The 114,620-nt window shown below is 39.6% G+C and overlaps 1 protein-coding gene and 2 long non-coding RNA genes across 3 annotated transcripts; 2 read left to right on the top strand and 1 right to left on the bottom strand.

Moving 5' to 3' along the window:
• Positions 1 to 18,588: 18,588 nt before the first annotated feature.
• On the bottom strand, positions 18,589 to 37,719 carry LOC124286427. Its single transcript, XR_006901037.1, has 7 exons — positions 37,687 to 37,719; positions 33,694 to 33,807; positions 33,358 to 33,508; positions 32,993 to 33,125; positions 30,177 to 30,304; positions 29,905 to 30,056; positions 18,589 to 19,070 (listed from the first exon to the last, which is right to left on the bottom strand). It is a non-coding gene; the product is annotated as an uncharacterized LOC124286427 (long non-coding RNA).
• A 1,690-nt stretch (positions 37,720 to 39,409) lies between these two features.
• On the top strand, positions 39,410 to 41,311 carry LOC124286367. The gene is made up of 2 exons (XR_006901028.1): positions 39,410 to 39,581; positions 40,335 to 41,311. It is a non-coding gene; the product is annotated as an uncharacterized LOC124286367 (long non-coding RNA).
• Positions 41,312 to 45,718: 4,407 nt separating this feature from the next.
• On the top strand, positions 45,719 to 111,529 carry LOC124273953 (probable phosphorylase b kinase regulatory subunit alpha). Its single transcript, XM_046709616.1, is given in 35 exon segments — positions 45,719 to 45,919; positions 47,840 to 47,998; positions 48,612 to 48,828; positions 49,729 to 49,811; positions 50,148 to 50,228; positions 50,885 to 50,983; positions 51,330 to 51,371; positions 52,010 to 52,114; positions 52,378 to 52,431; positions 53,117 to 53,239; positions 55,301 to 55,396; positions 55,901 to 56,008; positions 57,534 to 57,612; positions 58,867 to 59,001; positions 59,312 to 59,421; positions 63,623 to 63,767; positions 65,439 to 65,585; positions 68,523 to 68,598; positions 71,049 to 71,137; positions 71,911 to 72,083; positions 74,220 to 74,371; positions 85,298 to 85,461; positions 88,314 to 88,536; positions 92,241 to 92,316; positions 94,747 to 94,852; positions 95,220 to 95,328; positions 96,574 to 96,652; positions 96,883 to 96,972; positions 97,025 to 97,064; positions 98,231 to 98,329; positions 102,281 to 102,375; positions 108,153 to 108,317; positions 108,840 to 108,893; positions 109,955 to 110,161; positions 110,754 to 111,529. Coding segments are annotated over 35 exon segments (4,035 nt in total). The 5' UTR covers positions 45,719 to 45,841; the 3' UTR covers positions 110,931 to 111,529.
• The last annotated feature ends 3,091 nt before the right edge of the window (positions 111,530 to 114,620 follow it).

Genomic DNA, 114,620 nt, shown 5'->3' with positions numbered 1-114,620 from the left:
ATAGAAGTCTATGGGAAAACATTTGGTGGTGTGTAACCTGTAGGGTTCGAGCACTTTTCAGTAATTCATACTTTACATGCTTTCCTGTGTTTATTTCACCATGGAAACATGTTAGCATTAATGTAGAGGCAAATTTAAAGGTACTAGGAGTGAAGATAGGGCTGTTTTGAGTGGAATAGATTGTTTTAGTGTCCAGAATATGAACGTTGCTTCGTTTTGTGGTCGAACAGTGGTAAAAGACCCTCAAGGTGAGTCTTACTATCAAGTAGTGGTTCCCTGGCTTCTAAATTTGTTGGAACTGATGAATTTGACAACAAATTAGGTTAAAATCACCACTGCCACAACAATGTGAGTGTCTAAGTTAATCTCCTTAGGGTCAGTTTGAAGTCAAATGATAAGAATATCATGAAATATGTTCACTGCTGACAGCAGAACATGTCACAAACCCTTGTTTTAAATGCAAACAGTGTAGCATATGATCAATTCTTTCTGTCTGTCCCCTTTTACATATGCAACGACCTATTTTCTTTTCCTTTTTTAGACATATACTCCCAAAATGAATTTCTGTTTTATTAACAACTGTCTCATTGCTGTTATGGATTTTATGACTTGACATTTAATGTAATCTCAACACTATTTTCAGCTTGTAGAATGCCTGTTGGTGAATGGGGAGGTGTATCTTCACAAATACAGCAGAAAAAGAAGCCTTCACATCCAATGTGGTATTTCGACAAGCCAGTCCGAAGTCTGTTGTTGGCAGTGTCTAATCAAGCATACTCCCTTTGCTTCCATATGCTTTACCGCCTTGTAGAAGTTGCAGTACTTGGACATGTAGGTACATGTAGTACATTTAAGTGCCCCCAGTCCAGTTAAGACACCACAATGTCTCACTACCAAATTCCATCACTCGGTCATCCTCATCCATTAGAAATTTCTGACAGTGTCCCCTTAATGCCTCACTGTGTAGTATTTCAGTTTCCCAGACATGAAATAAGGGCTGTACATCAACCCCAGAAGCTGCTTAGATGTAAATAATAACAACTGACCCTTGTGGAATGTAATATTATGGGTCTGAATTCACATTTTATTGACATGAGAGTGTTCGATATCTTAAAATTATCTCCCCTGTTCACCCAAATACATTGTGTCTTTCTCTAACCCAGTAACCCATAAATTACTGCAGAGAAGCTCTGTTTTTACCAGATATTGCCAAACACGGTTAATTGTAATTAAATATACTCAGTTTAGGGCAGGGTAACCAATAAATTTCCAAAATTATGTGGATTTTTTCACTTTGTTCCCTCTAAACTGGCTTATACATGAAATTGGCAAGTCTAACAGCCTCAAACAATACACAGTAAATAATTTTGAATTTCTGGAAGTATTTCAGAGTCTTAGCTTGATGAATCAATATATTCAAGTGTAAGTTCTTATCATGCTGTGGTCTAAAAGTGATTTCATCTGTGGAAGGGGTCATTTGCCCTGATCGACTAACAAGCGGCAGGGTACTGTGGTCAGTGTTTCAGACTGCTAGGCATTATCCAACCCCTCACTTATTACATTCTGGCAAAGTTCATCATCCAGCCTTACATATGTCAGGATGTTAATGCTGCTTATTGTTAAACCTGTCCAATTTCATGCCTGAATTCCATGATTTTGGTCGTTCAAAATATATTTTGGATTGATATGATCAAGGCAGCCACAGTCATGCATGGAATTAACCCATGGCCCCCTTTTTTTGTGAAATAAGAGTAAACTCCCATGGTATATGTATGATTTGAAAACTTTCTTTATTAATGCAGAAGTGCATTTTGTATAGCTTTGGTGAAATAGACATGATATAACTCTTACAGCTCTGTCAGTGCAGCAAATCACTATATTCTTGTGCCATATAGATATGTTGGACAGGAAAAAGTATTGAAGCTTCATGCATTTATATAATTTTCTGAATAAAATTGATATTTTATACTTATCCTGACTCATGCTCTTTTTGCTTGTCTTCTTCTTCTTGCGAACATAGTGGAACACTTGTATCTCCCTAATTGAAGCTCCCTTCAATTTAAAATCACTAATCAATACTCACCAAGAGTTGCCTCTCTTTGCCCCTTTTGGCGGGAAATGTGGCGCCACCACATCCCACATGCTTCACTCTCTCCTGTTTAACGAGCCCTGACACTTGAATTTTCAGGGAAATCCAAAAATGTCATGTGGGGAGGATGGGAGGGCTTACCTCATGAGTCAGGATAAGTATAAAATATCAATTTTATTCAGAAAATTACATATTTTTCCTTATCCTGACTCATGCTCTTTTTGCTTGTAGAATCCGACGGAATCGGAGGTGGGAACAGATACTTTGGATTTTAATTAGTGATTTAGATGTAATAACCCCTACAGGAACTTCATAATGGCACTGTAATTAAATTAATTTCTGCTGCTATCATACATAAGTTCTACCAGCTGCCATAGATGGGGGTACTACAATATTAAAATAATATAGGAATAAGCGACTCCAAAGTGGAGAAGTGACCCAATAGTACATGTAACATAGGTACTGGGTTGTAAGACTAATGTAGGCTTAAGATATACAACTAGCAAAAACTCTGTAGAGTTTGTAAGCTTGATAAATACTGAAATAGTATATACAGATATAATCTCGTGAGACTATGTCTCATCGTCTACGAGGAACTGTCAACTGCTGTGCTAAAACCAATGGTCCGAAATGGTGAATACCTGAGACGTCCTCGGTGGCGATATCTCTCAGGTAGTGGTTAGCAAACACCATGTCGGATTTCCAAAAGCAGACCTCCATAATGGTATTCAACGAGCAATTTCCATGTAGAGCGAGTGTCGAAGCCAGTGCTCTGATTTCGTGAGGATTAGATGCTCTTGGAGGGTCAAGTCCTGCAGCCTTGTAGGCTCGGAATATGACAGTTCTGATCCATATCGATATCGTGGTACGTGAGACTTCGGTCTCAGTCACTGTAGATTGAGGGATGAATAACCGCTCGAGGAAAGTGCAGGGACGTGGAATAATCTGTCTGGTTGACCTGGCATTTGATTCTTGGCGATAAAGTCCCATCGCAGTCCCATATGCACTGTGTTTTGATTCTCATCAAAACGTGTTCTCTCATAGTCTAGAGCGTGGATTTCTGATACTCTGGCTGCCGTTGCTAGGGATAGCAGGAACAGTGCTTTCTGTGTCAGAAATTCGAACGATGTTGATTCCAGTGGTTCATAAGCCTCACTTGTGAGGTGTTGGAGCACTATATTTAGATCCCATGCTGGAGCGCGAAATCACTGTTTCTGATCCTCCAATCGGAATGAACGTAGTAAGGCCAGTAACTCTGGCGTCTTCGTTAACTTGACACCCGTTCTCATAGTTATCACTGACCTTAATGCTGCGAGATACGTAGATAGTGTCGAGCCTTTTAGACGTTTGGTTTGTCGTAGGTGACAAAGGTAGTCTGCCACTTGAGGGTGTGTAGCATTTCTAGCTGTAAATCCCTTTTTAGCAGCGTATGTCTCAAAACTGTGCCACTTGTCATCATACAAGTTGCGCGTAGAGTTGCGCAAAGCAAGCGTGACTGCTTTTGCCGCTCTGGCTGAATAACCTCTCTTGTTTAAACACACTTTAATACAGTCCATACGTGAAGTTGGAATGCTCCTGGGTTTCCGTGCGCTTGTTTTGTGTGAGGATGTACAAGTAAATTCGAGCGCTTTGGTAGTTGTAGTATTGGTTGTCCAATTGCTTGAATTAGAATGCGAAACCACGTTCTCGCTGGCCAGTAGGGCGCAACCAAAATCAGTTGGAGGCTCTGAGTTTGTCTGATTTTGGTATTAGCGCTGGCGGCGGAAACGCATACGCGTTGAGGCCTTCCCAGGATATGCTTAGAGAGTCCGTTGCCCACCGCTTCGGGACTGGTGAGACGAATGTTGTTAGCTGATTGTTAAAGCGAGTAGCGAATAGGTCTATTAATGGAGCTCCTATTTCCATGATAATCTGAGCGAAGATTTCTGGGTGGAGTTTCCATTCCGTCGGTGACGGTAGATATGGCCAAGAGAGTGCGTCTGCTAGTACATTTTTGGCTCCGGGAATGTGGCATGCTCTGACATGTATGTTTAGATCGTCGATCAGATCGAACAGTTGGAAGCATAGAGTCAATAGGTTCAATGATCTCGTTGAACCTTGTTTGTTTATATAAAACGCCACTGTTGAGTTGTCGGTGTGGATCATTAGGTGCGCATTCTTCAGAATGGTGCTCCAATGAAGTAGGGCGTTGATTACTGCTTTCATTTCGAGCATGTTTATGTGCAGTTTGCTCTCTTCTTGGTTCCATAACCCTGATGCCGTCCGGTTGGCGAGATGAGCTCCCCAACCTTGGAGCGACGCGTCCACATAGAGATGGGTTTTGAAGATTGTAAGCTAACATGAACCGGGTATCCTAAACTAAGGAAACCTTTCAAGATTTTCATTCTGTGCCACATGATCGCATGACCACACGATCACATGATAATACCCTATCCCTTATGTGACTCAAAGATAAGAGTGAGTGAGTGAGTGAGTTTGGTTTTTACGCCACTTTTAGCAATATTCCAGCAATATCACGGCGGGTTACACCATAAATGGGCTTCAAAACACATTCAGCGGGTCTTCAGCTTGACGAGCGACGAGCAACCACTCTAACCACTAGGCTACCCCACCACCCCGACTCAAAGATATGATTGAGTGAGTGAGTTTAGTTTAAATGTACAATATTCCAGAAATACGGTGGCGGTCTGTAAATAATCAAGTTTGGACCAGACAATCCAGTGATCAACACCATGAGCATTGATCCAAAGATATGACATCACAGTCTATGTAGAAAAGACCAAATATCTCTCTGTTGTAACCACAACAGATTTTTATTGTTTTCTGCATAAAATGTATTGCTTCACATCCTTTGAATATTATGCATTTTGAAACTCCACTTATGATTATTTAAAAGGCCTAATGACAATGAAGGAAAAAGAATAACTAATCTAAAAATACAATTAAACACTGTTGTGTCAAACTTGAAGGAGAGAATTAGTTTTACCCTGCTTTCAGAAATATTCCAGCAATATCATGGCAGGGGACACCAAAAATGGGCTTCACATATTGTACCCATGAGGGGAATCGAGCCCAAGCCTTCAGTGTAATGAGCGATTGCTTTTGCCACTAGGCTACCCCACCGGCCCAAAATTGAAAGAATCAACAATAATTCTTCAAGTTAATGAAGGTTTGTCACAACTGAAAGATGATAAAGAAAGAAAGGAACCAAGAGTTTCACTGTGACACATCTTTAGGTTTTCACATTAGAGTCTGGGAGAGCGGAAGGTCGCGGGTTAGATCCCCGACCGCATCATACCAAAAGACCTTAAAATATGGTAGTTGTTGGTCCCTGCCAGGCGCTCAGCATTATTGGGTACAACAAGGACTGATCGGTTCGGAGTCAGTATAATGTGTCTGAGTGGGGTATTCATTCTTCACTGCGGCATGGTATCTCAGTGCGCTAGCACTATAAAACCAGCTTAAGTCTGGGCTAGTACAAGCAGCCGCACATACACATACACACGCATGCACGTCGTCATATGAGCGAAATAATCTCAAGCACGACGTTAAACCCAATTTCACCTCACCTCACATTAGAGTCTGACACAACAGTGCCTGACTGTATTAGCTTTGGGAGTGGCCCAATCCATCAGATTGCTGGTTTCAATCAGAGTTGAGTAAGTATGGTTCTATGCCGCTTTTACCAATATTCCAGCAATATCACGGCAGGGGATACCAGAAATGGGCTTCACACATTGTACCCATGTGGGGAATCAAACGCTTTATCCACTAGGCTACCCCACCACCCTTCAATCAGAGAGCATTTAATATTGAGTAATTTCCAAATCCAAGGTGTAATAAGTCCATAGCCACTTGTATAATACATCCACCGGATCAATAACCAAAACTACTTCACATGAAGCCAAACAACATGAAGTGTCTGGTCCGAGCACAACATTCTTCAACAACAAACATACACACATTTGAGGGGATTGTATACCAGGGGCAGGTAACTCTAATCTGCCCTCCTTTAGAAGAAAGTACATTGTGCACATGCCACCTGGCTCTTGTGTCTGAATGGGTTATGTTATGTGTTGAGGAGGGTGTGGTGATGAGAAGACGTTTTGCAGTTTAGCTAACACTACACTATTATCTATCACTGAAGAAATGAATTCAATATATGGAACCACTTTGCTTTACCAGCACTCACTACAAAGATTACACACAACAAGCTGGTATTGGTGATACTATACCGAATAAATAAATAGAAAAAAGAAAATGTTTCACAGATATTAAAGGGTTTATATACTACAATCACATAAATGACAAGGTTCCAGCTTGAGGCAGTTCTCACTTCATGCACTATAAACTATCAATGACATAACATGACTGCTTTCAATCATTGTCTCTGAAAACACTGATAGTATTTTCCAACCTGTTACATCATTGATTTAACCATGCTAAACTATTTGTAATATATCAATGTCTATATTAAATTACACCTGATAGATTACTTTGGTCAGATTCAATACAGGTGGAAATGTTATTTCCCAACCTTTTATCACTTATTCCACACCTGAACATGTGTTATTCCTGCATGTATCATGATACGGTGCTGAATAAGGATTTGGTAGGTTTGTTGTCTAACACCACACTCAGCAATATTCCAGCTATATGGCGGCGGTCTGTAAATAATCAAGTCTGGACCAGACAATCCAGTGATCATCATCATGAGCATCGATCTACACAATTGGGATATGATAATATGCATCAACCACGTCTGCGAGCCTGACCACCCGATCCCGTCAGTCGCCTTTAACGACAAGCATGGCTTCTTGAAGGCCAATTCTAACCCGGATCTTCGCGGTTACTGTGGGCATCATTTGGCCACATGTACACTACTAATAATGAGTCTGATATTTTACAAATTCTGTGCTAATAATAGTCATCCTATAATAAAAATAATGTTAAAATTTGTATAGTGCCTGAATCCAAGGTTTGCGCTTGGTCAAATGCTCTGTTGAAAAGAACTGCTTTTAGTTCTTTTTTGAATGGAACGATGTCTGACAAGTTTTTCAAATTTTCAGGTAGTTGGGTCCATAACAGAGGACTGCTTTGGTGAAGGTTCTTTCGCCATAACTCATTCTGCGGGTAGAGGGCAGTGCTGCTTGTTTTGCAGAGGCTGATCTCAGAGTTGGTGATGGCTGATACCATGACACTAGTTCAATCAGGTATTCTGGAGCTTGGTTGTGAAGGGCCTTGTGCACAAACACCAACATCTTGAAGACTTCAGACTGATTGAATGTCTTCGTTCATTTCCAGATAACATTAAACTTTTCATCCTCTATAATCGACTAATTTGTCAAGATATGACTGTTTTCAAGCTGCATCACAAATCTCGAGTATTGCTGATGGCTGATTAAACAAAGTTCACTCACACTTTCAAAAACTTTAGGGCTAACAATGGTTGTCCTAGGTATCCAGTACGTACCTCGAATCCACTGACCGTCTGCCGCTGTTTGAGATTGTTCTCCCCATCCAGATTGCTGGTCTCGAGGTGACAGATCCCGTTCGGGTCGCTCGACTTAAGCAGTAGTATATCAGCCGGGATGATTTCATTACGAGACAAGTGGATAAAGTCGCCAGGGTAAACATCAGACCATTGTTGTTTTATATAACCCCTGTCTTCCCTGAAACAAAAAGAAAACTTTATTATGATTATACGTGCAAGCTTATGATGATAGACTACATGTATTCCAAACAATGTCAACTGTTGGCAGGTCATGATTTTCTATATCTTGATATAATTTGTTCACCCCAATATTTTCATGTAATTCTTCTGAAATGTTCTAATTATAAACAAGCATTGTCACTAAGGTGACATGATCCCCGGCCGCAAATTATCAAAACAAACTTATAAAGTAATAAAGGTTTAAGTTAAATGTCAACAAAAACATGACCAGCCAACCTCTCTTAATATCTTGCTCTTTAGGTTTCAAGACTGACTTTGACCTTGACGTGAATGTCATAGTGTATGAAATATGCAAAAATAGTACTAAAGTAATTGCTTATTGATAAACATTCAACATTGAAAATCTATGAAAAACAATCCAGCAAACCGTTCTTGAAATATCTTGCTGACAATTCAGGTTAATATGCTGAAATCTTCAAAGTGTCTCTGTGACCTTGAAAATTAAGTGAAGGTCACCAAAATTGACTGGGCCCTGCGCTTTCCCTAGATAAAGCTTGATGTCAAATATGAAGAAAATCCAGTAAACTGTTCTTGAGATAGCTTAACATGCAGGTTTACATGCTGAAATCTTCAAAGTATCATCATGACCTTGAAATATACGTGAAGGTCACCAAAACTGACTGGGCCCTGCGCTTTCCCTAGATAAAGCTTGGTGTCAAATATGGAGAAAATCCAGTAAACGGTTCTTGAGATAGCTTAACATGCAGGTTTACATGCTGAAATCTTCAAAGTGTTGCCATGACCTTGACAATTACGTGAAGGTCACCGTAACTGCCTGGGCCCTGCGCTTTCCCTAGATAAAGCTTGGTTTCAAATATGGAGAAAATCCAGTAAACGGTTCTTGAGATAGCTTAACAGGCAGGTAAAACGTGAAAGTCCCCCTGTGACCTTGAAATGAAGGTCAAGGTCACCAAACCTGACTTGGACCTTTCTTATACTGTGATGAACCTAGGTACCAAATATGTATAACATACTTTACACGACTGCCATACAGTGTGGTGTTAAACAACAAACAAACTTCACAAGTAAATTACATTGTCTGCAAACCTGGTGTGTTGTAGGCAGTAGCCTTTACAATTCATGTGTCTTTCAGATCATGAAACCTCAGATCAAAGAGCTCATTGACAAAACTGGTATTCCATGATCGCTGATAGTGACACATTACTTTGTTAGTATTTCGAAAGTATCCTAATACTTGAAGTTTTTGTTGTAGGTTACTGAAAAATTAAAAGTTCAAAATATGCAAAATCTTACGAGTGTGACTTGACACCAAGGCACCTTGACAATCTTTTGACAATGAAATATCACTGTGATACTAATGTCTTCAATGGTATCATCATACATGCTGATGATATCATTTATGGATGGGCCTGGTTGGGTTGCTTTCTGGACACTCCCAATAATTTGGCTGACCAAGTGAGTTGGGTCTGACGCCACTTGAGCAGTGGGGTAGCCCAATGGTTAAAGCATTCGCTCATCATGCCGAAGACCCGGGTTTGATTCCCCATATGGGTACAATGTGTGAAGCTCCTTTCTGATATATCGCTGGAATATTGCTAACAGCGGTGTAAAACCATACTCACTCACTCACCTTGACATCATTCCAGCTACATCAACACTTTGGTAAACTCACAAACATATATACTTGGACACCCCTAGAAACTAGCTGCATACAGACACTCATATTGCTTTCAACCACTCACAAGTGTTTGAAATACCCACCTTGAATAAACTCGACAGTTTTGGCGGTTGATTTTTTTGTCAGATCTGTATCTTCTAAAATCCTCATACCCATCCTTGATTGCCGTAACAGCCAGAACAAATATCACAGGAATCATGGCAATTTCCTTTCCAAAAGCTTGAATTTCTGGCACCCAGTTCAATCCAACCACAAATATGAAATATAAATTGGCAAATCTGTGAAACTGTTCAAACAGATTTTTGGGGAAGAATGTAAATACAGAGTACTTTGTAGTCTTAATGCGGTTTGATCGGTATCCATAATTTGGATGGTCTTTCGTTTTGATTTCTTCTTCTACCGTGTGATTAGGAACCACAGTTCGGAACTTGGGACCTACTTGATTGCTTCTTTTGAATATATTTCCCATTGTCACGTTCTGCAGGACAACGTTTGGTGGATCCTTTATGATTCAGATATCACACACAGCACTATCTGTCATCCGTGAATTGTAGTATTTTGATAAGTGTCATTCACCACAAATTCAACCCGATCATCTGAAACACACCTCATCACCTGTATACGTAGTTGCTATGGCAAATCCTACCTAAACTTGACATGATACAGACATGCGTTGCGTTGTCATTACAGAATGGACGTCAGATCGCGAATCGGTTATATTCAATCTCAAACACGTGGCATAACTTTTATCTCATCCTTCCGGGTCGGCTCTAAGGTCCGAACACTGTCTAACTAACTTCCGCCATTATCCAGCATTCCTATCCCGCTCTTGGGACAACCAGAATGTACACAGAACCTCACATCTGTTCTGATCGATAGCTGGTAACTAGTGGTGTACACAGTGTGGGCTGTGGCTATATATACGACGTCGTGTATATAATGCTCTTATATACACGACAAGACGATGTCGTGCATATAACTCTGTTATATACTCGACATGACGTATATATGTGTATATATGTCTGTAATATCCGTATATATAATTCACACGGCAACTATATGTTAACCTCAGGATATATTTATGAGAAATTATAACTGAATGGGTAAAAATAATTCCATAATGACATATGAATTTATAATAAAGAACATTTTTTTGCGCACCACCCAGTGTTGTTTCAAAATTTTTGTCTTACAAATTTGAAGTTATGCTACAAATGTTATATGTAGATATATTTGTAATATATTTTTGTAGTTGCATTGACGGAGACTTTATTAAATGAATTTATTACAACTTATACATGAGATACATATCGTCGCCAGGATTATAAATAAATTAATGTTTACCGAACTATTTCGTACTGCGAATTTATAAATTTATAAATAAAATCTAACACAAACTAAGTTCATTCAACGCATGTACCAGTTTTATTTTTAATATATTTGTGCATACATTGACGGAACGATGCGTGTGCAACAAAAACATTTTTTTGTCGTAAATATTTCATGCCGTATTTGGCCTTAGGAAGACAAATTAAAACTCTGCTGGGCAGCGGGTGACTAGTCATGTGTTTGGAGATAAAACTCTACAATTTTTAAGGCAGCGGCTACCTCTATATGTGTTAGAAATAAAACTTTACAAAGTAGCGGGTACCTGTGTGTGTTAAGAGATGAAACTCTACAAGGAAACGGGTACCTCTATCAATTTTTAGATGTAAAAGTCTACAAGGCAGCTGGTACCTTTATGTATGCAAAGTATAACAAGGCGCAAGCAGAGAGTGCAGTTTTTAGTGTATCGTATTTATATATATTTATACTTTTATGTATGTATGCTTGTGCTGTTTTGATTTGGTTTGTTTTTGTTATTCTAATAGTATGTAGCATTTGCATATAAGTATGCATGTTTGCATGTATGTGAGTGCTTGGATATACATGTGTATGTAAGTGCGCGTAGGTACGTTGTTGTGTTTGTATGTTTTTACACTTCAGAATTGAAGGCCGTGTGGCCAAGAGTACAAAAGGTAATACAACATTGTCATGGTGTGTAGAGTTGAAATATGATTCATATGTATTGTATTGTACATAATAATTTGTATGTGTACATGTGAGGACTTCATAGAGAGATAGTATAAGCCTGTGGTTGTGTATGTGAATGCGTGATTACCGGATTGCTAATGTGGGTGAATGCTTGATTGCGTGTATACGTGAGTGAGTGTATGGGTGAGCGAGTGCATGACTGCGTGTCAGTGTGCGTGCGTCAGTGTGGTTCTAACTTCTGTGTGATTGTATTCTCTTATTGTATTGCTGTGATATTCTAGTATTTTAGTGTCTCATATGCCACACGTCCGGGTGCTTTTTATATTCAATGTATGTATTTATTGCATTGTATTCCATTGTGACACTTAAATAAACATTTTCTCTGTATGTGTTAGGAGATACAACTCTAAAAGTCAGCGGGCACCAGTGTCTGTGTGAGGAAACAAAATTCTACAAGGCATCTGTTTCCTTTGTATGTGTGGGGATAAAACTCTACCAAACAATGGGTACCTGCAAGTGTGTTAGGAGATAACACTATGCTAGGTGGTGGATACCTCCATATGTGTTTGGTAGATAAAACTCTACAAGGCAGCAGGTGCATGGGTGTGTAGGAGTTACACTTATGCTGCTCGGTACCTATAAGAGTTGATCTTTAAGGGAAAGGCGAATGTCAGCAAATGACGAATGACCGATATTTCATATATAAAAATGAGTAGTAGGAGTAATAGCGGTACTGGACCAAGTCCAACAAAAGCCTCTGAAAAGCTTTATTTCACAAATAAAGCTTTTGTCAGACCCTTAGATCTCACCCGCCATTGCCTACTACTTTTTAACCCCCAGTTAACTTTCCGACCACACGTGACACTACTGTGCCGCACGTGGCACTACTCCCTTGCCGGCGGTCCGTGGCTGCCCTACATATGTTGATCTCAGCAAAACAGTTTAACGTGAATCTCCTATTATTTCTTTGGTTTTCATAATGAAGGCTTGCTGGGCTTGTTGTATCCCCTGTTCTATGTACTTTTTTTTCTCATCTTCACTGATAGCAGACTTATGAGACTTGGACCGGATTTCTTGTTTCATCTAACGGTACTTGTCAAGTTCAGAGAGTATTGAATGAAATTCCTCCTCTGAGATCTTACTGTCAGTGAGTGCCGTCGAAATACGCTCACTTACCGTGTTCAGCTTTGCTTCGGCTAGAATTCTAATTTCGTCATGTTTCAATGCTTTACGGTGCAATTTGCGAGATACAAACTTAAATACCAACCCTGCCACCCCTACCACCCCAGCTGTTATTTCGATGCCTAGCACTATAGGTGCGTCCACGATGGTAGCTAACAACCCAATACCTGCCGCCCCTAGTCCCATGCTGGTTGCCATAAAGGCAGTATCAGTCCCGTCCACGATATTGAAAGCTCTATGGTACTTCTTATATAGTGCTTTCCGCGTGTCGCGGTCTTGTTCTAGTTGGTGTTTTACATCACATAACTGTCTCAAGCGGAACCCGTCTACGGTTTCCAGGGTCTTCACGACTTCCTCTACGACTGGGTATAGACCCATCCTATGTGCCTATAATATATCTTATGAGATATTTTTTAATTGGGCTTCAGTTAATAGTCGATCAACATACTTGAGGCTTATAAGGCTTAGATTCTCGTATGTGGAGATACGGGAAGGGTCTATATCAACATCTAAGCAGTTTAATAAGGGGGGTAGTAATCCCAGTTGGGGGCCCCCCAATCGTATAATGATAGGCAAGGTAGGAAACTTGGTTTTTGGGGGTCACTTCAACGTATTGTCACCCCAGGTAAAAGTTGTAGGTTTGGGGATTGTATCAGGTCGTCCGGATCATCAAACTTACCCTTGAAAGCGACTTCTATGATGAGTGTGGAGTCTGAGGCCATAGCCCTAACCCCTGCTATGGCATCGGGGTGGTTGGCTATTAACTGTGACCGCCTGGATGAAACTAACATGTTGCCCCCCGGGTAATATGGTGTTTTAGAAACTATCATCCTTTCACGAGTTGGAATGAAAGACGTGAGCAAGATACCGTTGTTCCTAATTTCAGAGACATAGCCATCTTTGTCTAGTGAGATATAAGATGCGGTGAGGGTCGCATTGATCACCCATTTGGGTTCTTTTAAGTCTACCAGGGACTGCCGTATGTACACACCGTTTTTAAAGCGTAGGACGTACGAGGCGCCGTCCTCGCCAGGCTGATCGAATCCCTCTATACCTCCTAGACCCCCCAGGGTGATTTTGGGTAGATGATCGGCCATTACCGCCCGCCTATACACGTTGTTTTCAAGTGTAGGACGTATGAGCCACCTTCCTCACCAGGCTGATCGAATCCTCCATGTCTCCTAGATCGTTAAAGCGTAGCGTTGGGCCGATGCCTAGTCATTGCTATAATACTATTACGAGATAGTTTCCAATTGTTTTCTGATAATAGTTCAGGGTGCACTTCACCCCATGAAGTGTATGTTGTCGTGTAGGAGGATCTTGATGAGTGATATCGTGTCTTCCACGGTCACGGTGACCCCTGCAGACTGGTTTTGGAGTCGACACCCACCCGCATGCGTAAACAGTGATACTGGTGTCGTTTGCCCCACCGGAGTTTGATCCCCTTCACGATTTCGACTTCATCAAGCGATGGTTCCCCTAGGTAGACTTGGATGGCCAGTGTTGAGTTCGCGGTAGACTCTCCAGGATGTTGACCACGCCTTCGAATTCAGCCACCAACTGCAATGTCACGTTTTGCACCCCGGGCTTGCTAGATAGCATGTGAGCTGCCATACTGGCGGCTGGGCTGATGACTACGCTACGTCTCTGAGCCGGGACGTAAGCCACGAGCAGGGTTCCGTTATTCACGACTTTGTTTAGGTAGTTGTCTATGTTCTCCATGAACACGTAGGGGGAGCCGAGCCTAATATTGAGAAACCAGTCGACTTTAGCGGGCAACAACACCCGCTTGTCGTCGTCGGTTAAGACGAGGGAATACTGCTTATTTTTGGTGATGGCCGTCACGTTGCTCTCAACATCTTCTAAGTCGAACAGTTTGCTTCCGAACGAAGGGTATACTGCCCATCTATCATCACCGATGCGAACTAGGTCGTACCGAGTGTTGGGGGCTGCTCCTGAGGTATCTACTATATCGCTTAGGTTTCTAGTACCACCAATGATGGGGACTTCGTAAATGTTGTTTTTCAGTTGCAAGGCGTGCAATTTACCATCTACTCCAGGGTCGTCGAATCCGCGTATGTCCCCGAGATCGGAGATCCCCGCATTGATGCACTTTTTCACCTTCATCCTGGGGCCTTGTGCGCTAGTCATTTTATGTCCAGGTTATGCTGAGGTATCCTATATTCACCGGATTATGATTTATATCTATATTATCAGCTCAGGGATGTTGCCCCGAGTTAACCTCTTATACTGCCGTGGTGAAAACGACTCGGTTCCCATGACAGACCTGGGCTGGTATAGTACCATGCGGGGTCGAGTTGATACTGCTTGAAACATGTCCGCCTAAACGTCTCAAACACGTCGGCTAGCAGCAGTACATCTGTCCTAAAGTACAGGTCGTGATAGTCACCCAGATTCTTACAGCCCAGTTTATTCCATACGTTAATCGCGTGCAAGTAATCGGCTTGGGATATTGTCGAGTCGGTCAGGTTGCTGTAAAATTCTCTGATGGGGGGTAGTCGGGTCTCGGCGAACTTTGCCCAGCCATCCATGTACTCGTAGGGGTACACGCCCTTCCTCATCAGCAGGGGTCAAGTCTCGGCGTTGGTGTATCGATCGGTGATGGGGAAGGTATCGTTGGCCTTGACCAGACTGTCGAGTGACGACAGGAGGAACTGAATCGAGTCGATGAACCTCAGACCATTCAAGCTGAAGGAGATGTATCTCTCCATGTTGTTGGGGATACACGTCAGGTTGCCGTCGACTTTTGCGATGGCCTGCATGATCAAGTGAGAGTCGTACCCTCTCAAGTTGTGGAAGACCATGGGGCTGTTTATTGTCTTGGGGGTGATTCTAAGCTTGAGGTTACACGCGCTGTGAGCGGAGCCTCTATACTTACCGATGACGTGGCAGTGATCTCTCACCGAATCACCGTTCAGTGGTGAGTCACACACGTGGCAGTGAGTGCTGCAGGCGTGAGCTAGCTGATCGGCTTGGGTCAGACGCATGGGAGCGACTGTATACAGTGCATTCCTGATAGTTTTTTCTTCCTCCTGCAAACACTTTAGAAACTTTTCAGCCGCGTCGGGACCCCTATACACTACCGGAGCTTTCGTTTCCCCATCACACCGGACGACCACGTATCCAAACCCACAGGCCTCATGCTCCTGTGTTTTCTGTGTGCCTGGGGTACCCCCAACAGCCTCAACGGGTTTGACCAAGGCTTCAAAGTCGGCGTAGATGACATAAGGCACAGACATTTGGTTCTTGTGGTTGTCGAATTTTAGGATATTGTCGCCTTCCTTAGGCATGTCGACTCGTATGGCCGTCTGCCCCACACCTTGGCAATCCTCCTGGTGGGATTCTAATAAATCAGCTCGTGTGAAGCCATGGAGGCATCGTAAAAGTGTTTTTTCCCATCGTATATCAACTGGTCGTGCAACAGCCTGCTAAAGTGTTTTATCCACACGTAGTGGTACTTATCACCTCGCTGGATCATGAATATATTGATAATGCGGCGACCCTCCTCCCCCAACACTGGGCTGATCCTGTGCACTATTGTTGTGTTACCTTCGTGCCCATAGACGTTTATGGCTATATTATTCTGTTTTTCTATTTTAGTGATCTGAGATATGGGGGTAGGTTCATCTATACCATCCAGTTGAGCCCATCGTCTTGGGGATAGCTAGAAAGCCTGTCTGAATGAGTGTCAGCTGGAAACAAGGCTGACCTGATAGCTACCCTCAGGCAATCATCTCCTCTATTCTTGACTCTGACCATGGCATGTTTTTTCTTATAGTAGGGGGGTAAGTCTAGGTATGACCCGCCTCTGAACGGCACGTAGTTAGCTATGTCTAGATAAACATTATCGATTTTATCAACAACCCACCCGGATCCAATGTGTGTGTAGCGTTCTAGGTATTCTCGTATCTGCTGAAAACTGGTATCGATTGATGCGTCTATAGTCTCTGTGTGAGTCACGACTTCTTGTTTACCTCGGAAGTAAGGCTGAACATACTCAATGACCCCATTCCCCTGCTTATTGAGTGACATTTTCACTGTGATTTGAAACTTTATACTTCCCAGATCGTTTAGTTCCTCATTGACTTTATCAGCGATTAGAGGCTTGATATCAGTGATGTCTATGTTCCTATCAACATGCATACGCCAGCCTCTCAAATAGTTACCTACAGCGCGCCAAGTTACCAGCTAACCCCAAATCGCGTGCCTCTACTTTTAGTTGTTTTACAGTGGGGGTCTTAACGCGACCAGGGCCGTTTAATAATGCAACTAACTCGGCTCTCCCAAGGTGGGAATAACCCGTCAACCCAAGCTCTTTTGCTCGGATTTTTAGTTGTTTTACAGTAGGAGGGGCTTGTAGGCCGAGTAACCTCAACAACTGTGGTTTCCTCATTCTAGAGTAACCAATTAAACCTCGCTGCTTGGCGATCTACTTGAGCTCCCGAGTAGTAGACATAGTTGCGTAGTTGCGTACACACCTAAGTATATCGATCTCTAATTGGGCCGCCAGCAAGGGATGAGACTAATACAGGTGGAATAACATACAGGTGGGATGACACTAATACAAGGGGAATAACATACAGGTGGGATGACACCAATACAGGAGGAATAACATACAGGTGGGATGACACTAATACAGGAGGAATAACATACAGGTGGGATGACACTAAAACAGGAGGAATAACATAAAGGTGGGATGACACTAATACAGGGGGAATAACATACAGGTGGGATGACACTAATACAGGAGGAATAACATACAGGTGGGATGACACTAATACAGGTGGAATGACATACAGGTGGGATGACACTAATACAGGTGGAATAACATAGAGGTGGGATGACACTAATACAGGTGGAATAACATACAGGTGGGATGACACTAACACAGGTGGAATGACATACAGGTGGGATGAGACTAATACAGGTGGAATAACATACAGGTGGGATGACACTAATACAGGTGGAATAACATACAGGTGGGATGACACTAATACAGGTGGAATAACATACAGGTGGGATGACACTAATACAGGTGGAATAACATACAGGTGGGATGACACTAACACAGGAGGAATAACATACAGGTGGGATGACACTAATACAGGTGGAATGACATACAGGTGGGATGACACTAATACAGGTGGAATAACATAGAGGTGGGATGACACTAATACAGGTGGAATAACATACAGGTGGGATGACACTAACACAGGTGGAATGACATACAGGTGGGATGAGACTAATACAGGTGGAATAACATACAGGTGGGATGACACTAATACAGGTGGGATGGGATGACACTAATACAGGTACAGGGGATGACACTAATACAGGAGGAATAACGTAGAGGTGGGATGACACTAATACAGGGGGAATAACATACAGGTGGGATGACACTAATACAGGAGGAATAACGTAGAGGTGGGATGACACTAATACAGGTGGAATAACATAGAGGTGAAATGACATCGATGGTGACTGAATTACAATCATAAAAGTTTAATGACTTTTTTTGTTACAAACGGAGGTGAATTCGAATTGTGATAAGCCTTACTGTGTTTGAGGATTTGCAAACGTATTTCGGTGTTTATACCGTAGCATATTTCATGCTCTGTTAACGCGTTGCCGATATAACTAAATTTGCGACAGTATAACCCCCGATATACGTTTGCAAAACCTCAAACACAGTAGGACCCGTGAAGGTCCGGGTTAGATTGAATCTTCAGTAACCCATGCTTGTCGTAAGAGGCCACTAACTGGATTGGGTGGTCAGACTCGCTGGCTTTGTTGACACATGTCATCGGTTCCCAATTGCGCAGATCGATGCTCATGCTGTTGATCACTGGATTGTCTTGTCCATACGCGATTATTTACAGACCGCCGCCATATAGCTGGAATATTGCTGAGTGGGGCGTAAATCTAAACTCACTCACTCACTCAAACACAGTTGGGTTATCATCACACCCGCAGCAAATAATTATAGAGTTACATGTATTTCTATTTACTGAGTAGCAAATGTTCTGTAGTCACAGATTATTTTATGAAACATCCAGTAATTCACCAGTAACAAATGTAAACAACACAGGGTTCATACTAGCGAGCAAATTGGACACATGTATCAGCCTTTCGGTTTCTCCTCAATTCCAGCACAAACGAAATGGCACCAACGGTCACAACCATTGCAGAGGACCCACGGATTTATCTTTTGCCTCTTTTTGGGGATCGCTACAAAATGGTAGGTTGCACATAGTGTCTCCGTTGTGCTTCATTTTCTTGACAAGTGTAGCAGCTTCAATTCCCCTGAAGTACTCGCAATAACACTGTCGGAATACACAGTACGGCATACCACTGAGTACCGCCACAGCATTCTGAAGCATATGGACAAATAAATCAAGATGTGTTTCAAGATTCCACTAATATTTGTTAGTCCCCTTCACATATCATATTAATCTGTTCATCAAATGTTTACAGAAAAAGTTAAATTATAACAAGACTTCTCAATGGACTGACTGACTGAGTTTAGTTTTACGCCGCTTTTAGCAATATTCCAGCAATATCACGGCGGGGGACACCGGAAATGGGCTTAACACATTGTGCCCATGTGGAGAATCGAACCCGGGTCTTCGGCGTGACGAGCCAACGCTTTAACCACTAGGCTACCCCACCGCCCCTCTCAATGGATGTGTTTAAAACAATGTATTGCACAGCTATTTCTTTACTTCATGGTTTCTTAACCTCTTTACCATAAGAACAAATACGCTACTTCCATCCGTCTGTAGGCTACAGGACACTTCTTTTTCGGTCCAACCTGCATCCCCCCGGATACAGTTTTTTCATAAACTCCCTGTAATATATATATATATTTCGAAAGGTATGCATGGTGTAGACACTCATATAATACCATAGCGTTTAACATTAAATACATTCACTAAGATATATTTTTACATTAAACACATAAATGATTGCGGTGGGTAAAATATCAGGCACTACACACAGGACCAAAAGCCGGCTAGTAAACCATTGAAATAAACGTAAATAAAGTAGGAAATACATGCCTTGACCGGATTACGTATGTTTTCAGATATTTCCTAACTTCGGGCATATATTTCATATGAATCTATACCTTTGAAACATATGCTCATCGTACATTTTCGTATGCACAAGTACCTCGTTCATGTATGCCATGACCGGATTGTCAGGTATTTCCAAACATGATTTGCAAAACAGATACCCCAGTAAATACATGATCATACAGTATTTCCGATGCATTCCTTTGAATTTTAATGGGTGGTGAAATTTACGATTTCGTTCTAAGTTTACTCAGGTTGGAAACATGTAAATTTACTGAGGTGGGGAAACACATGTAAGTTTTCAAATTTGCAAATGTTTACACACCTTAGATATGTATGTATCATACCGGATATCAGGGGTATGTATATGAACGGTTCATACACCTTCATGTTACCTGTGCTCAAGCAAGATGATCATTTGTTTCCATCTTGTGAATTACTTGGTTCATGTAATTTCATTTTCACACATTTTAGTACGTTTGAAATCAACGTTCACATGACCTCAATATTCTTATCATCAAAAGAGCCTGACTAACAAAGCAGTATAACGCAAGCTAACATGGCTTATTAAGCTGCACTCGCTCTTGCTACAAGTATCAGTTACGCTTTGTGTGCGGTGTTGGCAAATCTTGTGAGTGATGAACAAAAGGGCGAAGAGCTGCCCCTTTGTCCTTGCAAGTGTCCCAGCTGTCCCAACAGAATAGCACTTTATCTCTCTTAGAGCTCAGCCAAATATGCCACACGTACCAACTCGTAATTTCTTAAGTTTATTCATCTCACTACTGTAAACTATTGTTCGGCGGTACATAATGGGAATATGATGTGACCTTTCTTAATAGTCTCACAGTGCCTGAACCATGTTATTTCTCCTTCCGCTCATCCTTTGCTGTAATAACGCCATGCAGCTTTAAGTTGTCCACATTTGTTTCACTAGCGCAAAAGTATGCGACAACAAACAATGCCATATCAAATTATATATTCTGTGAGACATGAAATGAAAAATAGTTTCTTTGTATTCCGTTGTTTGGAGCAGGCCTATATCACTATTACGCCCCAGTGCTGCTAAACAACTCGCAGACCTTAAGTCTGACATAGACGCAGACCTATCATGTTCACATCTGATTGGGGCCGAAAATATTGATTCCGACATGAATGCAATATCTCATTAAGTTATTGTTTTCCTAAGTAAGTGGAGTGCCTTCTACAACATTGGAGATAAATGTATCGCTGTCCTTCTGATATTCCCCCGAACGGAAGCTCTACCCATTTTAGGTACAATGTGTATGTTACAGAATAGTAGGGAATAGTCTTAAGACTTTTCAACTTTGACCAGGATTCTTCGAACTTGTAACAGTCGCTTGAGAAGATCAAAAGAGAAAGGGGTAGTGCGCGATGTACTAGCGACGCAAGTGCTTCTCCATCACACATATAGTTGTATAGATACCCAGTGATTAGTGATAGCGTTGAAGCAACTTATTAAAATTTACGACAGACACTATCAACTGCAGTAGTACTGCCACACCCAGCATCGTATTTATAGCTCTCTTACATAAGGTAAAATATCACAGGGTTGTCATGGTAACGATGATTTGACATACTATTTATTGTCTTACTCTTTAATCAGCGATTAGAATTTAAATCAGTTTTGAGGTCAGCATGTTAAGAGAAAAGAAGTTGTAAAACGAAAAGTATTGTGATCGAATCTATTGGCCTTTGTAAAAGCAAGTTTCAAGCCACCTACATTAAAACCTGTTTTCATGATAAATATCTGCTAATCCGTGGCATGATTCCGACCATATCATGAGCATGTGTTTGTGAATCATAATCAAATAGTTATGTTTCAAGGCGTCCATGCCGCGTCAACAACACATGCAAACGCGCGAGAATTGCAATATGGGCCCCTGCACCAATGATTCTCCGTGACCTGGAGACACATGTGATTGAGCGTATGTAGGGACGTAGTCTGTCATATAGACCCTGAAGCAAATATATCCAAGCCCACGCAAGTCTAGAAAAATGTGGCAAGTGTAGATTTCCACAGCTTCCGGAGAATGTCTCAGGGCTCCTTTTTATTACATTTTTCACTTTTACTATGAACTATTTTTCTGTAAAATATGTTCATTTCAGAGTCTAGTTGTTAGTCTAGTAGGGACGGGTAGAAGACAAAAGACAAAATGAATACTCGTCCTGTTATACTTTTTAATTATATTTAAACATTCGTTCTTGTCTCGGGATAAATGTATATTTTCCAGTTTCAACCAAATGTACATTCGAAGGATATCGAAATCTAGGTTAAGCTAGTTGAATTATATTTACAATTAAATGACCCAAACAATGGTCTGTTGTCCAAATTGTTGGTTTTCCATATCTTGTCCCAGTCTGTCTCACAGTCACAGACCGATATTATTTGCCCTTCTGTCCAGCCCTTACTGTATATGTATACTGCAATACTGTATATGTTGCACATATACTACACAATGTATTATACATGTATTTAATGCTATGCTAAGCAACGTCCACTCGTATTCAAGATTACACCTGGTTAGAGATGCAAACAAATGTGTATTTGTATGTGCATTTTAATGAAATGAGGAACCAAGCAAGCAAAATCATAGTATGCATACAAACCAAGTTGGTACACTGGGACTCGTTATCATCGGAGGAAGCTAACATTTTACCTGTATGGACGATCTATTGTAAGTACGTGTTGTCTGACCGCCTCCGTGGTGTAGTGGTTAGAGCGTCTGCCCGGAGAGCGGAAGGTCGCGGGTTCGATCCCCGATCGCGTCATACCAAAAGACGTTAAAATATGGTACTTGTTGGTCCCTGCCTGGCGCTCGGCATTAATTGGTACAACAAGGACTGGTCGGCTCGGAGTCAGTATAATGTGTCTGAGTGGGGTATTCATCCTTCACTGCGGCATGGTACCTCAGTGGGCTAGCACTATAAAACCAGCTTCAGTCTGGGCTAGTACAAGCAGCCGCACATACACATACACACGCATGCACGTCGTCATATGAGCGAAATATTCTCAAGCACGACGTAAAACCCAATTTCACCACACCTCACCTCACGTGTTGTCCGTCTGTAGTAGACAGACCCGTTACATAGCATGTAGAGCACGGACACACTGCTCGTGCATCCCACACACTCACGTGCTTCACAACATTCGCAGCGCGTTCACCGTTCACATCTAGCTGACTGAAGACGTGAAGGGTGGCGTTGACAACTTCTTGAGCGCATATTATCATATTTATCTAAATCATATAAATTGTTCATTTATATCACATGTGAATCTCTGCAAAACCGCAATGTTACTGTAAACAACACAGTTTTATGTACAGTTACACTGATGTTACACTGATGTCAAGCATGGAGTCATGATGACTATCGACAGTAACTGTTCATGAGATCGTGCAAGGGCATTATGGGTATCTCATACAAGTTATCTCATGACTGTAATAGTATTCATTTGTCTTGACTCAGACTAATCACCACCTTGAGTTTAGTAGACTCGCACACTTCATCGAAGTGCTGTTGGCCACCTTTCTCGCCGTCCCGTCCAGCATCTTTATGAGGATGCATGACCCCACTGGTCACCCATGATGCCTCAACTTTCTCATCCAAGACAAGCTGGCGGGCCCTTCGAGCTAGGGCTGCTTGGGTCCGGTAAGATCTTCACTGATAATAATTCGTGTCAACTGACAAGTTATGCGTTCTCCTAAGGTCCTCATATAGCTTCCCGTCTCGATTACGATTTGCGAATCTAAAATCTGAATCTTATATGTGTTAATCAGAATGGTTGTATTGTATTCTCTCTTCAGAAACTGTTTTAAAAAGGAAGCAATAAAACTATGTTTTTCGATGGCAATGCTAGAAATGCAATTTGTATGTGTCTCTGTATGGTTCATACACGGACATGGGCGACGGCAAAATAGTCGGGGCTGCATGAAATACATGGACAGTGTCGGTTATAATGGAGTGAGTGGGTGAGTTTAGTTTTACCCGCTTTTAGCAATATTCCGGCAATATCACGGCGGGGGACACCTAAAATGGGCTTCACACATTGTACCCATTGGAGGAATCGAACCCGGGTTTTCGGCGTGACGAGCGAACGCTTTAACCACTTGGCTACCCCACCGTCCCTATAATGGCTGAACGTTTGTCAAGTTATGTTTATCAATAATACCATTTGCAAGGCATTGCATGTACTTGACTTTCATACTCATAGGCTTGAATAGAATTGAGATATTATTCATATTGGTCGGCCCATTTCGATCGTAATAAAAAATCATTACTGCAAAATTTACACTAGTCCTTCATGTTAAATAGCTGTCTTTGAAACACAGAATGTATTCCAAGCTGATTTGCTTTTCAGTCCCTTCCCGTCCCACGCTCAGCGATGACATTGGCATTATGCGATTTACACTAGTCTTGCATGTTAAATAGCTGTTTTTGAAACACAGAATGTATTCCAAGCTGATTTGCTTTTCAGTCACTCCACGTCCCACGCCCAGCGATGACATTGGCATTATGTGATCTGACAACGGAATACAAATGGAAGTTCTTGTGTTTATTTACTCTTTGAAGTGTAGCGTTTCTACAACTTATCACATGCTAAATGTATCACATAATAGTGGATAAAAAGAAACCTGGCCTTTTTTTATTTAGTTTGTAAAGTACTGACTGGTTTTGCTATTGAACACTCATTGATTACATGTTGTGACAACAACCATCTGTCGTCGTATATCTCATAAAGCGAGAGCGTGTAGTGAACGCCTGTGTTTGTTCGTGCTGGTCTTTCCTTTGAGGTTATATTTGAACATGACGGGAACATGAATCTAATCAATGCCCTGTATGTTGTTTATGCATAAATCCATGTTGAGTCACTCACTCAACAACGCTGGGAGTTTTAAAAACTCGTGTTACCTTTGATCGCGCAATGAATATCGAAGATATTCAGTCGCAGATGATAGTGTGAAGCTAATCTTAACGCCATTCGTGTTGAACATGTAACGGATATTACTTCATACGTTTACACGCGCACCACCTCCTGTACAAACTTCACGTAAGAGATGAGCAATATATTAATAGACATTAATCTGAAATGGTCGACTTAAATCCCCAGACACGCAAACAATCAGTCCCCGATGCATATAATTTATGTATAGTTATATAGTTGTTCTACTGGAGTATATCATCCGAGTATTTATGGTGCTGCACATCCACGTGACCTCATTATTCTTATTACCAAAAGAGCCTGACAAAGAAAGCAGTATTACGCAAGCTAACACGCCTTATCAAGCTGCACTCGCTCTTGCTACCAGTATCAGTTACGTCTTGTCTGCGGTGTTGGCAAATCTTGTTGTTTCGAGGGGTTAAAAGGTTCAGCGGTGAACAAAGGGCGATGAGGTGCCTCTTTGTCCTCTCAAGTGTCCCTAGCTGTCCCAATAGAATAGCACTTTATCTCTCTTAGAGCTCAGCCAAATATGCCACACGTACCAACTCGTAATTTCTTAAGTTTATTCAGCTCACTACTAACTATTGTTCGGCGGTACATAATTGGAGTAAATGTGATGTTGCATTGCTGTACCTTTACCCGTCGGAGAAGTCCTTCTCAAAAGATAAATATTCCGTTGTTTGGAGCAGGCCTATATGACTATTACGCCCCAGTGCTGCTAAACAACTCGCAGACCTTAAGTCTGACATAGACGCAGACCTGGCATGTTCAAGTTCACATCTGATTGGGGCCGAAAATATTGATTCCGACATGAATGCAATATCTCATTAAGTTATTGTTTTCCTAAGTAAGTGGAGTGCCTTCTACAACATTGGAGATAAATGTATCGCTGTCCTCCTGATATTCCCCCGAACGGAAGCTCTACCCATTTTAGGTACAATGTGTATGTTACAGAATAGTAGGGAATAGTCTTAAGACTTTTCAACTTTGACCAGGATTCTTCGAACTTGTAACAGTCGCTTGAGAAGATCAAAAGAGAAAGGGGGTAGTGAGCGATGTATCTGACGGACGTATATATGGAGAACGTTCGAACTGTATAAATACAATAATTGAAATACCGGTTATGATTAAAGAATACCCTCAATCTGATAGCCTGAGAGATTATTGTGAAAGATCGCAATATGTATCATCATAAACGGGCCAAGATAAAGGTCCATGTCATTCATCCCCATATTATACCCCCTCTATAGACACGGGGCATCGTTGTTACAGGTAGGGCAAACACTTTCTTCTATAGGTATCTGCCGGTTTCACGCTACATCCATGTATTCAGATTGTTGAGAAAACTAGCGACGCAAGTGCTTCTCCATCACACATATAATTGAATAGATACCCAGTGATTAGTGATAGCGTTGAAGCAACATATTTAAATTTACGACAGACACTGTCACTATTGCCACACCCAGCATCGTATTTATAGCTCTCTTACATAAGGTAACATATCACAGGGTTGTCATGGTAACGATAATTTGACATACTATTTATTGTCTTACTCTTTAATCAGCGATTAGAATTTAAATCAGTTTTGAGGTCAGCATGTTAAGAGAAAAGAAGTTGTAAATCGAAAAGTATTGTGATCGAATCTATTGGCCTTTGTAAAAGCAAGTTTCAAGCCACCTACATTAAAACCTGTTTTCATGATAAATATCTGCTAATCCGTGGCATGATTCCGACCATATCATGAGCATGTGTTTGTGAATCATAATCAAATAGTGATGTCACAAGGCGTCCATGCCGCGTCAACAACACATGCAAACGCGCGAGAATTGCAATATGGGCCCCTGCACCAATGATTCTCCGTGACCTGGAGACACATGTGATTGAGCGTATGTAGGGACGTAGTCTGTCATATAGACCCTGAAGCAAATATATCCAAGCCCACGCAAGTCTAGAAAAATGTGGCAAGTGTAGATTTCCACAGCTTCCGGAGAATGTCTCAGGGCTCCTTTTTATTATATTTTTCCTTTTTACTATGAACTTTTTTTCTGTAAAATATGTTCATTTCAGAGACTAGTTGTTAGTCTAGTAGGGACGGGTAGAAGACAAAAAGACAAAATGAATACTCGTCCTGTTACACTTTTCCAATTATATTTTATTCAAGATTACACCTGGTTAGAGATGCAAACAAATGTGAATTGAATACTCGTCCTTATATGTAAGGATATAGAAATTTAGGCTAAGATATTTGAATCATATTTACAATTAAAATACCCAAACAATGGTCTATTGTCCAAAATATTTGGTTTTCCACATATTTTCCCAGAGTGTCTCACAGTCACAGAACTATATTATTTCCCTTCCGCCCTGCCCTTGCTGTAGTGCTAACGCCTTACATCTGCGAACGCTTAATTCGCAAGTGGTGAGGCAATACGCTAATGAGGGGAAGGGTCCTGTACCATGTTTGTGAAATATCTATGATGCCTTACATGAAGTTGTTAGGTTTTTATTGTGTGGTTTTTTTCCTTGTTTTCTTTTTTTTTAATGATCTAAGCAAGTCTAGCTATGTATGGCGTTAAGTCACTGCTTAAAGAAAGGCTTCATTACAATTAATTTTATTTGGTAAATATTAGTATTTCACTGACTCAGTCATATTGCAAAACACATGGCAACCTATGCTTCATTGTGACTATGATTAAGGCATCATTGTAAAACACAAGGGTTATTTCCTTTGCGTTAACTGACAGGTTTCGATGTCAAATATTTGGAACTCCGGCCAAAGGTGATGTCATGCTGTCTGGAAATATGGCATTTATGTAATGCTTTGGTTGCAATTAATGATAAGTAATTGTTAAATGTACATATGATGTTTTTAAAGGATAATCTCAGCTGACTCAGATGCTTTGCAGATGTTTTACCCCATTCGTTCCATACCCGTAAAAATAATTTTCTATATATGTCTGTAAGGAAATACTGTAAAGAAATACTGTTAGTCTGTGAATCTTCCAATTTACTTGGTCTTAATATCCATTGAACATCTGCACACTGATACTTTAAAACTGGTATATGAATAATAATTGTTTGCAATTTTTATCAAATTTAGTTTTCCATTTATTTAGCAATTTTCAGTTTCTATGTCCTGGAAATTCTGTACGAAGGTACATTTAACAGTTTCACTCAATAACAGTAACACATACAGACAATAAGTTTCGGCACTTTGATAGATTAATAAGTAAACATTTATTCCATGATATCGGGATGCCAAAATGATTACCATAATTATGTAATGTATAACAAATCAGAGAGCAAAAAGCGAAAATGAAAACGCATGAGTAACAAATGCTGTGAGGTGGTAAACTTCCAGTAATTATCGAAACTGCGTAGTTACCTAAGCTTATGAACTAATTGTAATCACAAGAATTTTCTATAATCTACCCTAGAACTGGAATCAAAATAGGTGTACACTTATGTATATTCCGTCGGGGAACTTACATTTTAGAAAACGTCCGTATGGGATAATATCTAGATTCCGAATAAAAGAGAGGTTATACCAAGTACGTATATGCATGTTTACACATTTACAACAGTAATTTACACCGGGAATCATTAATACATTGTAATCATCATTTTTAAAAGAATAGATAATAAAATTTGTGCAGCTATGATCAGTCTGATAACTTATACAAGTGTGCACTAAAATTAGGGAACCTACCGGTTCATGTCTGTGTGAACACACCTGTCTGTGTTTTATTGCAATAAGCAGTCTCTCCTTGCATGTTATATATAAGAAGTGTACCTAAGATCAGTTATTTAAAGTGTAATGTAATTTCCATTGCAAAAAGTATAAACGGTATTACCTACTGACCAGCTGCAGAAAGGCTTATCAGTACCCCACCGCCATCACCCCACCCTAGGCCTGCCCCATCAAACACCCCTCCCTCTCACACACATGCACACACACACACTCCCTAACATACATATCGCTCTAGCCAACAGACCCAATATCTGAACCTTTTAAACAGACATCATGTGTATGTCAAGAAAGGCAGGCACGTTAATAGCGGTGCTCAGTCATGGGTATCACTTCGCCATGTGTTTCTAATGACCTTCGTGCATTATGGCGTGGTCCGACGCGCTAACGAACCATATGTGAAAGTTACATTACAGAACCATTGAAATACATGTTAAAATAGTGTAAATCTTGTAACACTATTTATCCATTACCAACCATTTACGCGTGTACTAAATATATGGCAAACCTAACCCTGGTCATACGAGATTTCAAAGGTATTAAAATGCATGTCCTACAATCACAGCATTTACATATGTTACACATGCTAGAAAACACATGAAAACAATGGCCAGATTTACACACCTGTGAAATACATGTAAATGCAGAGTTGAGTGTACGTTAATTTAAACACCCTTTTAAACGTGTGTAAATCTGACAGCCAGATGATACGTAGATTTCCAACGTTGTTCATATGGCCGCCGGATGAAACGTATATTGCCTAATGTTAGTAAATGTGGGCAATACAGTCATTTTGTGTGGTGACACTTAACATGCTTCTAAATGTACAGTACTGTAATGTGATCTTTGTCCTGTCCACATTTTGGTTGTGTTTTAGAGATTGTTCCCAAGAACATATCTTGGCACAAATGTGGCAGAAGTCTTTAAAAAGTTTTAAATAACCCAACAGCAAAACTGCATATAATTTTTTCAATATGCATGTGCAACACATATGAGTAAAGAGGTTGTCTTTGCTGAATCATGGCACTATATTAATTTGCGACAGTGGCGCCTAGACGACCAGCCTGGCAAATAGAAAGAATATTAGGTAATTAGACAGCTGCAAAATGTAATAAACATCAGAGAAGTTGCCAGACGACTCCAAACGGCACCATCTGCAATGCATCGTCTCTGGCAGAGGTACAGACCATGGTGAAGTCAACTAACGACATGTTCAGGTTGACCAGCATTATCCACCAAAAATGATGACCATTAAGTCATTGGGGCAGGTTTATACCAGATTTTGTTCAGAACGTCAGTGTACAGGGAGACAGGAACCCTCTCATGTATACATGTACTTAAATCACCTTGTAAGACCATTTCATGTGGATGTTCGAATATTTGTTTGAATGAGTAGCTTAATAAGTCAAATTGTCAGTACTTACCGCCAGTGTGAAATGTATCTCGTAGCTCTCACTGTAGACTTTATGGAATCCAGAATACTTATATCATGCGTCCTCATATTGGCAACCATAAGTATCCAGTGATGACTAGTGCAGATTGGCAGAAGGACCCAGTGGTATTCTGCAAGTGGTACCTATGTCAAAACCCAAACACATTACTATCAGACCATTTTTTTCCCACAACAACCATAAAGTTTACCTATCATTACAAAGCGATATAGCATTTACGTTCTATGCTATATACAAAGATATACCTGCTCAAACATCCAGCTGAAATCTATGTTATCCCATTTCACCGCAAGGAAGGAGGGCAAACAAACACTTCACTAGGACAGGATGTGTTTGCTTCTTGTGCAAGATATCCCAGAACTGCATGTATCATCTGCAACAAAAATATGAACTATGCACAAATTGTCTATCAAATCATCCATGTATATATATATATATATATATATAAATATATATATATATACCTTTAAGTAAATATAATAAATAAGTGATATAAATATAATGTACAAACCCTGTCATTTAACCATCCTTTCTTTTGTAACACCTTTAGGTCACCCAAAGTGATTGAATTATTTCCTATTCGGAACTTTGCATCACATTTCTTGCGGGGGAGGACTGGACAGTTGTCATCTATCATTTCAGGATCCAAGGATTTAAGAGAATCATAGATAGTTGGTATTGTTTCATCATTGCTTAGATTTTTCATGTACGCATATGCCAAAACCAGTGTCATCACATGAGCTACATCTGTTTTTCCTTCAATGTCAGAGATGTTGTGAAAGTTTTTCTTCAAACGGTTTAGAAGAATTGGAACAACATCTGACTCAAAGTCATTGTTGGGGTAGACCTCTTGAATTTCTGCCTCAAGGGAAAGAACCGGATTGTTGTAGGCCATGCTTATCTTGAATGAACCATCTGTAACTTTGATATATTTGGAATTTTCTGCTGCCTTGAAAAGCTTCTGTAGCTGTTCTTCGGTTATCCTCTTGGCTAAAGTTGAGATGGCTTTGATGTACTCATGTTTTCCATTTTCAGCTCCTTTCTTTTAGTTGTAGAGTCTTCGTGGCATGGTCTTTTCCTCTTCAGTCCAAGAGCTGTCTTCCTTTCTGGTGCTTGCTTATTGACTGTTTTCCGCAGCTGGAGACGCTGTCGAAAATGAATCTTCTTGTTGGGGTCAATTACTTTTACTTTATCCGATATATGCGACAAAGACTCAGTTGATAACTCAGAGGGAGAAGTTGTGATACTTGAGACATCGTGAGGGGCATCTTCATTCCGACGATGTTGTGTAAAGGAAGACTTTCACCCTGGGCCCAGGCGTTGTGCAGGAAGGTCAACTGATCTAACGTCTCTGAAAATTCTGAATTTGTTGATAGTGATAACGTACCGGCAATTTGTTTTAGAATGGCCATGGTAGATATGTACATGGAATTTGCAGTTTTTGGAACTACTGTGCCCACTGAAGACTTTGGTCGTTTTGTTTCAACGTGTTCAGGTTCTGAGGAGGAGGTTGAAGAGACCATGGGGTAGGTGGAGGATGACGGTTCCAGTGATGTCGAGGAGGTCTGAGGAGTTCTTCTAAAAGTTCCAGTAGTGCAAGGATTTCTTTTGTGCCACCTCTCTGCTATCCATGACTGTTGCAAATCATCAGCATCGTCTTAGAAAAAGAGCAAGAGCAGGCGCAGCCATTATCCGTTAAAGAAACATTGTATGATTCTGTCTCTGCCATAGTCACTGTATAATGCCCGTATAATCTTTCACCTCGGCAACGGTAACACGCTTTTTTGCTTTGTTAAGTTCTTTGGCCATAGGGTTTGCAGCATAACCCGTGCTTAGTGAAAACAGTCTGTCAACAAGTGGCGATCGTTCTTTTAGATCATATGACTGAGAGGTCATGGAAACAATGGCTTTTGTAGAACTCTGGTCACTTTTAAATGCAATGTAATCACACAGGAACTTCTAGACACCTGTCCAAAGCAGTATTTTTCGAAAGAATGCCCTTCAGTTTTTGATGGAAACTTTCAATATAATTTGTAGTTTTATTGCCAAAATTGGGCAGTGTTTGGCGGATGTAAAAGGCCCATTTGGTTCGACATTGATCCCAATGGTCTTCAAAATATTGGAAAAAGCCTGAAGTACACAAACTTTGCATCTTCAACTTCTCCTTCAGTTTATCATACGTTTCCTGTGAATTCGAATAAGTGATTTCCTGCAGAGTTTTCCTAATTTTGATCTTGTGCTCTTCGTCTATCTCCTCTTGATTAAGGCGCCTTTTCATAGCACAGTGGATGTGCGAGATGCAGAGCTGGATTGCAACGCCATGCATGGTCCCTTCAATGGCACCAGTCTCACTAAAGTCCTTGTCAATAAGAATGACTTCAGTTTCTGTACTGCTAATGGCATTGTTTACGACAAACATGTCCAGAAACTGAGTCATCATGTCATTCTTCTCTGAGCACATCAGTCCACGAGCTACGACTTGACCACAACCATTGCCATCGACCACCATTAGAGATGTCAAATGCATATTTTAGTTGTTGACTTTGTAAGTTGTGTCAAGTATAAGTACCTCCGGATACTTTGAGTAGTTTGCCTTCATAGAAGATGACTGCAGGTAAATTAAGTCTATGATGTTATTTTTGTTGACAGTTAATGTGACAATCGCTTCTGCATCCTCTTCCAGTATTGTATTGATGACATCCAGTAACCTTGTATCCTCTGTGTCTCCTCTGTTTTTTGACGTTTTGAATGTCCTTGGCTTGTAAATGTTTTCCGGAAAGAGATGCCAAGTATGTACCTACTTTCGAAGCAGGGATGTTGATATCTAACGTCTTACTGGCCATTCTCTTTTCTTCTTCAGTCAATACTCTTTGCTGTGGATAATATATAACCAACCTTTAAGCAAGAAGGTGCTACACATATGTCATTTCTGGCATTTTATTACAGATTCAAAGCTGAACTATACATGGTGTCTTAGAAATTCTTCAGCGCGTGGTTCACATTACCAGATTTGGAAGCAGGGAACCAGTCATGAAGCTTTATAATGTTAACAATAGCGTACCTCTGGATAGGATTTGAATATAGCCTCTGATGCCTCATGATTATGTTCTTCCACTAGGTTTTTTACCACCAGAACATCCAAGTCACGATTCCCTATGACAGATAATTTAAAAGGGCAGTCCATCTTGTAAGATCTGTAAATGCAGAGCCATAAATGAGTGATATGTGCGTTTTTTTCAAATACAGAGTAAGCTTATATAACTGTTTACAGTTGTTTGTATTCATGTTAATATGATATGGAAAAAACCCAGTTTATCATTGTTTCGAGACGCACACAAACTTTCAAGTGAGACCCCTTCTACATTCCATGGCCTTAATTTCAGACAACTAGCTTTAATAATGATATAAAATGTAAATACATGGAACCTTTGTTTGGGTCGAACACCAGACCTGGTTGTTCTTACTGGGCCCGAGTGTTTGCATCTGTGTGATATTGCACTGTAGACAAACTTATCGGGATATGTTCGCCTGTTTGTGGGTACATTCACATTCGCTGCAGTGATTGAGCGACTGTTAGCTGAAAGATATAAAGCCATATTCAGTATTAACAGATCATAAATTGTATATGTGGAAATCAGCCCTAACATTTATCTACAAATCATTTTTCCGTAATACAATTCTTCTTAAAATAGCAAAGTGAATGGATTTTCTTTTTCATCAGTAGTGAATTTAATCGGGGTAATCTTTTGTATGTTAAAATACCTTTAATTAGTTGCACATTATTGCTTTTGCAATATTTTCCAATGGCGGCTTGAAGATCCATGTACGTATTGTACTGAGCTCCAGTGCGGAGGTCAGCCACTTCGGTATCACACGCTGTAGATAAAATGTTTGTAGCTTAGACACGCATCTATATTTCTGTTATAAGTCTAAAATTTGCCGATGTGTTCTACGTTTAATTCACTTTGTTGTCATGAACATGGACATGTGGGCCTAGAAACCGCCGCCTACAGTAGCAAGTACCCGTCTACTGTACCAGACAAAGTGTGCCAGGGTGGATGTGGAAACGGTAGTAGAATCATTCCAATGTAACCGACATCTTATGTACTAGTCGATACCATCGGGAACATGGACCCCTGGTACAGCAGAAGTGGCAATGCTGTAGCAAATACCCCTCGACGGTATAAGGTGCCCTTCCACTGCTGTGGACCCCCTTCTAGAGTTCTAGATAGTATGTGTAATCAACCATGCTACTCACTACTTTAAAGTTGGCCACTGTTTTGTGAATCTCAATATAATATTCCTGTTCTTTGTGTTCATGTTGTTGAGTCATCTGAAAAGTGACATTCTTACTTTATCAGGCTCCTGATGGTGTAAACATCTTTGGTTCTGACCTCAGGTCAAACATAACTTCAATTCTGCTACTTTAGACAATTCAAAAGATAGTGGCAATGACATTTCTGTCTTGTGGGATCGAGACTACCACAGATCTCATCTGAAGCCAGATGCCCTCTCTGCATGACCAAAGAAGCTAAGTCTGTTAGCAAGCTCACAAACTATTGGACTTTTCAGTTGGAATTTCTACATCAAGCAATATCTACTTGTCTGTTGTTTAACACTTCAATCTGCAATATTCCAGTTAACTGACAGAGGCTGGAACAAACATGTTTGGACCAAACAAGCAAGTGATTGATATTGATAGCAATGAGTCACTGCCACCAGGATAAGATGGTAAGCGGCCATTTGTTTGAAACAAGGTGATACTAACTGTACTCAACCGATCACAATTTTGTTTGCTTTACATGACGAGAGAGAGAGAGAGAGAGAGAGAGAGAGAGAGAGAGAGAGAGAGAGAGAGAGAGAGAGAGAGAGAGAGAGAGAGAGAGAGAGAGAGAGAGAGGAAGGAAATAAACCAACAACAATAGTACATGCATAAATGCCCCTCTTGTTCAAAGCTTCATGATATCTACATGTGTGGATACCCTTGTATCTACTCTAATGTTTACTCTATGAGATACAATTACGGATTTCAGCTTAGTAGATAATGCCGCATTTTACTGCATCCGATATCTACTGCGTTGGATACCCATGCACTGCACAAGATACCTGATTTGTTATTGTGGCTATGGAGACCTAATACTGTCGTGGATAACTTTGTACATACAGTGTTAGCGGGCACCGTTTCAGTACCATTTGGCTACTATAGTGGGAACCCTTGTACTGTACATGATACTTCTGCATGGGATGTATTTATATTGTACCGAAGCGTATCTATTGTAGTTAATACCTTTATACTGTACCAGACACCTTTGAAGAGAATACCCCTGCATTAATTGTGTTAGATACCTATCGCAGTGGATACCTTCGTATAATATCAGATAACTACTGTTGCGGATACGTTTGTACTGTACCAGGTAACTTCTGTTGTTGATAACCTTGTATTGTACAATATACCTACGCCAGTGGAAACACTTGTACCGTACCATATACCTTACGAAGTGGTTACCCTAGTACTGTACAAAATACCAAACCTAATGCATACCCTTGTTATGTACCCCATTAATTTCGTGTGTTCCTTTTACGGTACCAGATACCTACTGTAGTGGATACCTTAGACTAACAACTAGTCTCTTAAATTAACCTATTTTACAGAGAAAACCGTTCATAATATATTATATAATAGTCTATTAATGAAACACAATGAAAAGGATGAGACTTTCTTCAATCACTGGATTGTCTGGTCCAGACTCGATTATTTACAGACCGCCGCCATATAGCTGGAATATTGCTGTGTGAGGTGTAAAACTAAACTCACTCACTGACAGACATATCATCGGCAGCCCCTCCTGCTCTTGTGGTCATAAGATCGAAAATGCTGTACATTATTTTTTAACATGCAATAAATACATGGAATTATGACAAAAATCATTCTTCTATTTAAAGGGATTTAGTATCAACACATTTAGTATTATAACGGGGGCGTGGTGCGCGAGCTGGCTAAGGCTCGTGATCCAGCAAGCTTGAGGTGTCGGGATCGAGCCCACCTGTGCAGACTCTTTCAGGGTTGTAACAACCCCTAGTGTACAGTACACGGTTACGGGCCGGGAGAGCCACATTTCCGAAACAGATAGTATAAATTGATGTGGCTTTCCCGGCAATAGTTACGGTTGCGTGAACATGGAATGTGGCTCTCCTGGGTATGCTGTCAAAACATGCTTAGTGAATATGTATTTAACAAAACAAGGCATGTTTCCTCATAACTTTAATCAGATCACAACAGGTTTTGTTTCTACAATTAGCACAATATAATATACTAATAGGTATATTGCATATAATAATAATATCACAAAATAATAATAAATCTTAATCTGTAAAACATAATAATAATGATAATGGTTTAGTTTGTTGCCATGTGTACAAACAGATAAAATGGCGTAAGATCACGAAACATTGTTTTGTACACCCCCAACTGCAGATGAAGGAGGTCGCCCACATGATCCGTATACTCCATGTCACTCAGGTGTTGGCTCAGAAGGTTGGTCTTCAGTGATGCGATACGAGCGTCAATGGTTCTGTATTTCTTTCTTCGTGAAGGTGCTGTCCACTGGTCAGATTAGTCTCAGGACAGCAACCTCTGTGAGAGACTGCTCACGCTGAAATAACTTTACTATCTCGTAAATGTTAGGGTGGCACTTCTGGACAAGTCTCTTTACCTTATTGTGCCATCCTTTTAGGTTCTTGTTAGATGTATCTTAATCTAGGGACAGTATTTTACCGGTATTGCGATGCCGTTGAACGTGTTCATTTTAAATTCCTGAAATTAGCTACCGGTCTTAGATAAAACACCCCGAATTTTATGGTTTATGGAGAACTTGGAAGACAACCTATTCAGCTCCAAATCTCTAAACGATTAATTACTTATTGGTGCAAATTGAAATTTTCTCATCCAAACAACAAAATAGCAGCTTTCATTCTAGATTATATTATGGATGATGCTCCCTGGCTAAATCATGTGAAACATATATTTTGTAAATGCGGCTGTATTTGTAAACCCCTTTCATTACACTCAATCCTGGATCATAACAAAATCTGAATCAATCCTGAAAGACAGTTTTTACAATCATGGACCAGTGAAATGAATAATTCATCTAAAGGATAATATTATAAGATTTTTAAAAACTTACCTTCACTCGACATATACCATTTTGAGTAATAAACAATGAGTGAAGAAGCTAAACGCCACGCTTGTGAGTAGGAAAGATTATTAGTTTCTTGTAAACAACGCTTGTGAGTAAGAAAGATTATTCGTTTCTTGTGAAAACAATATACATGGGGACACTCTTTTACCGGTTACGGTAATGCATTAATTAATTAATCTATTGGAAATGTGGCTTTACCGGCTACAGCCATGTAATTGAAATGTGGTCTTCCTTGCAATAGTGATTTTTCAAATGTGGCTTTCCCGGCCTGTCACCCAGTACACAACCCTGTGCACTTACAAGAACCCACGAATGCATTGGTATATGACCAGATGGTGGGCACATGAATACGTGCAAACACCTAGTTGCAGTAAACTTGAACAAAGTACTGTGACTCTTTGTCCCAGTCCATCCAGCTGGGAATGGGTACCTCGGAAAGATGAGAAAGCCGCAATAACTCGGTGCACCTATAGTGGCGCGAGAGTTGTAAGCTCCCCGATAATACGATGTACCATTGAGATTGCAGTGGATACATTTGTTTGTACCAGATACCTACTGCAGTAGATCCCTTTGTTTTGTACCAGATACCTGTGCAAAAGAAAATTATTCCCATATTTGAATGCGAAAGCAATAAAACACAACACAAGTAAAGAAAACGTCATCATTCCTCTAGCCCCCGTCCCCATAAACCCCTGTTGTTACAAGCCACTAGACCCGTGAAGATCCGGGGTAGAATAGGTCTTCAGCAACCCATGCTTGCCACAAAAGGCGACTATGCTTGTCGTAAGAAACGACTAACGGGATCGCGTGGTCAGGCTCGCTGACTTGGCTGACACATGTCATCGGTACTCAATTGCGCAGATCGATGCTCATGCTGTTGATCACTGGATTGTCTGGTCCAGACTCGATTATTTACAGACCGCCGCCATTTTGAAGTTTACTATTGATACAAGGGCAGTGGCCCATTCTAAATTCAGAAAATGGCTAATAATCCTGAAAATGTCGAAGGTCTCCATCCCAATCCCTGTATTCAATATATCATTATCAGTATATTTACAGCATGGCAAAGAAACAATTTGACACATGCAGATCCCTGTCATCTATCCAAAGTAAAATTTATAATGCATTTTCTTTCACATTTGCAAAACAACAAACAATTTATAGATAATAAAGAATCATACTCTTACTTTTTGTTTAATTCGTTTAAGTTGCAGGGCTGGAGGGTTGTAGGAAAAAGTCAGTAAAAAAGTATCAGTATAACTTCTCGGTAAAAAAGTCCTTTTGTAGTAAAAATTGATTCAGTTATATTTTTTTGACAATATTGATTAAAAAACATAAAAAACCCATCTACAATGACAGATTAAATTTTTAAATTGTTGTTTGAATCCCATCTTCTCCCGATGATGAACCTTTCAGTGTGAGTGAATGGGTTTAGTTTTAGGCCGCTTTCAGCAATATTCCAGCAATATCACGGGGGGGGACACCAGAAATGGGCTTCACACAATGTGCCCATTATCTCCCTAAGTACCGGGAGTTAATCCAGTTACGGGAGTGAGTACAGCTAACAGAACAGCCAGGCGAGGGGCTAGAGGTACAAATTAGTGTCTTGTTGTGAGTGAGTTGAGTTTTACGTCGCACTCAGCAATATTTCAGCTAAATGGCGGCGGTCTGTAAATAATCGAGTCTGGACCAGACAGTCCAGTGATCAACAGCATGAGCATTGATCTGCGCAATTGGGAACTGATGCCATGTGTCAACCAAGTCAGCGAACCTGACTACCCAACCCTTTAGTCGCCTCTTACGACAAGCATAGGTTACTGAAGGCACATTCTAACCCAGATCTTCATGGGTCTACAGATACAGAAGTTGCATCATTGACATTACAAATACACTAATACAGCCATGTCACATTGGCATCCCTGTTATGGTCAGCTGTTTGAATGTTTGTCTGCATGAGACATGTAACACTGAATTTAACTGAAACATTTTTGGGGCAGATTTCATGTTTGGGCTCATTCATGGAGTATGAAAATGTTCTGCAAATAATTTGCATGTAGTATTTAGTTGGGAACTAAAGACTCTCTTATGTCAGATGTGTTACAGGTGTGGGCAATCATTTAGATTCAAAACTAGATTTTCAACAACTTTCAGTAACTCATGAATAACAATTGCGCTGTTTGATAGATATTGTTAATCTTATTCATCATGTATGGCTGAAACAATGCTGATGTGATGTTAAAGTTACGCTCACTCTCTTATTCATGACATTGTTTCTAACTTTTGCATTGACAGTTGGTGATGTCAAGTGATAAGCTGTCCTCTCTCCACTCCCCACTCCTCAACCTTGACCTACAGGTGGCTGACTGCAATAATCAAAACAGAGTTGTCTCCCTTGAACTAGACAGAACTGACCTCAAGAAACTGATCGCATCATTAGAGGGAGCTGGGAAGGTAAATTGTATTGTATAATGCCAAATATGTGATGTTTCAATCATATTTGTATTAATATAATATTAAGTTGTTGTTTTTTTCACCTAGCAATAAATATAATCTTTTTATGAAAGGGCTGTTCCTTAATAACTGCATGTAAAAGTGATAATATTGTTTACAATGTGTAGACTCTTAAGTATATGGGTATCACTTAATATTTTGGTAAAAGCACAATTGTTAGTTTTTGATTTATGTTATCTTGGAGTTTTAAGTATGATTTTTCCGGTTGATGAAATACTCGAACTTTCAAGGGTCAGTGGTGGCTCAGTCGTCTCAGGCAGAACACTTCACTGTGCAGAGTTGCATCCAAAGGGCACAACAGCAACCTTCAATTGTGGGCTCGAAGCCTTGTTTTCATTATGTTTCTTGGTTTGTCAGAACCGTAAACCAGTGGGTGTCACTCATGTGGTTAACATCTGAGACAAGCATCAGGATTTCCCCACATGAAGTGTTGATACACTGTGAAGTAATAAACATTTTCCAAACAGGTTTGTTGTTTAACGCCACACTCAGCAATATCCCAGCTATATGACGGCAGTCTGTAAATAATCAAATCTGGACCAGACAATCCAGTGATCAACATCATGACATGTGTCAAAGATGTGTCAAGCTAAATACACTCGCTCACATTTGCCCTTTGGATTTGTCACTAGCCACAGACCTGCAAACCAGTGATAATTACTGCACTAAAGAAACTTCTCTCTGTTATTTCAGGCTGTGCAGCAATTATCCTCCTGAGGTCAGACGAGAGGTCCCGCCATCATTCCAAAAGTCTTCCTCAAATGCATGGTCGTCTACTCACACTGATGTTGAGACTCTCACTCAGTCTACATGCCGTTCCACATTGTATTACTGGAGTAGATCCTTCATGAAGAGTTCAACCTGTCATGTCTGGGATGTGGAAATGTGCAATATTCACCTGACTGTGTGTTTTGTTTGATTGGTATTTTAGAATTTGATGAATAACAAGAAAGTTAGGATACTTTATGGAGGACAACTTCTTGAATAAATTACCATGCAATGTTTCGGGCATAGGTTGTCAAGCAAGAGTGACCGTATAGACAAACCTTAATGGATAACAACTTTATTTCACGAGTGGGACGTTTCGATTCTTGTACCGTTGTCAATCTGGAGCGATGTACAACGGTACAAGAATCTGTATTGAAATGTCACACTCACAAATAGAGAAATTGTTATCTATAAAGGCTTGTTTACATTGTACTTCCACAATGACACGCAAAGAACTTAAGACTGACTGTGTTACCAGCTGGGTAATCTGAGAATGTTTCAAATCCATCAACATTGCGTTATTTGATGAGTGATCCAAATATTCCCATCCTTAAAAGCTGAATCACACATCTATCAGAATGAGGTTTTGTTATATGTACATAGAGAGGAAGCATGCTATTTGATGAATGGTAAATAACTATTTACTTACAAACAGTTGTCAACATGGTCAAGTCAGTATTAACTAACCCAACGCACCTCGTACATTGTCAGACACAGCCACCAGTCTGAGATAAGTGGAAATCCATAGGCCTGGTAGGTTTCATCCCAGATGTATATACTTTGCATAGACCGCTTGTCTGAAATTGTGATTTGAATAAACCATTGGTGTCTACTATGGTTTAAATGTTACTGTTCGGTCACTAGTTATTGCCTTGATGATGTAATAAACTGCTATAATGTGACAAGTGTTCGGTTTTGTGCATCAAGATGATGATGATATTCTGCAAGCTGAAGGGACTGGTCATTTATACCTGTGGAGGGTTGGTCAGCGTTTTGTTTTGTGTGTGTGCCCTAATGTACTAAATTAATGACCTTCCCCTCATGCTTGTCATATTTGTGGAGGGACAGTGGTGTAGCCTAGTGGTTAAAGTGTTGGCTCGTCACGCCGCAGACCCGAGTTCGATTCCCCACATTGGTATAATGTATGAAGCCCATTTATGGTGTCCCTCACCGTGATATTTCTGGAATATTGCTAAAAGTGGCGTGAAACCATACTCACTCATATTTGTGGATGATCCTCCCTCCATGTCTTTCTACAATGTTTTCTTGTCGCGACCCTCAATGGAAAGACAAAATGAAAGCACTTTTTTTATTGCCAAATGACAATTTTCTTCATGGCCCTCCACAAACGTGCATTATTCTTTTTATAACAAACTCCTGGACTGTCACATTTTAGGTACCCTCACCTTTTACATTAAATGACTGGTTCCTGAATGCATGACAGGTAATATTGTAATAAATTCACAGGAACTGACAGGTAATGCAGAAAATATAGTCCAGAATGACACAAATGTGGATTTGGTGAGTAAATACTCAAAAGTTTACCTACTAACAATTTTAATCTCATGAAGAGACTTGAATCTTGAAACAAGGTCATCACTGGTGTGTCCTGTCCCTTCCACATTTGGGAACATGGGAGAGCTTGTGGTCAAAACTGGAACAAGCATTCCATTTGGTTTCTCCCTACTTTGAGAAGCTGCACTGTCATAACTTTTACTGTTCAGTTTTTGCACTTTTGCTATCACTCACCAAGTCCAGAGCTGTGATTTTGTCCCTGTGAATTTGTTGAATTTCATGTGGGACTCTTTTTTTCTAGTGAGTGAGTTAGGTTTTACGCTGCTCTTAGCAATATTCCAGCAATATCACAGCAGGGGACACCAGAAATGGGCTTCACACATTGTACCCATGTGGGGAATCAAATCCGGGTTTTCGGTGTGACGAGCAAACGTTTAACCACTAGGCTACCCCACTGCCCTTTTTTTTGTTTTCTAAAGTTGATGTTCGAGTGTAGAGTGAATGTGCAATCCATGGATTATGTACTTTTATACACATATTACAAGGACTGCTACCCATGAAGATCCGGGTTAGAATTGATCTTCAGTAACCCATGGTTGTCGTAAGAGGCGACTAACGGGATCAGGTGGTCAGGCTCGTTGGCACATGTCATCGTATCCCAATTGCGTAGATCGATGCGCATGTTGTTGATCACTGGATTGTCTGTCCAGACTTGATTATTTACAGACCCCCGCCATATAGCTGGAATATTCCTGAGTGTGGCGTAAAACAAAACTCACTCATTTCTGTTACTAACATAATGCCAATATCCAAAAGAGCCTAATAACAAGCCCACCTAACATTGAAGGTGAGGTGAAATTGGGTTTAACGTCGTGCTTGAGAATATTTCGCTCATATGACGACGTGCATGCGTGTGTATGTGTATGTGCGGCTGCTTGTACTAGCCCAGACTTAAGCTGGTTTTATAGTGCTAGCCCACTGAGATACCACGCCGCAGTGAAGCATGAATACCCCACTCAGACACATTATACTGACTCCGAGCCAACCAATCCTTGTTGTACCCATTAATGCCGAGCGCCAGGCAGGGACCAACAAGTACCATATTTTAACGTCTTTTGGTATGACGCGGTCGGGGATCGAACCTGCGACCTTCTGCTCTCCGGGCGGACGCTCTAACCACTACACCACGGAGGCGGTCCCTAACATTGAAGGTGCAAGCTGATTACTGTAACAAGACACTGATGTGTTCTCATGTCATGTGAAAATGAGCGAATTAAAAATGACAAATGTGTAATACATTAAGATTGTTAGTGAATCTATCATGAATTGGAGCTGTACCATGGAGCTGTACCATGAAGCAGATCAAGACAGTGACAGTGAGGTCAATGATGCACCAGAGTTGCTGCCCCTTCACAACCAGTAGCCTGGTCACTGATGTTTATGTACCGGTAAGCCTTGAAATCTTGTGTTGTATGAAGACTGGGGAACAATTTCTCATTACACGATGTTCAGAGTTTTTTTCAAATTATTGGTGGTCGTATCAAACCCTAGATAACTTGAATTTTTACCCAGGTACCCACAAGTTTGACACAATGAGGCTCAACTGAATAGTTTCATATATCAACAATGTCACCAAAACACAAATAATGAACAAACACTAAGAGTAATTTTATTAAGAACAGATTTCAATTAACTGAAAAACAAAAATCACATCTTCCGTTTCAGTTTCTCTTCGCCCATTCTACTTCCATACAAGATTTTAGAGTTCTGTGACATATTTCAGTGATGTAATACAAATACAACTATTCCTCTTCAAATGGCCAGCAAGATGTTCTATGTTTCCACAATATGCACACTTATTTGTCATTGACAAATTCTGTGGGGTCCTTCCTTGTGAGCCGCATGTGTTCTGCTTTTCCCCAGTCATAGATCAGATATGTTATAACAAGGGCTGAAATATAAAGACATTCTGGTATTATGGGAAGCAACACCACTTTCAGTAGAAACAAATCTGCAGAAAATAACATTTTTAGATATGATTATAAAAATATTCTATCTCCAAAATTTACCTTTTAACAGCAAGCCCCATGTTCTAGTCAATACCAACCCATGAAAATCAGGGGTAGAATTGATCTTCAGTAACCCAGGCGACTAATGGGATACGGGTGGTTAGGCTCACTGACTTGGTTGACACATGTCATCGTATCCCATTTGCGTAGATCGATGCTCATGCTGTTAATCACTGGATTGTCTGGTCCAGACTTGATTATTTACAGACAACCATATAGCTGGATTATTGCTGAGTGTGGCGTAAAACTAAACTCACTCACTCTTGCTGTCATATTTCATCTTGATACAATGTGTGGACAATTATTTAGTGACTCAAGAAGACTAAACAGTTTGCAAAATCTGGGGATTCCAGTTAGCAGATGCTACAGAAGGAAAAGCATATATTCTGTAAACTTGCCATACCCATTATGTTCAGTTTGCCTTTTACATTGCTACTTGAAGCACTAGCTACTAAGCAGCCATTATACCTGGAATCCCCAAATGCTAAATATGGGAACGGTCTGTGCAGTTTACTTACGGGGTACAACTTTGAGAACTTGGCTTGAAAACCGCCTCCACATATTAGGCACCCCTTTAGAAATAGCCCCAGCAAATGCTTTCTGCTCAAAGGGGGAGAGGGTGTAGGTGATAATGCCCCTCACATTGGTCAAATTACCAAAACTGCGACCCATTTTCTGTAACAAAAGAAAACAAATTGAAATCCTCTCCAGAACTTAAAACATGGTAAATTTGGGCATGTCTGGGCAGAATATATTGCATGACCCCCAGTCTTTGAGTACCGCAGCGAAGTATCCTTGTATTATAGGATTTGGGACACTAAAGAAACACTTGTTTACTTGTTAATCACATGAACAACTGTAAAACACATCATCAACTTATAAAAGACAACTTTATCTCAACTACTAGCCATCATCCAAGTATTTACTGTCTGTGTTAACCAAAACACCTCGTTATTGGATATCAAAAAACGTATGATGTCCAAAAACATATAATCCAAAAATAAATACTCTGCACATTGCTAATCAACCTAATGTGTCAACACCTGCACTTTACTGGCGTATTTATTTATCTTGCATGTTTGAACCATTCGATTTTTGTTTTTCGTATCATCATGATCATGGTGTTGATACCATCTTGACCTTGTCAATGACATGAGATAGTTCACATAGCCATCTGAAGCATACACAAAAATCAAAACAACTTCATCCCAAACTACACAATAACTATCATGTACATGTTCAAAACTTTCGATCAAATCTGTTACCAATGGATACATAATTTTGATGTCAGTGTGGGGGACGAAAACTGGTGACACTACGTCTAAAGGGAAAATATTTCATAATATCATCGATCAAATGCTTAAAACCGCTATAAATTCAACATGATATATATCTTGAGTGTCTACAGGCAGGATATGGTATGACGTGATCCAATGAAAGAGCATAAAAATGAATATATACCGGTCTTTTTTTATCCTTCTTGATCTGTTGGATGTCACGAAAAGAACGATCTCGTCTACAGATATCACCTCTTTACTTTTCGTATCCTGATCTTACGTTCATACGGCATGTGTCCAACTAGATCACCAATAAGACTATTTTATCATTCTCATCAATCCCCAATCATCAGTATCAAATACCAAATTATCAGTAAAAATAGATATATTAACTTGGGACTGATGAATTACGCAAGTACGGGAAACTAGCTTTGCGTATATCGACCTTGACCTCGTACACATCTGAAGGTCATCGTTTCGTTCTCTTCAGAATATGTGAATTTCAATGACGATGTGCATAAGTCCATGGATGATACACGAATGAATTGTAACTAAACCCCAACACATCGATATGAGGAACAGAAGTAACTCCGGAATACGCTTAGATTATTACCAGAGACTTGTCAACAAAAGTATATTGAAGTATCAGGTACGCAGAATTTAATTTTGTAAACATGAACTTGAACTTGGAACAGAACACGTCATTATGGGCGAAAACACTTGTTGATGAGTGAACATAGTGAAGTGGGTAGTATATTAGAATCTATAACTGAGGATAATATTCCCACAGTGTCACATAGAAGCGAGGTTTGCTATATGTATGTACACTATTGATGATCGATCATCATCCGTCTGTGCATATTGTTTTTATTGATTGTAAACGTTTTTGGCATAAGAGGTGTATGCACCATGGCCCCATTCCACAAAGGGGTGACAGTGATATGATTTCATAAGCCTGTTAGAGTATGAGAACTGCTTTGTGGAACAGAGCCCAACTAGAGCGTAGTTTACCAGGTGCAGAGGAACAATTACCACTCTATAGCACTTCTGCTGTCACACTGTATCATAGCCTGGTACATGCTCTAGTTCACCCATGTGTCGTGTATGAAGCTCCCTCTCTGGATCTCACATTTTTAGAGGCAAACACCCCTTTATGATCCTTGGGTTTAGGAATAGGCACAGACCTTATTACCTCAGAGTAATGTATGTTATATTTCTTGTAATTCTTGTAATGTTTGGGTGGAGTCCCATGCAGGATTCGAACTCTTTCAGAGTGAGGCACCTAATATTGCCAACAGACAAAGTCAGCGATTTAACCCCCTCAGCCACCATGGCTTCCACAACTGATAGCCTAGATCACATACCGTTGTGCTCCCTCCGTTGAAGATGTCAACTTGTACACATAACATGATGATAGTTTCTTAAACAACTTTTCTAGTGATGGGTATAAAAATAACAAGCATATACTTTTGGGTACTGAATAATCCACGTACCATATTGTCATTTACAAAACTACTCCTTATTTTGAGATTTTTTACAATTCATCGTTCTCATTTGGAAACTGACTATACAAGGCACACAGATTCAAGTCTTTTCTCTGCCCCTCACTTTGACAGTGGTCCTGTTTTTGCAGGAAATATAAGGGTGGCACCTAAAACATTTGTTGGGGATGAGATGTGTTTACTTAATACTGTAACAGTATGTCGTCAGAAGGGAGTACAGTGAGGGGATAATCAGAAACTAGTGTTTGCTACCATGACTACTAATGACTCTAGACTCTGTGTATTTTGAATATTTCAATAATCATATGTGATGAGTTACTGATATTTCAGAGTTTATGTTAATGTTTAAAAAGACACCTGCATTCTCTGTTTGGCCTTCTTTGGATAATGTCACTATGGATAATGTCACTATGGATGATGTCACTATGGATAATGTCACTGTGGATAATGTCACTGTGGATAATGTCACTATGGATAATGTCACTATGGATAATGTCACTATGGATAATGTCACTGTGGATAATGTCACTGTGGATAATGTCACTATGGATAATGTCACTGTGGATGATGTCACTGTGGATGATGTCACTATGGATAATGTCACTATGGATAATGTCACTGTGGATAATGTCACTATGGATAATGTCACTATGGATAATGTCACTGTGGATAATGTCACTATGGATGATGTCACTGTGGATAATGTCACTATGGATAATGTCACTGTGGATAATGTCACTATGGATAATGTGAAGACAATGGCAGTAATAATGCTGGTAGTTTCATTTTGCCAACACTGCATACTGTGATGGATTTACGTCAAGTATTATTTTCAACGTGTCCAATAGTTTACATTGATTTTAAAGAAAAGCACACAAGGATATGGACTACTTACCATGATTACCTAATATTGTAATGGCGTTAAACACCTGTCACAAAATCCTGAAATCCTGAAATAAAACTAACAAAATATCATGAGTCTATTTCATTTGCTTTGGCACATAAACATGATACTTAAACACTACTTAAAAGTACCTTCTACCCTATAATCATTCATGTCCTTTCAGAACCCCTCAACAGGACTGTTATCGGCCAGTGAAAACAACAGCCATGCCTGGGTGCGAGACAATGTGTACTCCATCATGGCCGTGTGGGGCCTGGCCCTTGCCTACAGGAAAGCAGCTGACTTGGATGAAGACAGATCCAAGGCATACGAGTTGGAACAGGTGAAGTCACTACCCCAACATGTCCTACGTTGTCTGCACCCCTGTTGCTCCATTATAATTTCAGCATACCATGATTTACTCTTTTCGACATTGGAAATTGAAAGATTTCTTACATGATTTACGTGTTCGATTCCCCAAATGGGTACAATGTGTGGAGCCCATTTCTGGTGTCCCCTGCCATGATATTGCTGGAATATTGCTAAAGCAGTGTTAAAGCAAACTCACTCACTCACTCACTCACTCTTACATGATTTAACCATGTAGCCAAGCTGACAAAGTTTTCAAATTGCACATGTTTCTGAGTGCTTGATTACCAAATTACATTTGGTACCAACAGTTTGTATAGACTTTGTAAATTCAGAGAGTTGTTGGTATGTTTTCAAAACACAGTCTCCAAAAGCTGTGAAAGATGGCGCTAAACTCCACTGGGGTGTGCTCATAACTCATACAAATAGACAAGGAAAAGTAAAAACTTGGTGGCAGTACAAAGTCACTTTAAAAGTACAAATATAAGGAGTTGATTATATCTGACTAGATGGTAGTATGGTAGACTCCAAAGTTTTGGCACAGACAGCAGACGTGACATCACTGTGGGATCATGGGATTGTTTCAGTCGGTGGTGAAGAACATGCGAGGGCTGCTCCGATGCATGATGATGCAGGTTGACAAGCTGGAGAGGTTTAAGAAGACACAGAACCCCAAGGATTCCCTCCATGCTAAGTACTGCAGCAAGACCGGTAAGGCTGTTGTTGGTGACGACGAATGGGGTCATCTGCAGCTGGACGCAACATCGCTGTTCCTGCTGACTCTGGCTCAGATGACAGCAACAGGTAAGATCACTCATGCTGCTGGTTTGAAAACTTGAAAAATATACAAGAGGAAGAGAGATTTTATGGATGTCAACTTCTTTATTATTAGGAACACAACATTCCGGAGTATATCTTTACTCCTTCATCCTTTCAAAGACCTGAAAAATATACACTTATATCTGATGGTTAATGTTTGACTTTTTAATAGATTTTAAGCAGTATGATGTAAGTCAGTAAATAGATGGATCTGGGTCAGTTAAAACAAGTGATTGCTATTATGAGCATCATTCCAAGACTCACGGGAGGGGTCATGGTGACATTCAATTAGTTGCTTCTTACAACAACCATAGGTGCATGGTCTTTATCAAACCTTAATGGAGATTGTAGTATAAAGGATTGTAAGAATTGCCTGTCCATACTGCAACCTAGCTCACTGAAATATGAATGTCTGTATCCTACTGTTGTAAGTATTATTGTGGCTATTAGAAGTTTGAGCAGCAGTAAAAAGCCAGTCTTACTGAAAAGGAACAACTCCTTAGATGATATGGGTTAGAACTGGTCCAGCAAACACTGCTTGTTGTAAGAAGCGACTGACAGGATTGGGTGGTCAATTTCTCTGACTTGGTTGATGCTTGTCACCATATCCCAAGTGTGAAGATCAAACTTATGCGCATTCACTGGATTGTCTAGTCCATGTTCAAGGATTTGTTTCCAGATTGCCATGATAGAACTGGAATATTCATGAATGCAGCTTGAGACAAAAACAAGAAACAATGATGAGTCAGATTTCTAATTTTGAGTATTTGTATCTGTATCAAGCATATCAGGTAGGACATACTGAACAGTTTAGTTTAGATGGGGCCAGTTACACCAGCAGTCATCAAGAGCAACTCCCTGATCAACTCATGTTGTCTGTTCCAGGCTTGCAGATAGTCTACACTCTAGATGAGGTGGCGTTTGTCCAGAACCTTGTCTTCTACATAGAAACAGCATATCGTACACCAGTGAGGACTTAATACTATGTGCTCTAATACTTTCAGTTATTGGCTTGTCTTCAAGACATTTATTGTCATTTTGTTATCATGATACTCAACCTTTAGGTTTTATTCAATTTGAAAATGCAAAGTGCTGATGAAATGACACAGTTTTAACCCATTTGTAATCTCTTCAACCTGTTTAAAGAGATTTGATCTAATCTTGAATTAACAAAAGTCTAATGATTTTCACATTTAATAAAGATTTTAACAAAATTCAAATAAAAGAAGCAAATCTTTGTCAGTCAAATACTTACAGTGTAAACATGATCCTTGAGGTCAGCTTCTGGTTGTTTGTGTATTCAGGACTACGGTATCTGGGAGCGAGGAGACAAGACCAATCACGGCCTTCCAGAACTTAACTCCAGTTCTATTGGCATGGCCAAGGTAGGATTATGTAGACTGCTCATTTCCTTGATTAAAAACTATATGACCGTGTGGATTCTCTGTTCATTTGTAAAAGAGACATCAGTGGCTCAGTTGTCTAATGTGCGATAATGTGCTGTGCAGAGTTGCATCCCTTTGACATGCCAGAAACCTGTGAGTCTGGGTTTGAATCCTTGTTCCCTCAGATGATGTTTCTTGGTTTGTTAGCTCCATGCCTGTGCTAATGGGTTCTCCTAACTGAGGCATGCATCAGTTATGGCTTTCTGCCCTCATAAAGCTGACATGACGTGATTTGACTGGAGCACTGTTCTAGTCAAGTGAAACATTGTTCAACCGAACTCACCCAGTCACTCCATTTGCAAAATCATTGCTCACATATTTGCCTGTAATGAGCATTAGAGTTGATTCAGTACAAATTATTATTCTCCAGTGTGATGGATTTGTTCAATCATCTAATCAGTCTCATTGTTGCAATTTGAAAATTGTGAAAAATGTCATATTGTTGCATGTTTAGTCATGATTATTTCAAAATGTAAGTTACGGCACTTCTGGAAAGTGGGTACAGAAATGAAACCTGAATCTGGGTAGGTGTATCAGGTATTTTATTGAATCCTGACACCTCTAGTGTAGAGTTTATTTTGTACTTTACTTGTCAGGCTGCACTGGATGCCATCAATGAGTTGGATCTGTTTGGCTCCCGGGGGGGTCCGTCTTCTATCATTCACGTTCTGCCGGACGAAGCTCAGCAGTGTCAGGTTTGTGCAGAAGAATTTCTTCATCACTGATTCAATCTCAATTCAGCAACAACAGTTGTTGGTTAATCATCTAATTATTACATACATTACAGATGTCTTTCTAATCTATATTTTAGATAAATAGTAAAAATAAAATTATAAAATTTAAACTGTATTTTGAATTTTTATAAGGTGGATGTTGAAGTAAGGGGAGATAACTCAGTAGTTAGCCCATGTGTTTTATCAGTTGGCTGTTTTCAGAGGTATCAAGTTCTTTGATTAGAATGCTTTTCATTATGCCCTTCTTTTTCCATTTATATAGGATTAAATGATTATTTTAACTTTATGAACTGATTTCTTCTTTTAGGCAATTCTTCACTCCATGTTGCCAAGGGAATCTTCATCCAAGGTCAGTTGAGCGATACCCCAGATTGTCTCAGTACAATAAGATTGCTACAGGTTTGGGCAGGAATCCATTAGAACTTGTGACTTGTATGTGACTAACATGTGACACATTGAAACACATGTAGCACAGTTGACAAGATAATGTCAGACATCTGCCTCAGTTCACCCAGTGAATGGGTACCCGATAGGATAAGAAGGTAATGTCTTAACCTTCTAGAAAAACAGAATGCTTGGGTTGTATGATTCCCAGGGAGCTGAAAATGAAAACCCAGTGAGTGAACACAGATCTGTTGAAGTGGGTAATGTAACGCTTTGGGTGTGCTTTAGGGTGTGGATTCGGTGCATTATATATATGCACATTATTATTATTACAATAGATTGAAGCATCTAAGACCCCGATCACTTGAGGCAACCTCCCACGTCAACTCAAGAGTTGAAGAAAGGGTTAGTGTAAGAAGGGGTTGATAATGTGGTTAAAATGATCCAGCAAAGCCAGATGTTGTCAGACCAGCTGCTGAGATCAGATGTCAAGATCAGTCACAATATACACCATTCAGTGGCATCAGACAGACCAACAGTGCGAGTGTTTGTGATATGTTAAAATAATGTGATAATTATTTCTCCTGCATTGCTTCTCTGTAGGAGATTGATGCTGGGCTGCTGACTGTGATTGGATATCCTGCCTTCTCTGTGGACGATGTGGAGCTGATTGATCTCACACGACGCACCATTCAAGAGAAACTGGAGGTAGGCAGATTTTGTTTCTGGTTGTGATATTTTATGAAGTCAGCAATTTTTCAGCTATATGACAGTGGATTGATGGTTGTGTTGTTAATTATTTGGCTTGGTTAGTAATTTACTGTTTGTTTTGTAGTTGATGTCGGTGGTGTGAATTGGTTGGTATATGTTTGGTCTCGTTGTTGTGATGATCAACAGACTTGTCAGTTTTCTGTGTTAGTGTACATACAGTTTACATTTGTACTCACAATCACTGAATGTTTGTATTCCAGGGTAGATATGGATGCAGCCGGTTCCTCAGGGATGGCTACAAGACAGCTAAAGAGGTGAGGAAGTATTCCCATGTTTTCAAATTTCAGAGGTGAGGTGAAATGGGGTTTAACGTTGTACTTAAGAATATTTAGCTCATATGAAGACGTGCATGCGTATGTATGTGTGGTTGCTTGTACTAGCCCAGACTTAAGCTGGTTTTATAGTGCTAGCTCACTGAGATACCATGCCGCAGTTAAGCATGAATACCCCACTCAGACACATTATACTGACTCAAAGCCGACTAGTCCTTGTTGTACCCATTAATGCGGGTGCCAGGCAGGGACCAACAAGTACCATATTTTAACGTCTTTTGGTATGATCTGATCAGGAATCCAACCCGAGACCTTCTGCTCTCCAAGCGGACGCTCTAACCACTATACCATTGAGGTGGTCGTCAAACTTCAAACAATTCACCTGAAGAAGCTAACAAGTGAACATTACCCTCTTACATGTCTGAAGACACTGATGGAGTAGATAAACTGTCTGACCAGTTGTCATTAGTTATGAAGAATTTGAAGCTGCTGAACCGATGTATGAATTTATTTTGATGAAAGGTTTATTCTTATGCATACAACGCCATTTAAATATATGCTATGGTTGTTGTAAGCCAGTGCTGAATGTTGACATTTGCAGAAGACTTTAGGCAGAACATCAGCCTCTATACAGATCTAGATATATCTCTGATGTGTTGAATTTCAGAACCCCAACAGACTCCACTATGAACCCTGGGAGCTGCGAGTGTTTGAGAACATCGAGTGTCAGTGGCCCATATTCTTTGCTTTCTTTATCCTCGACGGACTCTTCAACAAGGATAAACAAAGGGTAAGAAGCTTTCAGCTTATACAATGTACCTGTAGTGCTGGTGTGGTACTTGCAAGCAGATTCACAGTAGAATTTAGGCCCCAGGAACCTTAGTTGTTGTCAAAAGTAACAAAATGGATCAAGAGGTGAGACTCCTTTACTTGGTTAATACTTTTCTCACAAGATCACATTGTTTGGTCCAGACCAAATTAGTTTACTGACCTCTGTAATAAGTTTGGAGTGAGTGAGTGAGTGATTTTGTTTTAATGCCGCTTTTAGCAATATTCCAGCAATATCATGGCGGGGACACCAGAAATGGGCTTCACACTTGTACCCATGTGGGGAATCGAACCCGGGCCTTCGATGTGACGAGCAAATGCTTTAACCACTTGGCTACTCCACTGCCCTCATATGTTTGGAATATGATGTTGAATGTCAAACTAATAAAAGCATTTGTTTAAATAAATGTAACTTGGAACATGAGAAGAACCATGGCTGTTTTGTAAAACCTTCGTTATTAAGCACAAACAGTGATACTTAAGTTGAAACCTTTTAATAAAATTTGAAACTAAAATATACATGCAATACATCCAGCCATAATCTCGTGCTACAGATCAACACAAAGTATTGTTATATTAACCTGTATAGCTATAAACCTTATAATGAAATGTATGAACCTCATGTGACAGAAGTAACAGACAAAGCAGGAGTGATTAATTTTAGTTTCAGATTTTAGTTTTGTATCGTATTTTTTTAGTTTTGTATACATACGTATTACATACATACATACATACATACATACATACATACATACATACATACATACATACATACATACATACATACATACATACATACATACATACATACATACATACATACATACATACATACATTTGTATAGCTGATATACAGCTCAGCTCAGCTGCTCAAAGGCACTTTGTTTTTCCCTCGTTCACTGGATGTCAATCTCAACGGCACATCATCATTGTCAATCTCAACTCCCCTGGGGAGCATACAACTCTTGCAGCCACTAGGCACCGAGTTATTGTGGCATTCCCATCATTACGAGGTACCCATTCAGTATCACTTGGTTGTGCTTATAACTATTGATTGTTTAGGAGTTTAATACCTGGCAGGAATGTTTTGCACATATATCATCTTGATTTTAGAATTGTGATAATTGATAGAAAGCAATAGTCTGTGTTCATGTCAATAATCTTAACATGGCATTATGAGAAAAGTGTATTAGGATTATAGGTTTGGATATATCTGTGTCTATATGCAAAAAGTATATCAGTGTCAGAATATGTTTTTTTTCATTTTTGACATTTTAGCAAGAACTTGGTGATTGCTTTCAACCATTTTGTGTTGAGTTCTAATGATTGTACTAGTTTAGATGCTCAAATGGTATTATGTAATCAGATATATAGGTCTCTATTTTGTGATAGATTTTTGGGAAATGCTTTTGCAAAAATGTATCACGCAAGTTGTTACATTCTGAACACATCCAACATGTCCTCCTGTGACCTCAACACATCTAAATATACATCTGTGATAAAATGGTTTTCTTTCACTGAGAAAATATCCTAAAATGTGATTACCCATTTCAATGTGCATAGTTGTCATTTATTTACATTGGTTGTATGGCTCCATGCCCTGTTATCGAAGCCCAACAGATACAGTCACTTTGATGTATAACAGAATCAATCATGAATTGCTACATATAAAGGTGTCACAGGGGTAAATAACCCATTGCCCGACGTCCGAGTCCAGTGTTTTTTCTGTCGTCGGGCAAGCAAGTACCGGTGTCCAGTTGACTTTCCAATGTTAATTATGTTGTTTATTTAAAAAATCAGCAAGAAAACGGCCAGTATAGTGGAAAAATTATCAGGGCAAGTGACATTACATGTGCCACTGTACCTGGAGTACACTATCAATTTTAAAGTTATTTCCACCCCTGTGTCATAGATCATTGGTTTGTTACTTTGTTAAACATTGACCACGAAGAAAAGCTCATCCAGCATTGGTGATGTTGAACCTCAAGATTCACAGACGCTATGATCTGTTGTTGTGTATCAGGTCGAAAAGTACCGCCAGCGACTGGATGAGGTGATGATGAAGACAGAAGATGGCGTACCCATCATGCCCGAGTTGTACTACGTCCCTGGAGACAAGGTAAGCAACCCGACAATCAGAATCTCACTAGTGTGTTGTTTGTTAATGAAAGCTTTCACCTGTGATGACGCGGGTTAGAATTGGACTAACAGGATCGGGTGGTCAGGCTCGCTGACTTGGTTGACACATGTCATCATATCAAAATTACGTAGATTGATGCTCATGATGTCGATCACTTGATTGTCTGACCCAGACTCGATTATTAACAGACCACTGCCATATAGCTGCAATATTGGAATATTTAAAATCCTATTAATTGTTAGTATCAATATGTAAGGCACTTTTATATCTGGGCCATATTGTTTTCCACTGAGAACAAAAACACAGGTTTGTTTTTACCATGTTTTTGTTTTTGGTGCCATTTGTGATATGCTGTTTTAAATAATGAAGTCCTTGACCAGTATTTAGAAGTTGGAACATGACAACATGAAACTTCTTAGATTGTAACAATGTTTCAGGGCTATTTCTTATCCCCCACTAATCTTCAATGTTTCACTGACTCAGGTCGATGACGAATACAAGAAGCCCAACAGCCAGAAGCGTCTCTCTGGGGGCAAGATCCCTCAGATGTGGGGACAGTCCATGTACATCCTGGGGCGACTCATCTACGAGGTGAGACAGACATAGGTCGATGTCCATGGAGACAAATACTAATTCATATATAGTAGTATGGTTGTTTTACTTAGATTAGTAATAGTCTAAGCTCAAACATTGCTTTCTGCACAAGAATCTTGGTGTTGAAGGAAAATTAACTGTCTCATCTCAGTCCTTGTATTCCCACTTTGCACATAGTTTAATCAGCACTTATGTCATTCGTTCATGAATGCTATATTTTTATCACATGCTTAAAAACATAGTGTTGTAGTCATTACCAGAGTGAAATTAATTTTCACTTGCATTGAAGAGCAAAATACAGTGGAAACCGCCTAAGTAAAGACCGCTTAACTAAACAGACCGGATGATTTTCAGTTAGTTGTATAGAAAATGTGTAGCACTTTTCTTTGGTCCTAGGGTTGAGGCAAATTTCTTCATTAATTATCCTGAAGCGATATCTTACTTGTGTTCAGATCGAGTTCGTAGTAAAATATGTATATGATTGATGACCAGAAAGATTTTTTATGACACAACTTGTTAACTAAACAGAGTAACAATAATATTGTAAAGTAGTATTATATTGACGGATAAGTAAACAAAATACCTCTTAACTAAATACCATTTATCCTTAGACTGGCGGATGTTCCCGACAGGTCTTTTTTAAAATAAAAAAATCTGTTAGAATTAGTAAGGATTATAGTTTGTTTTCATCAAGTTAGAAAATCAAGACTGGAAATATGTAAATTAACCAAACGGATTTTGCAACAAAATAACATAGCGAGACCAGATAACTAAATTTAATGTGATTACCAGTCATAAACCGACATGAAACTAAATAAAAGGGACTGCTGATACGTGAATGTCAGTCAGTCTCCAGTTAAACAAACATAACTAAACAGACCGATAAGTAAACACTTTTCTTTGGTCCCGGCAAATTTCTTCATTAATTATCACTATTAGAGTTCGGTTAACTAAACTCGGATAAGTAAACAATACCTCTTAACTAAACGTCTTCTCACGGTCCCTGGAAGTAAATTACTTAACAAAAGAGACCAGATAACTAAATTAGTGATTACCACATAAACCGACATGAGGGACACGTGTCAGTCAGTCTCCAGTTAAACAAACATCCTACCTACAGCTCGCTGGCGTCATGCAGATGACAATACAATGACAACTGGAGGCCAGCCCTGATAAGTGGTTCATTGTTACATAACATACATATACATGCATACGGTTGTCATTTGCAGGTTTATATAAGTTTGGCTAAGTAAAATACCTGATAAGTAAACAATTTTGTCAAGTCCCTTTAAAATTTTACTTATCAGGTTTCCACTGTACATGTAATATTTTCACAATTCTCATTACTTGTTCTCAGTAAATATGTTATAAAAAGTGTGCCATAGTATAATCAGGTTAAAACATTGTAACTGCAAGAAAATTATGTTTATAATATGCAACTATATATAATGATAAAGCAAACAGGTGTGAATTGATCTCTTGAAGAACATATATTTGATCAGCATTTGTCCATCTCGTTCAGGGCTTTCTGTCTCCGGGGGAACTTGATCCTCTGAACAGAAGACTGGTGTCCGAAACAAAACCAGATATTGTTGTTCAAGGTACGTAATCTGTCATATTAGTAAGCAGAAATATCAGATACAGTAGTTTATCTGTGGCTGTCGAGGAAAACAACCCATCTGTTTCCTGTGTAGTTTCAAATTCACTGTGGAATTTGTTGGGTCAGATCTTTCTGAGTAAATTGTATTGTCAAGCTCAGAAATCAATGTTTGACATTAACTGTGAAGAAGGTGTATGTTATTGTGATAGTCATGTTTGTAGACACTGAATAGAGTCTGTGTTAGTGTTGTGATCATGTGTTATGGATGTGATCCTGTGTGTTACAGATGTGATTGTGTGTAACAGTTGTGATCCTGTGTATTTTACCGTTGCGATCCTGTTACAGTTGTGATCCCATGTATGTTACAGTTGTGATAGTGTGTGTTACAATTGTGATCCTGTGTATGTTACAGTTGTGATCGTGTGTTTGTTACAATTGTGATCCTGTGTGTTACAATTGTGATCCTGTGTATGTTACAGTTGTGATCCTGTGTATGTTACAGTTGTGATCCTGTGTATGTTACAGTTGTGTATGTTACAGTTGTGATCCTGTGTATGTTACAGTTATGATCCAGTATGTTACAGTTGTGATCCTGTGTATGTTACAGTTGTGATCCTGTGTATGTTACAGTTGTGATCCTGTATGTTACAGTTGTGATCCTGTGTATGTTACAGTTATGATCCTGTATGTTACAGTATGTTACAGTTGTGATCCTGTGTATGTTACAGTATGTTACAGTTGTGATCCTGTGTATGTTACAGCTGTGATCCTGTATGTTACAGTTGTGATCCTGTGTATGTTACAGTTATGATCCTGTATGTTACAGTATGTTACAGTTATGATCCTGTGTATGTTACAGTATGTTACAGTTATGATCCTGTGTATGTTACAGTATGTTACAGTTGTGATCCTGTGTATGTTACAGTTGTGATCCTGTGTATGTTACAGTATGTTACAGTTGTGATCCTGTGTATGTTACAGTTATGATCCTGTGTGTTACAGTATGTTACAGTTATGATCCTGTGTATGTTACAGTTATGATCCTGTGTGTTACAGTATGATCCTGTGTATGTTACAGTTATGATCCTGTGTATGTTACAGTTATGATCCTGTATGTTACAGTATGTTACAGTTGTGATCCTGTGTATGTTACAGTTATGATCCTGTGTGTTACAGTATGTTACAGTTATGATCCAGTATGTTACAGTTATGATCCTGTGTGTGTGTTACAGTTGTGATCCTGTGTATGTTACAGTTGTGATCCTGTGTGAGGATTCTGTGGTCCAGGAGAAGCTGTCTCAGCAGGGCATCGAGTTGGAGACAATGAAGGACGTGGCCCCCATCCAGGTGTACCCCGCCAGGGTGCTCAGCCAGATATACTCCCTGCTTGGTGAGTCGACTGACAGAGGCCTACACTCCCAGTGGAACAGTACCAAGTTATCATATATCAATTATTTGATCTCTCAGCTGATTGCTGTTTCCAGTTTTTTTATAAAAAAATGTTTCAATAATCAAAGAATTTGTGTATAAAACAGTGCGAAGCATAACACATTTGCACTTGCCCATTTTATGTTTTGGTCATTTAATTGAAGCAGTAGTATGTAAGGCATAGTAAGTACTAAATAATGACTCTTGTATGATTCGTTACTTTAAGGAAATAGATGTTACATTTTGGGTTAAATTATCTTAAATATTTTCAGGAAAGAATAACCGCCTTGGTTTGACTGGACGGCCTTCCAGTGAAATTGGTCTCCTAGCAACCAGTAAACTGTACATGCTGCAGGATCAGATTCTAGCATTTATCCCTCAAGTAAGTGCTTCTAGATTTTCAAAATGTGTACAATATTCATTATTTGGAAACATTCCATGAAGTAACAGTTGTTAACCAGCAAATCTTTTTGTTAGTCATACACCCAATTTTTAGGAAATCATATTTTTTGAGTTTTTATATTTATTGTAATTATTTTATTGTTAATTTTCAATGAAAGGAAGTAAATTTCAAAAGCTATTTTAATGTGTAAGCTTATCAGCATTATTTAGTACTCTATATTGCTGTTACATTAGAAGCTATTCAATGATGGCAGTTTGTTTTTTGTGTCAGCGATTTACTTTTTAAACATGAAATGACCCATGGGGATCTACCAGTTACAGTAGGTCTCTGGCAGCCTATCTTGGTCATCAGACTCTGTGGATCAGGTGGTCAGATTCCATGACTTGGTTGAATGTGCGTCATTGTACCCTGACATTGTGGATCATGCTCATGACATCAATCACTGGATTGTCTGGTCCAGACCCCATTATTTACAGGCTGCCATCATGTAGCTGGAATATTGCTGAGTGACATTAAACAATGAAACGGCAATACACAGCAACCATGAAAACATGTCTCGTGGTCTTAATAACTGTTTGGGGCATGTTAGTAGAATATTTGACATAGAGTTTTATTTTGTTAAAACATATGACAAGAATATTGATAATGTGTTATGATTTATTTCCTTTAAACATGTTTTTACTAAAGCTGCCTTGGTGATTGATGATACTATGTTATACTCCCATAACACCTGTTTCAGCTAAAGACATTTGTATTGATCAGGGGGCGGTGGGGTAGTCTAGTGGTTAAAGCGTTGGCTCGTCACGCCGAAGACCGGGTATCGAATCCCCACATGGGTACAATGTGTGAAGCCCATTTCTGGTGTCCCCCGCCGTGATATTGCTGGAATATTGCTAAAAGCGGCGTAAAACCAAACTCAGTCAGTCAGTCAGTGTATTGATCAGACCCTGTGTTATAACTATGAGCCGCTGACAGTAAAGCTGACTGTTGCAGCAGGTGTACTCAAACTTACCATGTAGCATTCAGCATCCCCTAACACTAGGACGCATGCTCTTAACAGTGCCTACCCTGTACCACTAAATATATGGGGGAGAAAACACAAAAGAACTCATACAGTTGTAGCTTTGTAACTGGGTGCTTTGATAGAAGAATATGTCGGAGTAAAATATTTTAGTGTCAAAATCCCTGACCATGTTTAAAATAGTTTTAGAAGTTATTCTCAAGTTAAATGTTTTACATGTTTTAGATAGACTGTTAATCTTTTACTTGCGTTAGAAATAAACACAAAACCAGAATTGGTTGTGTGGGCTAATAGTAGTGTTCAGTAGCTCTGGTGGTCACCATATGGTTACTAGCCTACTTGTAAGTAGCACTGATGCCTGGAAGCCTAGATGCAGAGGCCTAGTTTTTAGTGGTGTCATGGCCAAGTCAGTAGCCCTTATGTCATGAGCTAGTCAGTAGCCCTGCTGTTATTAACTAGTCATAGAACTGATGGCATCAATTGGTCAGTAGCCATGATTTCTTGTACTTGTTCGTAGTCTTGAAATCATTAACTGGTCAGTAGCCCTTATGTCATGAGCTAGTCAGTAGCCCTGTTGTTATTAACTAGTCATAGAACTGATGGCATCAATTTGTCAGTAGCCATGATTTATTGCACTTGTTTGTAGTCTTGAAATCATTAACTGGTCAGTAACCCTTATGTCATGAACTGGTTGGTAGAGTTAATGTCATGAAATCATCAGTAGCTTTGATGTTATGTCACGGGCAATAGCCCTGATATCATTAACTAGTCAGTAGCCCTTATGTCATAAACCACTCAGTAGCCTAAATATAATAAGTCGGTAACCCTGATATCATCAGATCATCAGTAGCCCTGATATCATGGTCCATAGCCCTGATGTCATGGTCAATAGCCCTGATATCATGAACTAGTCAGAAGCCCTGATGTCATATCATGGGCAATATCCCTGATATCATTAACTTGTCAGTAGCCCTTAATGAAAGGTCATATCATGGTCAATAGCCCTGATATCATTAACTGGCCAATGCTCTGATAGTCAGTCAGAAGCCCTGATGTCATATCATGGGCAATAGCCCTGATATCATTAACTAGTCAGTAGCCCTTATGTCATAAACCACTCAGTAGCCTAAATATAATAACTCGGTAGCCCTGATATCATCAGATCATCAATAGCCCTGATATCATGGTCCATAGCCCTGATGTCATGGTCAAAAGCCCTGATATCATGAACTAGTCAGAAGCCCTGATGTCATGTCATGGGCAATATCCCTGATATCATGAACTTGTCAGTAGAATAAATATAATGAAAAGGTCACCAGCCCTGATGTCATGACATCATCAGTAGCCCTGTTGTTATGAACTAGCCAATAGCTCTGATATCATGAACTAGTCAGTAACCCTGATGTCATGCGTTGGTCACTAGCCCTGATATAATTAACTAGTCAGTAACCCTGATATCATGAACTGGTCAGTAGCTCTGATGTCACGAGTTGGTCAGTAGTCCAGAAAGTAATAGACCATTGGGCATATATTCTTTCATTAGTAATGAAGATAGCCAGCATGATGACTTTGTTTCAAAGTTGTACAATATCGGGCAGCATGATGACTTTGTTTCAAAGTTGTACAATATCGGGCATGTATTTTCCTAAACTGGTAGTGATGTTATGAAACCAAGATGTATACTGGCGCTCCCTGTTTGGCCAAACATATGGTTAGTACAGCATGGTAGTGATGGCACCCCCATGTATACTGGCGCTCCCTGTTTGGCCAAACATATGGTTAGTACAGCATGACTTCAAGCAGACAGTTCCCCATGTCCTCCATGTTTCACTAGGAAATATGGTTAGTACAGCATGACTTCAAGCAGACAGTTCCCCATGTCCTCCATGTTTCACTAGGAAATATGGTTAGTACAGCATGACTTCAAGCAGACAGTTCCCCATGTCCTCCATGTTTCACCAGGAAATATGGTTAGTACAGCATGACTTCAAGCAGACAGTTCCCCATGTCTTCCATGTTTCACCAGGAAGTTGTTATTAACGTTGTTAGAAGCATGTGGTGTGTAGTTCTACTAATTCAGACAACAGTAACGATCAAAGACAAATAGTGATATTGGTCAGGTTGGTTATCAGCTGGTTTGGTGAAGTAGTCATGATACATCTTCCTGGGAATGTTTTAGGGAATTCTGGATAATAGGGGAAGGGTTGTTTCTGTTTTGCATGTAACGTAAGCACCTTTAACATACAGTCTGAGCTGTTCAAGAAATTTGTGAACTTATTGCATCGCATTAACTATTTATCGGCTCTGTACAAGTTCAGACTTACGCCATTTATGTAATGCTAGCCCATGAGGACACCATGTTTAACACGGATACCCCATACAGACACAGTATACTGATACCTCGCTGACCATGGATACCCCATACAGTATACTGATACCTCGCTAACAGCCCTTGTGTTGTCCTGTTCATATCTTTAGTAGGTGACCAATCAGAAGCTCTATCTACTAAACAGTGGTATCAGCACCCCTAATGTTAGGCAGACATTTTATGATAAAACTGAACAAATAAATGTTCAAGTGAACTAAAGTTTAAGTTATCATGTATAAGTTTATTCTTGTTGCCAGTATATCAGATGGATGCTGCAGTCTGCAGTCCTTTCAAATTTTCAGATTTTATTATAAAATACGAAACCCCGAACTGACTTAACTGGCTTGTGACAATGTGATCTATCTGTTACTGGCATCATGTTACTGTTGATAGCATGCCTTACGACCACATAATGGGCTAGTATATAATATTTGACATATATACAGTGTATACTACCAAGAGATTTCCCTGGTGATAATGACTTGCATCAGGTGCCATCACACTGAGATTACTGTTGAAAGCCATTGTTGCAGGTGTAAACTGCTGATAGTGCGTTATTGTTGGTAAATGACCTTGATCAAAGGTCGACCACTGACCTGATGTCCCCCCTGTTCATCAAGTGAATATTAGTTGAAAGCTTCCTGGGTTGGTGATCATGCTGATGATATAAATTACCTATGGAACATTGCTACCTTATGGTGCTAAATGTGTCATTTTATAAATTCTTATCTCTTGACATGTATTCTAATGTGATTTTGAGATAATGAGAGTGATTTTTGGTGTTCTTCAGTTTTTTGGACCAACTGTCCTTCTATCTGCCACTAGACATTGACTTCTTACTCGATCACTACAATACGGACGTGGATTTTCTGTCACGCAACTGGCAGATGTTAGGACGATCAACGATAATCTTCATGTTGTCATCTGCCATGTTAGGTGTGCCCATTCAGCATGCAGTTTTCCCCCTTGTCTGCATCTTGCCCGACTAACTTCTGTCATCTGCATGCTCATTAGCTTCTGTGTGTATATTTCCCATTGCTTGTGATGGTGGCTTCTCAAGAGTCGTCTTATAAGAATGAAATGACCTTTCTGATGATCCTTAAAACTTTTCATTAAGTTTTCATTTTTCATTTTTGTACTTGATTTAAATTATTGATCATTTTTTGTCAAATATGATCTCTTAATTAAAGCTTCATATTGTTTCATGTAAAGAAATTTGAACATATTTGTTTTGAAGGTATATATGAAGCAATATTGTTGTGTTTTTGAACTTGTCATTATGATCTTTTTTTTACAAAGAATTGGATATTTTTGGTCATTTCCCTTTAAGTAAAGGTCACAATAGTGGAATTATTATTTGAGCTGTTTTCCTAACACAGCTCTTGATGACAGACACCATGTTTGCTATCATGCTACTTCAATGTGTGCTTGTGTGCTTGTCAAAGTGTTACCTTCATCGTATGCTTGGATCATGTGCCTGCCAGGGATGTCACATTTAATTGATGTAACGATGTAAGACAAATTTACACCTGAGATGGTACACGATACGCCTACCTGTTCATCACTTCCCATTTTTATTCAGTATCATTTTTCAAAATTTGTCATAAATGGTCTTGAGAACAGCTTTGGATAACTTGATTTACTGCAGAGAGTATTATGAGAACAAGCCTAATGCCAGTTAATGTATGTTAGTGAAACTTGGTAAAGTCAAACAGGTGAATAGCTAGAAACTATTATAATCCATAAGGAGGAGATGACGACTTTTGTAGGGGTGGTGGGGTAGCCTAGTGGTTAAAGCGTTGGCTCGTCACACCGAAGACCCGGGTTCGAATCCCCACATGGGTACAATGTGTGAAGCCCATTTCGGGTGTCCCCCGCTGTGATGTTGCTGGAATATTGCTAAAAGCAGCGTAAAAACCAAACTCAGTCAGTCAGTCAGTCAGTCAGACAACTTTTGTATTACGAGGAACACAACGTTTCGGAGTATATTCTTAGTCTTTCATCATTCACATGATGAAGGAGTAAATATACACTCCTAAAGTTGTGTTCCTCATAGTGAGGAAGTTGACATCCATTGAATTCTCTTCCTTCAGTGTATCACTTCTAAATGCCACTGGAAGACCTATTATAATCCAGACCACAAGGAACACTGAAAACTTCAAGCAAGAAAATCGCCAATTTAGTGTAGATACATATTGGATTAATTAAGTCTCATGATACCCATCGATATGTGAGTTATATTGTGACATCCTCAGTTCCCCCATGAAGAGCCCACTGATAGGTGTGTGTAGTACAAGTTTGTTTCCAGCCACCTGAAGATAGATGTCTGCATGCTCTGTTTCTGTGAGCAGGTGCACCAGGTTTATACAGGAATACATCATTTGGGAAAACAGGGATGAGTAACACTCTTTAGTGTGGTATCTCATACCTGAACTATCTAACTAGACGTACAGCTTCAGTCTCTAAGTCTGTTCCTACACCAAGACAAGTTGTCTCATGTAAGACGTATCATCAACTTGATGAGGGCTGTTGATTGTATTTTGTGTAAACGTGGTGCACCTGTGAAGTAGAGCTTGCCCTCCATGTTGCAATGTCTGCTCCCTTTAGTTTATGGACGAGCAGCGCGCTTCTACGTGGCTCAAGACACTAGCTTCATGTTGGACTTCCTCCGTACTGAGATAGCCTACCTCAAGAGCAGCTGGAACTCCTTGGGCAGACCCACCATCACAATCACTATCTCTCACACACTTCTTGGTACGTCCTGTATTGTCACACGCACACACACGTACCTGACTGAGGTAGTGTGGGGCCATATCCATGGTAACCACCCACTAACCGTGCTAACACACTTCTTCCTCACACAATGTCTGTGTCGTTCTTGTGGAGGGCACTCTCACTAACACACAACTATAGAAACTAACAGACACACACTCACATTTTCACCAATAGACATATGGATGCACACATGAATAAACATTCCCATACAGATACACTTGAAGATGCACACACACTCACACATATTAACACTCAGACTTGCACACACACACACACACACACACACAGATATGCACACATACTAACACTCAAACATGCATGCACACACACACACACTAACACATGCATGCATGCACACAAGCATACACAGACACACTCTTACACACACACACTCACACTAACACATGCATGCACACACACACTCTCAAGAGCACACACACACTCACACCTACAAACACACACTAACATACATGCACACACATACTCAAGCACACATTCACACATGCAATACCGAACCACAAGCACACTGTCTCTCACACACTTACACTAACACGCATGCACGCACGCACACACACCACATCATGCATAGAACCATACCGACCTGTCCTTTCTCCTGACCCATACCTCAACTCTCACAACACTTAATCCCCCAGCATCAGCACCCCCCCCCCCCCCCTCAAGCAATATCCTCCACACCAAACCACAACACACCATCCACACATCTTTCTGATGTAGCAGTTGTTTAGATTATATGTTTAACACATTCCATATCATAGCCAAGATTTCAGAATAACATCGGTCATAGATGGAGACAGGAATCCATGGACAACTTGGCTGTTTATTCATAGCTACCATATTCCAAATCAAATACAGCATATCTATACCTATAACATTCCAACTGTTATCCATGGAATTTCCTGTCTTCTATGTGTAAGTTTTGATTGTAATACTTTTGCATTTCTTGCAGTAGTAAATCTGTAGCTATAATGTTGACATGTTGCTTTACATGTTCAATGCATATTACTTTGGTCTAAATATTGTTAGTACTTTCAATTGATTGTTGTTTTAGTGTCGTTGGTAGTGCAATGTATATTGAAAAAAGTTTGGGGTCATGAAGATTTTTTGGCATATTTTTGTGACTGTTCACAACAAAGGAATATTCCCCAAAATGTTTGTGTTCCCAAACTTTATTTTGTTCAGTATGTATGTAGGACTCAGATCTATGGCAGGTCTGTTGTTTTGGATAGTCTCATTGATTTCAGAAATATCTTGGCTCATTGTCATATGACATCAACCCAGCTTTGACATTATTTTATTAACAATTGTAGAACAACTGTACTCAAGAAAGCTGTTACTTGGGTAAAAAGAATGTGATGTGTACTGCAGTGGGAGATAGCAACATTTTTATGTGGAATTAATCCTGAAAACCTTCTGGACATTTTACTGTGTAACTATCTTTACTTTCTTAATCCCATAGTTTAAAAAGTTTGCCATTTAGTTTGTGAGATGTGATATTTTATTGAATGTATATTATTACTTTGATCAATATTTGAGAGAACAACTTGGATTAAACATCTGTATTTCTCCTCTTTCTGTTGACCAATTCAGTTGTCAATTAAAGCATGCGACATCGTCTGTTGTTTTATCACAACATTTTCAGTTCCATGTGAAATTTCCAGGCAACAAACATTCAGTTACACCTACAGATCTGTAAACCATGTTTATCACTGATTTTGTGCCCAAAACATTCAAGTCTTCCAGCCTGAACATGTTCCTTAGCATAATTTTCAGTACGTCTTTTTTTTTAAGTAATGCTTAGTAGAATGAAATTTTAGACTTGCTGTCTGTACTCACAGACTGTTCTCCTAATTTTAGCTTTGAAGATCCAGTGATGATTAATGCAGGTGTGTCTAACCGCCTTTGTAAACATGCCAAAAATTGGAGAATCCATAATGGACTTGAGTCCTGCCATAGATCTGAGCAGTTCTATTCAATTATATCATTTTTATGGTACTGCATATATATGTGTGTACACTCTGGTGCTGGGCTGTTCACCAAGTCAGTTATGCTTCCACCACTGTCTTCTACATATGGTAAATGGTGATAATCTCTGAGAAGATAATTGATATTCAATATAGGTAACTCTTGATCTGTGGTAAAATTTCCGTATATCCTCTAAGTCTTTGTTATTATAAGTTTAACAGAAGTTTAGGTTGTAACTGGTCGCACTGATTTTCAAAATTTACATTTTCATATTGTAATTATTGTATGATTAGTAATTGTCATAATAATGTTATGTGTATGTTTATCCATAAATGTAACTATACAAGACTTATTGTGTGTTCTGATATCATGTAGTTTGGGATGATTCAGTTTTCAATCCTTGGAATTATAATTTTTTATACACATATTAATAGGACAAAACAAGCTTTCAGAAATTGAGGATTGTTCTTCCCAAAATAATTTTTTGGTCATTTCTTTAAAACATAATTTATTATAATTAATAGTGGCAACATTTATCCTTCGTAGCCAGTGCTCTGAGAAAAGAAGGGAATTGATTGCCTCTGCTGAATAAAGATGAAATTTCAGTTAAATATGATAATGACCTTCCTTGGAATAAAAATCCTGAGGCAGATTTAGAACTTCATGACATTAATATAACTTTCTAAATAGCCATTCAAGCAGTTTCAAACTGTAATTCCTACCCCAGCCAATCAAGTGTGAATGAAATCAGTACTTCCCACTGATCATAGCTTAAGTAAAATCCTCAGTTTATGTTTGCTGTTTGGTCATAAAGATGAAGGATATTTCCTGTATCTTTAAGGGTTTTCTTCACATTAACTGAATGGCAAGGTTACACTGTACATTATGTTTAACTCACAATGACTCACTTGAGGTTGTTTAAATGTTGTCCAGACACCTTCAATGCCCCAACGTCTGCCCTGACGGCCACCATCAAGAAGCTGCAGACGGGCTACATTCACGGCACAAGGTGAAGGATTAGGCAGGGTGTTGGGGAGATGTGGGAAATAGAGGATTAATAGGTTAAGTTGCAGATGGGCACTGTGCAAGATGAAGGACCAGGCAGTAATTAGGGAGATTTGGAGTAGTGGGTTCATAGGTCACATTGCAGACAGACAGGCTACATCCATGGCACAAGATGAAGGATTAGGCAGGGTGTTTTGGATAGAAGGGAAGTACTGGATCAGTCGGTTAGGTTGCAGAAGGGCTACATGCACTGTGCAAGATGAAGGATTAGGCAGGGTGTTTTGGATAGAAGGGAAGTACTGGATCAGTCAGTTAGGTTGCAGACGGGCTACATGCACTGTGCAAGATAAGGACCAGGTCGGGTGTTTTGGATAGAAGGGAAGTACTGGATCAGTCGGTAAGGTTGCAGACGGGCTACATGCCCTGTGCAAGATAAGGACCAGGTCGGGTGTTTTGGATAGAAGGGAAGTACTGGATCAGTCGGTTAGGTTGCAGACAGGCTACATACACTGTGCAAGATGAAGGATTAGGCAGGGTGTTTTGGATAGAAGGGAAGTACTGGATCAGTCGGTTAGGTTGCAGACGGGCTACTTACACTGTGCAAGATTAAGGATTAGGCAGGGTGTTTTGGATAGAAGGGAAGTACTGGATCAGTCGGTTAGGTTGCAGACGGGCTACATGCACTGTGCAAGATGAAGGATAAGCAGGGTGTTTTGGATAGAAGGGAAGTACTGGATCAGTCGGTTAGGTTGCAGACGGGCTACATGCACTGTGCAAGATTAAGGATTAGGCAGGGTGTTTTGGATAGAAGGGAAGTACTGGATCAGTCGGTTAGGTTGCAGACGGGCTACATGCACTGTGCAAGATGAAGGATTAGGCAGGGTGTTTTGGATAGAAGGGAAGTACTGGATCAGTCGGTAAGGTTGCAGACGGGCTACATGCACTGTGAAAGATGAAGGATAAGCAGGGTGTTTTGGATAGAAGGGAAGTACTGGATCAGTCGGTAAGGTTGCAGACGGGCTACATGCACTGTGAAAGATGAAGGACCAGGTAGGGGGTTTTGGATAGAAGGGAAGTACTGGATCAGTCGGTTAGGTTGCAGACGGGCTACATGCACTGTGAAAGATGAAGGATAAGCAGGGTGTTTTGGATAGAAGGGAAGTACTGGATCAGTCGGTTAGGTTGCAGACGGGCTGCTTACACTGTGCAAGATGAAGGATTAGGCAGGGTGTTTTGGATAGAAGGGAAGTACTTGATCAGTCGGTAAGGTTGCAGACGGGCTACATGTACTGTGCAAGATGAAGGATTAGGCAGGGTGTTTTGGATAGAAGGGAAGTACTTGATCAGTTGGTTAGGTTGCAGGCGGGCTACATGCACTGGGTGAAAGATGAAGGACCAGGTAGGGTGTTTTGGATAGAAGGGAAGTACTGGATCAGTCAGTTAGGTTGCAGATGGGCTACATGCACTGTGCAAGATGAAGGATTAGGCAGGGTGTTTTGGATAGAAGGGAAGTACTGGATCAGTTGGTTAGGTTGCAGACGGGCTACATGCACTGTGAAAGATGAAGGATTAGGCAGGGTGTTTTGGATAGAAGGGAAGTACTGGATCAGTCAGTTAGGTTGCAGACGGGCTACATGCACTGTGCAAGATGAAGGATTAGGCAGGGTGTTTTGGATAGAAGGGAAGTACTGGATCAGTCGGTTAGGTTGCAGACGGGCTGCTTACACTGTGCAAGATGAAGGATTAGGCAGGGTGTTTTGGATAGAAGGGAAGTACTTGATCAGTCGGTAAGGTTGCAGACGGGCTACATGTACTGTGCAAGATGAAGGATTAGGCAGGGTGTTTTGGATAGAAGGGAAGTACTTGATCAGTCGGTTAGGTTGCAGACGGGCTACATGCACTGTGAAAGATGAAGGACCAGGTAGGGTGTTTTGGATAGAAGGGAAGTACTGGATCAGTCAGTTAGGTTGCAGATGGGCTACATGCACTGTGCAAGATGAAGGATTAGGCAGGGTGTTTTGGATAGAAGGGAAGTACTGGATCAGTTGGTTAGGTTGCAGACGGGCTACATGCACTGTGAAAGATGAAGGATTAGGCAGGGTGTTTTGGATAGAAGGGAAGTACTGGATCAGTCAGTTAGGTTGCAGATGGGCTACATGCACTGTGCAAGATGAAGGACCAGGCAGGAAGTAGGAAGATGGGGAGTTGTAGGTCCGTAGGACACTTTTCATGACCAGCTTCTAAATGCTGGTTGAAGTGGTAAAAATGTGGAGCTTTAATGTAGGGTTCCTTATTGTTGAACTTCCAAGCAAATTGCAAATCAAAGAATGGTATGCATCCAAGTACATGGATCATTATTGCAATAAATTGCAGTATAAAACACAGGCCAATATGCATGAGTTATAGAATTGAGATGACACACAGAATAATGGTGTTTGCCATGATACCTTCCAGAGTGCATCTTGGCAAGTTGTCCGACTTCCTCACCACATCGTGTGTGACCAAGCTCAGCTTCGTCCGCGACCTTGATGACCCGAACCAGTGTAAGTCACTTTCTTCTTGAGCACTAAAGCCAACCACAAATTACTTTAGAGAATTATAGATTGCAGTTAAAGCATGGGGTGCTGTTCCACAAAGTGATCGCAGTGCTGTCATAGTCGTAAGTCTGTGTTGAAGTGTGGGAGTTACGATCACCTTCTCCCTGTAATCACTTTGTTGAAAAAATACCCTGTAACACACTGAACTGTTAGAAGAGTTAATCAAGTTTCAATGTATGTTAACATTTCATGTTATAATTGGTGTCCAGTAAGTTTTACATGTCATGTTTGTTTAGAAACTGAAACCAACCAATCTTCATTGAAGACAATTACCCCAAGCAGCATCAGTGGCTAATATTCTTTAATATATACATGAAGAAAGAAATCCATGGGCATCAGTTTGGTTCCAAGCTGCCTGTGCTGGGCAATTGGTTGACTTTATTTCACCTTGACAGCATGAAACATTGCTCGAAGTAACAATCACTGGGTTGTCTAGTCCAGATTATTTTCATGTAGCCATCATCTAGATGGAATAGTGCTGAGTGTGACATTAAACAACCGAAAAACAATCAAAATAATTCTTAAAAAGCCTCAGCTGGAATATTAATGAGTGCTTCATTAAACAACAATCAAACAAAATTAAAAAGAGTCCTCAGAGCTGGTGTAAGAAACGGGTGTATTAGTGAAGACTGTGTTCCCGCATGAACTGTTGAATGTAACCGGAACATTAGCAGAACACTCGTGCAGAGCACTGATGGAACGTCTGCTATCTGTTGCAGGTGAGGCTACCGTGATGCGATTCATTGGTAACATCATGAGTCCAACCTGTCCACGACCTCACCTTCTGTCCCGGGTCGCAAAGGTCGTGTACGTAAGATACAGAGGTCGCAATCTGTTCATGGTATTGTACGAAGGTCAAGGTCAATTCAGATTGACCCAGATCAAGTACCAGGTAAGATATCCCACATTTTTCGTTTTAATACATAGTTGGAATGAATTTAGATTTAAGTTCTTTTTCATTAATTTATTAGTGATATATTTGTGTCAAACCAATAATTCAACTTGAAAAGACGAATGTGCTTGTAGGTTTAAGGAAGCTTGTTTGATAAGATTAAGAGTAACTTCCATAACAATGAAGGTGCCAAATACATTTTTTTAGAGCCATGCACATTATTCACTTTGGTTTATCAACATAGAAGGTCAAGGTCAAATGGTGATCCCAGGCCGTGGTGATTATTATTCTAAAGTTCAATGCGTTTCTAAGCTTGCTCTTATCCATTAACGGGCGCAGTGGGGTAGCCTAGTGGGTTAAGGTTCTCTCGTCACGCCGAAGACCCAGGTTCGATTCCCCACATGGGCACATTGTGTGAAGCCCATTTCTGGTGTACCCTGCCATAATATTTGCTGGAATATTGCTAAAAGCAGCGTCAAACTAATCTCACTTACTCACTTTTCCATTTACTGCTGAGTTTGTGATCAAATGCTTTTAAAGGAATGGGGAAACTTCGATGGGGAAATTGGTGACTAAAAAGTTATATTTTACAGTGGGAATTTTAATTTGGGACATGAGAAACACAACAAGAGCAGAAGTACTGAGAGAATAGAATGGGGATTGGGTGAACAAATTGGCAGCAGAGTGTGAATAACATTTGTCATCAATGCTAGATGGTATGGGTTATGGCTGTCACAGTCTGGACCAATCAAGATATGACTGCAGGTTTTTTGATGTTTTGATCTCCGTGAATTCGCACCATCTTTGAATCCAAATTACTGACTTTAGAGTGTAGTCATTACTGATACTTGACAATGTCACTTGTTCAATGGCTACCATTTTATCATTATGATGTGGATTGTAGTTCTCAATTTCAATCACTAGATTGTCTGGTCCACACTCGAGAATTTACACTGCCATCATATAGCTGGAATATTGCTGAGTGTGGTGTTAAACAACAAACTAGCAACATCTTTTATTGCAAGGTAGACGGACATTTATGATAATTAAGTTTAAGATTTTTCTGATTTCTTCTAGACTTGCTGTCGTCATCCTGCTCTTGTCATGAAATAACACTAGCATGTTCTGGAATATACACATACATATCTTCATGGCAGTTATGCAAGAGTAATCTCTATGCATTGGGAATGTTCTCACTAACTTTGCGTTGCATGATGTTACTCAATGAAATGCAACATCTTGAAAATGTCAGAAAAACACTTCTTCAATATATAAAACTAACATCGCAGAAAGATGCTTTGCATGTAATGAGCGTATGATTGAGAAATTAATGCTCCAGTATTCATGAAATGATTTAGGTAAAAGTTTCCTATTGTCAAAGTTTATGTTGTGATGGTAAAACACACAGAACAATCAATTAAGGCTTGACTAAAGTATAATTGCAGCTTATTACTACTGCTATGGATGACATAACATTAAAAATGAAACTGACTACTGTTATTTCAGCCATATTTAATTTATGCATTGTCTGAAAGGGGGGTTTGTGAGTATGATGTTTGGTAAAGAGCTCTGAAGGTTAGGTAATTGCTCACTATTGGAGAACAGAAAACCCATAATACACACAGTGTCCAGTGCTGAAAATATACTTCAGGGGTGATTAAGCCCATTTCTGGTGTCCCCCGCCATGATATTGCTGGAATATTGCTAAAAGCGGCGTAAAACTAAACTCACTCACTCAGTCAGTACTTCAGGGGTGGACTGTGAATAAGTTTATAACTTTTTCCTGTAATGGATTTAGACAGTAGTGTAAGTAGAGAAACTATCTTCAGCATTGAATCATTGGATTCCATAACCTTCATCATGGTGATACAATCATTCTTTATCTTCTGCGTATCAGTGTTAATAGATTCATTTCTGCTAAAACACAATATATTAAACTCATTGAAAAAAAATAAAATGCTAAATTTAATTTCTCTTTATAAAATATTTTCTTACATTTTCGTACCTGTATTGTCTATGACACACATATATACAGTAGTCATTGTTCTGTTCAGTTGGTTGTTTAGTTGCTTGTATGTTAACATGTGAATTACTAACTAGGCAGGAATCTTGAAATGAGTAATATGTTTTTGCAAGAAATCCATGCCCAGTTGGAAAGTTTACAGCCCAAAGTCAGTAGCCCTAGTTCAGGTAGGTATTAGTGGGGCAGCGTATGACCCCTCGGTTCTCCGGTCGGGGGCTGAGGGGTCATGCCGACCCTTGATGCTCCAGGGGATGGACAACAGCATGTGCTTACATTAAAGTCTGACACCGGAGCAAGCATGTTCTACTACTCTGCCTCATAGTTCACTATCTTGCCATAATTCCTCTGAAGCCTTTTAGCTGGGAATGTAAATTATGCAGTCCATATAATTATATTTTTAAAAATCACAAAAAATATAGGATACAATTGTATGGTATATATAGAGTAATGTTGTTATTTGTGCCAAGTGCTGTTTGTTTGTTTCTGATTATGGGCTCTATTTCCAGGAACTTGGATCATCTCACATATACTCATGTAAAAAATAAAGGGAACATTTCTAAAGACATATAAATCTCTACAACTGTGTCCAGTAAGAATGTTTGATGTCAATATGAATATTTAAGTATGTTTGGACTCCATTACCAAATTGTCTCTGACTTTCTTCTTTCAGAAATTATACAATGAACTTGTGTATCTCTTTAATGTTCCCTTATTTCTTTTCTTCAGTATATGGGTGAATTACTTTATCTTTAGTATGAGAGATTTTAGAGGAATTATGGTCATTTAGATATTATAGAATTTTCACTCCCTTTTGTCTGTATATATCTTTCCTCGAATCTATATATGTTCACGATATTCATGTGAATTCTGAATATTAACACTGCCTTCTACAACAGTGATGGAAATGCTGTCAGTCTTTGAAGCTGACACAGTTGTGACTCCCCAACCCAAAACTAATGATATGTCAGTAGTAACCATGGAAACCAACTTTTTTCTGGACATTTATTTATTTATTTTTTCCAGTTGTTAGTTTCAAAAGTTCACCACAGATTGACGAGAATATCTGACATGTTTCCAACACTTGTTGAATCTAGTTTCCAGTCAACTTTCTTTGGGGAGGATATTTACTGTCTGTCATACTAAGCAAGGAATTATTTTGGAAACCAAAAAAACCAATATGTTATCAGAGTTGACATTACATGGTGTGGCAATGGGTTCTTCAAAACCTGATCTGAATATAATGTGTGAAGTGTTTCTTAAAGTCTTCTTGTATTATGTGCCCATTTTTGGTGGTTAAAACATAAATATTGAAATACTGGTTTTGAAATGTTTTTTTCCAAGTTTTAATTAGTTTGGGATTATTTCAAAACTTGATCATGATAATGACCCCATATGCTTCTTACTAGACTAATGCTTAGTCTCTGAATATATATAATTTTGATAGTAACAAACAAACCCATATAAATTGAAAAGGAGCCCAAGGGAGACCAGAGATTCAGAACCTGAATAAATCTAGACTTGCTTTATTTAGGGCTTTAGCATTGCAGGGTGGGCTTGGCAGTAGGGAAAATAATGTGTTTCAGGGACTGTGAGACAGACTAGCTTCTTGCCTGTATTTCTGTTAGCAGGTAAACATACTATAGGTTACTCTGTGTAGACACAGTCAGAATTTAAGTAGATTTAGTATGGAACCTCAGTAAATCAAATGTTCAAGAAGGTGTATGACTCCTTGTTTATTTCATTGCTTCACTTTCAAGCACCAAGCACTGCAGTGTTCTCCACACCTAGTCTGCTTTAGACGAGCTGATGATACTCTTTACTTAAGTTGTGGGGCGGTGAGGTAGTCCAGTGGTTAAAGCGTTTGCTCGTCACACCGAAGGCCCGGGTTCCATTCCCTACATGAGTACAATGTGTGAAGCCCACTTGTGGTGTCCCCCGCCGTGATGTTGCTGAAATATTGCTAAAAGCAGAGTAAAACCCAACTCACTCACTCACTCACTCACTTATGTTGCCTTACTTCCCGTTGGGCGGTTAGCATGTCTTAACCCAAGGATATCAAAGGATATCATTTTGGGGGGATTGATAACAGAACATGCATTGTGTCACCATCCATGTATGTAATGATATCATCTGGTCCGTGTTTGTTCAGTATGTTACAAGAGAGAGTCACTTTGGAAGCCTCTGCACATGGTCATGACCTTGTAAATATGGTTGGCTGGAAGGATATGTAAGAAAAGCAAGATTTATGGATGTCAACTTCTTTATTGTGAATAACACGACATTTCCGAAACATCGTGTTATTCACAATAAAGAAGTTGACATCCATAAATCTTGCTTTTCTTATGCATTCTACTTCTAAATGCCCTTCAAAGATGTGGAAGGATTTGTGTCAGACAAATGGCATTGTGAACCAAAAGTCACTGTGTTCTTTAATCTGATTGGTTGAAAAACATGATTGAATGGTATTCGATTCCTGGAAATTGCAAGACCATTCACTGCGCATTAATACATACAAACATCACACGCACCATTGTATTGTTGCTACGTCAGCTGTGATGACATCATTCAAATCATATTGTGACGTAAAGTCGGAATGACGTCACAAATGAGCAGTTCCAGATGCTACCATGGGAGACAGCTGAAACGGCCAGCTGATGACATTTCACTGCTGTACCCGTACTCGATGTCAATGAGTGCAGACACAAAAACGTGTACTTTTTGCTTTACTTTTAGGTTTACAATGTCGATAAACATCATATGTGGGCCAATTTCCGGGTGTTATTGAGTATTTGAAGCACAGAAATATTTCATTTGAAACCTCCGGCTAATGTCGTTGGTTCCAAATGAATTCCCGTACTTCAAATACTCAATAACACCTGGAAATTGGCCAACACATGATGTTTATCTCCGATTTAGGATATTTACCTGATTTTGTGGGTTTTAGATAGGACATTCTGCCGTATCTCTGCCAAATTTGAAAAATGTCTGTGGCATGGCTATTAGTCGTTGTCCTAGAAAATGCACTGATCTGAACCCCTGCACTGTCAGGCCAACTCATGAACAGATCTGAACCCCTACTCTGTTAAACCAAAACCATGAACGTATCGCATGTCACATAATGTCACATTCATTAATGTCAACAAGTGTCGCATTCAATAATGTCACAAAGTGGCACATTCAATAATGTCCCATAGTGTCACATTCAGTAATGTGTCACAGTGTCACATTCAGTAGTGTCACATTCAGTAATGTGTCACAGTGTCAAATTCAGTAATGTCACATAGTGTCACATTCAATAATGTCACAAAGTGTCACATTCAGTAATGTCACATAGTGTCACATTCAGTAATGTCACATAGTGTCACATTCAGTAATGTCACAGTGTCACATTCATTAATGTCACATAGTGTCACATTCAGTAATGTCACATAGTGTCACATTCAGTAATGTCACAGTGTCACATTCATTAATGTCACATAGTGTCACATTCAGTAATGTCACATAGTGTCACATTCAGTAATGTTGAACAAGGTGTTATATTCAATAATGTCAAAGTTCATAATGCCTGAATTCCACAATTTCCACCACAGCTCGGTAATAAGTTCGGCTTCAGTTGGAAATGAATGTGTTTTCTTTGTGTTTTTTCTGTTTTCTTTGCCTCATTAGGGCATTTCTCATTGATTAGAGTCTGTCTCTTATATTCAAGATGGTTGCATGCTTAGGTGTGTAGTAAACTTTCTTCTCTGCTTGCCATGTGGTCCTTGATACCGTGAAAGGACTTCACTTTCATCATGACAGGTTCCTGATACAGTTGTGATGTGTTAATAATGTGGCAATGTGTTCATGATACATTTGTGATGTGTGAGTGACATGTTTATGCTGAATTCATTATGTATCTGGGATATATTTGGTGATGCATTCATGATGTGGCCATGGTGTATGTAGAATACATTCATGATGTGGCCATGGTGTCTGTAGAATACATTCATGATGTGGCCATGGTGTCTGTAGAATACATTCATGATGTGGCCATGGTGTATGTAGAATACATTCATGATGTGGCCATGGTGTATGTAGAATACATTCATGATGTGGCCATGGTGTATTTAGATTACGCTGGTCTTGAGGTTCCAGGCAAGTAAAACGTTTTCAGGACCACTAAATGATACGTTTGCAGTGGTCCCGGTGGCCAGTGAATTTTTATATTAAATCTACGAATGTTATTTTGGGCCAGTGAAGTACAGACAGGACCACTAATTATTGTCCACTAACTGGTCCTGTGGTCTAGTGGGACATCTTGAGAGGTTTCTTTCGCTGTGATGTGGTCTTCATGTGTTCATGATGTGTTCAACAACACATTTTCATCTCTAAACACATGTCTCGTCAAAAGCAGTGGCCAAATATAGTCCACCAGTCTCATGCTACTACAAATAAGTAGGGGCAGTTGACATGTCCTTGTTGACCGCCAGTTGTCATATTTATCTACTTATACAAATAAAAACAATTTCCAACAATGTTGAAGGGTCATAGATGGCCCATGTGTCTACGGCACCACAATAGACCGATCCAGTCCCGGCCGATAAGCCCCGCCCACTTCGTTTTTGACGTTAGGGGGGACAACCACGGACTAATCACAATGGCGTCACCGCCGGCGAAACGTACGTGATAGCGAATGTTGTTGATGAATTCTGTTTGTTGTACTTTGGTATCCGTCGTTTGTGAATGATATGTAAAAAGGAAAATTTACGTAGTTTTTTTTTTTGGGAAGCGTATTTTCTACCAAATAATCTATCCGGCAATTCACATTCGTCTAAGATATTAGCAGGGGAAAGGTAACTGAATTATGTTGTTTGTTGTTTTTCTCAAAAATTCCCATCGTAATATTATAAAACCGCGGAACACAACCCAATGTTGAAGTTGCAGATCGGTTCGGTATCTATATTAAAAAGATTGTCAAAAACTTCGCTGCGTGCCACCTTTATTTATTTATCCGCTCTTCAAAACTTAAATTAGAAGTTTGTGAAAACATGGGTTTCTACCTTTCAAGGAACAACCCAGGAAAACAGTATCCCGCTCTACTACTTCACCCACCTTGTTTGTCTGTACATATTATCTGGAAAACGTTACTGGACCTGTTAACAATACTGTATGTTTCCATGGATGTATCTTGACATACCCAGAAGCAAATATTCAGCAGCTAATCTGCAGCTATTCTCAGTAAAATTTCCCTCTTCAAAATCTGTACACCATCCTAAAATGACACTGAATATACGGAAATCCATTTTTTTAATAATCCTTTCAAATTTATTTTTCTATGTGTACTTTGTTGTGGAATCCTAATCTGCAAACCTCCACTATAATGGACTTCATGAACTGCCAGCATTTATCTACAGGTATGTCACACCACCATAAACACAAAGAATCCAAGATACAGTCTGCACCTGTACACTGACACATCTTCCATAAATAGGAAATTAACTAGCATTGAAATAGAATGTTACACAACATATAAATATACTGCTTTTTTCTTCAGGTATATTTAACTGCTGACTACTAATGTAAATAAGAGGCAAAGAATATATTCAAACTTTAAAGCTTTTTGTCAATAAAATTACATATTGACATTATTGCTTCTTAAACAATGATAATCTTTGTTTTATTAGATCTGAGACCATATCCCTTAGGGACATAACACTAATTCTGATCTATTTCCTTTTCTGAGATACTTACTAGTGTCATCAAAATTATATTAAAGTTGCTTAAAAATTTGGTAAAAGTCATAACAAAAGTTTAGGAAAACATACATGAAAATGTCCTGAAGCTTTCACCTCCTCCAATTAAACCAGGGTGCAATTTAATATGAATTTAAGCTTATTTTCCAAATAAGCATCAACAAACCTTGAACAATTTTTCCAAAACCAACATCTTAATAAACACTACTTTGGCTCAGTCTTCAAATATTGGTAACCTCCTCAAAAGCTGATGATTTCTAAGAAGTATTACATGAAATCGGGGTTGAATATTATATGTTTCAATATCCATTCCAGTTACATGAACAGTCAACAATTCTGTAAGTTATTTGGTTCCAAGACTGAATAATGCTTGGGTGTGACCAAACGTAGCCTTTGGTTTTTCAAATTCTCTGGATGTTGAAATAACTTTATTATGAGTGATGATACTAGTGATCACTTTCGCTGAATAATCTCATTAGTAAACATATTATTTAAAGACCAAATATTTCTTTAAAACAAACTAGCTATCTTAGTACCAAGTGATTGTTCAGCCATGATATGTATATAGTGTTTGTTTGCCTAGTTCTGCCTTAAATTCACATGAATCTGATATGTGAGTCAATTAAGTAATTATTTATAATTGATTGGATTATTATCTATCTTATTACCTTTCCACGTTTCCTGAAGGAGGCAAGATTCTAAAAACATACCTTGCTATCATTTCCAGTGAATTATAATTAAAATGACAGAACTATGTTATTACTCCTAAAATGTACCAATGTACCCCAAACCCCCACCCCAACCCTACATGTAAAATAATTATGCTGTGACAAAAAATCAAAACAAATAATGTTCTCATAGTTAGGAAATAAACTTATATTTCACTCCGTCCGATATTCCAGAAAGTCACTATTCTTCTCGTCTCCGATCCACATGAAGTAAGCTAAATCAATTCAAAGTCCCATCTCTTTTATAGAAATTTTGAAATATTTAAGACATGGTTTTATAGACACTCATTTGAATTACTGTAGTTTTGATGTTTGGATATTGCGTGATAGGCAACCGCTTTAGATACTGTACTGTACATAGGCCTTCAGATTGTGCTTTTGAAACTTTAAAACATCCTAAAATGTGTGACAAATTTAAGAATATCTAATCGCTAATGCAACCATATCCACCACATTGTTCTTTAATGTAACAAGTTTTGCTATTTCGGCCTAATTCCTAACCTAAATCAGCTCGCTATCAGATTTGTCATTTCAGGTTGATGGTGTACCAACTCAATGCCCAGTAGTGACTAAAAACATGAAGCAAAACAATTTTGTAGTTACAAGAATTTTCCGTGGTTTATAACACTTGCAAAATCCTAAACTGCTATTTGTTGTCATCTATTGGTAAATCTTTTGCACATGTGCGAAAGTGTTTAAATTGCGTAAATTCGCGACCTTCGAAAGCAGACGAGGGTTTCTGCGGAACGACGGTGCCGACATTTAACTGCTCGTTAGGCCTATCGCATTCCTTGATCCGCCTCAATTTTTTTGTCTTGATCGTAATGGTTTTGTTAAAGGTACACATCAAATCACAGCAATATGTAATAGCTAAAACGAGTGTAAATGGCATAATTCGAAGCACATCGCTTCGGAGGCATCGTTTGACCCCGGAAATAAGTCTGACAAATCCACACAGCGCGCCCGGCCTGCTGATTGGCCAAAATTGACGCATGCGCCAGTTTTGATTGACAGACTGGATCGGTCTATTCACAAGGGAGTGTTGCAAATGTGGGTTCATAGCCGCAGTTTGCCCAAATTATGTTATTTTATATTTTGCATCAGCAGCATACCCGTGGTTGTGGTTTCGCTAAATTGGTCAACGTCTAGGATCTGCATCAGGCTCCTATAGGGCCTGTAAGTAGGTCACGGCACTTTCGCGATACCTTAGTACTCCCGGTGACAAACATGTCATACCTTTTCAAATAGTCTCATGGTTGTCAGTTGACAGTAAGGAACCGATAATCCTTGCAGGAATAACAAATTTCCGATCTAACCATCCCCAAATTAGCCAACTATTATGACTGTCAACAGCTGTGACAGCCAAACATGGTTGCACACTTGGTCCGTCTAGTAAAGTCATATTTGGTGGTTGTGCAATTCGGAACCAGAACTGGTTCATGAATAGAACCTTGCCACCGGAAATCTGTGAAAGCCAAGCATGGTTGCACACTTTGTCCGGTATAGTAAAGTCATATTTGGCGGTTGCGCAGTTCGGAACCAGAACTGGTTCATGAATAGAACCTTGTCACCGGAAATCTGGTACCGGAAGTACGCTTCCATTTCGCATACCGCAAGTTGGCACACACAAAGGGAGCCGGGAACCAGCTCAGTACCGGAAGTAGCACCTGATGAGGAGACTTACAGGCCCTATAGGGCACATACTTGGACATCATAAACATGTCTAACATAAACAGTACAGGAAGTAGCACCTGATGAGGAGACTTACAGGCCCTATAGGGCACATACTTGGACATCATAAACATGTCTAACATAAACAGTACCAGAAGTAGCACCTGATGAGGAGACTTACAGGCCCTATAGGGCACATACTTGGACATCATAAACATGTCTAACATAAACAGTACCAGGCACCTGAAGTAGCACCTGATGAGGAGACTTACAGGCCCCACCTATAGGGCACATACTTGGACATCATAAACATGTCTAACATAAACAGTACAGGAAGTAGCACCTGATGAGGAGACTTACAGGCCCCATAGGGCACATACTTGGACATCATAAACATGTCTAACATAAACAGTACAGGAAGTAGCACCTGATGAGGAGACTTACAGGCCCTATAGGGCACATACTTGGACATCATAAACATGTCTAACATAAACAAACTGAGATCAAGTTTGAAACAGTAAGAAGTCGATTTCGAAACATTCTGATGTCATGATGATGATGAAGATTTGACCGGGCTGAAAATGCTTTGTTTTCAAATGTTGTATTGTAAAAACTTTATTGCTGATTCATTTTTAAAGTTTCAATTTTGATGTTTTCTCTGGTTGTACAGTGAGTCCAGTAGAGGATGAAGGTATATATGTCACCGTAGTTGCTGTCTGGTGTAGAGTACCTGTTGTCTGTAGTAGCACTTGTGTGATGGAAAACACTCTCAATACAGGGAACTTGTACATCAGTGATAATCATGATACACATCATTAGATTGCTTTTGACGATATGTACAGATTACCTTTCAAAATATTCTGTAAATATATTGTTTTCATTCCAAATCTTCAAATTTTATATGATTTTATAAAAATATTTTTCCGGTGTCCAAAATATCATTGGAATCTGTATTTAAAATGTTTTCAAGATGGAACGCCAGAGAATTATCAAGAATATTTCACAAAGTATTTGAGAGTGTTTGGTAGTGTTGTAAGAAACACAGATCACTTACTGGAAACACAAGCACTTGCTATTGTTTTGGTTTTGTAGTGCAGGGATCGTCCACGTTTTCCTCAGCTCATCAGTATAGTCAGATGTTCCAAGACATTACAATTCACAATAGACAGTTCATCGTTTTGTAAAATAGGGTACAGAATTTTGATCCTTCACAATAATATATTTACTGAAAGCCCTTTTAACTGTCTACCTATTTAACTAAAACGAACACACTATCCACACAGAAAATAATATATTAACAATTTCATAAAATATATTTACCTTGCTGTACTTCTTTGCAAGTTAAGAAAACATTTTATTTAATATGTTGGTGAAAGATATGCTGCTAAAAAGAGATGAACCACATTATTCAGTCATATTACTATAGTTATGGCAAATTAACTACAGTAATATCAAAGAATCAGTAGGTCCTTTACTTTCTAGAGTAGTATATACAGTCGAACCCCGTTTACTCGGACCCTGTATATCCGTAAAAAACACCTCGGACGATTTTTAGGTGAAACGACACTTACCTTCAGTAATTGTACTCGCTTAGCCGGACCCCGCGCTTCCGGACCTGGATGGAGAATTTTCAAACCTTTCCCATAGATTTCCATTGAACAAAAGTGTATTCATTGTTAATCTCTCGGCAGGCATTTGATGTGAATTGATTAGTTACCCATCAAAACACTAGGGACGTGTGTCTCTTCAGTTGTTAATTAGGATTTGGCAAGTGTGAGAACATCTCATCAGTAACGAAAACACATGGTAATTAGGATTAGGATTAACTACATTGGAATTGTACTCTACATGAATATATTTTCAATATACATCATCAATAAGTTTTGCTTGTTTGATCCAGTTAACCGGACGCCTCGCTATCCAGACGATTTCCGAGTGTAACCAAAATGTCTGGATAAACAGGGTTCGACTGTAATTATGATAACTAATATCAACAGCAATTCATATTAGCATTTACACATTTATCAAACATCAGTTAACCCCACCAGTGCAGTGTTGAATTCATGCCACGTGTGAGTGTTTCCTAATGGGTTAATGTAACTAATCCTTCAGCCATTGAGTACATGTCATGAATGGCCTGGTTGTCTGAGGAGCTGCAGTTTGCCATGCAGAGTTGTGTCCCTTGGAGATGACAACCCTATGATCATGGGATTATCTGGGATTCTCCCACATTGAAATGACATGTCACTATATAACTGGAATATTGTTCAAACATCTTAAAACAACTACTCACCTGTCACTTTAAGCGCATATAGTTTATTATTTTTCAATATTTATTGTTGATTGTGGTGTTTCCCTGAATCTCACACTGTGTAAACAAAACTGGTTGTGCAGGACATTTAGTTCAAGTCCTCACTGCTGATCTCTTTCAAGTGATCTCTGTTTGTATGTAATTTGTATGTTTATATGTAATTAATACCTTCCATGTCCATGTAACAAAAAAGTTTAAAGGATTCCTCGTAACAAAATTGATCTTTTGTAGTAATCAAATTGCTGCAAGTTTAGAGAATTTGTCAAACTCAAACCGAAGACATTCATTAGAAAAGACTTTACTACCAAAAACATTTTTTTATGAGAATTGTTTTGTGTGATTTTATTCATCATAAATAGTGAGGAAATCTTTAAATTTGTTTATATTGTCTGTTGACTTATTTGCATTAACTTTGCTTTTTGACCTTTAACAATTCAGAGGTAGTCTTTGGTTACATACAGTTCACAAATTCAAATTCAAGTAAAACTGAGTTGAAAGAAGATACAATGATTTGGACCTCATCTGGCATGATTCTGGCTTTATTCTACCTTTGTCACAGATCTGGGCTCAAAATGAAGTTGGTCTCTGATTCATGGGGCTTTCTCCTCTAGTATTTCAGTCTAAGGAACTGCAGACTTAAACTTTTAAAATAGGGCTATGACAACGAAGCCATGACTTCTGTTATTCATTTCGAACACTGCAATAATTTTCCCATGTGACTGCAGATTTGAGTTTCTGTTCTGTTTAAGTCCCCGAAGATCTTCTGAAGACTACCTTAAATGGTTACAGTGTGTGTATTCTTTGCATGTGACTGACCTTCACCTGTCTGTTTCCGCTAACAACGAAGCGAGCAGTCGTAGTGTCAATAGTAGCGTGTCGACAAGTCCAACCTCCTCCTTCAGTGAAGATATGGGTACAGTACACTTCCTTCAACACCATTACTGTCTCCCATCACCAACACACAGCACATCAGTTTGATGGGCTACACTCTTTTGTTTTATTGTTTACAAGTTTTTGCAAACACTTTAGCTTAGGTATTAATTGAACCAAAAATTAAAATTAAGCTCAGTAATTATTTGGGGGATGGGGGATGGGAGGCATTAAGTTCTTACATGTTTTTAGATTGGTAGAGGAAATTAATTCTGAATTTGTTTTATACAAAGAATGTCTATTATTTTTATTGTTGTGTTGTTTCCTTCTAACATTAGGTTTTATTCATTTTACTCATTTCAGATTTTTTCATGTGTATTTTTTTAAACATCAAACATATTTTAAAATTTATCTCATGGTTTTATCATGATTATGAAAGTTGCTGAAGTGTTTTCACGAGTAATCTTGTAATGACCTGGGTCCGAATGTGTAGAATAGATTCATCTTTTCAGTCAATTTAGCCACATTTCTCTTCATGATCATGTTGCGACATCAGACATGTTTAATTGAGGGAATATATATATTTCACTGAAGGGAATTTACAAAAAACTTCACTTGTTTACCTTGGGATCATATAATCTTCAACAGTTGCTCTAGAATTGGTCTAATCTTGATGCAGGTAATGAAATGAAAAATCATCTTCACAGTACGGTACAATGATTCACTTGGTAATATGTGATTCTGTAACTGTTCTTGGATACACTCATGTAAGTTGTGTTTACACAGATACACAGATCAAGTCTACTCATTCTCACTACCAAGGGGGGCGGTGGGGTAGCCTAGTGGTTAAAGCGTTCGCTCGTCACACTGAAGACCTGGGTTTGATTCTCCACATGGGTACAATGTTTGAAGCCCATTTCTGGTGTCCCCCGCCGTGATATTGCTGGAATATTGCTAAAAGCAGTGTAAAACAAAACACACACACACACACACACACACACACACACACTACCAAGGGGTCTGTCTAATTGTTGCTTGGGTGTATGTGCTTCTGTAACTGCCCTTGAATACACTCATGTAAGGTGTTCTTACACAGATATACTCAGTCTACTCAAGTCTACATATTCTCACTACCAAGGGGTCTGTCTAATTGTTGCTTGGGTGTTAGGGTGTTGCTTGGGTGTTACTTATGTTTACAGCACGCTAATCACTACACTCAGCTACATCCTCCCAAATCAGCCCCAACCCTTCCCTTTCACCCCTGACACCGCCCCAACCCAACCCAGTTACTCACATGCTGTTTATCTCGCACATGCTCCCATCTTGTCCACCGGAGTGAGACATCCCTTCCCCACACTCATCATCATTGTCTGCTACAAGATCCTTCCACCTGCCCATTTACCATGGTAACGGGCCTGTGAAGATCCGGGTTAGAATTGATCTTCATTAACCCATGCTTGTCGTAAGCGGCGACTAACGGGATCGGGTGGTCATGTCATTGTATCCCAGTTCCCGTACATTGATGCTCATGCTGTTGATGACTGGATTGTCTGGTCCTGACACGATTATTTACAGACCGCTGCCATATAGCTGGCATATTGCTGAGTGTGACGTAAAACTAAATTCACTCACTCACTCCATGTGTTCAGAACATCCCACACCAATTTCATTACGTTGTTACCACGGTAACAGGAATGCATATTTTGTTGGAAGTAAGTGGGTAGTGCCATTCTGGACATTTGTAGCTATGATGTTTAAATCAAGGGAATTGTTGCTACAGTCAATTTTAACATGCATCGGAATGAACCGTTGTCTTTCATGATTAATTTGAAACAATAACATGAATCCCCAGTTTCCAGACACATAATATATCAGGGGCGGTGGGGTAGCCTAGTGGTTAAAGCATTGGCTCGTCACGCCGAAGACCTGGGTTCCAATCCCCACATGGGTACAATGTGTGAAGCCCATTTCTGGTGTTCCCCTGCCATGATGTAGCTGGAATATTGCTAAAAGCGGCATAAAACCAAACTCAGTCAGTCAGTCATAATATATTATCTCCAAATCTCACAATAACACACCCCATTCTCTCAGATTTTTCTGTAGGACTGTTTCTTAGGACCATTCACTGGGACCGCTCTGTGTGATAATTCTGTGTGACTTGTGTGAGACCGTTCTGTGAGACTGTTCTGTAAGATTCCCCTGCTTGTTTGGCTCAAACTTGATGTGGTGACAGTTACCGCAAATTATGTTGTTTGAATTTTGATTGAAATATTCAGATAGCAGGCTGCTATCATTCTCTTTACATTTCATGTTTTCCTATTTGTGAGTTTTATCAATTATTGTTCATAAAACAATAACATGAAAAGTCTCTTCTCTGAACAAAGACTAACTTTGATATCACTAATGATTTTCCAATCTGAAGTTAACAGTTACAATCTTTATCCTCTGTATTCATATACTTGATTTTAAATGTTAATCTTTGCTAATTAATGATTTACATTTAGATCTGTTAATACATTTGATGTAATCATTTTGTTCATTATTTAAGTTATTAATATTTCTGTAATTGTGTTGAATGTAGCTGAATGTGTAAATTCTTTTTGTTAATGTTTCTGCTTCTTATTTTTCATTTTGTAGAAGAAAATGCATAGATTTAAACAGCCATGTTTCTTTTCCTTTGCTGAGCACGATTGCTTTAGGTTATGCTTGTAAATCTGAAATCTCATTGACATATTTGGAATTACACTTTTTATTTTATTTTATTTTGGTATTAGTTATGCAATATGTGCACCAGTTTGCCTAACTTGTTATACATGATGACTTATTGGTGATTGGATGTAAATCTCTCTCTCTCCTACACAGTCCCTAGCTCACCCTCTATTGTTTCTTCTGCAGAGTTCCGGCACCTGCACATGCACTTAAAGGAGTCTAAAGAGAGCCTCCATGCATCCTCCAATCTGACCCCCAATAGCAGCCCCCAGGCCTCCCCAACAGCTCACCGGAAACGCCTGGTAGACACCCAGGAGGACATCAACATCGACGAGCTGGTGGAGACACTGTCCCAGAGTGAGAACCTGCAGGAGCAAGCCGATATCATACACTACCTGTACATACAGAAGTGAGTAAACTGTCTCAGAGTGAGAACCTGCAGGAGCAAGCCGATATCATACACTACCTGTACATACATAAGTGAGTAAACTGTCTCAGAGTGAGAACCTGCAGGAGCAAGCCGATATCATACACTACCTGTACATACATAAGTGAGTAAACTGTCCCAGAGTGAGAACCTGCAGGAGCAAGCCGATATCATACACTACCTGTACATACATAAGTGAGTAAACTGTCTCAGAGTGAGAACCTGCAGGAGCAAGCCGATATCATACACTACCTGTACATACATAAGTGAGTAAACTGTCTCAGAGTGAGAACCTGCAGGAGCAAGCCGATATCATACACTACCTGTACATACATAAGTGAGTAAACTGTCTCAGAGTGAGAACCTGCAGGAGCAAGCCGATATCATACACTACCTGTACATACATAAGTGAGTAAACTGTCTCAGAGTGAGAACCTGCAGGAGCAAGCCGATATCATACACTACCTGTACATACATAAGTGAGTAAACTGTCTCAGAGTGAGAACCTGCAGGAGCAAGCCGATATCATACACTACCTGTACATACATAAGTGAGTAAACTGTCCCAGAGTGAGAACCTGCAGGAGCAAGCCGATATCATGCACTACCTGTACATACATAAGTGAGTAAACTGTCTCAGAGTGAGAACCTGCAGGAGCAAGCCGATATCATACACTACCTGTACATACATAAGTGAGTAAACTGTCTCAGAGTGAGAACCTGCAGGAGCAAGCCGATATCATACACTACCTGTACATACATAAGTGAGTAAACTGTCTCAGAGTGAGAACCTGCAGGAGCAAGCCGATATCATACACTACCTGTACATACATAAGTGAGTAAACTGTCTCAGAGTGAGAACCTGCAGGAGCAAGCCGATATCATACACTACCTGTACATACAGAAGTGAGTAAACTGTCTCAGAGTGAGAACCTGCAGGAGCAAGCCGATATCATACACTACCTGTACATACAGAAGTGAGTAAACTGTCTCAGAGTGAGAACCTGCAGGAGCAAGCCGATATCATACACTACCTGTACATACATAAGTGAGTAAACTGTCTCAGAGTGAGAACCTGCAGGAGCAAGCCGATATCATACACTACCTGTACATACATAAGTGAGTAAACTGTCCCAGAGTGAGAAACTGCAGGAGCAAGCCGATATCATACACTACCTGTACATACATAAGTGAGTAAACGGTCTCAGCAGGTCTTTGTATGTAAGTGAGTGTGTGAGATTAGTTTTGCGTCGCACTTAATAATATTCCAGCCCAATGTCAGCGTCTGTAAATTAAGTCTGGACAAGGCAATCCAGTGATCAACAACATGAACATCGATCTACGCAATTGGGATATGATGGCATGTGTCAAGCAAGTCAGCGAGTCCAACCACCTAATCCCATTATGCGCCTTTTATGACAAGCATGGGTTACTGAAGATCAATTCTAGCCCTGATCTTCACAGGTTCTTTGTATGTGACCACTTCATGTCCATGGGATAGATTCAAAACAAATGTGATGAAACTATGCCTTGGTTCACAGATATCTCATTAACCCAGTGGAGATTCAGTGGCTGAGTAGGTTGCCAGTAACCTCTATTTTCCACAAGATAAGGTCTACATTCGGTGGTTGTATTCATTCTTGATCATGTAATGTATTTTCTAAGATGCCTAGCAGTTAGAACAATCGAAAAAAACAAACATTATCAGACAATAAATGTATAGTTTTTTGATGACGTAACAATTGAATGACGTTATCCCGTCACTGCGCCATTCTAGTGTGCCCCCTCGTGATCGAACCATTTTACATTACGTCACAATGTAAGGGACGTCACGATGCATGTCAGTTGTCATCGCCTCGTACGGCCTCCTACAGTAAACTACACCGTTGCATCCAGTTTCTTGGTTTGCTGCAGCTAACATCACTGGTGGAAACATTACGTTTATGTTTTACGACAGTTAAAATGTGTCATTTCGACTCACAAGTTTCAGCGACACGGTAACGTTCGTAATGTTTACATTCCCACAATGCAATTGTGGAATGTCGCTTGACTACTCAACTTCCTCTGGATGTACTGATCTAAACTTACGCTGGTAGTAGAAATGCAACGTTCATATTGCCCCATATGGTTTACGTTAATGACAGATGTAATTAAAATAATTCAGAGAAGATATTTAATCTGAACGTAAACCGTCATCAAACTGTTATCATTTGTTTTTTTCTGGTAACGTTCATCTTAACGTAGGGGGCAGACACATCAATAGAACAGCATGCCAGTTAGCCCTCCTCGAGGATTCTTAATTTAGGTCACCGACACTGTCGCTTTGTATTCTGCCTTAAATTAATCGTAATTATCTTTAGAAAGTATTAAATTTGGCATCTTAGAAAAGAAATACAGTTAAGCCCTACCACCATGTATAGTGTAATAAAACACACTTTAAGCCTGAACTATTATAGCGTTAAAGCACTTGGACTCAAAGCGCCCTCGTGCTTTAACTATAATAGTTCAGGGCAAAAGTGTGTTTTATTACACTATACATGGTGGTAGAGCCAAGTGTATTTCTTAAATATTTCCATTCTATGATGATGAATATCCAAAGTTTTGGTATGTCCAAGATGTGAGATCTAGAGGTGTTGAAGTCACTTCTGTTATGAGAATTGATCTTCAACAACCCATGCTTGTCGTAAGAGTGCCTACAGTTCCAAACTGCCTACAGGTAAAACAACATGATAGGGTCCAGTGATCAGAAAGTGAAGTTAATTGGAATACTCCAATCTGACCTGTTCTACCCCTGCTAAAATGAACTTGACCAGTTAGTTTAACTTTATAACCATTTACTACACCACATCTATATTAAATTCAAAATCTTTAATACCCTTTACCTATTTCATATTTTTTTTTACCCTTTTAATTCGGCATCCCATTCAAATTTCCCTTAATACTCAATACTTAATACTCGGGAGGTAAGACTCACTGACTTGGTTGACACATGTCATTGAATCCAAATTGCGAAGATCAATGCTCATGGTGTTGATCACTGGATTGTCTGGTCCAGATTCAATTATTTACAGACTGCTGCCATATAGCTGGAATATTACGAATAGGTACGTTAAACAACAATCAATCAATCAGTTACACTCCAATACTGTATGCAGTACCTCCAATACTGTATGACACTCCAATACTGTGGCGCATTACTCCAATACTGTGGCATTACACTCCAATACTGTGGCGTACACTCCAATTCTGTGGCATACATAATACTGTGGCATACACTCCAATACTGTGTATGCATTAATCTCCAATACTGTGGCGACACTCCAATACTGTGGCATACACTCTGTGGCAATAATGTGGCGCACAATACTCGCAATACTCTCCAATACTGTGGCGCACACTCCAATACTGTATGCATACACTCCAATACTGTGTAATGCATTACCTCCAATATTATGTATGCATACACTCCAATAATGTGGCGCATTAACTCCAATACTGTGCGACAATAATACTGTATGCATACACTCCAATAATGTGGCGTGCATTAGTACTGTGGCCAATACTGTATGCATAATTCCATACACTCCAATAATGTGGCACCATATTGAATTTAGTTGGCAATGATCTGCCAACTCAGGATATCCTAGATACTGTATCAAGTGATCATGTACTAATGTGTGTTGACAGAGGAGCTGACTATGATACCAAGATCGGTGTGGACACATGCTCCGTCAAGCAGCTACTGACAGAGTTGTATGAGAAGGTAAGACAGAGTCTTATGTCACCTGTTAATAAATTAGGGACCATAATTAATAATGTCATTGTAAGTTGGGGAAGGGAGAAGTGTATGTCACTGATCAAAAAGTGGTTTGTCCATAGTTCTAGATGCTCCCAAAATGCTTGTCTGTGTTCCATCACTATCCCTTGTAATAGAATCTAGATGAATTACAGTGTAGAATTAAATTAAAGAAAATAGATCACTGGCCTTTTGTCTCATGACCCTCTGCAAAGGTCAGTTTCATTTTTCTCCCATTATATCTTCTCATTTGTTCATGAACACAGTAACATTTCATCTCAATGTTAATGAAGGGGGAAATTGATGTCAACTGCTGTAAGATGACTGACTGACTGAGTTTGGTTTTACGCCGCTTTAAGCAATATTCCAGCAACATCACGGAGGGGGACACCAGAAATGGGCTTCACACATTGTACCCATGTGGGATTCGAACCCGGGTCTTCGGCATGCCGAGCCAACACTTTAGCCACTAGGCTACCCCACCGCCCCGCTGTAAGATGAGGAATGTGATGTTTCAGAGTATATTCTTCCTCCTTTATCAGGGATATATACTCTAAAACAATGTGTTTATATCCAGGAGTTAGCATCCAGAAATTTCCCTCTGTGTGTATCTCTTCTAAGTGCCGTTCAAAGACATCAATCCATGTACATGTAATAATTAGAGAATAACCAACGAGGTACGAGTTATTACGGGACATATGCCTGAGTTGAAATAATGTTCACAGTGCCGAGCCTTGGCGAGGCACTGACCATTATTTTAACGAGGGCATATTTCCTGTCATCACTCATACCGAGTTGGTTATTCTATTTATTACCCATAATGTAATTTAAAAAGAAGAACCACGAAATAAAAAGAACACCCGGAGACAGACTTGTGACCTCAAACAGCTGATTCGTATTCCTGCGAGTATTAAACTCCAGCGGTAATAACATAACTATGCTATGGAAAATAGTACCTCGTACAATCGCTTTAAATTACAACAAAACATTTTGTGTGGAATAATTTATTAACATTTGTTAATATGATAAATTTGATCATTTAAATGCAACATTGAACGTAAAAACAGCTAAAACGTTATTTGATCAAGTCAGTGCGCCGGAATATCGTTCATTCACGACTGACGTGTGTCTAGTGGCAGGGTGACGGTGTAGTGTTCAAACACACTTTGGCAAAAACCTGTCAATTTTGGGGAAAGTCAGTGGTTAAAAGTTTGAAAATCTAAGAGACAACCATCCCACGAATTCATCTAGAAAAGATTTTCTGTCAACAAACCTAACAGGTTTGAAGATTAAACAACATTTTGTTCCGTGGAAGGCGTGTTACAGTCATGTCATTGGTCCCAGTACAGTACAGCAGTTACAAGAAGGATAACTCTAGTCGGAATCCGAGTCAATGAAATGTGTAGATCTCTGCATCAGATACTGGGACAAACCTCTCGGATTGATTAGGAATGCGTGGATCAAAATTCATTTAGCACTGATTCCGATAAGATAGAAGCTGTTTTCGGGTTCATGGCATGGACGCCGTGGCAGATCGACTCACTTGTGACACTTAAGGTAACGCCTTTAGTCAGTATCTTGCTAATTCTATTTCCCGGAATTCACTATTAACAACAAGCAGGTTGTAGGAGTTCAAGGGCTGTAATATTCTTATCAGTATTCCTATTAGGTCTCCGTCAACTTTAACTAGGTCATTGACGTTGATCGGGGTTAGCCTAATGGCGGCCATGTTTGTTTACAAACAAAGCAAACGATTGTTGTTGTTTTTTAAGGTTATTTATTTTAAAATGGCTACTGTTTATAATGCAATTTTATTGCAAAATAATGATGTCTAATAAAATGAGTATTCATATTCTTTAACTTTTATGTTTTCTTTTTTAAATCTCGGAATGTGTGAGTACAGCACGTTCTCATTATCAATGAAACGTTAAAAGTTGTCAATGAACTTGGATCATGAAAAGTAGTTCCGTCAACCAATCATATTTCTTCTCTGCTTAGCTGACCAATCAACCTTGAGAATCACTGAAAAGCACATGTGCAATTATCACAAAACTAATCACCTGTGTATCCTAGCCCGTATGGGTAATAATTGCCATTTTATGTGACTTGAAAACATTTTTATAAACAGTGTATATGTAAGCTGAGCTTCCTGTAAAAGCTGATGCTCAAGTGTCTGGTACAGTTAGTGTAAGCAATGGTGGAAAGAAACAGTGGCTATCCAGTAAGGGTGTGTGAGGTGTGTGTGTGTGTGTCAAAGTAATTTCAAAATAAGTATGTTTCGTTCTTGAGTTTTCACCTAAATGTTCCTGTTCTTTGGCAGTCCATTTTAATGTCTTGCATGATGTGACATTGGTGGGAGTAGTTAGGAAGCTGCTGACTTGATGTCTGTGTTGTCAGGCAGGGCACTGGAAGCAGTGGTGGCTGGTACGACACACAGCGGGGATGTTGAAGAAGAGAGTGGAGGACGGGGATGTTGAAGAAGAGAGTGGAGGACCTGGCCCTGGTAAGGTTAAACATAGTGTTGTCCTTGTTTAGTCAACTCAGAAATAAATACGCACTTATATGTATTAATTTGATTTGATATAACTATTGACAAAGACACAAGTAAAGTTCACTGTTGACAGATCTATGTATGGGTGTAAACACCATGTGGTATTGATGGGGGAATAAAGTAAAATCCTTTATATGTAAGTGTTGGATGAGATCTAAGTATGCCTAGTTATAACTGATTCAGGGTTTTGTGTAGGTTTACCGATAAGCAAATCAAATAAGTACAGATGATGCTGGAAAAATAGCTATTTGCTCAAATGTATGTGTGATATTCCCAAAGTCTCGATTGACACTTTCTGAAATATTACCCATTCCTCTAGGCCGCTACAGACCTGCTGGTGAGACAGAAGACCTGCTGGTGAGACAGAAGCAGCTATCTGTGGGGATGACCCAGGTGTCACATCACCAGGTAGACTAGATCATCACCAGGTAGGTTTGACATGTCACATCACCAGGTAGGTTTGACTAGAAACAGGTGTCACATCACCAGGTAGGTTTGACTAGAAACAGGTGTCACATCACCAGGTAGGTCTGACTAGAAACAGGTGTCACATCACCAGATAGGTCTGACTGAAAACAGGTGTCACATCACCAGGTAGGTCTAGCTATAAATGGGTTTTGCATAACCAGGTAGGTCTGACTGAAAACAGGTGTCACATCACCAGATAGGTCTGACTGACAACAGGTGTCACATCACTAGAAACAGGTAGGTCTGACTAGAAACAGGTGTCACATCACCAGATAGGTCTGACTAGAAACAGGTGTCACATCACCAGGTAGGTCTAGCTATAAATGGGTTTTGCATAACCAGGTAGGTCTGACTGAAAACAGGTGTCACATCACCAGATAGGTCTGACTGAAAACAGGTGTCACATCACCAGGTAGGTCTGACTGAAAACAGGTGTCACATCACCAGGTAGGTCTGACTGAAAACAGGTGTCACATCACCAGGTAGGTCTGACTAGAAACAGGTGTCACATCACCAGATAGGTCTGACTAGAAACAGGTGTCACATCACCAGGTAGGTCTGACTAGAAACAGGTGTCACATCACCAGGTAGGTCTAGCTATAAATGGGTTTATCATAACCAAGTTGGTTTGACTAGAAACAGGTGTCACATCACCAGGTAGATCTGACTAGAAGCAGGTAGATCTAGCTATAAATGGGTTTATCATAACCAAGTTGGTTTGACTAGAAACAGGTGTCACATCACCAGATAGGTCTGACTAGAAACAGGTGTCACATCACCAGGTAGGTCTGACTAGAAACAGGTGTCACGTCACCAGGTAGGTCTAGCTATAAATGGGTTTAGCATAACCAAGTTGGTTTGACTAGAAACAGGTGTCACGTCACCAGGTAGGTCTCGCTGTAAATGGGTTTAGCATAACCAAGTTGGTTTGACTAGAAACAGGTGTCACATCACCAGGTAGGTCTCGCTGTAAATGGGCTTTTGCATAACGAGCTAGGTTTGAACAGGTGTCACGTCACCAGGTAGGTCTGACTGAAAACAGGTGTCACATCACCAGGTAGGTCTGACTAGAAACAGGTGTCACATCACCAGGTAGGTCTCGCTGTAAATGGGCTTTTGCATAACGAGCTAGGTTTGAACAGGTGTCACATCACCAGGTAGGTCAACATTTTATGAGGTAGTCCTGATCTGAATGTCTGTTTCAGTCCACTTCCCCCAGAAGAGCTGGCCTCCATCATATTTGATGCCTGTGGAGAGGACACCAGCACTGCTTCTCTTACACAGGTGAGACACCTACAGTATTGACAAGATGAGTGAGTGAGTGAACAAGCATGTGAGTGTGGTTTTAGATCACATTTTGCTATATTCCAGCAATACCTTGACCACAAATGAGCTTCACACATTTTATCTAGGTGTGGAATCGAAGAGTAGTGTTGCCATGTTTGTTTTGTGGAGAAATGTCAGCAAACTAACATGTTTTGAAAATGACCATGTTCCCAATGTCTGTTTTTCAGGAGCTGCTAATTTATCTGGCCATGTTTATCAGGACAGAACCAAAACTGCTCCATGAGATGCTTCGTCTTCGTGTCGGCCTCATCATACAGGTGATGGCCATGGAGCTATCTCGTCAGTGTACAGGTGAGTCCCATCATACAGGTGATGGCCATGGAGCTATCTCGGACACTTCAGTGTACAGGTGAGTCCCATTACAGTGTACAGGTGAGTCCCATTACAGTGTACAGGTGAGTCCCATTACAGTGTACAGGTGGGTCCCATTACAGTGTACAGGTGAGTCCCATTACAGTGTACAGGTGAGTCCCATTACAGTGTACAGGTGAGTCCCATTACAGTGTACAGGTGAGGTCCCATTACAGTGTACAGGTGAGTCCCATTACAGGTGTACAGGTGAGGTCCCATTACAGTGTACAGGTGAGTCCCATTACAGTGTACAGGTGAGTCCCATTACAGTGTACAGGTGGGTCCCATTACAGTGTACAGGTGAGTCCCATTACAGTGTACAGGTGGGTCCCATTACAGTGTACAGGTGGGTCCCATTACAGTGTACAGGTGAGTCCCATTACAGTGTACAGGTGAGTCCCATTACAGTGTACAGGTGGGTCCCATTACAGTGTACAGGTGAGTCCCATTACAGTGTACAGGTGAGTCCCATTACAGTGTACAGGTGGGTCCCATTACAGTGTACAGGTGAGTCCCATTACAGTGTACAGGTGAGTCCCATTACAGTGTACAGGTGAGTCCCATTACAGTGTACATAGGTAACATTACAGTGTACAGGTGAGTCCCATTACAGTGTACAGGTGGGTCCCATTACAGTGTACAGGTGGGTCCCATTACAGTGTACAGGTGGGTCCCATTACAGTGTACATAGGTAACATTACAGTGTACAGGTGAGTCCCATTACAGTGTACAGGTGGGTCTCATTAATAATATACATCCCATATAATATAACTCCAAGCTTTCCTTCTGCATCAAAATTACATACCCGGATATAATACTGCTCAAAGCAGCATTAGGGCGGTGGGGTAGCCTGGTGGTTAAAGCGTCCACTCGTCACGCCGAAGACCGGGTTCGAATCCCCACATGGGCACAATGTGTGAAGCCCATTTCTGGTGTCCCCCGCCGTGATATTGCTGGAATATTGCTAAAAGCAGCGTAAAACCATACTCACTCACTCACTCACTCACTCACTCCAAGCAGCATTAAACAGATTTCACCCTCATTAACACCTTACCTGGAGATGTAACCAAGAAACACTTGCGAATCTGCCAGAGTTCCTGCAATAGAGTTTAGTTACAGGTGGAGACTGTTATTTAATGGTTGCTGTGTAATATGCTATTGCAGGGGAAGAAGCGTCCGACTATCTGTTGAATCTCAGTCCCTTTGAGATGAAAACTCTACTGCATCACATTCTCAGTGGCAAGGAGTTTGTCATCAGCAAAGGTAGGTAACTCTTCATCCTTCTATACAAAAATGGTATAGGTGCAAATTGCTTTACATGTTGCCTTCATTCCATAAACTACATTTACAAAATTTATATCAGTGAAATTTTGATAACAGTATATCATTTTGTTTCCAGAGCATAACTCCAAAACTGTTCAATATTTTTCAACAAAACTTGGTAGATATATCAAACAGAACCTAAGGGGGTGCCTTTTGCTATTTACAGACTTTTGTCATTTTTATTTTTCTCAGTTTCCATGGAAACGTTTTGGACTTAGTCTCAAAAGGGAGGGGTGGGTTTCGTTTCCGGAGCACAACGCGAAAACTTCTTAATATCTTTCAACAAAACTTGGCAGATATGTGAGGCAGATGCCAAAGTGGTGCCTTTTGCTCTTTACAGATTTTGGGCATTTGTATTTTTCTTGGTTTCCATGGAAACGATTCAGACTTAGTCTCAAAAGGGAGGGGTAGGTTTTGTTTCCGGAGCACAACTCGAAAACTTCTTAATATCTTTCAGCAAAACTTGGCAGATATGTGAGGCAGATCTTGAAGTGGTGCCTTTTGCTAATTGCAGATTTTTGTCATTTTTTTTCTCTCGGTTTCCATGGAAACGATTCAGACTTAGTATCAAAAGGGAGGGGTAGGTTTCGTTTCCGGAGCACAACTCAAAAACTTCTTAATATCTTTCAGTAAAACTTGGCAGATATGTGAGGCAGATCTTGAAGTGGTGCCTTTTGCTATTTGCAGATTTTTGTCATTTCTGTTTTTCATGATTTCCATGGAAACGATTTGCACTTAGTCTAAAATCAAGCTGGACTTTAAGTAACTCTCAGATGATTTGTTCTTTCAAAGATGTTGGGGGCCGGGGGATATGTCATCTTCTGATGACTCTTGTCTCATTTGTTGAATTTTTGGTATCCTGTAGGCCAAGAAAGACTCATCCATACCTTGTCTGAATAAATGTGAATTACTGAATTGTGTGTTATAATCTGTATTGTGTTCTGCAGATCAACATATATAATCTGTATTGTGTTCTGCAGATCATCTGTATTGTGTTCTGCAGATCAACATTATAGTCTGTATTGTGTTCTGCAGATCAACATTATAATCTGAATTGTGTTCTGCAGATCAACATTAGTCTGTATTGTGTTCTGCAGATCAACATTATAGTCTGTATTGTGTTCTGCAGATCAACATTATAATATCTGAATTGTGTTCTGCAGATCAACATTATAATCTGTATTGTGTTCTGCAGATCAACATTATAGTCTGTATTGTGTTCTGCAGATCAACATTATAGTCTGTATTGTGTTCTGCAGATCAACATTATAGTCTGTATTGTGTTCTGCAGATCAACATTATAGTCTGTATTGTGTTCTGCAGATCAACATTATTGTCTGCAGATCAACATTATAGTCTGTGTGTTCTGCAGATCAACATTATAATCTGTATTGTGTTCTGCAGATCAACATTATAGTCTGTATTGTGTTCTGCAGATCAACATTATAGTCTGTATTGTGTTCTGCAGATCAACATTATAGTCTGTATTGTATTGTGTTCTGCAGATCAACATTATAGTCTGTATTGTGTTCTGCAGATCAACATTATAGTCTGTATTGTGTTCTGCAGATCAACATTATAGTCTGTATTGTGTTCTGCAGATCAACATTATAGTCTGTATTGTGTTCTGCAGATCAACATTATAGTCTGTATTGTGTTCTGCAGATCAACATTATAGTCTGTATTATAGTCTGTGTTCTGCAGATCAACATTATAGTCTGTATTGTGTTCTGCAGATCAACATTATAGTCTATTGTGTTCTGTGTTATAGTCTGTATTGTGTTCTGCAGATCAACATTATAGTCTGTATTGTGTTCTGCAGTATTGTAGTCTGTATTGTGTTCTGCAGATCAACATTATAGTCTGTATTGTGTTCTGCAGATCAACATTATAGTCTGTATTGTGTTCTGCAGATCAACATTATAGTCTGTATTGTGTTCTGCAGATCAACATTATAGTCTGTATTGTGTTCTGCAGATCAACATTATAGTCTGTATTGTGTCTCACATGTTGATGACATACATCTCAATGTTGTCTCCTTCATCAATAGCTTGTCCTAACTCACTGATTGTGTTGTAATGTATTTATGTTCGATCCTGTACTGGACTTTATTCCAAGCATGAAGAATTAATATAATTTTAAAGTATTAATTCTTATTTTTTATTGGTTTTGAATTTGTGTTTACCAACCCATGCTTGTCTCATCCTATAAAGATCTGGGTTAGAAATGGTGTTCACCGACTGAATCTTGTCGTATGAGGTGAATAAAGTGGTCGGTTGTCAGACTTGCTGACTTTATTAATGTCATTGAATGCCTATTGTGTGGATCGATGCTCTTGATGTCAATCACTGGATCATCTGGTCCAGATTTGATTTACACTGCCATCAAATAGCTGCAATATTGCTGAGTGTGGTGTTCAACAACAAACAAAACATCAAATTCTTGTTTCAGCAACTGGCAAGATTGTCTTTGAACTTAGATATAGCAAACACGTAGGTTTTTTGGCATTTTTTTCTTTGCTGTCAGGGTTCACTTCAGGGGAAGTCATAGCAATCTTGGTCGGCATTTCAGAGTAAATTTATAGGTATTGAGCTGCTCTTAAGTGTAATCTCGATTTAGGTTTCTGAAATCAGTTTCAAAACATCACCTAGTAACCTAGTTCTGTGGACATGAGAACTGTTGTGAATATTGTATTTCAAAATATGAAACACTCTGAAAGTTACGATTACACAATGCCATTTAGAAAGTGGTCAAATGTAACATATGTTATATTTGGGATGACACTTTCTTAGTAAAGTACAAAGTCTAGTACTTTTTTGAGTTGAGCCCCATCCGGGATTCGAACTCACACCCTCAGAGGGTTCCGACTTCCATTTTTTGTGGAGGTCGCGGTAGCTGAGCGGGTTAGGTGGCTGACTTTGTGTGTGGGTGATTAGGTGCCTGACTTTGAAGTGTGAGTTCGAATCCCGGATGTGGCTCAACTAAAAAAAGTACTAGAATTTGTACTTTACTAAGAAAGTGTAATCCCAAATATAACATATGTTACTCTGGAAGTTGGCAAGATTGTGATGACAGTGCTGGCTAACTATGGCTGTGGACTGGCTGTGGCTGCTGCTGTGGGAATCGCACAAAAATATTTCCGCTACATTAACTCTTCTCACAAATGTAGGTGGGAGTGGGAGAGGTGTTACTTGATTTACTATTTTTGTCAGTAAATGTAAAATGTAAATGGAAAATCTGATTGACTTCCATTTTCATATTCAGATTAACCTTTTGACGGCATGAACACTGATTTCAACAAAATTGCTTAGATGATTTGGGATGTTAGTGCGATGTTTGAAACACGAGAGGCTTCGTTTTCTAATTTTGAAATCAAAGTACTACCAGACTTTCAGTTAAGGAAGGTCTTATTTATAACTAAAGCTGAAAGACTAATGTCAAGTTGTCCTAAAAATGAAATGAGAATGTTGTGTATTTTTAAGTCCATTTACCATTTCTTGGCCTCAGTTAACTTTGAATATAGATTCACCATTTCTGTTGTATTTGTGTTGTGTGCGTAATGCCCTCTGATTTAAATCACTCGTCGACTTCCACATCCCTGTTTCACTTGTATGTTGACACTATCACAAATATTTTCATTTTTTTTCTTACAGAAAATAGATACATGTATAGTATCATCGCACTAATCTTTTCATTAAATTTTCTTTTAAAAAATGTTCCAAAACCATTTTTTCTTCATCTTTACACATAATCATCCATTGATTCACAAATATTGTGTTTGCCTGTCAGTGGATGGAATGAGCATTGTTGTGCTACCTGGCGTCTAACTTCCATTGTCTAACTTCCATTGTCTAACCTGGTGTTGTGCACTGTGATTGTATTTTCTCTCAGTCCACCACGACCTTGAAGATGAGAAACGACTCACCGTCAAATCTAAACAAACACGAGAGGAAACAAAGTCATTTGCTCGTCTCAGTCAAAAAAAGGTTACAGTATGCATCTTAAAACCCACTCTCTTTCCCCTCCTCATCATCAGCTTGTATATCAAGTGTACATACGTGTGCTGTTCTCACATTTAGGGTAAAGTAAGCAATATATCGATATACTCACAGCTTGAACAAAGTCAATGTCCTAGCTTTTCACATCATCAGCTTGTATATCAAGTGTACATATATGTGTGCTGCATCCTCACAGGGTAAAGTATATCGATATATACTCAGGGTTTAAACCAAATTAATGTCCAAGCTTGTAACATCAGCTTGTATATCAAGTGTACATACTTGTGCTGTTCTCACATTTAGGGTAAAGTAAGCAATATATCGATATAATCACAGCTTGAAGAAAGTCAGTGTCCCCATTTCATCATCAGCTTGTATATCAAGTGTACATACATGTGCCACATCCTCACAGGTTAAAGTACAGTGAAGCCCCGTTAGTCCGGACTCCGATAATCCGGAAGTCTCGCCTCCCGGACGATTTCAGCTTGTTACCAATCTATGCCTTTATAATTTGCCTCGATAATCCGGAAATTCGGTTTCCGGAACCGGACGGTAAGTAGCTGTCACCAATCAGTAAAATAAACAGTAAATTGCGTCACAGTCCGGACGCTGTAAGTCGTGTTCACGAACCGTAACAACACCTCCCGGCGATGTTTACTTAATTAACTGGCCAACTGGGTTGTTGTTTTAAATAGACATTAAAAGCTCCGGACTGAAGATGCTGTACATTTACACTTTGATTGACACCACAATACAAAGGCGTGGATGACAAGTGAGCTGTTTTGTTATTGGTTAATGTACTTTGACAGGCAGATGCGGTCACGTGGACTTAAAGTGATTTTGCTTTACGACAATGCTGCAAGTCACAAGTGTGCTTTGCTAACTTTGCAAAATTTGACCAAATACCACGTCTCATATACAACCGATGGATGCAAGAATAATTCGGACATTCAAGGCATACTACAATAGATCGCTTGTTAGACATTATCTCACCTGTGCTGAGGAAGGACGTGATCAGACATGTCGGATCAACATGCGGATGTCACTCGGTAAAATTATTGATGTGATGAATTAAGCTTTACATTAAATGCTTATTTGTTTTATCCAGATTCGTGTCGTTTTTGTAATAGTTAGGGAAGCAACTTGGGTCTTGATTCAGTAGTCCGGACTATTCGCAATCCGGACGAATTTACTGAGAAACGCTACCGTCCGGATTAACGAGGCTTCACTGTATATCGATATACTGAAGGTTTAAACCAAATTCATGTCTAAGCTTGTAACATCAGCTTGGAGATCAAGTGTACAGACTTATGCGGTGTGCTCACATATAGGTTACGATATGCAATATATCGATATACTCACAGTTTGAACCATTCAATGTCCCAGCTTTCCATATATATCATCAACATGTATATAAAGTATATGCACATGCATTTGTGTGCTGCGTGATCACATATAGGTTGCAGTTTGCAATGTATCAATATACTCACAGCTTGAACCAAATCATCGTCCCAGGTTATCCCATCATCAGCTTGTATATCAAGTGTATATCATATGCACATTCCTGTGTGCTGTACTAAAGTCTGTCTGAAAAAAACCCATCATATTGTTTCCAAGAAATGCAACATTTTGTTTTAAGAGATATTTAGGTTTTTAAGTATTTTGAAAGTTGTATCAAAGTAAGACTTAGCAGCACACCAAAGGTGCTAATATAAATTTGTGATACCGAGATTAGTATCTATATAGGGGTTGATACTTCACTGTTCTTGTACCCATCACTTGCTACCATGGTGTGGGATACAGGTTGGTATCCCATGCAGAAGACAGCTGTATCACCCCCTCTATATTGTATCCTGCAACAAAGTACAGTCTAGTGATATATTGAATAAAGCTACAGTCTAGTGATATATTGAATAATGCTACATTCAACTGATATATTGAATAATGTTTAAGTCTAGTGATATATTGTACCCTGCAACAAAGTACAATCTAGATATATATTGAATAATGCTACAGTCAACTGATATATTGAATAATGCTAGTCTAGTGATATATTGTACCCTGCAACAAAGTACAGTCTAGTGATGTATTGAATAATGCTACAGTCAACTGATATATTGAATAATGCTAGTCTAGTGATATATTGTACACTGCAACAAAGTACAATCTAGATATATATTGAATAATGCTACAGTCAACTGATATATTGAATAATGCTACAGTCTAGTGATGTATTGAATAATGCTACAGTCAACTGATATATTGAATAATGCTAGAGTCTAGTGATATATTGTATCCTGCAACAAAGTACAGTCTAGTGATATATTGAATAAAGCTACAGTCTAGTGATATATTGAATAATGCTACAGTCAACTGATATATTTAATAATGTTAGAGTCTAGTGATATATTGTATCCTGCAACAAAGTACAGTCTAGTGATATATTGAATAATGCTACATTCAACTGATATATTGAATAATGCTTAAGTCTAGTGATATATTGTACCCTGCAACAAAGTACAATCTATATATATATTGAATAATGCTACAGTCAACTGATATATTGAATAATGCTAGTCTAGTGATATATTGTACACTGCAACAAAGTACAGTCTAGTGATATATTGAATAAAGCTACAGTCAACTGATATATTGAATAATGCTAGTCTAGTGATATATTGTACCCTGCAACAAAGTACAGTCTAGTGATACCGGTATATTGAATAATGCTACAGTCAACTGATATATTGAATAATGCTAGTCTAGTGATATATTGTATCCTGCAACAAAGTAGAGTCTAGTGATATATTGAATAAAGCTACAGTCTAGTGATATATTGAATAATGCTACAGTCAACTGATATATTGAATAAAGCAAGAGTCTGGTGATGTATTGTACCCTGCAACAAAGTACAGTCTAGTGATATATTGAATAATGCTACAGTCAACTGATATATTGAATCATACCACAGTCTAGTGATATACTGAATCACAATATACCTAATCAGTCATGATATGAACTACAGCCAAATATATTGAACCTTCAGGCTACTAACCACTGATGCATCTTAATACATATTGTATTACTCTTAACTTTAAATAACAAACTGTTCACAGATGCTTCCCAGGCCTTGTCCGCTTGCTTCAGCACCAACTGCTTATGCTTTACTGCCTATGTTTCATTGCTTACTCCTGCTTTTTACTGCTTGTGACCACGCTGTGCTGTTACAACTGGGGGTTAGACACCCTCTGTGTTCATCATCACTGTTGATCTCCATCAGTACCAAGCACCCTTTTCACATCGTACTCTTGTTGCATGCAGCATGTTTGTGTTTGTGGCATCCCATAATTCTCTCATCTGCAGTCATATGACCAACACTTCCTGTTACAGAGTTCTAGTGTAGTGTTATGTGTTTGTATGTTGGTATTTCTGATCCCAGTTTTGGCGTCATGAATCTCTAAGGGGTTTGGAAATTATGAAGAATCAATGATAAAGTTTACTTGCTGCAGCAACTGGAAATGTCACTCATGTGTAATTATTGTGTAAAGAACCACTGTTGACTGTTTCACCAACACAGTGTGGAGAAGGTAATTGCCAAATGGCTGCCCTGGCAGTTTGTTTTATAACTGAACGATCAGAGTGATGTCCACGATTTTTTATTTCACCCTTGTTGGGTTTGCTGGAAAACTGCTGTTACACATAGAGTGTCAAACAAACAAACAAACATATATCCTTGGAATTTTGTTAGAGACATAACATTTTTCAGAGACTGACCCAGACATACAGGTGGCTTTGGCCAATTTCATTGTTTTTGGACATACAGAATGTCTACCAAACAAATGTAGCAAATTTCAAAAAAAGAAATGTTCCAATGAAACCTGAAATGTCAGTTTGTTGGTCCTTCAACTATTGTGCTAAAATTTAGTTTATTTAGGTGAGGTGAGGTGAAATTGGGTTTAACATCGTGCTTGAGAATATTTCGCTCATATGATGACGTGTGTATGTGTATGTGCGCTGCTTGTACTAGCCCAGACTTAAGCTGGTTTTATAGTGCTAGCCCACTGAGATACCATGCCGCACTGAAGCATGAATACCCCACTCAGACACATTATACTGACTCTGAGCCGACCAGTCCTTAAGTTGTACCCATTAATGCCGAGCGCCAGGCAGGGACCAACAAGTATCATATTTTAACGTCTTTGGTATGATTCGGTCAGGGATCGAACCACGACCTTCCGCTCTCTGGGCGGACGCTCTAACCACTACACCACTGGAGGCGGTCTTTAGTTTAATTAACTAGATACAGACTTGATACACACATGTGACGTTTCAGATGCTTAAATTAGTGTAACAGCATCTCCATGTTATAACTGTCAACTAATCGAAATATAAATACAACAATAACATTTTGCAACAACTTGAATCAAAATTGCTTGGCCTTGTCTTGGGAGTAGTCTCCCTTGAGTTGATGACAGAGTGGTGGATGTGAGTTCTATGTGAGTTTCCAGTTGCTGCGTGAGTATCGCTTGATGGTTCCAGTAGTCATGGGATCAGAATGCCACTAATACTTGCACTGTCCATGGTGTAGAACACAGGTTGTGTGTGGGTACATGTGTACTGACGGCAGGGTGTTGTCACTCAGGTAGCTCTAGATGGAATGTTGGGGCACAGATTGTACAGATGAGCAGGAAAAAGTCATCGGTGAGTTCCGTAATTGACAGATGATGTTCATTTGCTTCACCTCCAGGTATTTCTTGTATTTTGGGAATATATTATGATTTAACTACAAATATATCCTATCAGTGTGAAACAAGAATCCCAAGTCTTGTAATTTACTGTTGAAGATATATTGTCTTGAAAGCTCAGCTGATATGTTATGACTCTTTGTCGCGTCTGAAAATGATGTAGAGTTTGACTCAAACATTTTGGCACAGACTCTGATATGATCAAAACATAAAAAAGAATTAATTATTTTGAAAAACATGCACTCTTTAATAGATATTGGTATCTGGCTGAAATGTCTAAGTATTTGGAAAGCAGATTCAAAAATATTTCCAACCTTTACAATGACAAGGAAACATGGGCCCAGTCTAAAGAACCACTTTTGGCTGTGCAGAGTTGTGTTAGTTGGCCATACCAAGAAACGCTGTGAATGAGTGGCAGTTATTCTGGTATAAACTGAATAATATTTAGATCAAACTACCGAAATTATTGCTCATCTGTCCCAGGGGCCCTTTTGAGCACAATTGGTTGTCTTTACTTCATGCTATGGGTTTGGGGTAACTAATATGGTCCATAACCTGCCCCTCTCCAGTCACATAGATATGTTGACATATGGTTTTGGCATATATTGTCATACACTAAAATAGTGTTTGATCAGTCTGTACAGTTGTTAATTGCAAGAGTGAAATTCCTTCTGGAAACTCAGGAAAGTTGATTTGTGTGCTTCTCTGATATTCCCAATGTGATTTTTAGATATGTATTTAGTAATTTTAATGGTATGTCTTCTATAGCATTATGAAGTTAATATTTCATTCATTCCATTGCTGATTCCTTAATAATTAAAGCTGTAATCAGATTGGGCTTTACCATTCCCAATTTCATGAAACCAAATACTAGTATAAAAAAACATTATCCGTAAATGTTAAACGATTAAATTTTTAAGTCGTATGTGTATATATATAATAATGTTTCAATAAAATTATGTCGTTGACTGTCATTTGATCTGCTTTGTGTCATCCTGGAACCCCTTTTTATGATGACAGGTTGTCAGCCAGAGTGATCTCCCCTTGATAACCACAACAGAGGTTGATGACGATGACAGTTCATCTGACCGACAGGGCCAGTGGATCAGGCGAAGACGTCTGGATGGGTCACTTAACCGTGTCCCATTAGAGTTCTATCCCAGGCTCTGGACAGTGCTAGAGAGGGTAAGTATGCAGAAAACAAATATATTTTAGTGGAGTAAAAAATTTCTAGAAGCTGCTGCCATGTTTGGAGGAACTTTTCTTCAGTCATGATTGGGCACAGAATTCCAGTTGCTTCAGAATTCCAGTTGTGGCAGAATTCCAGCTGCTACAGAATTCCAGTTGTTACAGAATTGCAGTTGTTGCAAAATTCCAGTTGCTACAGAATTCCAGTTGTTACAGAATTCCAGTTGTTGCAGAATTCCAGTTGTTATGGAATTCCAGTTGTTGCAGAATTCACTGTACAGAGTTAGGCATGTCTGGAAAATAATCATAGGTTCAAATCCTGGACAGCATGTTTATGTTTCTAGGTATAGGAGCGCTATAGTATGATACTATTGCACTGTAGTTTCACTAAAAATATCTTAAAGCCCTATCACTGAAGCTTTCTAATTTCGTTCATTCCATTTGAAGTCAGTGAGTTACAAAAGTCAGTTGTTGTTTTTTCATGTGTTTTTTGTTCAGTTAGTGTTTTGTACTTTCCAGTGTGAGGGACTGTCTATCAATGGACATGTGCTGCCTGGCAGTTTGACACAAGAGGTGAGCTTGCACCATTTCTCTTGGAGATTCCAGGGAAGAGGAGAGTCCCAGTAATGCATAGTCATCCTCAGTAGGAATAGAGGATGCATGAACTGACTCATTGTGTATCACATTGTTAAGCTGGTGTTGAAAGGGTTGCTCGTGCTATCAGTCACTAGATTGTGTTGTCTGATTAAAACAGGCTGCTGTGATATTGGAACATTGTTGACTGCAGTGTAAAACAATATAAACTCACTCACTCTAGAGTTGGCTGTTTTGTATCTGCAAATGGAGTGCTGGTTAGGTGAGGTGAAATGGGGTTTAAGGTCTTAAAGATTATTGCTGTGAGTGGGGGGTTGTAAGTGAGTGAGTGAGTGTGGGTGGGTGGGTTGGAGTGAGTGAATAGGAGGGAGGGAGAGACAGGGAGAGTCTGTGTGTGTCTGTGTGTGCAGGGATGGAGTCCCCTGGTCCAGAGAATGTCCAAGAGGTAACCAAGAAGATATGCACATGATGAGTGCCATGGTATCTGGCACTGGTGTGCCTGGTGTAAGCTTGATTACATACAGGCTATTGTGATAACTGTAAATATTGATGACTACTGCATAAAACAATTTACAATCCCTATGTGCATTGAGAAAGTCCATTTTTTATGTGTCAGCTTGTCATGCCGAACACCCAGGTTCAATTCCAACATTACTTCCTTGTGAATCCCATACTTGACCCTATGTTAGGACATTTTCTGAAATGACCGTGAAGGTCCGGGATAGAATAGGTCTTCGGCAACCCATGCTTGCCACAAAAGGCGACTATGCTTGTCGTAAGAGGCGACTAACGGGATCGGGTGGTCAGGCTCGCTGACTTGGTTGACACATGTCATCGGTTCCCAATTGCGCAGATCGAAGCTCATGCTGTTGATCACTGGATTGTCTGGTCCAGACTCGATTATTTACAGACTGCCGCCATATAGCTGGAACATTGCTGAGTGCAGAGTAAAACTAAACTCACTCACTCACTCACATTTTCTGAAATAGAGGTAAATGCAGGGTAAAACACAGTTCATTCACTAAGTGTTTCCTCCCCAGATGACACCGCGGGAGTTCAAGTTTGCCCTGCAGGTGGAGAAGGTGCTGAACCTGATCCCGCAGCCCGAGTATCGTCAGCTGATGGTGGAGGCACTCATGGTCCTCATCCTGCTGGTGGAGAACGATGGACACCACATCAACATGAAGCACATCATTCAGGTGGACAAGCTGGTGGACGATGCCAACAAACTCTTCATCAAGGATCAGGTAGGACTACCAGCCTGGTTAGATCAGGTGTTGGCTCTAGGGAATTAAGTGTAGCATCAAGGCAAACAAGCTTATGGGGCATGCCAACAAATTCTTAATCAAGGATGTTCGCTCGTCACGCTGAAGGTCTGGGTTCGAATCCCCACTTGGGTACAATGTGTGAAGCCCATTTCTGGTGTCTTCCCCCCCCGTGATATTGCTGGAATATTGCTTAAAGCGGTGTAAAACCAGACTCACTCACTCACTCACTTGATCAAGATCAAGGAGAGACTACACTACTCCTTAGATTGCTGATAGCTCAAGTGATGCAAGTCTATCATCAACGTAAACTAGCTTATAGAGAAATGCATTCCTCATTATTTATTGAGGATTTCATAAGACTTTACTCATTAGATAAGAAAATGAAAGGCTTCCATGCAACTTTTCATTAGGCATTAGGAAGTCATCCATGTAAGACAAGAGACTTTTTGCCCATATGGATGATATTTTGTTGCCACATTATTCTTCCATATTTTAATGTTCACGTCACCTTTATCATTTGTTTAGTTTACGTTGACAAGATGACCTTTCATCGTTGTGGTTGTATTGACAGAAAATGCCTCCTGAGATGGTGCAGTCCAGTATGGGAGCAGCCAACATCTGCCAGCACCTGTATGACAGCGCCCCGAGTGGCCGCCTCGGTTCCATGGCCTACTTGTGTCGGGCTCTCGCCAAAACCATGAATCTGCCAGTCAGAAGCAATGAAGATCTGGAATGTGCAATCAGCTAAAGAGAAAGGGTTGTTGACTCCCCGGAAATGGAATAATCCATTCTGTGGAACTATGTCAGTTGGGTACAAGGGAAACACCTGGAATATGTCATTTGTCAGACAAGGGTGACAAGCATGTTTGACATCCCTGAGATGGAATAATCCACTCTGTTTGAGTGTGTTTGTAGGGTATAACATGAACACCTGGACTATGCCATTTTTCAGACAAGGCGGGCAGATGGTGTTGACACACCTGTGTGGAATGTTCCATGTTGTAGGAATGTGTTTGAGGTGTGTATCTAAACACCTTCAACATACCACTAGTCAAACAAAGTAGGCAATAAGTGTTGACACCCCAGTGATGGAGTGTTCCATTTTGTGGGAACTTATAGAGGTATGTTGAGGAAAGCCTGGAATATACCATTAGCCAGAGCAGGAGGGAAAGTGATGGAATATTCCATTCTGCTGTGAAGAACAAACCTTGGCTGACAAATTGTGAACTCAGTGTGTCCAACATACTGGAGGAAGCCATGATCTTTGTCAAGGCATACCTCATGACATTCTCTTCCCACAGAGGTTACTCCTGTCATATCTTCCTACATAACCTCTGTTCTACGACCCTTTCTTGGTGTCAGCGTTCAAGGCTCGTGATTGGAGACAAGCCGATTTAGTTGTGCAATCAGCGACGATGTTTCAAAAGTGATCATTCGCAAGGCCTCGGTAATTTCCGTATGCTTCGGGAAAACTAGAACCTCTTCCCGAGCGCGATGCGCAAACGTTTCTTCTAGACAGAACTCAGTCATGTAATGGCGTATCAATGGCGTCTCCATCGCCCTCGTTGACAATGGACAAGCTAGCCATTAAACGTCTTGTGTGTAACATCAACACAATTCCCCGGCAGATGGGGGATATTTGTGGCCCTGCATTTGCTTGTGTTAGTCAAATTGAATGTAAGTCGATGTAACACGTGTTCTGATTGGATAGAAAGAAGATAGATAATTCGTGTTGCGATCTTTTGCCGCTAGGGGATTTTACGAGGACCGGGAAATATGGCCGTATTAGAACAGAGGTTATGTAGGAAGATATGACAAGTAACCTCTGTGGGAAGAGAATGACCTCATGACTTCTAGTGCAAACTGTTTTACAAATTTGTTGGTATCAAAACAACCCACAGAGGTAAAGGAATCGATGAATTGTGACACTTTATTGGCTAGACTAACATTTCACAATTTGATTATTCATAATTCTGTACTTTCTCTTTCCACAACACTGAGTGTTCAGGATGCCAAACTTGTACCTTGGCTGGTGAAGTAGTTGTTTTGTCCAAAACAACAAATTGTGAAGTTTTATGAGGTTTGCTTTTTAAACTTAAGTTGTGTTTTAACATAGTATGCTGTCACTGCATTCTGTGCAATAATGTAAAACTAAGCGGTAAACCGTCATCTTTGTTGGTCATCATGAAATACATCATATCCGTCTCCACAAAGTCATAACAAGAGTTAAAACTATGTTAACATAGAAATGATGATTTGAAAAGGTTATATTTCCACTGTGTGAATTTTTTACCAACATCTGGTCCACACAAGCATAAAGAAATACTAGACCTTGATGAAACAATCATAGTGCTATTTATTACCTACGAGGGCGAAAATATCAGGGTTCATATTTTTCATACAATGCCCTAGGGCAAAATATCACTAAATCATGGTGACGTGACGTCATGAACAATATGCTATGACGTCACGTTTCTTCTATGACGTTGCGTTCTACATGCGGCGACAGCGGGTAGCCAGCCTGTGTTTGAAAGTAGATTTGGGTTTATTTTCCTCAATTTGACGACTTCGGTAATAAACAGAATGTTATATTCGTGCCCATATCATACTATGTTATGGGGGTTTAGAAGCATTAAAGTGGCTATAGAACAGCGCCCAGGTCATCTCTGTGCCTACTACTAAACAGATGTACTACAGTTAAGTTGAGACTAAATATGGTATGTGAAAATTGGCTGGTGAGGTGTCTGTGTCTTTATCAAAATGTGTGCTGAATTGTTTATAGTTTGTACATTAAGGACTGTTCAAAATTGTTTTCCTGTACTCTCACAGGTGCCTGTCCTTGGTTCATTGTCTTGCACCTTCAAGCTTCCACCAAAATCAGTCTCTTCCTGCGTTCACAGCACAGACAGTGCACTTTGAGCATGATATTGACTATTATTAATATTATTACCAATCATTTTAGAAAAATTAATTTGGCAGCACTGAATGCCATGGCAACTGATGGATACAGGTGTGGTCAGTCATGGATAAACATGTTCACATGGTGTCTACCTGTTACTGCTAGTAGTGTCGTGGTCAGTAGAGGGAGGTGGGGTAGTCTAGTGGTTAAAGCGTTGGCTCATCACCGGTTCGAATCCCCACATGGGTACAATGTGTGAAGCCCATTTCTGGTGTCCCCTGCCGTCATGTTGCTGGAATATTGCTAAAAGCGGCGTAAAACCAAACTCAGTCAGTCAGTCATGGTCAGTAGAGTCTTTGATTCAGTGTGAACTTACAACTAGTGGTACACGCTTTACGACCCATGTACTGATTCAGTGTGAACTTACAACTAGTGGTACACGCTTTACTACCCATGTACTGATTCAGTGTGAACTTACAACTAGTGGTACACGCTTTACTACCCATGTACTGATTCAGTGTGAACTTTCAACTAGTGGTACCCATGTACCCATGTACTGATTCAGTGTGAACTTACAACTAGTGGTACACGCTTTACTACCCATGTACTGATTCAGTGTGAACTTACAACTAGTGGTACACGCTTTACTACCCATGTACTGATTCAGTGTGAACTTACAACTAGTGGTACACGCTTTACTACCCATGTACTGATTCAGTGTGAACTTACAACTAGTGGTACACGCTTTACGACCATGTATGTATTCTGATTCAGTGTGAACTTACTGACTCAGTGTAAACTTATTGGAACTAGTTACATGCTTTACTACCCATGTACTGATTCAGTGTGAACTTACAACTAGTGGTACACGCTTTACTACCCATGTACTGATTCAGTGTAAACTTACAACTAGTGGTAAACGCTTTACTACCCATGTACTGATTCAGTGTGAACTTACAACTAGTGGTACATGCTTTACGACCCATGTACTGATTCAGTGTGAACTTACAACTAGTGGTACATGCTTTACTACCCATGTACTGATTCAGTGTGAACTTACAACTAGTGGTACATGCTTTACGACCCATGTACTGATTCATTTTAATTCAGTATCAATTTTCAATAAATAACAGGTTTTAAGTTCTGCAATAACCCAGCCTGTTTAGTACTTCAGAGACTTGGGCTAGCCTTACCGCATACATCATTAGCTTGCTGACTTGGTTGACATGTCATCGTATCCCAGTATGTAGACTGATGCTCATACTGTTGATCACTGGATTGTCTGGTGCAGACTTGATTATTTACAGTCTGCTGCCATATAGTTGGAATATTGCTGAGTGTGGCTTTAAACATCAAACAAACCAAACAAACATATTTTGATACAGTACGCTAAATATGTTTACATCATACTGTAAGAGCATGTCTAAATTAGCCAGTCATCCAGCTTAAACAAAACAGGCCCCTTCCTCAAAGTGATCTCAGCGGTACGACTGTAAGAAGTCTATGTTGAAGTACGGGAGTTACAATCACCTTAGCTCT

This window comes from Haliotis rubra, unplaced genomic scaffold (genome assembly GCF_003918875.1).
Source record: "Haliotis rubra isolate DU_JTF1 unplaced genomic scaffold, ASM391887v1 Scf1, whole genome shotgun sequence".
Taxonomy (NCBI): Eukaryota; Metazoa; Mollusca; class Gastropoda; order Lepetellida; family Haliotidae; genus Haliotis; species Haliotis rubra.
Note: the sequence above shows the minus strand (reverse complement) of the source record. Positions and strands in the feature narration are given on the sequence as shown.